This window comes from Pogoniulus pusillus, chromosome Z (genome assembly GCF_015220805.1).
Source record: "Pogoniulus pusillus isolate bPogPus1 chromosome Z, bPogPus1.pri, whole genome shotgun sequence".
In the NCBI taxonomy this organism is placed as follows: Eukaryota; Metazoa; Chordata; class Aves; order Piciformes; family Lybiidae; genus Pogoniulus; species Pogoniulus pusillus.
In genome coordinates, this window is record NC_087309.1 from 93,221,899 (window position 1) to 93,366,077 (window position 144,179).

At 44.1% G+C, this 144,179-nt stretch overlaps 2 protein-coding genes and 1 non-coding gene across 3 annotated transcripts; 1 reads left to right on the forward strand and 2 right to left on the reverse strand.

Moving 5' to 3' along the window:
* Positions 1-17,178: 17,178 nt before the first annotated feature.
* PGGT1B (protein geranylgeranyltransferase type I subunit beta) lies at positions 17,179-93,034 on the reverse strand. The gene is given in 10 exon segments (XM_064140090.1): positions 17,179-17,767; positions 17,770-17,901; positions 37,615-37,723; positions 38,000-38,184; positions 40,742-40,787; positions 45,917-46,049; positions 52,877-53,028; positions 69,824-69,891; positions 88,427-88,545; positions 92,878-93,034. Coding segments are annotated over 10 exon segments (1,137 nt in total). The 5' UTR covers positions 93,024-93,034; the 3' UTR covers positions 17,179-17,720.
* A 2,381-nt stretch (positions 93,035-95,415) lies between these two features.
* CCDC112 (coiled-coil domain containing 112) lies at positions 95,416-115,510 on the reverse strand. The gene is given in 10 exon segments (XM_064176362.1): positions 95,416-95,505; positions 95,507-95,539; positions 96,790-96,865; positions 96,867-97,107; positions 97,110-97,174; positions 99,049-99,121; positions 105,383-105,468; positions 107,401-107,526; positions 109,138-109,256; positions 115,283-115,510. Coding segments are annotated over 10 exon segments (1,137 nt in total).
* Positions 115,511-117,731: 2,221 nt separating this feature from the next.
* LOC135173749 (U5 spliceosomal RNA) lies at positions 117,732-117,846 on the forward strand. Its single transcript, XR_010301418.1, has one exon. It is a non-coding gene; the product is annotated as a U5 spliceosomal RNA (small nuclear RNA).
* Positions 117,847-144,179: the final 26,333 nt, after the last annotated feature.

A 144,179-nucleotide genomic window follows, 5' to 3' on the forward strand; every position in this document is an offset into this window, starting at 1 on the left:
TAAGCAATCTTGTCTAGTTGGGGTTGTCTCTGCTTACTGCCAGGCAGCTGAACTAGATGACCTTTAAGGGTCCTTTCCAATCCAGTGAATTCTGCAATTCTACATTCCTGCCCATGGTTGGGGGAGTTGGAACTAGATCATGTTTAAAATTACTTCCAGCCAAACCCATCTGTCGCCCTACCACTCTCCATCATTTTCACAAAATCATGGCAGACAGGAGAGGTGTCTGAGGACTGGAGGAGAGCCAATGTCACTGCAGTCTTCAAAAAGGGCAAGGAATAGGTTCCAGGTAACTATAGACCAGTCAGCCTCACCTCTATCCCTGGAAAAACAATGCAGTGGCTCATTCTGGAAGTCCTCTCTAGGCACTTGGAAGAGAAGACTATCAGGGAATTCACCAAGGGAAAATTGTGCTTGACTAATCCGACAGCATTCTATGATGCTGTAACTCAATGAGTAGATGCAAGGAGACCAGTGGATGTAGTCTACCTTGACTTTAGCAAGGCTTTTGACACTGTCTCCCATAATGTCCTTATGAACAAGCTCAGAAGTGTGAGATAGAAGAGCAGACAGTGAGATACATTAGGAACTGGTTACACAATGGAGTGCACAATAACTGTCAATGATGCCAAGTCCAGCTGGAGATCTGTAACTAGAGGAGTCCTCCAGGGATCAATGCTGGGTCCAGGTTCATTCAATGTCTTTGTCAATGACATTGATGAGTGGACAGACAGACAGACAGAGTTTGCTCAGCAAGTTTGCTGATGATATCAAACTGGGAGACTTGGCTGACACACCTGAAGGCTCTGCAGCCATCCAGTGAGACTTGGACAGACTGGAGAGCTGGGCAGAGAGGAACCTAATGTGACTCAACAAGGATAAGCACACAGTTCTCCACCTGGGAAGGAATAATAAAATGCACCAGTACCAGCTAGTGCACCATAGCAAACCTTTGGAGAAGGACTTGAGAGTCCTGGTAGACAAGGAACTATCAATGGTACAGCAATGTGTCTTTGTGGCCAGAAGGGCCAATGGTATCCTGGGGTGCCTTAAGAGGAGTGTGTCCAGCAGATTGAGGGAGCTTCTCTTCCCTCTCTTCTCTGCTCTAGTAAGGCCCCACATTGAACATTGCATCCAGAGATCTGCTTGAGAGAGTCCAACAGAGAGCTGAAAGGATGATTAAGGGACTGGAGCACTGCCTTATGAAGAAAGGCTGAGAGACCTGGGGCTTTTTGGCCTGGAGAGAAGACTGAGAGGGGAATCTATTAAATATACATAAATATATGAGGGCTGGGTGTCAGGAAGGAAGGGACAGCCTCTTCTTACTTGCAGCCTGTGATAGGACAAAGAGCAGTGGAAGTAAGGTACAGCACAGGAAGCTCCGTCTCACCACAAGGAAGAACTTATTTACTGTAAAGATCATAGAGCACTGGACAGGCTCACCAGAGAGGTTGTGGAGTCTCCTTCTCTGGGGACTTTCAAAACCTGTCTGGATGCATTCCTGTGTCACCTGCACAAGAATATATGGTCCTGCTTTGGCAGGAGGGTTGGACTCAAAGATTACCAGAGGTCCCTTTCGACTCCTAACATCCTGTGATCCTGTGATCTTTGATTCTATGACCCTATGATCGCATGAGTGACATGAATAAGCACGGTCCCTGATGATGGGAGTCCTAACATGGATAAACAAATATTTATGCACTATTACAGTTTGTAGAAAAAAGAAACCTCCTTGGATTTCCATGCAGGTTTCTTTTCACTCCTTCAACTTCTACAGGCTTCTCCATAAATTCCACAGCTTAAATGATGGAGATTTAGTTCAGTTCCAGTTCACTAACTTCATGGAGGTTTATTTGCTTTGCCCTACTGTGAGGAAGCATATTGATCTGCCAAAGGTGCCTCAACCAAACGTCCTCCCAAAATAACTTGCCAGCCACTGATTTCAAACTGGTTACGGGTGAGGCAAACTATTCTCCTACTTACTAGGAATACTGCATCATTTATTACCTTTTAATTGGTAGAGTTGTTTCATCCTGAAAGACAAAGTGTCTCTGAATTGTCTGAATCTTCCTTCACCAGTGTTTGCAGTGTAACAGACCTTCAATTGAGAGACTGATGAGAGTGTTTATTTTTGAAAGAAAAAAAACAAAAGGATTTATTTTACATTCTTCTGTGCTCCAAATATGGGTAGCATCAAAAAGCACCTGTCCTGGATTAGGATGGATCCCTCCCCTGGTAGAATAAACTCACCACAACACAGATGATTTTTTTTTCTTTTTGAAAATCATGGAAAAGACAAAATTGTATTTCTTATAGTTTAAATACAACAATGTAAGGAGAAAATAATAACCTTAACAAAGATGGGGAAGGGGTCATGCAGCAGCAAAGCAGCAGCAGTCAAAACAGCAGCGAGGAAGGATAGCAGCAGGTGCAGGGGAAAGAACAAGCTGTGCTTCTAGACATAAAGCTCTTGATGCTGCAATGAAATTACATTAATTTATCCATTGTTGCTGTTATATGGCTTATCCCTGGAATGTTCATCTCTCCCCTATGTCTGTGCTAGAAATCTAGCTCAAATGACCACAGTCCACTCCTTTAATATAATTCCCATTGCAGCATCAAGCAAGTCCATCTAATTAGGAATAAAATCAGTGTCATGGACAATAGTTGTCCAGGCTTCAGGCATTTTTCTCCAATTCCTAGTCATCCATCCAGGGCAGAGATACTTCATTTAGGCCATGGAAGTCAACTGTCAGTTGCCATTCTCCATTTGCCTTTTGTACAGGCCATATTGGACTGTTGAAAGGTGAATGTTTTTTTTTAATTATGTCCTGGCACGCCGGATGATGAATCAGATCATGTATGTGCACTAAAGAGTCATGGTTTGTCCTATATTGCCTATGATGTACAATTTGAATGGCAATTGGCAACTTCACATCCTCTATATTATGCTGTCCAACAACTGTAGACTCATCTGAGAGCTCAGGTCTAGCAGACAACTTCAGTCTGTCTCCAACAGCTTCTACAGTTGCTATTCCAAAGGTCCATTTAAAACCCTTGGGATCCTTGAAGTGCCCTTTTCTCAGAAAGTCAATTCCCAAAATGCAAGGTGCATTTGGACCCGTTACAATGGCATGCCTTCACCAATCACTCCCAGTCAAACTTATCTCTGCTTCCAACCTTATAAATTCTTGAGATCCTCCTGCAATTCCAGAAATAGTAATGGACTTCATTCCTTTACAGTTTGAAGGCATGAATGTACATTGAGCATCTGTGTCCACTAGAGCCCTATATTTCTGAATTTTGAAGGTACCAGGCCATCTAACATATACATTCCAGTATATCCTATTATCTTCCTGATCCCTGGTCTCCACCTGGAAAGAGGCAAGGCCTCCTAATGTTGACCATTACATGTACAATCAGCACATTGTTTAATGGTATTAGCTGAATCACTGCCAGAACTGAGTCATGTGGGGAAACTGAGACAACTACTCTTTCAGTCTTCTCATTTTGCAACTCTCTCTTTTCAAGAGAAGTGAGGTAGGTTTCTGTTGTGGAGGGCCTGTAGGCCCAAAAATAGGCTTATTTATGCCTTGCCCTGCCTGGACATGTTTTTCTGCCAGGACCCATGTTTATAAACACGTAGTGTAAGCCCCCACACACCCGTCTTGTGTCTCCCTGGTGTAGGCCCATGTGATCCCCATATTTGGTAAAGTCCAGGCAAGTGGCATTTGCCTATTATGGTAAAGTTTGGCTGACTGCCAACCTGATCGGCCATTGTAGTGGCAAAGGGCCCATTAATCTCGGCCCACATTCAATAAATAGGGGTGCACAGGTAAACAGTGTGCTCAGACCCCCCTGATTGGACACCATTGCTCACACTGGGAGCCTCACTTGCAGCTCCCTGCCTGCGTACCTTAGTTGCAGAGCTCACTTAAGCCTGCCTATATATACATATGTGGAGCCTATAGTCTCCTAGCCAGCTGTGCACATCTGCACGCCACAGTGTTATCATGACCACATCCTGTATTGCCTGCCTTTACCTATGGAGCGCAGTCTCCCAGCAGCTGCATACATCCTGCATGCCTGCTGCCTATCATTGCCTGGTAAGTGCCGTTGCCACTGAGATAACCAGGAAGCAGACTCTGAATTGTCTCATGCAATCAGCCTGCTAGCCACATGAGAACCCTGCTGAAGACTGCACAATATTCTACTCCTGCACCTGAGATCCTGCCTGCTAAGAATTCCTGGACAGAGCATCCAGAAGAAGCCAGCAGCACAAAGGCAGGGATTGCATCCTTCACCAGAAGAACCAGATCAGAGATTGTCATTTCCCCAGAAGCCAGGAAGAATCTCCTTTCCCCTCAAGCCGGGAGGATTCCAACCTCAAAGTCCATGGGCAAAGATCCCCTGAAGTTTGGACACTAGGCATAGGCTGTGACATAGCCCTGAAGGGTGATTGATAATTAATCAGAGTTGTGAGTAATTGTTTTGATGCCTCTGTAAACATCTGTTGTCTCTGCCATAGAGCAGAATCAGTTTCCAGCTCGCTCTGCTGGACAAATAGTGTATAGACCCCAAACGGTGTTTGTCATGGGAGAAAACTCCTCTCTCTATTTATAGTTTGAATGTTTGCTAGTTCATTAATAAGTTACTGTACATATTTTATCCTAGAATGTTTTCATAACCGTGTAGATTCCATTTTTAATATTAATATACAGTGGTTGGGGGTGGTGAGAGTTCAGAATATTGAATTAAATCAATATATATTTTTGTACAATATTATCTCACCCCAATTAATTTCTCCCATCCGCGAAAAATTGGCGTAGGCGGCAGAATACCCCTCTGGACAGTTTCCCATCCCACTTTTCTGTGTTTTCATCAAAATGGTCACAACAAGATTATCCAAAGAGACCCACATGATTGCTGTTGTCTATGTCTGAGTGAGTTAGTTTGAATTGGTCTTCTGGAAGGATGCCTACCTCTGATGGCCAAGATATGAACCCATTCTGATGGCAAAGAAGAAAAGTCATTGTCCTTCACCAGCTGGGATATGGAGGTTTTAAATTCCTCCTTAAGTTGTTTCATGCCATCTTTTATCTCTTCAGCCATAGTATTTATGGCTGACACCATGGCATTAAATGTAAGGCTATCCTCCATCTGCCTCATCTGATCAGCAAACTCACCCAAAGTCAGATGAGTTATTTCATCATCTTTCCCCACCATTTTACTTACTGATTTATGGGCATAAATAGAAGGAGCAAGCTGAATAAGTGTGGTGGTTTGGGTGTTACCCACCCCCCCACACTTTGGAAATCACCCATACTAGACTCAGCCGGCTCTGGAAATTGAATGAAGCTTATTATTTACAGCTTAGCACAATATACAAGCAGATATTTACAATACATACAGTTATATACAGAAATACACAAGGTAAAAGGTAATACAAAAACACAACAGCCCTCCCAGAAACCTGAGTCCCCAGGAGGGGCTCCCAACCACCCTTCCAACTTCTCCCACCCCTCTACCTTACCCCAGATGTTGCCTTTTACCCCAAGGAACAATGGAGGTTTGGCCAGAGGGGTTAGGAAGCAACTGGATTAATCAGAGAGATGGAAGGTGAGATTAGAGAGAAATGCAGCTCAAAGCCCAGGCTGTGTCTGAATGCCTTAGGTATGTTTATAGTCTTGTTCTTATACATCTCAGCATGCCTATGAATGAAGTAGACATCACCATTGTTTCCTTTTCACAGCCTGTAATCTAGTTCTTCTCACCAAAACATTCTAGCTTGCTTCAAATTAGCACAATCCACCCCTGCCTACTTCACTCAGTGTATTGCTGAGGACTATCTGATCTAATCTAAACCAATATTTACACTAATGAATTTCACAAGTTCAGTTCACACTTCATTCCAGCTATCTCAGATGTAGGCAATTCAAAAACTCAGAAAACAGCAGTTTGTCTCCTCATGGATGAGATGAGAACAGGGACTTCCAGGTGACACTGGGTTCATGCTCATGTACTGTAGATTATCTCATAGACTCTTTCATTTGACAACGATGGTACCCAGAACAGAAAACTCCTAAAAGGTTGTATTATACACTCTGAATTTAGACTCTCTCAGCTAAACTTAGATTTCTCTGTGGAATACACTGGATTTCACCATTCTTCTGCATTATCCAGTAGGTATGACCAGAACCGTCAGAAGACACCACCCCTCAGACAGGTTTCCCTTCACCCAAAGGAGAAAATATACAAACAGCTTTCTCTAACAGATTCTTTTCATGTACAACAGGAACTTTATCACCATCTACTGTTTGGACCAAGTCTGATCATGCAGGTCCTGCTCTGTTTACTGAACCTCTACTATTTACCAACCAAGTAGCTTGTGCTAAATGTTTGTCCCAGTTTTTCATTGTTCCAATCCCCCATGGCTTTTAGGGTGGTTTTCAGCAAACCGTTGTAGCGTTCAATCCTCCCTGAAGCTGGTGCATAGTAGGGCACATGGTAGATCCACTCAATACCATGCTCTTTGGCCCTGTCATACACAAGATTGTTATTGAAATGCGTACCATTGTCTGACTCAATTCTCCCTGGAGTTCCATGTCTCCACATGTGTTGGAGAAATTCTTGTTAGCAGAGCATACAAGAACTGATAAACATGAGCAACCCATGCTGGGAACATCCTTGGATCCATCTTGGGAGCTTAGATAGCAGGCACAGGGAGTTTCCCCCCACAAGCAGCTGTGGGGGGTGGAGTGCAGCTGCAGGTGGGCAGAGTTTAGCCATCCCCAGAGGCTGACCCTTAGAATGTTGTGACATGCTAACCTATGCATGCATTACATGTAACCTGGACCCTCTGACTGCAACCAATCTTAAGCTGAGCACGCCTCTTGCTAGAGGGCATATAAGTCACTGTATCACGGAAATAAAGTGGATTTGACCATCTAACCATATTGGTGAACAAAGAGGCATTTTCCCATAGCGCTCCACCGACTAATTTCCCAACACACATGATTTGTCTCTCCAAGCCAAGAATGATGTTATGTGCAGTAGCATGTGGAACTGGATAGGTTTCCAGCCATCCGTTGCTATCCTCTACCATCGCTAGCACATACTACTTGCCAGAACGAGATCAAGGTAAAGTGATGTAGTCAATCTGCCAGGCTTCACCATACTTGTACATTGACCATCTCTCAGTATACCATAAGGGCTTGATTCACTTAGCCTGCTTAATAGCAGCAAAAATGTCACAGGCATGTATGACTTGAATTATAGGGTCCATTGATAAGTCAATTGACCTATCGTGTGCCCATTGGTATGTTGCATGTCTGCCTTGCTGTCTGGACAAATCATGGGCTCCCTGATCTAAGAACAATTAAATTAAACAAAAGGTAACCAATTTGTGCCTTGATCTCATTATAAACAAGAAAACAGACGATAGGCCACACAATAGCCCCCACTAAGTATAAACTTCATTAGCTTCATTCTGATTCCCAGAGTTAATTAGCAATCACTCAAAATTACTTTGCCCCACATTGGGTGCCAAAATAAAAGATGCAATAGTTTTGGTGTTACCCGCCCCCCCCCCCCCCCCCCCCCCCCTTCATTTTGCAAATCATGCAGACTAGACTCAGCCAGCTCTGGATATTGAATGAAGCGTATTATTTACAGCTTAGCACAATATACAAGCAGATATTTACAGTATACACAGTTATATAGAGAAATTTACAAGGTAAAAGGTAATGCAAAAAAAGACAACAGCCCTCCCAGAACCTGAGTCCCCAGGAGGGACTCCCAACTGCCCCTTCACCTTCCCCAAACCCCTCTACATCTTACCCCAGTCCCAAAGAAGAATGGAGGTTCAGCCAGGGGGTTAGGAAGGAAAGTGGATTAACTAAACAGAGAGTGAGGCTAGAAAGAGATGCCACTCAGCTAGCTCACCAGCAGAAGTAGTACTCCCCTATCTCTGTATTGCTTTTTGTTTTTGTAGACGTTAGCAAGTGTATGAGGGAAGTAGACATCACCATTGCTTTCCTTCCACAGCCTGTTATCTAATTCGTCTCATAAAAACATTCTAGCTAGCTTCAAACTAGGACAGATGTTCAGAGATCACAGTATCACCAAGGTTGGAAGAGACCTCACAGATCAGCAAGTCCAACCCTTTGCCACAGAGCTCAAGGCTAGACCATGGCACCAAGTGCCACGTCCAACCTTGCCTTGAACTGCCCCAGGGATGGTGACTCCACCACTTCCCCAGGCAGCCCACTCCAGTGTCCAATGAGTCTCTCAGTGAAGAACTTCCTCCTCACCTCGAGCCTAAATTTCCCCTGGAACAGCTTGAGGCTGTGTCCTCTTGTTCTGGCGCTGGCCACCTGAGAGAAGAAAGCAACCTCCCACTGGCCACAACCACCCTTCAGGTAGTTGTAGACAGCAGTAAGGTCACCCCTGAGCCTCCCCTTCTCCAGGCTAAACAATCCCAGCTCACTCAGCCTCTCCTCATAGGGCTTGTGCTCGAGGCCTCTCACCAGCCTCGTCGCCCTTCTCTGGACACACTCAAGCATCTCAGTGTCCTTCCTAAACTGGGGGGCCCAGAACTGAACACAGTACTCAAGGTGTGGTCTAACCAGTGCAGAGTACAGGGACAGGATGACCTCCCTGCTCCTGCTGACCACACCATTCCTGATGCAGGCCAGGATGCCATTGGCTCTCTTGGCCACCTGGGCACACTGCTGGCTCATGTTCAGGTGGGTATCAATCAGCACCCCCAGATCCCTCTCTGTCTGGCTGCTCTCTAGCCACTCCAACCCCAGCCTGTATCTCTGCATGGGGTTGTTGTGGCCAAAGTGCAGCACCCTGCACTTGGAGCTATTGAATGCCATCCCATTGGCCTCTGTCCATCTGTCCAGGTGGTCAAGGTCCTGCTGCAGAGCCCTTCTGCCCTCCAACCCAGCCACATCTGCCCCCAGCTTAGTATCACCTGCAAACTTGCTGATGACTTACTCCATGCCCTCATCCAGATCATCAATGAAGATGTTAAAGAGGATGGGGCCCAGCACTGATCCCTGAGGGACACCACTAGTGACTGGCCACCAGCTGGATGTGGCACCATTCACCACCACTCTCTGGGTCCGGCCCTCCAGCCAGTTCCTAACCCAGCATTGAGTGTTACCATCCAAGCCGCGGGCTGACAGCTTAGCCAGCAGTTTGCTGTGGGGGACAGTGTCAAAGGCCTTGCTGAAGTCCAGATAGACCACATCCACAGGCCTCCCCACATCCACCAAGCGGGTCACCTGATCATAGAAGGAGATCAGGTTGGAGAGGTAGGATCTGCCCTTCCTAAACCCATGCTGGCTGGACCTGAGCCCTTTGCCATCCCTCAGGTGTGCAGTTATTGCCCCCAAGATAACCTGCTCCATCAGTTTCCTTGGCACTGAGGTCAGGCTGACGGATGTGTAGTTCCCAGGTTCCTCCATCCCACTCTTCTTGTGGATGGGGACCACGTTGGCCATTTTCCAGTCTCCTGGGACCTCTCTGGTGAGCCAGGACTGCTGGAAAGCGATGGAGAGCGGCTTGGCCAGCTCATCTGCCAGCTCTCTCAGCACCCTGGGATGGACTTGTGGGTGTCCAGATGGCTCAGCAGGTCCTGAACTAATTCTTCATGAATTTCCAGGGGAACACACTGCTCCCCAACCCCATCCCCCAGTTCAAGAGGCCACTTGCCTCCTCCTCCCTCCTTGCTGTTAAAAACTGAGGTGAAGAAGGCATTCAGGACCTCAGCCTTTTCTTCGTCATCAGTTACAGTGTTCCCCTCCTGGTCCAGTAAGGAGTAGAGGCTCTTCTTGCCCTTCCTTTTAGCGTTGATAAATTTATAAAAGTGCTTTTTATTATCTTTCACAGAAGTGGCCAGCCTAAGTTCTAGCTGGGCCTTAGCCTCTCTAATTTTTCTCCTGCATAGTCTGGCTACCTCCTTAAACACGTCAGGAGAAGCCTTCCCCTCCTTCCAAAGGCGATACACCCTCTTTTTTTCCCCCAATTCCTTCAGGAGGTGTTTACTCATCCAGGCTGTTCGCCTTCCCCGCCGGCTCATCTTTCGGCACATGGGAACTGCCAGTTCCTGTGCCTTCAAGAGCTCCTGTTTAAAGTACGTCCAACCATCCTGGACCCCTTTGTTCTCAAGGACTTCTGCCCAAGGGACTTTGGAAATAAGTTTCTTAAGCAAATTGAAGTTTGCCCTCCGAAAGTTCAAGGTGTAGGTTTTGTTGTAGTGCCTCCCTACCTCCCTGCATATTGAAAACTCTACTCTCTCGTGATCACTACACCCCAGGCAGCCTCCCACTATCACATCTCCTACCAGCCCTTCTCTGTTGGAGAGCAGCAGGTCAAGCTGAGCTTGACCCCTAGTAGGCTCGCTTAACCGCTGGGTCATGAAGCTGTCCTCCATGCACTCTAGAAATCTCCTGGACTGCCTCCTCTCTGCTGAATTACGTTCCCAGCAGATATCTGGCAGGTTAAAGTCCCCCACAAGGACAAGATCAGAAGATCTTGAGACAGCCTCCATCTGTTTGTAAAATATCTCGTCTGTTTCCTCATCCTGGTTGGGTGGTCTATAACAGACTCCAACCAGGATGTCAGATTTGTTTGTCCTCCCTCTGATTTTAACCCACAAGCTCTCAACCCCTTCGTCCCTCACCTCAAGCTCAGTGACATGGAGTGACTCCCTATTATACAGGGCCACCCCTCCTCCTATTCTCCCTTGCCTATCTCTCCTGAAGAGGTTATATCCCCCCAGTATAGCAGCCCAGTCATGCCTTTCATCCCACCAAGTTTCTGAAATGACGACTATATCAGAGTCACTCTGGTGGACCAGGACTTCCAATTCCTCCTTCTTGTTACCCAAGCTGTGTGCATTGGTGTAGACGCACTTCAGCTGGGCTCTTGATTCCTCAATTGTCCCTAGTTTCCTTCCCACTCTCTCCTTCTCAGAGAGAGTAATTGCCTCACCCACCCCCTTCATATCTAGTTTAAAGCCCACCTAATGAGCCCTGCCAACTCCAGTGCCAGGACTCTCCTGCCCCTCCTAGACAATTGCACCCCATCACAATCAAGCAGGTCCCATGCAGTAAAAGTTCCCCTGTGGTCAAAGAACACAAAATGCCGCCGCTCGCACCATCCCTTGAGCCATTTGTTGATATCGTAGGTTCTGCTGTTCCCCTCTGTGAACTCCCTTGCCACAGAGGGAACTGAGCAGAACACCACCTGCGCTCCCGCCCCATCTATCAATTTCCCCAGGGCCTTAAATTCCTTTTTAATTGCCCTGGTCCCCTTCTTTTCATTTTTGTCCCTGCCAGCCTGTATTACCAACAAGGGGTAATAGTCAGAGGGCTGGATTAGGTTAGGGATTCTCCTGGTGATGTCTCTAACCCGGGCACCAGGAAGGGAGCAGACCTCCCTGAGGCGGGTTGGGATGACAAATGGGTCCCTCTGTCCCCCTCAAGACGGAATCTCCAACAACTATAACCCTTCTCTTTTTCTTGTTTTTTGTGGAGCTAGTCACCACAGTTGGTGGCGACTGCTCCACCCTAGGCATCATCACAGATGGATGCTCCTCAGCGCTCTCATCCTCTGTGCCCTCTGCATGCAGGTCCTCGTACTTGTTGTGCAGGGGCAGAGGAAGAGGAGGGGAGGGCCGGGGTGGATTTCCCTTACTACCCCTGACAGGGATCTGTACCCATCCCTCACTGTTTCCAGGGGCAGCTTCCTTAGCAGGGGCGATCTGCAGAGCCTGCACCCACAGATCCAGCTCCCTTTCGTTCTCCCTTATGGATCTGAGCCTGGACACTTTGTCCTTCAGCTCGGCCACTTCATCTTTCAATTCTGCCACCAAGGTGAGAAGGAAGTTCACCTGCTCACACCTGGTGCAATTTTTCTCCCCTTCCCCTTCTGCAGCAAGTGAGAGGCTGCAGCATTCCCTGCATCCAGTAGCCTGGACTCCTGTGCTTTCCCAGGTCATGTCAGTCTGTGTGCACACGCTTCTCCTGCCCTTCATAGCACGAGTGACAGGCATAGTGCAAAGTGATACTGACAGTCAGAAACAGGAGAGAAAAAAAAAAAAAAAAGGCAAAGCCACAGGCAGGCTAGCTTTTCACTCTCTCGGCTCAGCAGCCAAAATGGCGGCCGGCGCGGCACGTGGCGGGGTTTTAAATCTCCCGCAGCTGACGTCTACAGCCCCATCACAGCCTCACTCTCTCTCGCGAGACCACAGCCCAGCCGTCCCCTCTGCTTACCTTATCGTGTCTCAGAACCACGGAGAGCAGCAGAACGGATCAGCAAAACCGAACCCAGCAGCAATCCCTGCAGAGCTTTTCATTCTCTTGGCTCGGCAGCCAAAATTACACCCCAACAGAGAAAGAAATATTAGCAACCTATGAAGGAGTGAAAGCAGTTTCTGAAGTGATCGGAACTGAGTCACAATTGCTTTTAGCTCCTAGATTGCCAGTTCTAAACTGGATGTTCAAGGGCAAAGGTTCATCACTGCATCATGCCACAGATGCAACCTGGTCTAAATGGATGGTTTTGATAACACAACATGAATGGGGAATCTTGATCGGCCTGGTATGGTGGAGGTGATCACCAACTGGCCGGAAGTCACAGACTGTACAAAATCTCCAGAGGTTAAAATAGCCTGTGCTGAAGAAGCTCCTCCCTGTGATGATGTCTGTGATCATGAAAAGAACTATGCTTTGTTCACAGATGGTTCCTGTTGTCTTGTTGGGAACAAGGAAAGATGGAAGTCAGCAGTCTGGAGTCCTACCAGGAGAGTTACTGAAACAAGAGATGGAGAGGGTGATTCCAGTCAGTTTGCTGAGGTAAAAGCTGTCCAATTTGCTCTTGATGTGGCTGAATGTGAAAATTGGCCTATCTTTTACCTCTACACTGACTCATGGATGGTAGCCAATGCTCTATGGGGTTGGCTAAAGGACTGGAAAAAGCATGGTTGGCAGAGGAAAGGAAAGCAAATTTGGTGTGCTGATCTATGGCAGAACATTGATGCACAACTGGAGAGGATTCCAGTGAATGTGTGACATGTAGACGCACACATGCCTAAGAGCAGAGCTACTGAGGAACACAAACACAACAAGCAGGCAGACCAAGCTGCTAAGATTTCTCAAGTTGATGCCAACTCCGATCTTGACCTTGATTGGAAACACTGAGGTGAATTGTTCTTAGATCAATGAGCCCATGAGGATGTGTAGTGGTGCCCCTGAGCTAACAGTGTTTTGAGTTGGACTGCTGGGATACAGCCCCCTTCTTTTTACTTCTAAAGGCATCACACTTGAGTTTCTCACACATAATCTTAAAATTATTATAAAATCAAAAATTATAAGACCTAAGGTCACACACAACAGAAATACCACTGTCTGACATGAATAAAATTCTGAACAAGGGTCTGACGGAGTTTCAGGCAAGATTACCCTCATTAGGGCTGTAGATAGAACACCAGAACTACTACTTCCATTTCCTGTAATGTTACTGGTGAAAGATTCAGTGACATTAAAACCAATGTAGCCAAGGTTGAAATCCCCACAACTCCAAAAAATGAATGTAAGTTTAGCTTTGATCTTCTTCAAAATTAAACAAAAAGTAACCAATTTGGGCTTTGATCCCATTATCAACAAGAAAACAGACAATAGGGCACACAATAGCCCCCATTAAGTAAAATAGCTTCATTAGCTTCATTCTGATTCCCAGAGTTAATTAGCAATCACTCAAAATTACTTTGCCCCACGCTGGGTGCCAAAATAAAAGATGTGATGGTTTGGGTGTTCCTCGCCCCTTCCCACCCCCCCACTTTGGAAATCAGCAGACTAGACTCAGCTGGCTCTGGAAATATGAATGAAGATTGTACTTACAGCTAGCACAATATACAAACAGATATTTACAGTATAATACAGTAATATACAAGGTAAAAGGTAATACAGAAAAACAACTCCCCTCCCAGAAACCTGAGTCTCCAGGAGGGGCTCTCAACTGCCCCTTCACCTTCCCCCTACCCCTCTCAACCTTACCCCAGTCCCAAGGAAGAATGGAGGTTCGGCCATGGGGTTAGGAAGCAAAGTGTATTAATTAAAGAAATGGAGGGTGAGGTTAGAGAGAGATACAGCTCGGAGCTCCCCAGCAGGAGTAGTTGTGCCTTACCTATGTTTTGATTCTTCTTCTTGTATCTCTCAATAAACCTATGAGTGAAGTAAACATCACCACTGTTTTCCTTTCACAGCCTGTAATCTAGTTCTTCTCACCAAAACATTCTAGCTAGCTTCAAACTAGCACATTCCCCTAACAGGGGTACTGCTAAATGCTAAAAAAACCAGTCCCCCAGCAAGGCATAAAGGTACACATAGAGATGAGTAGTTACAACTTCTCATCTTCAGTGTAACTTCGTGTTTCACAGATTGCATTGAGTTGAAAGGGACCCTCAAAAGTCATCTTGTCCAACCACTCTGCAGTGAGCAGGGACACCTCCAAGTAGATCAGACTGCCCAGGGCCACATCAAGTCTGGTCTTGATTGTCTCAAGGAATGGAGCACCAATCACATTGTGGGACAACCTGTTCCAGTGTTCTACCAACTCTCATTGCAAACAACTTCCTCCTTACGTCTACCCTAAATCTACCCTGCTCCACTTTAAAACCATTGCTCCTTGTCCTGCCACTTCAAGCCCTTCTCAACAGTCCCTCCCCAGCCTTCCTGTAGGTCCTTCTCAGAGACTGAAGTACAGCTGTAAGGTTCTCCTAGAGCCTTTTCTTCTCCAGGCTGAACAGCTGTCACTGTCCAGTGGTGGGTAATTTAGCAAAAGTTAAACTCCCTTGTGTTCTGGCTTATCCTCAATTTATCAGATGGACTGGGGGCAGCCGAGCTCAACTCCTGAGTCCAATTGGACCTTTTAATGTGACCAACTTAACACTCACAAAAACAGAATTAAGACTCAAATGGAGTCAAGTGCCAAACTGGTTTATTTGACAGGCTGCAGAGATAAATATTGTGGTGTTCAAGCAGGGATGACACGAACAGGTGTAGTGAGCAGGCCCAGGAAGGATGCCAGTTTTCTCTCTCTGCAGCAGGCAGAGCAGTAGGCTAGTGGAGCACTGCAGTTCTCAGAGGTCCTAGTCTCTGGCTGCTGACTTCTCAGCAACCAATTGTTCACATGTGGTTCCCTCACAAAATGGCTTTCCCCTAGCAGGTGGCTCCTCACAGCAGGCACTGACCTCCCCTCCCCCAGATCCCCAGGCAGATGACAACCAATCAGTTCTCACGTAATTCCCCATCATTTCCTCTGGTCCACCATACCGTGATGTCTTTTATAGTTCCACTGTTGCTAACAACAGCCACCTGCTCTGATTTGACGGTGGAGTGCATGCCTGGTGAAATCTCAAAGGCTCTAAACTGTGTGTCTCCTCTGCTGCCAGGGAGTCCCCAGGGTCCTGAAGTCCCACCAGGGAGTCACTCAGGCCCCAAAGCCCCTCGGTGGACCACAAGGGCCAAAATGCCAAGCTCCTCATATCTCAATTCTCCTAACAATGCTGAGACACATACACAATGATTTCTGGTCCATTACAATAGCCCAAACTCTCAGTCTGTCTTCATAGGAGAGATGCTCAAGCCTTTAATAATCTTTGTGGCCCACCTCTGAACTCACTGCAGTAGGTCCATGTCCTTGTGTTGGGCACTTCAGAACCAGATACAATACTGTAAGCGAAGTCACACCAGAGTTCCAAAATCCTATCCTGTTCTACCACATTAACTTGTGGCCACCACAAGGCTGAGTAAATACTGTCCCAATTGAATGATTTTTACCTCTATTTTTAATGGATTCTGAGCTAGGCAGACTCCCACAACCTGAGAAACTTCTGTTCAGGGAAGAGAATCACTCCAGCCTAGTACTTCCTCTCCCTTAGTATTTAATTTACAGCTGAATTTGCAGTCATCACTTTTCCTTACTCTGCAGTCATGTTGAGTCAGTGTCTCTCTCTTACTACTACTCTCTAATCCATACACTTAGCCTAGGCAGCTCAAAGCCTTTCTACCATTTTGTTTTCATTCTTTCTCCACATCCCCTTATTTTCTCTTGCCTTCACCCTCATCTCCCAGTTTTCTTATTCTGCATGAGTAATGAGGTCACTTCCTCTCCCCAATACTGGCCCTACAGTCTTTTTGTTTCTATTCCAGCCCCACAGTTTTTGCAGCTATGCAGCCTCTCCCCCTGAACAGGACATGTCTAGCTCACATTACTTCTAAGCCCTGCCCATACTCTCTCTGCTTTTTCAAGCAGACCACCACTGCCAATGTTGTTTCCAGTGCTGCCATGGAAATTAATCTTCTTATAGAAATGAAAGCAATTTAAGTAAAAAAGGCTGCTACAGGTTTGGTCACTGGGATTATTCTGGTAGCCTGAAGATGCCCATCAGACCTCTGACATGTGTAGACCATTTTAACTTTGACTGCATTGCAAAACCAGAACTATGGTTATTCCTGAAGCTATTTTTTGCTGACTGAAAGGGTCTACATCCTATCATTTTGGGCTGGCAATGGTAAACAGTGTGTTTAATCTGGTTTGAGGTCTTCAGTTATCGGTGCTTTTAAGACCTTTGGGAAAATAAATGTGTCTTAACAACTGGGAAGCAGAAAGACATCTTGTTTTTACTGTATCTTACCCGAGATGCAGATTGGTCTGCCACAAAAGCAACAGCTACAAAGTTACTTGCTTTGATTCTCAAAAGTTATGCTACAAAGTTACTTGCTTTGTATGCACCTCTAGCACACAAAGGAAGGTGCCGCTACTAAGCTGAGAACATTCATTGTCTCTCTAATAATAAACCACTGTTGCTTATGTAAAGCCCAGTCCTTCATCTTTTACACAGAATAGGTAAGATACTCAGATTTTTTTTCATTCCAAAATGGAATATAAAAAAAAGTGCAACTATACAATTTTCACATATTGCAAAGGCTTGCAGTATCAGGAGTATGTCTTACAATCATGTATCAACACACTGCACTCTTTTCACATGACGTGTGTTCCAGATGAAAACTTTGGCTAGTGATCCACTGCCTCTGTGTAGAAGATACTTAGAATAATTGTGAAACCTAATTAGCAAAGCCACACAATGTTGGAAGTCCAGCATCTTGACAAAATAATTTTATTTTTTAACTTTTTTTTTTTATTAACAAAGTTTATGGAATCTGAAAGTAGACAAAAAAGTAACTTTTAACTGAGACAATCTGGGAGATTCTCTACCCCAAAATATGTCAAACAGATAATAAAGAACTCCAAGATTCTGTGGTATACTGTATGATATGCAAACAGATTTTGAAAATAACTTTCCATTATATATTTTGACACAGTATGCACAAATTGAAGAAAAAAAAAACCAAACCAAAACAAATATATCTAAATGCTTCAAGGGATTTCTTAGTAGTAAAGCCATCTGAAAAGCCATTTACAGTCTGCAGTGACAAACTTCTACATAATCAAAATATCTCCATTTTTCACTCCTTGTTTCATGACGCAGAATAATCTGCTGAAGGCAACTCCCTATAAAAGTGATGCCAGCAACACAGATCTGATTGTAAGACTCCAGCACTTAGAAGAGCACATTGGTTATACATGGCTTTTAACCTTGGGCTACCATTATGCTACCAGAACTAAATTCAAGTCTAAATCAGTCACGTAGAGAGGACTGTGTTGTCTGATCTTGGCTTAGAGTCCTCATTTTCCAGATTTGATGAAGGTAGTGAAGGTGCTCTGAGGTTCTTGTGCTCACATTCAGGGCAGGATCAACTTTGCAAATACCAGGTTCTCCCATTAATGATAATCCACAGATCCCGAAGTAAGTATGCAAAGCATCTGAAAGAAAGGCAGAAAATTTTACCAGGCTTTGTAGCCAAGTATTCTCAGACTCCAACACCTCTGAATAATTACAGCCAAGTAAACCAAACATTTAAAACTTGACTTTGGACAGAAGCAATCAATTTCTGCCCAAAGCCATTAATGTGAACTGGCAGCTGGCAATCTCTAGTCTAGTTTTGAACAGTTTTTCCCTAATACTTTACTATTTCTGAGACCTCAGGCCAACCACCAAAAGAATTTAAGCATACTTTCTCCACAAACCAGTTTTTTTTTTCCCCAAAATGATTTACTTCTTTTCCTAATTACTTGGAATCATGGAATGGTTTGCATTAGAAGGGACCTCCGAAGACCATCTAGCCCATCTTCCCTGCAGTGAGCAAATCCACTCCACTAGATCGGATTGGTCAGAATCTTGTTGAGTCTGACCCTGGCTACCTCCATGGATGGGGCCTCAACTACCTTGCTGGGCAACCTGTTCCAGTGTTTCACCACCCTCAAGGTAAAGAACTTCCTCCTAATGTCTAACCTAAATCTACTCTTCTCTAATTTCAAACCATTGCTGCTTATCCTTTTACTACAGGCCTTCGTAAACAGTCCCTCTTCAGCCTTCTTGTAGGCCCACTTTAAGTAACAGAAAGCTACTGTTAGGTTTCCCCAGAGAATTCTCTTCTCCAGGCTGAACAACCCCAGCTCCCTCAGACTGCCCTTGTAGGAAAGGTGTTCCTGCCCCACAATCATCTTAGTGGCCCACCTCTGAAGCCTCTCCAGCAGGTCCATGTCTTTCTCATGTTGAAGGCCCCAGATCTGGATGAGGTACCTCCAGGTGGGGTCTCACTAGATCAGAGTAAAATGGCAGAATCACCTCTGTGTGAAAACACTGGCTGTGCTTATTTTGATGCAGCCCAGTATGCAACTGGCTTTCTGGGCTGCAAGCACATACTATTGGCTCATGCCCAGCTTCCTATCTGACAGAACGTCCAAGTCTCCACAGGGCTACTTTCTATCAGCTCATCCCCCAGTCTGTATTGATAAGGAGGACTGTTCTGGCCTAGACACATGACCCTACACTTAGTTTTGTTGAACCTTTATGAAGTTCACCTGGCCCCACTGCGGGGACGGGAAAGCCAAGAGATGACTCAGTATGAGCTAGCTTGCAAGGCGATCCAGATCTTTATTGAGAACATCAGTCTTCAAGTTACAAAGCGCATACTTTTCAGTTAAGGTGAGAAAAGTGAGCGCATGCAGTGTGCAACGTGGTACTCTTCACTAGCATTTGGCGCATCTAAATGTTTGAATATGCATAATCCTCCCTACTTACGGTTCTGTTAAAGCATTTAGTGCACCTAAATATTAGAATTTGCATATTCTTCCTATTTCCCTCCTACTCTGGACACAGTCCCACAGAAGCTGTTTATCAGAAGGCTCAAGGACAAATTCCTTTGACCTTCTTCACACACAGCGCTGTGGCTTACTGCGCTTCAATACTCAGACCTCACATCCAAGGCTTGATTGTACAAGCTTCTAGGGGCTTGTGCCCCCTGTTTTTCATCCAGTTCCCAACAAATTCCCCCTTTTTCTTTTTGTACAATCAAGGCCTTGGACATCACTTCATGGACTCCTTTCATAATGCATGCAAAAGCTATTCCCAATACCATTAATACCAAAACCAACATACCCAAAAATCCTCAGGGCCTCCTCCATTATGCCCACCAACCAAGGTCATAAATTTCCGGAGATTTTAACCATACATCAAATGGATTATAGGACTTCGAAGGAAGTGAGACATGGTGCAAACTAGGTCCAAGCTTTACAACACTTGTAAAACAGAGCCCACTTGTAGGAATGCAGGTGTTCAGACAACTGACTGTGAAGAGTGTTGGAGCCTGGCACTCGAAGTCGAGGGAGACAGAGGCACTGGCTGCATTAAGTGTGAGCAGATTAATAGTCTGCTTAACCTGGTGGCTGAACTCAAGGGCGAAGTGGAAAGGCTTAAGGCTGAAAGGGAATGTAAAAGAGACCTACAGCACCATGCTCTTTAGTCCCCCTTACCAGAGGGAGATGAACCAAGTAACAAAGGAGAATGGATGCAGGTGCCTGCCAGAAGAGGCAAGGAAAAACCCTTTCAGTCATCCTCCCATCCTTAGCTGCCCTTAGACAACAGATATAGGGCACTAGAGGTTGAGGGCGAGGTGATTTTGGAACAGGCAGAAGCAACACCAGCCGGGAGGGCAACTGAAGCAAATCAGTTGCCCCCTCGCATCAGAACAGGTATCCAAAACAAAAAGAGGAGGGTAACTGTTGGTGATTCTCTTCTGAAGGGAACAGAGGGCCTCATATGACAGCCAGACCCCTTCCACAGGGAGGTCTGCTGCCTCCCTGGGGCCTAGGTCAGGGATGTTATCAGGAGTCTTCCTACTGTAGTGAAGCCCTTTGATTACTATCCCTTATTAGTTATACAGGCAGGGAATGATGAGGTTCATACCAGAGGGCTAAAAGCTATCAAAAGGGACTTCAAGGCACTGGGAAAAGCAGTTGAGGGAGCAGGAGCACAGGTAGTCTTTTCATCTTTGCCCTTAGTCACAGGTTGGAATGCAAAGAGGAATATGAATGCATATTTGATTAACAAATCAGAGGCTGGTGCCTCCAACAAAACTTCAGATTCTTTGATACTGGGGAACTTTATATTGCCACAGGCCTGCAAGCAACAGATCGGGTGCAACTGACACAGAGGGGGAGAAGGACCCTGGCACATGAGCTGGCTGGGCTTGTTGAGAGGGCTTTAAACTAGAGTGGAAGGGGGAGGGGGTTAAACATGATAGCACTAGAGATAAACCAAAGCAACTTGAGGATGGTAGGCTAGAGATAGGGGTAAAAGCAGCAGCCCACCTGAAGTGCATGTACACTGATGCACAAAGTATGGGTAACGTATGGGTAACAAACAAGAGGAGCTGAAAGCTTTGCTGCTGGAGAAAACTATGATGTCACCACCACAGAAACGTAGTGGGATGACTCACATGATTGGAGTGCTGTAATCAATGGCTACAGACTCTTCAGGAGAGACAGGCAAGGGAGAAGAGGTGGAGCAGTGGCTCTGTATATTAAGAATGCTCTGGATGTCATGGGGGCAGAAATTAAAGATGATCAAGTTGAGTCTTTATGGGTGAGAATTAAGGGGAAGGCCAACAAGACCGATATCCTGGTTGGAGTCTGTTATAGACCACTCAACCAGGAAGAAGAGGTTGATTTATTACTCTTTAAACAACTGGAGGATGCCTCAAGATCACCTGCCCTTGTTCTTGTGGGCGACTTTAACCTACCAGACATCTGCTGAGACTTAAATGCTGCAGAGAAGAGGCAGTCTAGAAGGTTTCTAGAGTGTGTGGAAGACAACTTCTTAACCCAGCTGTTACATGAGCCTACCAGGGGGGCAGCTCTGCTTGCCCTGCTGCTCACAAATAGAGAGGGGCTGGTGGGGGATGTGGTGGTTGGAGGCTGCCTGGGGTCCAGTGACCATGAAATTATAGAGTTTTCAATACATGGAGAAACCAGGAGGGGCATCAACAGAACCTCCACGCTGGACTTCCGAAGGGCAGACTTCAGCCTATTTAAGGATCTAATTCAGAAAGTTCCTTGGGAAATAGCCCTTGAAAACAAAGGGGTCTAGGAAGGTTGGACCTGCTTCAAGAAAGAACTCCTGAAGGCACAGGAGTAGGCAGTGCCACTGAGCCGGAAGACGAGCTGACGAGGGAGGCAGCCAGACTGGATGGGCAGGGAGCTACTGAAGGAATTAAAGATTAAAGAGAGAGTATATCACCTTTGGAAGAGAGGGGAGGTGTCCCAGGAGAAGTTCAAGGAAGTTGCTAGGTCTTGTAGAGGAAAAATTAGAGAGGCAAAAGCTCATTTGGAGCTTAGCCTGGCCACAGCTGTCAAGGAAAATAAAAAGTGTTTCTTTAAATATATGAATGGGAAGAGAAGGGCCAAGGACAACCTCCAGTCCTTATTAGATAGAGAGGGGAACATAGTGACAAAGGATGAGGAAAAGGCAGAGGTGCTTAACACCTTCTTTGCCTCAATCTTCAATAGTGGGACAGGTTGTCTCCAGGACAGCTGGACTCCTGAAGTGGTGGATGGAGTCAGGGACCAGTACAGTCCGCCACTAATCCACGAGGAAGCAGTAAGGGACCTGCTGCGACATTTGGATCCTCACAAGTCCATGGGATGGGATCCATCCTAGGGTGCTGGCAGATGAGCTGGCCAAGACACTCTCCATCATTTACCAATAGTCCGGGCTCACTGGGTTTAGGAAGGGCAATTCCTGCCTTTCTAACCTGATCTCCTTCTATGATCAGGTGACCTGCTTGGTGGATGTGGGGAGGCCTGTGGATGTGGTCTATCTGCACTTCAGCAAGGCCTTTGACACTGTCCCCCACAGCAAACTGCTGGCTAAGCTGTCAGCCCGCGGCTTGGATGGTAACACTTTGTGCTGGGTTAGGAACTGGATGAAGGGCTGGACCCAGAGAGTGGTGATGAATGGTGCCACATCCAGCTGGCGGCCAGTCACTAGTGGTGTCCCTCAGTGATCAGTACTGGGTCCCATCCTCTTTAACATCTTCATAGATGACCTGGATGAGGGCATGGAGTCTGTCATCAGCAAGTCTGCAGATGACACTAAGCTGGGGGCAGATGTGGCTGGGTTGGAGGGCAGAAGGGCTCTGCAGCAGGACCTTGACCGCCTGGACAGATGGACAGAGGCCAGTGGGATGGCATTCAATAGCTCCAAGTACCGGGTGCTGCACTTTGGCCACAACAACCCCATGCAGAGATACAGGCTGGGGTCAGAGTGGCTGGAGAGCAGCCAAACAGAGAGGGATCTGGGGGTGCTGATTGATACCCACCTGAACATGAGCCAGCAGTGTGCCCAGGTGGCCAAGAGAGCCAATGGCATCCTGGCCTGCATCAGGAATGGTGTGGTCAGCAGGAGCAGGGAGGTCATTCTGCCCCTGTACTCTGCACTGGTTAGACCACACCTTGAGTACTGTGTCCAGTTCTGGGCCCCCCAGTTTAGGAAGGACACTGAGATGCTTGAGCGTGTCCAGAGAAGGGCGACGAGGCTGGTGAGAGGCCTCGAGCACAAGCCCTACGAGGAGAGGCTGAGGGAGCTGGGATTGTTTAGCCTGGAGAAGGGGAGGCTCAGGGGTGACCTTACTGCTGTCTACAACTACCTGAAGGGTGGTTGTGGCCAGGAGGAGGTTGCTATCTTCTCTCAGGTGGCCAGCACCAGAACGAGAGGACACAGCCTCAGGCTGTGCCAGGGGAGATTTAGGCTCGAGGTGAGGAGAAAGTTCTTCACTGAGAGAGTCATTGGACACTGGAATGGGCTGCCTGGGGAGGTGGTGGAGTCACCGTCCCTGGGGATGTTCAAGGCAAGACTGGACGTGGCACTTGGTGCCATGGTCTAGCCTTGAGCTCTGTGGTAAAGGGTTGGACTTGATGATCTGTGAGGTCTCTTCCAATCCTAATAATACTGTGATACTGTCATACTGTGATACTGCAGAGGTCCCCAAAGACTGGACGCTGGCTAATGTGATACCCATCCACAAGAAAGGTCATAAGGAGGAGCCAAAAAACTACAGACCTGTCAGCCTGACCTCAGTGCCAGGCAAGGTGATGGAAGAGGTCATCTTGAGTGCCATCACAGAGCATCTACAGAATGGCCAAGGGATCAGGCCCAGCCAGCATGGGTTTGGGAAGGACAGGTTCTGTCTCACCAACCTGATCTCCTCTTATGATCAGGTTACCTGCCTGGTGAATGTGGGGAAGTCTGTGGATGTAATCTACCTGGACTTCAGCAATACCTTTGTCACAGTCTGCCACAACAAGCTCCTAGCCAAGCTGGCAGCTCATGGCTTGGACAGATTCACTCTGTGCTGGGTCAGGAACTGGCTGGCTGGCCAAGCCCAGGGAGTGGTGGTGAATGGTGTCACATCCAGTTGGCAGCCAGTCACTAACAGTGTTCCCCAGGGGTCAGTGCTGGGCCCAGTCACGTCCAACATCTTTACTGATGATATGAACAAGGGCATTGAGTCCTGCATCAATAAGTTTGCAGATGACACCAAGCTAGGAGAAGGTGTTGATCTGTTGGAAAGTAGGAGAGCCATGCAGAGGGACCTGGACAGGCTGGATGAGTGGGCAGAGGCCAATGGGATAAGATTTAACAAGGCCAAGTGAAGTGCTACAGGCTGGGGACAGAGTGGCTGGAGAGCAGCCAGGAGGAAAGGGACCTGGGGATACTGATAGATAGTAGGCTAAAGATGATGCAGCAGTGTGCCCAGGTGGCCAAGAGAGCCAATGGCATCCTGGCCTGCATCAGGAACAGTGTGGCCAGAAGGACAAGGCAGGTTATTCTTCCCCTGTACACAACACGGGAGAGGCCACACCTTGAGTATTGTGTCCAGGTCTGGGCCCCTCAATTCAAGAGAGATGTTGAGGTGCTGGAATGTGTCCAGAGAAGGGCGATGAAGCTGGTGAAGGGCCTGGAACACAAACCCTATGAGGAGAGGCTGAGGGAGCTGGGGTTGTTTAGCCTAGAGAAGAGGAGGCTCAGGGGTGACCTCATTGCTGTCTACAACTATGTGAAGGGAGGTTGTAGCTAGGTGGGGAATGGTCTCTTCTCCCAGACAACCAGCAACAGAACAAGGGGACAGAGTCTCAAGTTGTGCCAGAGGAAGTATAAGTTGGATGTTAGGAGAACGTTGTTCACAGAGAGAGTGAGTTGCCATTGGAATGGGCTGCCGAGGGAGGTGGTGGAGTCACCATCCCTGGGGGTGTTCAAGAGAAGACTGGATGAGGCACTTGGTGCCATGGTCTAGTTGATTGGACAGGACTGGGTGATAGTTTGGACTGGATGATTTTGGAGGTCTATCATCCCTTACAATTTTTTGAGTATGTCCCTTTAACCATGCCAACTTCTGGTGAATTGATTCACTCTGATCTGACAAGTTAAAGCAACACATCCCTTCAAAACTCTCACAGCTATGACCCTGAGCATGCAAAAGGAAATCTATAGCAGCTGTCTTTTGAAGCAAAGCGTGTCTAAGACTATTCTGATCTTATAATAACTGATTCAAGATATCAGTGGTAACATTTGCTTGTTTGATTGACCAATAAGCTAGTTTCTCTAGCTGCCTTAAAGCCTGCGCGGCTGCCACTTCTGGTGCAAAAGATGAAGCAAATACTTTTGCTGCAAAGGACCATAGTTCTACATCATCTTTACAGTCACTCTCAAGGTGGTGAACAGAGCGTCTCGACCTACTATATTTTATAATTTTGGGGGTGTTTAACCAGTCCCTCTGACGAGGTGTGAACAAACTAAGTTTACCTAAATAACAGAGACCACCATAGGCCTTGCTTGGAATACCTTGCCAGGCTCTATCTTCACAAACTAAAAACACATCAGGGGATAATGCTTTTGGAGTCCTGTTAATTGTACAACAAGCCAATTTTTCTTTTTGGATACACCATGTCAGTTGCTCCATAAGCACCAAGAGGTAAAGAACCAAGCCAGTCACCTAATAGTGCAATAGTTGATTGTAACCTTAGACAAAAGTCAAGATTGCCAGGCTTAGTTAACAATCCTAAAAGCTTTTTCTGCAAGTGATAGTCAAAAGACCAAAAGTCCAGACGAACTTCAGTCACAGGAGAGTACATGTGTGCCACATCTTTGTTGGCTCTGTGTGGTAATCGATGTTGTAGAATTGCAGGTGTATCTGTTGCCCAACATTTTCAGATTTCCATCGTTCTAGATTCACTCTATAATTTTCAGAAATCTTGATGGTTTCATTACACTCCTTTGCTATGAGCTGAGTCTGTCTATTGTGCTTAAGAACTACTAATTTCTAAATATGACACAAAGATATGCCCCAGACGTTACTTTCAGGCTATTCTATTAGGCCTTATTCCCACAGTTCTTTATTTGTTTTAAAAAATTTAAGGCTGTGTTTCTCATCTTTTTGCAGGGCCCTTGCAAAAAGATAACAAGCACATCGCCATCTGTGCCAATAAGTGGGTATGGCCTTTACAACAGGTGCTAAACTGATCTTTATCTTACTGTTATCCATTCATTAAACCAGAATTGCTGAGAAGTCGTGAAAATACCCAAATTCATTAACCATGATCAAAGCCTCATAATCCATACACATACAACCATTATTTCAGTACTCCTTTCAAGATCTTGCCACAATTCTACCACCTGAGCAAGACTTCTGCTCACTTTAAGAAAACAGGCTGGTCATAACAAGCTGGTTTCCATCATAAGCCTGTGAACATAAATGAACAAGCATGCAAACAAATACAAAAACAAATACAAACATACTCATCGTCTAGGCTAACAAATCCATGGACCTTGTCTATATGATGTAACTACAGAAATTTTGAAAAAAAATTTCTTTCTCCTCCTCTCCCCTCTCTTTTCTCCCTCCCCCACTTTTTTTTTTTTTTGAGTTATACATAATGCTAGTGCTATCTAAATGTACAGGAAAAATTCTAAAAAATATTCTACAATTACAATTGTAATCTTATAAACTCTTATCCTTAGTTATATTATTTGTTAACTAAAAATCTAGCAAATAAAGAAAATATAAGAAAAAGCAAAGAAAACTCAAAAAACATGGTACCATGATATCCTTAGTATCAGCACAGAAGAAATAAATGGTAACCTATAAATTCACAAAGCAATTTCTTACCATAGTATTCCATTATAATACCTACGAAGTGCTAAACATACTCTATTGCAATTACCTAAGGCTCCTAATGCTGTTAAAATTATCCTGAAAACTCTAGTATAATTAATAACCATTTAACATCTTATCCAGTAAACTCTTAAACTCCAAGATCCACTACAATCAAAAACAGAAATATGATCAGGATTTCAATTCACGAAATAGGATCACAAATTCAGCCTGTATATTTAAGAATGGAACACTTCTCTTCACAGCAGCTGTAGGGGAAAAAAAAAAAGAAAAAAGAGGGGAGAGAGGGAGGGAGGTCGGGGAAGGTGGTGATGCCGAGGGATGGGGGGGGGATTCGACACTTGTCTGGATTGTCTGGCCTCCCAGCCCCCATCCCTTACTGTCTCTGTTGCTGTCCTCATTGGTCCTACTTCTTTTTCTTCTCTGTTGATTGTCCCTCTGTCTTTCTGGCCTTTGTCCTGTATTACTGTTGGGGGAGACACAGGGAGGGTCTGCACTTTCAGATGCTTAGCAGAGCTTAGCAGAGTCATGTGGGCAGGTCACCAGCAGTACTCAGCGAATCAGTTGGTACGCATAGCTGCAGGAGTTCTGAGAAACTTTTCAAACTGAGAAAGCTTTTGCTGTTTTTGCCAGCTGAGTGCTCATGGTGGCCACCATTGCTAAGCAGCCAGGGCACGCCCTGGTCATGTGCAGCAGCCAGAGATCTGCTGGTTGGCTTCCATGTGAGACAATGCTACTTTTTTTATCTGTGGTCTTACTCCATCTTCTACACTCTAGGCTCTCATTGGGGTCCTCAGTACTCACAGCTGTTTCATGAGTTTTGCATAAGAGCATTCTTGGTGGGGGGCGGGGAAGCGCTGGATCGCAGGGCTTCTGCTGGCAGCGGCTAAGGTGGAGAGGCTTCAATCGATGGCGAAATCTCCTCAAAGGACAATCAGAAGGCAGCAGAGTTATGTTTCTGCTCGTGCTGGAGCTGCTGCGGCTGCTGCAGAAGCCACAAGAACCGCTAGCCCCGATGGCGGTAGAGCAGGCTTTAGCTGGTCAAAAATCGAACTTGGCGGGGGGTATACTTCTTAATAGTAGTTATAGTCTCTGTCCTGAAGTGCTGCAATCACCATGTCCCATAGCACTCTCCTTCAGCAAACTATCAGGGGTCCTAAAGAACCCTTTAGCATAACCATAGGTTATACCGTAACCACAGGCTACAAGTGTTGGTACTTTCTGTTCCAGTACTGACGATTTTATAAAAAGCATAAAAGTAAAGAAAAATAGCTACCTCTTTGGCCAATCTTCATAGCTCTGCAGCTGGTGGAATTTCTTCCTGTCCGCTTCGCTGCTGCAGCTGGCGGGAATCTATGCCTGCTTTGCTACATTACGCCCGCTCCAGCCATATATGCCTTTCGGAGACAGCTTAAATAGCAGCAGAATGGGGGTCCGGGGTAGTTACGGGGAGGGTCCAATCGGTGGTCATCATAGGATCAACGGCACAGGTCCAACGCAAATAGAGCAGAGCGGTCCAGTGGCACAGGTCAACAGCAGGGGTCCCACGGTGCAGATCCAGCAGCGCAAGTCCTGCAGGAAAAAGCCCGATGTGGTCACAGCACGGGGGTTGGTCCAAAGTTCCAGGGTTTTTGGGTGCCACTTGAGGAGTCAGGAAAACCAAGAGATGACTCAATATGAGCTAGCTTGCAAGGCAATACAGTTCTTCATTGAGAGCATCAGGCTTCAAGTTACAAAGCACATACTTCTCAGTTAAGGTGAGAAAAGTGAGCGCACGCAGCGTGCAACGTGGTACTCTTCACTAGCATTTGGCGCATCTACATGTTTGAATATGCATAATCCTCCCTACATACAGTTCTGTTAAAGCATTTAGTGCACCTAAATATTAGAATTTGCATATTCTTCCTATTTCCCTCCTACTCTGGACACAGTCCCACAGAAGCTGTTTATCAGAAGGCTCAAGGACAAATTCCTTTGAGCTTCTTCACACACAGCGCTGTGGCTTACTGCGCTTCAATACTCAGACCTCACATCCAAGGCTTGATTGTACAAGCTTCTAGGGGATTGTGCTCCCTATTTTTCAGCCAGTTCCCAACACCCCACCTCTCCAGCTTGTCCAGATCCTTCTGGATAACATCCCATATTTCTAGCACATTGACAGCACCACTTATTGTCATCTGTAAACATGCTGATAGTGCACTTGATGCCACTGTCTATACCCTGATAAAAATATTAAATAGTACAAGCTCCAGTATGGACTCCTGAGGGACACAACCTGTCACCGATCTGCACTATTTATCCACTGAGCATCCCACCCATCAAACCTCTATCTCTCTAACTTGGTCAGTTGGGTGTGTGGGGTGCTATGAATTATTAATATTTATACAGGTAGATATACTATTAAATCTATTATTTATTAATTTTTAAAAACCACCAAAACTTATTTACAATACATATTTACAGATCTGGGTATTTGGTTGTGGTTAGATATTTATGCAAATGTACATACAAACAGTTTAAGCAACATAAGTAAAATTAGAAATTCATAAACAGCAATTCAAACTGGGACAGAGATATGCAGCAGATTCTGGAACCTGTTGCTGCCAGAGAGAGCTTCCTGCTTAGGGGAAAACTTTGCCACTGAAGGCTTTGCAGAGCAGCTCAGGTTTGGGCAAGTAGCTTTTGGCTTGCGGGGCAGCAGCCGTTCATGGCTCTTCACTGCAGCTAGATGGCAGCTGCTCATGGAGTGGGTATGGCTTGGCAGAAGTATGTGTACAGACTGTTATAAATACAAGCAGTTTTTGGCAAAAGCTTCTTGCTTATGGCATGAAGAGGTTTTTCAGGTAAACGAAGCAAGAGCAAGCTGTTTAATAAACAACTCATATTTAGTATTTGTCTAGACAATAATGTCCAATGACATTAGACAAAACCAAAATAATTCAGCCTACAGCATAGAATTTGATCAAACATGGTAAATATGCAAGCACAGCACAAGGCAAGCCACAGGTAAGGCTTGTGGTTCTTGTTTACCTCAGGAGAGGGCATGTCCAATATGCCTGGCCAAGCCCATGTTTACAGAGACTCAAAGGTGCCTGGCTTCTGTCTAGTTTTGTGATTAAAAAAATAGCTTCAAAAGGAGGGGGCAAAGAGGGTTTGTGTTAGGAACATGATGGGGCTTGTTTGCCCTCCATCATATGGGTGACTGTGTAAAAGACCTTGCAGAAGTCCAGACAGATGACATTCACAGGATATTTGTTGTCCACTGTCCCTTGCCACTCCATCACAGAAGGCTCTTAAGTTCACAAGGTAGGATTTGAACTTAGTGAAGCCATACTGGCTGATTTTGAGCACCTTCCTGACCTCCATGTGACGTGTCAGAGCTTCTAGGAGAACCTGCTCCATGGTCTTCCCAGGCAGAGAGGTGAATCTGACAGGATGGTAGTTCCCAGGGTCCTCCTTTCTACGCTTTTTAAAAATGGGTGCAATGTTTCCTTTCTTGCAGTCACCAGGGACTTGACCTGACTGACAGAATTTTTCAACTATCACGGAGAGTGACTTCATGATTACATCAGCTAATTCCTTCAGGACTTTGTGATGCATTTTGTCAGGTCCCATGGCCTTATGTACGTTCAGGGTCCTCAGGTGGTCATGAACCTGATTTCTGCAGAACATGGGAGGCACTTTGGTGCCCTTATCCCCACCTTATGGTTTCTTAACTTGGGAGGTGTTGGGAGAGAGGTTGCCAGTGAAGACAGGAAAAAAAGTTAAGGACCTTAGCCTTCTCTTCATCTGTTACTAGCTCACCATTCTTGCTCTTCAGGGGGTGGTATGTTTTCTTCAAGTGTCTTTTTTTTATTGATGTATTTGTAGAAGCCCTTCTCTGTTATTCTTTGCATCCCTTACCAAGTTCTGCTCCAACAGTGTCCTGGCCTTTCTGACCTCATTCCAACACGACTGGGCAGCACCCCTTTACTCTCCCCAGGACATTTCTCCATGCTTCCACTGCCTGTGTAGCTCCTTCTTGCCCTTTAGTGTGATCAGCTGGTCTTTGCACAGCTACATTTGTTAGATTTCTTAAACCTGAGAATTGAGATCTCTTGCCAGCTCTTGATGAGCAGCTGGCTACTAAAATCACAAAAATTTGTACCAACAGCTGACAAATAGTAAGGCTTAGAAGTATGAACAAAGTTATGACTGTACCTGGCTTCCCTCTCTTCCTGACAGAATACCCTAAGGATAGGAATTCATGAGGTCGCTTGGTCAATCATAACAGATGACTGACACTGTCTATATTCTGATAAAAATGTTAAATGGTACATGTCCTAGTATGGACCCCCGAGGGACACAACTTGTCACCGATCTCCATCTGGACTTTAAGCCATTGACCACTACCCTCTGAAAAAAAAAAATTCCAAATGGCTTAGACGTGTGTTCTAGTGATATGTGGATTAACCTTGTAAGGCAGCTAAACACTGCACAGTTGCTTGCTCACTAGGAGCAGGTGTTGATTGGTTGGAAGGTAGAAGAGCCCTGCAGAGGGACCTGGACAGGCTGGATGGGTGGGCAGAGGCCAACAGGATGAGATTTAACAAGGCCAAGTGCAGGATTCTGCACTTTGGCCACAACAACCCCAAGCAGAGCTACAGGCTGGGGACAGAGTGGCTGGAAAGCAGCCAAGAGGAAAGGGACCTGGGGGTACTGATAGATGGTAGGCTGAAGATGAGCCAGCAGTGTGCCCAGGTGGCCAAGAGAGCCAATGGCACCCTGGCCTGCATCAGGAACAGTGTGGCCAGTAGAACAAGGGAGGTTATTCTCCCCCTGTACACAACACTGGAGAGGCCACACCTTGAGTATTGTGTCCAGTTCTGGGCTCCTCAATTCAAGAGAGATGTTGCGGTGCTGGAACGTGTCCAGAGAAGGGTGACAAAGCTGGTGAGAGGCCTGGAACCCAAACCCTATGAGGAGAGGCTGAGGGAGCTGGGGTTGTTTAGCCTAGAGAAGAGGATGCTCAAGGGTGATCTCATCGCTGTCTACAACTACCTGAAGAGAGGTTGCAGCCAGGTGGGGGTTGGCTTCTTCTGCCAGGCAACCAGCAACAGAACAAGGGGGGACAGTCTCAAGTTGTGCTGAGGAAAGTATAGGCTGGATGTTAGGAGGAAGTTCTTCACAGAGAGAGTGATTTCCCATTGGAATGGGCTGCCCAGGGAGGTGGTGGAGGTACCGTCCCTGGAGGTGTTCAAGAAAAGACTGGATGAGGCACTTAGTGCCATGATCTAGTTGACTGGCTAGGGCTGGGTGATAGGTTGGACTGGATGATCTTGGAGGTCTCTTCCAACCTGGTTGATTCTATGATTCACTTTACCCCCTCCACCCTTGTGGGAGATGAAGAAAGAAATAACGAAAGTGAGAAGACTCAAGTAGTGATAAAGACAGTTTAGGAAAAGCAAAAGCTGCAGGCAGAAGCAAACCAAAATAATGAATGTGTTCAACTATGCCTCATCAGCTGGCAGGTATTTAGCCGATACCAGAAAGTACATCTTTATCATATGTAATTTTCAGATGGGAATACACTCTAACACCAAGAGCAATCCTCCGTGCTTCTCCCAGCATTTTCTGAGCATAAAGCTGGGTGGTATGCAGTACTGTCAATGAGGTTCATCTGTCCTAGCTGTGCCTTATTCCAGCTTCTGGCATCCCTCCAGTCTACTCATTAGGACGGCAACAGGAATAGCCCATGACAGTGCATAGCTTCACAAGAGCTGAGAACTTTGGCTCCAAATTCAAAACACAACACCATGTGAGCTGCTGGGAAGAAAATAAATTCTACACTAAAGCACATTGCCACGGTTTAATGTTGGCAATGAGTAGTATTAATACAAGGCAGATGTAACTGCTTAACATGAAAGAATTAAAGTTTCAATCACTTGCAAAGCAGAGAACAAATACAGTAGGTGTTTAGCTCTTTTCTGAAGTATAAACCCTTAAAAGATATGATGGTTTGGGTGTTCCCCACCCCCTCCAACTTTAGAAATCACCCAGACTAGACTCAGTTGGCTCTGGAAATATGAATTAAGATTATATTTACAGCTAGCACAATATACAAGCAGATATTTACAGCATATGGTTATATACAGAAATATACAAGGTAAAAGGTAATACAGAAGCACAACTCCCCTCCCAGAAACCTGAGTCTCCAGGAGGGGCTCTCAACCGCCCCTTCACCTTCCCCCTACCCCTCTCAACCTTACCCCAGTCCCAAGGAAAAATAGAGTTTCGGACAGAGGTTAGGAAGCAAAGTGGATTAGCCCAAAATGGAGGGTGAGGTTAGAGAGACGCAGCTCAGCAAGCAGCCCAAGTGAGAGTGGTGCTGTTATCTATGTTTTGCTTTCCTTTTTACACATCTCAGCAAGGCTATGAGCGAAGTAGACATCACTCTTGTTTTCATTTCACAACCTATGATCTAGTCCTTCTCACCAAAACATTCTAGCTAGCTCAAACTAGCACAAAACCTCTCTGCTTAGATCAATGCTCATGCCTGCCTTATAAAACAGTACAACTACAACAATATTCAAGAGTCTTCAGATAAAAATCCTTCCTGTATTTGACAACCTGTAGATCACTAGAAACAACAGTAATGTCCTGATTCACTCTGTTACACTAATGTTTTCAGAAAATTACTAGCTATGTAACAATCTCCTGACTTCTTTGGTTTTTGTAATGAGGAAGTTTTCGAAGCTCAACATGCAAACACGTCAAAATACTATTTTAAAAATCAAGAAAAAACTTGAATAATGCTAATGGTCTTCAGAACTAGCAACATATTGAAGTCTGTTACCATCAGGGCTAAAAGACAATGCTTCTCTGAATCATCAGTTGTGAAAAGTTAACTCACCTCACCTTCCTAAAAACATTACTGCACAGCAAATCCACATTGCCTATCCAAATTTAAACAGAACTGGTATTAAGTACGAGCTGTAAGTAGTTCAAATTCTGAATCTATCTTAGAAAGCATCTCTGAAAAAAATGGCATGTTCCTAGTTTGAAAGCCTTTTTGGAATATTCTGGCACATTTGAGTTTTGCAGCAAAATCAAATTAAGGCTGCTGTTCTCAGCTTTACAAATGCTAAAGACTTCAAGCAGAATTAATAATTTATGTCCATATTTGGTCTCAACAAAACATAAAAGATCCATACCATTTCCATTTCCTTCACATTTTTCTTTTACACTAAAATCAAGAGGACTGTGTATACTTAATCAACAGGAGAAGGTCTGAGAACAATCAAGCTGAACAGATGTTTCATATTAGTAAAGTGTATAATCTTTTTTGTGGAGATACACAACTATCAAAAGACAGACTGCCTTTCAGATATCAGACTGAGTCCATAGTCTCATACATAGTCAACTGCACACTTACAACAGTGAAAAGAACAGTTCCACAGCAACAATCTATGCAATGCTGCATTCATAGTTATTCTTCACATTAGAACATCTGGTAGGTGATGTGACAGTGGGAGGCTGCCTGGGGTGTAGTGATCACGAGTTAGTGGAGTTTTCAATATGCAGGGAGGTAGGGAGGCACTACAACAAAACCTACACCTTGGACTTTCGGAGGGCAAACTTCAATTTGCTTAAGAAACTTATTTCCAAAGTCCCCTGGGCAGCAGTCCTTGAGAACAAAGGGGTCCAGGATAGTTGGACCTACTTTAAACAGGAGCTCTTGAAGGCACAGGAGCTGGCAGTTCCCATGTGCCGAAAGATGAGCCGGCGGGGAAGGCGAACAGCCTGGATGAGTAAACACCTCCTGAAGGAATTGGGGGAAAAAAAGAGGGTGTATCGCCTTTGGAAGGAGGGGAAGGCTTCTCCTGACGTGTTTAAGGAGGTAGCCAGACTATGCAGGAGAAAAATTAGAGAGGCTAAGGCCCAGCTAGAACTTAGGCTGGCCACTTCCATGAAAGAAAACAAAAAGCACTTTTATAAATTTATCAACGCTAAAAGGAAGGGCAAGAAGAGCCTCCACTCCTTACTGGACCAGGAGGGGAACACTGTAACTGATGACGAAGAAAAGGCTGAGGTCCTGAATGCCTTCTTCGCCTCAGTTTTTAACAGTAAGGAGGAAGGAGTTCAGGGCAAGTGGCCTCTTGAACTGGGGGATGGGGTCGGGGAGCAGTGTGTTCCCCTGGAAATTCATGAAGAATTAGTTCAGGACCTGCTGAGCCATCTGGACACCCACAAGTCCATGGGACCAGATGGGATCCATCCCAGGGTGCTGAGAGAGCTGGCAGATGAGCTGGCCAAGCCGCTCTCCATCATTTTCCAGCAGTCCTGGCTCACCGGAGAGGTCCCAGGAGACTGGAAAATGTTCAACGTGGTCCCCATCCACAAGAAGGGTCGGACGGAGGAACCTGGGAACTACAGATCCGTCAGCCTGACCTCAGTGCCAAGGAAACTGATGGAGCAGGTTATCTTGGGGGTGATAAGAGTGCACCTGAGGGATGGCAAAGAGCTCAGGTCCAGCCAGCATGGGTTTAGGAAGGGCAGATCCTGCCTCTCCAACCTGATCTCCTTCTATGATCAGGTGACCCGCTTGGTGGATGTGGGGAGGCCTGTGGATGTGGTCTATCTGCACTTCAGCAAGGCCTTTGACACTGTCCCCCACAGCAAACTGCTGGCTAAGCTGTCAGCCCATGGCTTGGATGGCAACACGCTATGCTGGGTTAGGAACTGGCTGGAGGGCCGGACCCAGAGAGTGGTGGTGAATGGTGCCACGTCCAGCTGGTGGCCAGTCACTAGCAGTGTCCCTCAGGGATCAGTACTGGGCTCCATCCTCTTTGACATCTTCATTGATGATCTGGAAGAGGGCATCGAGTCAGTCATCAGCAAGTTTGCAGATGACACTAATCTGGGGGCAGATGTGATTGAGTTGGAGGGCAGAAGGGCTCTGCAGCAGGACCTTGACCGCCTGGACAGATGGGCAGAGTCCAATGGGATAGGGTTCAATAGCTCCAAGTGCAGGGTGCTGCACTTTGGCCACAACAACCCCATGCAGAGATACAGGCTGGGGTCAGAGTGGCTGGAGAGCAGCCACAGAGGGATCTGGGGGTGCTGATTGATACCCGCCTGAACATGAGCCAGCAGTGTGCCCAGGTGGCCAAGAGAGCCGGTGGCATCCTAGCCTACATCACGAATGGTGTGGTCAGCAGGAGCAGGGAGGTCATTCTGCCCCTGTACTCTGCACTGGTTAGACCACACCTTGAGTACTGTGTTCAGTTCTGGGGCCCCCAGTTTAGGAGGGACATTGAGATGCTTGAGTGTGTCCAGAGAAGGGCGACGAGGCGGGTGAGAGACCTCGAGCACAAGCCCTCTGAGGAGAGGCTGAGGGAGCTGGGATTGTTTAGCCTGGAGAAGAAGAGGCTCAGGGGTGACCTTATTGCTGTCTACAACTACCTGAGGGGTGGATGTGGCCAGGAGGAGGTTGCTCTCTTCTCACAGGTGGCCAGCACCAGAACAAGAGGACACAGCCTCAGGCTGCGCCAGGGGAAATTTAGGCTTGAGGTGAGGAGAAAGTTCTTCACTGAGAGAGTCATTGGACACTGGAATGGGCTGCCCGGGGAGGTGGTGGAGTCGCCGTCCCTGGGGCAGTTCAAGGCAAGACTGGACGTGGCACTTGGTGCCATGGTCTAGCCTTGAGCTCTGTGGTAAAGGGTTGGACTTGATGATCTGTGAGGTCTCTTCCAACCCTGATGATACTGTGATACTGTAACTGTGTTAATTTTTTACTCTTTCCTTCAAAACATGAGCAGATATTTATGTCACCATCTGCTCAAAGAAAGAATGTAGCAGTAGGTCCACGAATCACAAGAATTCAAGACAGACAGTAAAAGTTTGCTTTACAGTTGTGTTCAGGCTGGAACATGACACAAATCACAAGAAAACAGCTTTATTAACTAGTCTTACCTTTCCAAATCTTATCTCATATTCATAGCTATGCTAAAAGACTTTCCAGATGACTGGGGCTTTAAACCTAGATCTGTAAATAAATGGTTTGTCAACAAAACCAGAAATATTTCCTCCAGGTGATACTGACTGATCTATAGTTTTCAGGTACACGTACCTGGTTTTCACGGAGTAGAGGGAGCATATCTATAACACGCACTATTTCAGTGTGGGTTCACCTTGAAAAATTATCAGTTCTTGTTAAAAATTAAATGAAATACACACTTACCCTTTATTATGACTGAATTATTATCTGAGTTGCCCAGTTTACAAATTGTTTACTTCCATGTACAAAATGTCACCAGGCAACAAGCTTTGTTTTCTCAACTTTGCAATAGCTACACTGAATTCTACAATATTTTAATTATTTCAAAATTAAAAAGATCAGCATCTTCCAAGGGTTTTGCTACTTCATCCACTTCCAGATTTTCAGATACACTCTACATAACTGCTGTGTGTATCTACAATATGTAAATCATGATATACAACAATGTCTTTTACTGTTTTTACATACATGAGTGACTTTTGAGTAACCTTAAAGGATTCTTTTATTAAGGAAACAAACACTTTGAAGTATTTTACTCATTTAACTTATTAAGATACTAAACTGCACAATATGCCCTTTAATTAGAACAGTTAAGGTTGTTACAGAAATACCTCTCCAGCTCCAGACAATGATACTCTTATAGCAATACACAACAACTCACATGCTCTTCAGCTGAATAAGGAAAAACTGTAGCTTCCCATTTCCATGTAAAACCTGAAAATCTTACTACATTTTAAAGGTTAGGTTATGTGTTGGGTTTTTTATGTGTTGTGGGTTATTTCCAGTTATTTGGGTTTTTTTCTCCCTCCCTGACTTTTCCCCCTTTTTTTTCATTTTTTTGAAAGACTGAGGAGAAATATTCCCTTTTATCTCTCAGACATCTGGCTGCTGAAACACATTTTCTAACTTAGAATGTAAATTTACCTGGATGGCTATCTGGCCACTTGGCAAACCCACCAACAAGGCGATCTTGAGTTGACAGGATGTAATTTCGGTTTTTCTCAAAGTTTGTATATTGGAATATGTTCAAGAGCTGAAAAGAAATTAGACCATTGCAGCAAAATGTTAAATTTTAGTGTATTTTTGAATACCAACAGTGTGTTTGTTTATGAGATAATCAGTAATACTAGACATAGCGCTAACCTAGTAAACATTCTTATACTGCATTTTTTCAAAATGAAAGACCTGTGTAAGTGAGCTGTGCATATTCATATTCATGTGCCAAACATGGAACTTTTTCCAGTAAATAAAGGACATGATGCTTAATGAAATCAAAACAAGTAAGTAATTAAGCTGTTCTGTACACTACCTTCAATGTTGCTCCTACCCAAAAGGAATAGCAAGTGTCTACAGGTTTGTTGGGTCGCCCATGGTAGCCATTCTGTTGTCTCATTATACACCATCTTCTTATTCTGTTGAGTTCTTTTTCTGAAAATGCTTCTTCCAGTTTACCCATCAAACACAGAGATGCAATACCACAAAACGTAGAGCCACCTGAGAAGAGAGATGTTTTTGCATTGTCTGAATACCTGGACTTTTGCTGAAGCCTGTATGATCTCAGTCACAACTTTAACTAGGATAATAATTGTGAAATCAAAACAAACGTATGAAAGTATTAAGGCTAAACTCCAATAAATACAACTAGTTTTGTATGGCATATGTGTTAATGGGGGAAAAAAGCCTCAACCCTATTCTTACACAAATAAATCAAATTTAATTCTTTTATAAACCTGACAGCCTCCCAACACTGCACAATTTAAGTAACACAGCAGTCCAGAAATAAGGAAATGACAATGTGAAAATTTATTCATATGTAATGTAAAAAAGAAAGCTACTGAGATTCCAGCAGACTGAAGCAGAGATGCCAAAGGCAGTCTCAGACACAGTCCTGCAGAGGATATAAACAGAGAGAAGTGTCTGATGAGGAGAAAGACAAAAAATAAGGGGAAAAATACATAAAAAAGCTAATACTGTGACAAAAATGCTGGACTCTCATGGCTGTAATAAACATAAGTTACTCTTCTAAGGATTTTTTTTGCTGCATAGTAAAATTTAGAATCAGAAAAAAGACTTGTGATCTTTGTGCATCATAGAAATAACTTTTAAAAGTGAATTGAAATTCATTCTGTTTGCTGATATGATAAAGTTACAGCCTGGGAATGACCATAAGCAAGCTGCTGACACAAGACTTGGGGCTCAAAAGTTCTTCATAATACAGGCACTATATCTTTATACTATCCAGGAACTCAAAGATTACTTTCATTCTGATGCTGAAATGCAGCAGGAGAAGGATGCTGGAAAGTAATGCTATCTATTATCACAAGCATGAGAAAGTAACTTAGTTATGTAATATTTTTTTAATATGTAAGAACATAATTTAAGTTTTTCAATCTTACACATCCTGTTGGATGAACACAGATGGAAACATACAAATGTACAATACTAAGAGAAAGGTAATAAACACTTTACAGTTTTAGTATCACTCACATAAAAATCAGTTATTGTTGTGGAGGGCCTGTAGGTCTGAAAGCAGGCTTATTTATGCCTTGCCCTGCCTGGACATGTCTCTCTGCCTGCACCAGGGGTAAACGAGCACAAAGGGGCACAACAGACCTGGTGCCATAAAGTCAGTTGCCCAGGACACCTGACTGTGTAAGCCCCCACACACCCAGCTCGTGCCTGCCTAGTGCTAGATCCACGTGATTCCCGTATTTGGAGTCCACGCCTGTGGCATTTGCCTAGTATGGTGAGGTTTGGCTGACTGCCAACCTGATTGGTCACTCTGGTGGCCAATGGGCTATTACTTCTCGGCCCACATTTAATAAATAGGGGTACACAGGCTCATGTGTTTGCTCCCCCACATTGCATGCTTGCCTACCTGCATTCAATCAGCCTGAGTAGCCAGCGTTAGACCCGTGCTCAGACTGCACGGCATGCCTCTGTACCTGAGATCCTGCCTACATATCCCTGGAGAGAATATCCAAAAGAATCTAGCAGCATAAGGTCAGAGACTGTCACTTCCCCTGAAGCCAGAGGATTCCAGCCTCAAAGTCCACAGGCAGAGACCCTGACGAATTGGACACTAGGCATAGGCTGTGAGGTAGCCCTGGAGAGTGATTACCGATTAATCAGAATTGAATAAATACTTCGGTGCCTCTGTAATTTCTGTTACCTCTGCCATAGAGCAGAAGAACAGCTTTCAGCCCACTCTGCTGGGCAAATAGTATATAGACCCCAAGCGGCATTGAGCCGCAGGGAAAAATACTCTGTTTAATAGTTCGAATGTATGTTAGTTGTTATAATAGTTAATGTTTGATACATATTCCCATGTCTTCATAACCATGTAGAACAAATATTGATATTGAAGTTCAGTGGTTGGGGGGGCGAGAGTTGAAAATATTGCAGTTAATAAATATATATATATTTTATAAATATCCTCTTGCATTAATTTCTCCCCTCCATCACAATTGCCGTAGGTGGTAGAATATCCCTCCGCAACAGTAAGTTTCTCTGTCACAAGGAGAGGACTACTTAAAACATACAGAAACATTTTCCTTAAAAATATTTTGAGAATTTCTATCTTTGCAACAGCCAACTTTTTACAAAAATTAACTGCTGCTTCACGATTTGAGCCCCCCATGAATGCTGTAATCTGTCAGAGAGAATGTTTCTAGATTTTACCCATAGCTGTTGAAATTGCAGGATACCAGGTGTATTGCACGAAATCTCTTGCAGGTAAATCCATAGTAGCAATAGTACATGTGGAAAATGTTTATTCTGTCAACAAGGTATGATCACTGCAGCCAACATTTTCAGCATAATAATCATAAGGGAAGATTACTAAAAATGATATATCAAGAGCCCATCTGGCCTGGTATTAAGATGGCACTATGGAAAGAACACAGACTGTACTGAAGCTTGGTTTGGATTTCCTCCTCCTAATCCTGCATCCTTAAAATCAGAGAAGGAAAGGAATGACACACCATACATCCCTTAAAGCATTTTCAATCTCAGTCTTAAAAACAAGTGTAAAACTCTTTAACATTCTTACCATGAGATTCCAGTCCAGCTCCTTGTGCCAGCCCATTATCGTAAGACTGAAAAAACAAAAAAACCCACACCACAGGCCAGTTTATCACATGACTTTCATCGACATTGTAGCTTTTCAGTTTACTAGTAAAATCATCAGACCATAATCACAAATTAACCTGATGAAATTCTTTATCTACATCTCAAAAAGCTCTTGGCAGAAAGCAGTTAATATATAAGACTTGTTTCAATGCTGGCAGCTTTTATAACTTTAATATGAGTTCAGTTTAGTTGTGAATGTATGTTACAAGTCTGAAAATGCATAAACATGTCTTTACCAAAAAAGGGGAAGCATTTGACATAGATAACCATTTAATAAAAAATAAACACATGTCAATTATTTTGTCTTTCTAAAAAGAAAAAAACCCACTATTTAATTTAAAAAACAAACAAATAAAAAGATAAATTACCTCTGTCTCTAACCCCAAAATCTACTTAGCACACAAAAAGGTGAAATGTGAGGTACAACTGTGTGTACAATACTCAAGTATAAGAACTTAGTAAGGTGCAAGAAAACCAGGTGAGAACATCAGGTTTTAATAAAGCAAAGACAAAAGGCATGGGAGGAGAGGAAACTAGAAGTGACAACAAAGCATAAGATTGGAGTACATGTTACTTATCCTATAAAATATTACAGTTGAAAATAACGTTAACAATACTGAAAAGTCACAGTAAGTGAAAGAAAAGGAGAAACTTCGAGTCTGATGAGCAAGTTTATTACAAGCAATCTACAGTATCTAGGTGATACTGTATATGTTTTTATTAAATCATTTTGTATAAGAAATTATCCACAAAATGGATAATTGTGTATTTTACATTAATTCATAGAATACTTAATAAATTATCACTAAATAAATATGAAACTATTTAACAGACACAAAAAGGAAGTTTGATTTTTAATTACACAGATCCAATACATCTTCTATATTAACTGCTCAATTAATGATTGGTTCACTACTTGATCAGACACTTAGGAAGCCATTTTGCTATTTTTTTCCCTCCAGGTTCTGACTACGAATTTCCAGTATTCTCTCCAGTAGATACAGGACATCTTGACAGACCACAAACAACTCCCCTCCTAACCAAAGAGCTAACAAGAGCTAACGTCTTTAAGAATGACGTCTTTTAAAAGCTGACATTGAAAGAAAATAATCAAACATACGCATGGAAACTATTAAAACTACAACTTGAGTTACTGATGCAACTTGCAGCAACTAAAATGACCAATATTTAATATGTACTCTTCAAGCAGAAGTCTGACTTTCCAGAGTCTGAATCAGGCAATTTTAAGTAAAACTTACAAATATCTGAATGTTAGAACAGTGTAAACTCCTTGCACTGACTGTGAGAGTGCAATGCAAATGCACTCCATACTCCACAGACCTATCAATTGATAAGCAAAAAGCAGGCTGCTTAGTAAAGTTCTGGCAAAGCTAATAAACTCTATGAACTGTATCGGTAAGAGAAGGTGGTTTGCTTTATATATGTATAAAGTAAATAGCTCTGGAGAGAAGCTGTTAATTGTGCATCCTAGACAGTGTCAGGCTGTACAATTAGCTTGTAATTTTAATAGACAATAGCTGACCTTGGCTGACCTGACTAGTGCCTATTTACAGACAGCACCTGCTCCTGGGGGACTAGGAAGCATTAAAGAACAACTAGGTAACAATTTTTGCATCTGTCATTTTGAAAAGACCTATGAAACTATATGCAAGAGACTCCAGGTTACTAAAACATAAAGACTGCATAATTAAACATTACTTCTCAGGAAATGTGTAAATCCAGTTGGGTACAATGTTAATTTAAGTCTAAAAGTTTCTTAATTGTACCAGCACCTGCATTTCAAGGAGTCCGCTGTACTTGAAGCAACAGATACTAGGAGCTTCTTATGATAACTCCACTTTAAGAACAAAACTCATTGCAAATCAAGCAATGCTGCAAAAAAAGCGCTTCAGAGTCTGTGGAAATGAACTGAAATGTTAGCATCTTAGTGTCTGTTTTTTGATGATGATAAAAACTGCATGATTTGAGCCTATTTTACTGACAATAAAACTGACTGAGAATTATTTTTCTCATCAATATTGTATAAATTTTACTCAAGTGTTAACAAGAGGACTATACAGCATTCTGTATGAAGATTCAATACTATTGAACAGTTACCCTTCTGAATAAGGCAATGCCATTGTTTCACATTCCAAGGCTGTTCTTGACATGCCTAACTACACAAACCCACTCTCTCCTTCATCTGTACTGAACTCAATTATATCTATCGCAGTTCTTACACTGCATCATTAGAGAGTGTGAATTCTACAGAATAAACTAAAAAAATCCAGAAACGAATTACAAAGATTACTTTGTTTAACCAGCCATGTTACTTTCCATCCAGATTAGTTGCAATTCACATGTTTGGTGTTAGAATAACTGAAAAAAAAAAAGTTCATTTCTAAGTGATGACATACAACACTAAAATAAAACCACAACAACTGAGCAAGGCAATCTTTTGTTTTATAATGGAAGTATCAGCATGAGGTAACAGTAGCAAAACAGCAAGAAGAATTTGCAAGAAAATCTATAGCAATATTCACTGTATGACTAGCAACAAGAAAATACAAAATCAAAACTCATACAGAATTTACTTCAAATTGCAATACATACATACACATGTGTGTTATTTTTAGCACCATCTACAGCATCTAACAGGAGAAAACAGATTAACATTCTTGGATATCGTATTTCAGGTTAATTTTATTTAAGAAATACTTTGATCATATGCTAGGTAATTGAACTGTAACCTACTTCAAGAAAAGTCATGGCAAGAGATGAATGGGAAGAAGGAACAGTCAGCACTATATAAAGCCTACTCCTTGAACACTTGAGGTACCAGAGTTGAAGGTACCTGAAGGTATGACCAAGAAGGATGCAAAGACTGTGTATTGACCTAGAAGTGCCAGACACTTTGCAAATGAGTTAATGTGTTGAAGTGCTAGTTTGAACAAGCAGTACATCCTCATAGAACCCCCTCAAAGACAAGTGTACGCAGGCACACCAACTCTACAGTAAATTAAGAGTATATTAATACTTTTAAAAATAAATCCTACTGAACATATTGTATAGTCATCTACCAATTCACACTAAGTCTGGACAAGAATACACCATACTAAGGTAACTGCTACCTACAGAGTATTGTTTACATATCTTTAAGTTCTGAGTCTTTGTGACAGGACACAATGTCTTCTGGACTTCAGCCATGCCCAGATTCCAGTTATACTTCACTGGTCAATTCAAGTTTTACTATGAGTCATTCCAAGATATGTTGTTCTGTTCAGGCTTCAGGTTTGGTTTTTTTTCAAGTGGAATCAATTTTCCCAATTGCAACATTAAAAATTATAATTGTAGTCAAAGATTAATGCTAAGGCTCTAGAACTAAACTATAAAATTGGTTCAAGATTACAGTAAACAGTGACTATCCAGTGTCATTTCAAAGGTCCAAACTTTCAGAAAAACCTCCACTTGCCTGCTCTACCAAAGGCCTCATATGATGGTCTTTAGTTATCTTAAAGTAATTGCTTCATGCCCACTTCCTATTTTCAGTGCTACCTGTAGTTCTGTCACATTCTACTTACTATAATTTCAAGAATTAAGAGTCCCACTATATTAAATAGCTCTTCTACACAATCTGGTTCATATCTATGACAATTCAACTCTAGTTTCTTTGTACCCCTCCTAGTTTTACTGTACCTTTAGGGAACCAAAGCTGCACTCAACTGTACAAAATGGTAGCAAATACGTGATGTCACATATAGAACACTTCAGTGAAGATTTTGCCCTTTGGTTTTGCTCTCTTTTTAAAAATAATTAATTCTCCTACTGTATCTCTGCTAAGCTATCTGATTAAAGACCAATCTTGGTAGTCACAAAGGTCCAGCAAGGGTCAGATGAAGAAGAATCCTCCTGACCTAACTAGTGAAAAGTGAGCATCCTGAGTCCCTAGACTGTGAAAGGAGAACAGATAAATTTGTCCCTGGGTGAAACCCCAAAGGGATTAATCTGTGACACTGTCACCATGGAAAACCATGCTAAGGTGGGGTACAGGTGTTCTCAAAGGACCAGTAGTAAGAAAGGGAAAGACCAAACAAGGAAGAAAAAAAAAAAAAAAAAGGTGCTAGCATGAACAGACTGCTGGCTCCTATGCTTGTAAGACTCTTTTCTGCCCTTCACCACCTCTGTCCACTTAGGACTACAGCAGCGTGCCAGGAAGCTTCTTGCAATGGATAGTACAAATGTTTATTTGTCCAACTACCTCACTTAAAAATAAACACACGTTAAAAAACAATTTGGTCTGAAGCACAAGATTAAGTCTTTTTTAGACATGTTTCTTAGTTTTATAAATTAATGGCAGCAATTATCAAATTTGTGATGGTTTATGGCTTTGTGAACCAGCAAATTTTACTATGTATATTTAATTAAATTTAAGGAGCTGTATTTTTCAAGCTTACTCAGCTTCTCTGAAAAACATATTTTAGTCTTGGAATACAAAACTCGATTTAACAAATTAAGCATCATGAAAAAAATCCTCAGAACTCTTTTGCTCCAACCAACTAAGATAATCTGCACAGACAGAAAATTTTTATATGCTGAAATCTCCTTTCATTACAAATGTTTAATAAAAACATGAAGTTCATGACTGGAAACACTGAAGCTTGAATTAATATTAATCATCAATTTTTCAGTTGTTTCTTTTTGTAATATAAAGAGTAGGACTAAAGCTTACTGAAGTATGAGAATTTTATTGATGCACTGTTTTATTTATGCACACTTTTCTACATTATAGGAACATTGGGACCCAGATGTAAAAACAATTTTTCATTTTAAATCAAAATTCAAAGAAATGATCATATTTAATTTGCAGTGTACAAATAAAGAATAGAACTACCTTGCTGATACACATATTACACCAAAAATACTAGTGCAAGGAACAAAAAGGGTGGTTTTTTTTCATTTTCAACTTGCTGAAATAGGAACAGAAAATAAAGAAATTACCCAATTTCAATCTGGACAGAGAGATTTTAATCATAGTTAAGAAACAAAGCTAGTAACTTTAAAATGTAGTGAGAAATAACACTTTGTGAATACTCACCATACTTCTTCTTATGTAATCTATAGCTTTTTTCACGTTGATGCCAGACCAGTTATCAAGCATGTAGCAGATACAGGAAGCACAGTACACAAACCGCATATCATTCTCACTTCCTTCCAGCACTGCACAGAAGCTGAAACACATATTTCTGTTATGATACTCTACTTTGCCCTAGTGAGACCACATTGGAATACTGTGTCAAATTTTGGGCTCCCCAGTTCAAGAGAAACAGGGACTTGCTGGAAAGAGTCCAGTGAAGGACCACAAGGATGACTGGGAGCACTTTAGTATCTCCCACAAAGAGAGACTGAGAAACCTGGGGCTGATTAGTCTGGAGAAGACTGAGAGCAGATCTGATCAATGTGTGTAAATATTTAAGGGGTGGGTGTCAAGTGGATGGGGCCAATCTCTTTTTGAAAGTCTGCAGTAGTAAGACAAGGAGCAATAGCTACCAATTGGAACACAGAAGGTTTCATCTCAACATGAGGAAAAACTTCTTTACAGTGAGGGTGACAGAGCACTGTAACAGGCTGCCCAGAGAGGTTGTGAAATCTTCTTCTCTCAACTTTTAAAACTTGCCTGGATGCATTTCTGTGTGAACTACCCTAGCGGATCCTATTTTGGAAGGGAGGTTGGACTTGATCTCTGGAGGTCCCTTTCAATCTCTAAGGTTTGTGATTCTGTGATACACAGTATAGCCTGTTCACCAGAAAATGTAACAAGCAATTGAAGGAATAGCATATTTTTTTTATTTTAAAAGTGTTCACCTAAATATAACCCAAGGATATGTTGGATTTTGTTTTTAGAATAGAACTACTAACATTTAGGGCCCTGAAAAACATTATTTCCAGCCATGTAATGGTCTTTCTTTATTCAAAGACATTAATGCTTAGAGTCTTTCTCTCTTCACAGTATATACTGATGAATGAACTACCACTTTAACACTGACTCTTTTGGGAAGAGTTCTTTGCCTTCCTAGAAATCTTACTAGCTCACAAGGCTTTCTTTCCTGACTTTGATTTGAGAATCAGTTTCCCATGCATACGTAATTGTTTTCACTACTCTTTATAATACAAATGGTGAAAATTATCTCCAACTCTGTTTCCAAGCTCTGTGAATATTCTAAAGTTGTATCTCAGAGACAAAAAATATGTCTCTGCTAGGGAACTGACAGTCATCTTGTACTCAGTGTTGAAGAGATCACATCTTGAGTGCTGTGCTCAATTTGGGGCTCCACACTACAAGAAGGACATTGAGGTTCTAGAGCATGATCCAAGGGCAGCAAATATGAAGAAGGGTCAAGAGAACAAGTTTTATGACCAGATCAGGGAACTGTGTTGGTCAGTCTGGAGAAAAGAAGGCTTATCACTCTACAATTATCTGGAAGAGATTATATTGAGGTGATTATAGTCAGTCTTTTTCCCCAAGTAATAAGAGATGAGAGGAAATGGCCTCAAGTAGCAAGAAGTGAAGTTTAAATTAGACATTATGGAAAACTTCTTCACTAAAAGGGTCATTAGACATTAGAACATGTTGCTCAGGGAAATGGTGAAGTCACTATTCCTGGAGGTATTTAAAAGATGCGTAGATGTGGTGCTTAAGGACACTAGTGCTAGGGACTTGACAGTGTTGGAATAAGTTGGTCTTGATAATCACAGAATTACAGAATTAATCAGGTTGTAAAGGACCTTTGATATCGAGTCCAACCTAACACCTTCTAATTAACTAAAATATGGCATCAAGTGCCCCATCCAGTCTCCTTTTAAAGAACTCCAAGGACAGTGACTCCACCACCTCCCCAGGCAGCCCATTCCAATGGCAAATCACTCTCTCTGTGAAGAACTTCTTCCTAACATCCAGCCTAAACCTCCCCTGCAGCAGCTTGAGACTGTGTCCTCTTGTTCTTACACTGAGTGCTTGTGAGAAGGGACCAACCCCCATCCGGCTACAGCCTCCCTTCAGGTAGTTGTAGAGAGCAATAATGTCTCTCCTGAACCTCCTCTTCTCCAGGCTGAATAATCCCAGCTCTGTCAGCCTCTCCTTATAGGGTATGTGCTCCAGCCCCCTCACCAGTCCTGCTGACCTTCTCTGGATATGGTCAAGCACCTCAACATCTTTCTTAAATTGAGGGGCCCAGAACTGGACACAGTACTCTAGGTGTGGCCTGACCAGTGCTGAATACAGGGGCAGAATGACTTCACTGGTCCTGCTGGCCACACTGTGCATTACACAGGCCATGATGCCACTGGCCTTCTTGGCCACCTGGGCACACTGCTGCCTCATGTTCAGTTGGCTGTCAACCAGTATCCCCCCCCCCCCTTCTCTTCCTGGCTTTTCTCCAGCCACTCTGTCCCCAGCCTGTAGCGCTGCTTGGGTTTGTTGTGGCCAAAGTGCAGAGCATGGCACTTGGACTTGTTAAAACTCATGGCATTGGACTGCTGCCATCTGTCCAGCCTGTGTAGGTGCCTCTGCAGAGCCCTCCTACTACCCTCCAACAGATCAGCACTTGCTCTCAACTTGGTGTCGTCTGCAAACTTCTGACTGTGGACTCAATCCCCTCATCCAGATCATCCTATACACTCTGTCCAGGTCCCTCTGCTACCTCATGTTCAGATTCTTGAGGTCCATTCCATCCTGGTTTATCTATGAATTTTTAATATGGTTATATCATGTGATGCTTTAGCATACAGATTGAGAACATGGTCCTGCATTTTGTATTCCTTGATGAAGATTACCAGCTATCCCCTACAAAACAAAGAGTGCTTTGGCAGGAGCCAGTCTATAGTGTGATTGATGTTTTCACACCTTTCAGCAACACTCTTACCGCTCCGAAGGCACAAACATGGGAAGGCCAGATAACACCTTGCCCAGGTGGAAGCAGAAAGTGAGCTCAGTGAAGGAAAGACCTTTTTCTGATGTTACCCTAATATAAACGTACTAGTCTTCTAAAGGTGTGGAGACACAAACAAATAGTAATTGCAATTACATTATCTCTTTACATTATGAGTGAACGTGTGTATCTTAATCTCTGTCTTAGCTGAATGTGATTTGAAGTATCTGGCTGATGCACAGTGCGTTTGTCACTTGCGGGTGGGGAGATTGTAAACCAAAGTACTGGCACATATTAAGAAGTATCCTGATTTCCCATTATCCTGTACCATAACTGGAGATCAATAGCATTCACCCCTTGTGTGAGTCACCCAGAGCAAGACCTGGTGCTATATGGGTTATGAAAGATGAAAGTATCTCCCAGTAAATGTTGTACGAGATAGTGGTATTCACTGAGTTGTAGAGGGAGTGTGCTAAGTGATCAAAATACACTAATTAGCTCTTTGTACCAAACTGAGATATGTCAGGTAACAAGTCATAGAACAAACGGTTAAAAGGTTTATATTGTCAGAAGTAACTGTTTTAATTTTGGGTTAGGGTTTTAGTACCTGTTTCTGTTCATTACATAAACAGCCTTCATTATGGGAGCTTTAAACTAGGTTTGAGGGAGGAAGAGGATGAAACCAGGCTCTCCAGAAAGGAAGCTGAGAGTGCTAAGCCAGACTCAGGGGTGAAATAAGCAGCCCAGATGAAGCGCATGTATACTAATGCATGCAGTATGGGTAAAAAACAGGATGACCTGAAGCCTTAGCACAATAGGAAAGTTATGATGTAGTTGCCATCACAGAAACACGGCGGGATGAATCTAATGACTGGAGCACTGCAGTGGATTGATACAGGCTTTTCAGTAAAGACAGGAGAGGGAGAACGAGTGGAGGTGTGGCCCTGTATATTAGTGAAACTCTTGACACCATGGAGCTTGAGATTAGTGATAAACAGATTGAGTGTCTGTATGTAAAAATCAGAGGGCAGACCAATAAGACTGACATACTAGTTGGAGTCTCTTAGAGGCCATTCAACCAGGAAGAGAAGAGGGGGTTATTCTATAAACAGCTGCAGGATGTCTCAAGATCACCAGCCACTGTCCTTGTAGGCGACTTTAACCTGCTAAACATCTGCTGTGAAATTAACACAGCAGAGAAGAGGCAGTCTAGAAAGTTTTAACGGTGTATGAAGGATAGCTTCTTGACACAGCTGGTGTGCTAGCCTACTAGAGGTGAGGCTTGCTCAGCCTGTTGTTTATAAATACAGAGGGGCTGGTGGGAGATGTGGTCATCAGAGGCTCTCTGGAGTGCAGTGATCATGAAATAATGAAGTTTTCAATACGCAGTGAAGCTGCGAGGGGCATCAGCAGAACATCCACATAGGATTTCTGGAGGGCAGACTTCAGCTCATTCAAGGAACTAACTCAGGGGGTACTTTGGGAAAAGCCCTTAAAAACAAAATGTTCCAGGAAGGTTGAACCTATTTCAAGAAAGAAAGAAATCTTGAAGGTGCAGGAACACACTGTCCTGATGTGCCAAAAGATGAGCTGATGGGAAAGACAGCTGGCCTGGATAGGCAAGGGACTTTTGAAGGAACTAAGGGGAAAAAGGAGGGTGTATCATCTTTGGAAAGAGAAGCAGGTAACCCAGGAAAATTCTAAGGATGTTCCTAGGTCATACAGGAAGAAAATCTGAGAGGCAAAAGTCTAGTTAGAACTTAGACTGGCCACTTCTGTAAATGATTAGTAACTGTCCCTGGAGTTCTTTAAAACGAGACTGGATGAGGCAACTGGTGCCATGGTTTAGTGAATTAGAAAGTGTTAGGTAATAGGTTGGACTGGATGATCTCAAAGGTCTTTTCCAACCTGTTTGATTCTGTGATCATGTAGTCGAACCTTTCATGGCAAGAAGGTAGTTTAAATGAGATGGCCCTTGAAACTGTCTAATGTAGGGGAATCCACCATCTCCCTCAGGGAATTTATTCCAATGATTAATAGTTCAAATAGTGAAAAAAAAAAATTCTGGCATCCACTCCCAATCTCCTCAGTAGCAACTTGTACTCATTATCTTTTGTCTTTGCCATGTGACTCCTGGAAGAAGGGAGTCTCCCTTCTCATGACAGCCACCTCCACATAGCTTCTTACTGTTACCAGGTAAGACAAGAAGGAACCACCACAAGATGTTAATAGGTTGGGAGCAACTGCTTCCTTTCAGATATACTTTTAAACCAAATATATCCCAACATAAGAGGAATGCTTGGAGCAATGGCATAGGAATCCTCATATGCTTGAAGGAACAGCAAACTACACAAACCCACAAATATATGGCACACATGTCTGTTTACAAACATTAGGCCTGTAGTGATACAACAAGGAGCAATGGTTTTCAATTACAGAAGAGTAAACTTAGGTTGTGTGTTAGGAACAAGTACTTTACCATGCAGATGATGGAACACTGGAACAGGCTGCCCAGTGACGTAGTTGAGGCCACATCCCTGGAGATATTCAAGGTCAGGCTTGACAAGGGTCTGAGCAACCTGATCTAGTGGAGGATGTGCTTGTTTGCTGCAAGCACCTTTGGAGGGCCCTTCCAAACCAAACTGTTCTATGATTAGGACTCAGCCCATTAAGATCAGTCTGCTATTATAAATAACAGAAAACTACACACCATGTAGTTCATACTGACAACTTAGGTCCTAAACATCCTAGAGATCCACGTTTTCCTCTTTTCTTTTCACAAACAAGTAGCACTACATTTTAATTGCTGTGTAACAAAAGATACGTCTTCATTATACAAAACTGGGTGAAATGAAAGATAATTCCTTCAGGAACATTTCTGTAACCATGTATTTCTTAAATGGGCTAGTTTGAGGCTAATTGGAATATTTTACTGAGAGAAATTAAATCCTTAGTGGTGAGAAGAAAAAAAAACCAACAGTAACCTATATCCCTCATTCACATGCTGAGAAACACAACTAGTCAAAATATAGATAAGACACCCTATTCTCACACACTACTCAGCTATCAGTTCAGTTCTGTTCCTTCTTTTCTGGTGGTATGGTCTCTGTGGTTGCCTCTGCCTTAACTCTTTAATCTGACCCAACCCTTTTTCCTCTCACCTCCTTGTTTTTTTTTTTTTTTTCTCTTTTTTTAAGATATAGGTGGGTTGATCTGGTTATTTCTGAAGGGAGGGACAGAGGGGACAGGAGGGCAGAGGAAGTTTGGGTCAGGAGCCTCCTGGGGTCTCTGATTTTCTGGGAGGGGCATTGTGTTTCTGTATTACTTTTAACTTGTATATAACTGTATATATATGCTTGTAAATCGTGCTAAGCTGTAAATATTGTTTCATTCCTTAACTTCCAGCTGGCTGAGTCTAGTCAGTCACTGTGTGTGTGTGGGAGGCAAGTAACTCCCAAACCTTCACATTAAAGTACTCTTGCAAATTTGCCATTCAGTAAGATTTAACAACATAAACACATCATGTGCACTTGAGAAGTTTTCATTAGCTACCAGCTTCGGCTTGTATTAAAAAAAGAGCAAACAAAGACACCAACCAATGCATATCAAGGAGTATATACCATCTATTAAAAAATGCATGCGAAAATGACAGTTCTCACAATGAGGTTTAGTAATATTATACTTATCACAAGTAATATATGGGCAAAGCAATTATGTGTATTTTTCTTCTGTATCCCTCAAAACTAAATTAACTCCATCTTTCCACAAGGCAAACATTATCAGAGAAACGTTCTAGGGCCCTGCAAAAAGAGATTATAACCACAGAAAACCTCTCTTGTATAAAGGAGAAAGAAGAAAAAAAAATACTGCCCTCAATATATAAATCAATTTATTATCTTTCCATTAACTAGAAATATCTATGGTTGCAAGCAAATACCACCATTCTCCAATAAAAAGTACAATAAATAGGTATATGTTCTATGACTGGTAATGAGCACTCAAACTATTTTCGAATAGAATGAAAATATGACATAGCTACTTTCATAAAAAATGTGTTTCTTACATTTCATTCCATGTATTGGTTTTCTATTAACCTTCCCGTGAGTTGCAGAACACAAGATATCTTTTACCTGCCATCCTCAAGTTGCAGAGCTCTCAGTCCTGCCAGTAAGGCATCTTTATTTACTCGACTCAAATCATCTCCAAGAATAACCAGACATGATAGACCTGTGTAAGTCATTGCTATGTGTCCACTATCATAGGGATGAGGTATACCTGGACCCTAGAAAAATGAGGAAATTTTTAAAATATTGAAACATCTTAAGACCTTATATTACAGTTCATCATTCATTCAAAAAATATTGAGAAGTGAACAATAAATACATGTATAGGATCTTTTCCATTAACTCATTACAGTTAAATGGAAAGCTCCACTGGAAAATATGAGCTGGATTCCAAGACACTGCACAGCTTTGCTACCCTTGTAAATAGTCAGTAGGAATCTATGGAAAAATACCTTTGACAAGAGTGTTTTTTATGCAAGAATACAGCAAAAACATGGGATGTGCTCAACTGTACCTAAGTTTATCCTGAAACACCACTGGGCATTAGCTTCCTGGCAGCTGGATAAGCACTACTAAATCTCTGGGGGTCCTTTCAACAAAGACTGTAAAATTTAACTGTAAAGTGGTTTGAACCTGACCCCAGGTCCTCCCGAATCCTCCCTGGGGGGAGGATCTGAACCTGACCCCAGGTGTAGTGCTTAGCCCACTCCCACTTCCTGTCTAGCCCCCTCCTATAAAAACAGAGGAACTTCCTGTTTCTTTCCCTTTTTTGCCTCCATACCTGCTAGCACCACCCATGTTCATGCTGCTGCTCCTGTTTTACCACGTGGCCATCCTTCCACATGGTGGACAAACCCTTCTTGATTCTACCTTCTTCTATTGACAGCAATCTGGTTGTATGTATATTATTTGTATCTTGTTTTCCTTCCCTGTACCTCTTAGTAACTCCTCTACCTAAAATACCTTTTATTTATTGTTACAGGGTTTTTTTTAAACTTTAACTTCCAAATCAAAGTAAAACTATTTACTTGGGTGTTTTACCCCTTTTCTTCTCTACTTCTAATTCCTTTTTTGATAAAGGGGGGTGGGGAGGGGAAGGCATCTTATTATTGTATTGGGTCTGTTTGCTATATTTTTAATCTCTGGGAAATTTAAGATAGAAACACTACACTAATGATCTGAAAACAGAAAGCAGTGTAAAGGATTACAAGTAATCTGTCAATTGAAGTAACACCTAATTAGCTTCTCATCTACTTTAATCTCTACTCTTAAACAATAATCAGAGGCTAAACAATGCATTTACATAGCAAATAATGTTAATTGAGGAGCTACACTGAGAGAAAAAATGTGACTAATCACATGATACAAATTACAATAATGGGCAACAGATTGATACAACTGTGCTTAAATCATTTTTCATTCTAATATATTATAAGCACATCCTGGACCATTGTACCTCATGAAAACAGAAACCACATCACAATGGAAAAAACTGGAAAACAACTATTTTAAACAGGATGAAAGCTATTTCATTACCGAGTAGCACACACGAGCAATTTTTAACATCATTTTACTAACATTATTGCCTAGTCAATTACCACTGTTATTTTGCAATTAATCCTAAGAATGCATGCAAAAAGCAGTATAAGCCCAACTTTAAGTTATGCTATGTATAAATGGTATTTTCAGACAAGTTATGCTTATGTCCAAAGACAAAAAATCTTTGCTTTTATTAAGAAACTAGGAGAAATATATTTATTACTCACTAGACAGCAAGAGATTGATTCACCCTAGGGAATTAAAAAGAGCTGGGAAAGGGAAGCAGAAAACAAAGTGAAAGTGGCTGCAGCCACTTCCTAGATTAGAGAAACAAGGGAGCAAACCAGACCGCCTCTCCCTATTTCCCATCCTGGACTCTGTTGAGAAAGGGGCACTAATCTCAACAGCTCTCACAAGTACTGTTGAGCTGACAGTGCCTTCACCTTTTCTGCACATCCTCCAAGGAGACAGGACTGTGAAAGGTATAAGACTTCTGTATGTCATCTGAGCCAATGGGCTCACCTAGGGACAGGTGCCTATAATCATGTTTAGATGGCTTTTCAGCATCTACAAGGATGCAGACTCCCAACAATTAAGCAACCTGTGCCAGTACTTCGTCACCCTCACCATGAAAAAAAGTTTTTTCTGATGTTCAGAGGAAGCCTCTTGTGTCCTACTGCATGCCTATTCCACCAATTCTGCCACTGGGTATCACTGACTAGAGAACTCCTCAGGGCCTTCTCTTCTCGAAGCTAAATATTCGGATCTCTCAGCCTCTCCTTGTAGGAGAGGTACATGAGCCCCAGACTTCCCCATAGGGTACGTCCCAGATAGAGGACAGATGTTTCATGAAAGCTTAGAAAGCTACTGCAGTAATGAAACACAGTGTTCTAACTTGGGTGGATGACAGGCTCTAACCTCAAAAGCAACACCCAGACCAACTTCAAGGATTTTAAAATATGACAGAACTAAAAATCTTCTGCTTCAGAATACCTTTCCCTTAATAATTATACTATAAGCAACTTAACCCTTGTCACCTTACCTAAAATGTAAAATCCTGCTCCAAAAATTCAGAGTGATACAAATCCACCCTGACACAGAGAAGCATTAATTTTAATGTAATTGATTAACCTTTAAGCAAAGCCAGTTTTTATTCTAAAAAAGGCAACCTTGAATCAGTTATGGACAAAAAGGATGAGATACTCAATGTTTTCTTTGACTTGCCCTGCTCTTCAGTAGTAAAGACTAGCTTTTCTTCAGGTACTCAGCCTCATTAGCTGAAAGACAGACATGGAGCAGAATGAAGCCCCAAGAATCCAAGGGTAAATGATTATTTACAAGCTGTAGCATTTAGACAAAAGTCTGTGTGGCCAGACAGGATCCATCCAAGGATACTGAAAGAACTGGTATTGACCAGATCACTCTCCATCACTTTTACCAGCAGTCCTGGCTAACCAAAGAGGTCCTAGCTCACTGGAAGTTAGCCAGTGTGAGGCCAATCCACAACACAGGCTGGAAGGAGGATTTATGAAACTGCAGGCCTGTCAATCTAACCTTAATACCAGGGAAGATCATTGAGCAGATCACCTCAAGTACTATCGTATGGAACATATAGGACAATCAGGCAAACAGGCCCAGTCAGCATGGGTTTATGAAAGACAGGTCCCGCTTGACTGGCCTGATCCTCTTTGTATAGGGTTAACACTCCTGGGGGAGTGACCCTTAACCTGACCCTAGGGGTCTTGGCCCCTCCTCAGGGGTGGGCCACACTCCAGGTGATGGTTAGCCCACTCCCCCCACTTCCTGTGGTATAAAAGACAGGAGTTCTCCTGTCTCTTCCTCTTTTCGCCCTCTTTCTCCCTACCTGCGTTCACGAACACACACACACACTGATAGTGCATACCAGCCACGAGGCAGAGACACCATCACACTACTCGGGTTGTATCCATCCCTGTTTTGTATTTTGCTGTTTTCCCTTCCTTATCCTTTGTAAACTCCCCTACCTCCAATCCCTTTTTCTAAGTTATTGTTAAACTTTTCCTTTTTAACTTCCAAATCGAGTGAGATTGATTTATTGGGGTGTCCCTACCTTTTATCTCTCTCCCTGTCTTTTGGGGAAAGGAGGGGGAGGAGGGGAGGGCACTCTATAAACTCTATAAATTCTATAAATTGTCATTGGGTCTACCAAATTTATAAGAGTCTCTGGGAACCTGCATTTGAACCCAAGACAATTTATTTGGCGTCTCAACGTGGGGCTAGGTAGAAAGAATTCTTTCAGAGAAGATTTGGAAGTTAAAAAATGGATATTCTGAAAGTCTTAATCATTAACGCTTTTGCATGGCTGTTGTGGGGCTGGCTGTTAAAGTTTATAAGTTACCATGTCTTCTGGATTGTCATTGATATGCTCTGGGAATATTCTAAGCATTTGCCTGCCCGAGTCTATGCCTATTTCCTGAATTCTGTTAGTAATATCACTGTGTTTAGAAATGTTTCTGGAACATGGAATCAATCTGAGTATATGCATTGGAGCACAGAAGCTCCAGATATTTTGGGCGAGAAATGGTACTGGATAGCTGTTATTTCACTGTGTGTAAATCTGGGTTTGGGAATTAATAAGATAGCGGTGAACTGGGACACATGGAAATATCGGGTGGGCGCCGCCATTAGGGTGCTTAGGGGGAGGGGTGGCCCTCACTGCCCCAGCTGCAGCTGCGGGGGATGGGCGACAGGGCAGACCGCCCCTAGCGCGGCTCCGCCCCGAACTCCGCCTCCGGTCCCGCCCAGGGCAGCCCCCCTGACCCTGCCCCCTCAGCCCAGCCCCATCCATCTTGCCCCCATCACCACGCGGCCAGCCAGATCAAACCCAAATCCTCCCGCAGATACCGATCCGGGGCAAGGGACCTCTTCGGGAACCAGCACCCCCCAGCAACAGCAACCAGCTGGAAATGGACCTGATAATGGAGTGATCCTTATCAGCTCCACGCCCAGAAAGGAAATCAGGCACATAAGGCAGGAGTATGCAAGGGCAAACGGACAGTCCCTTTTAGCCTGGCTTTTGAAATGCTGGGATGCAGGAGCAGAAACCGTGGACCTAGATCACAGGGAGGCAAAGCAACTGGGATCCTTGTCGAGGGATGGAGGTGTGGATAAGGAGCTGGGAAGGCTCGATGGTACCCACTCACTTTGGGCCAGGCTTCTGATAGCTGTGAGGTACAGGTACCCGACTAAGGATGACATGATTTTCCATCCCCTTAGATGGACAGATATGGAACAGGGTATCTCATACCTGAGGCAAATGGCGGTTCAAGAGATAATTTATGGAGCCGACCAGAGGCCCTCGGACCCTGATGATGTCCGCATGAAGCCAGCCCTCTTAAAGAAACTGACCCAGTGTGCCCCTTCCACATATGCCCCCACATTGGGAGCACTGCTGCTGGGCAGAGACCCCAACAACCTTCCCACAATCAGGGAGTTTGTGAATGACCTAAGACAGTTTGAAGACAGTTTGTCGAGGAAAACCTTAATTGCCACTGTAGAGACCCTCACCCAAGAAGTGAACGAGCTAAAAGCCTCTTTCTCTGAAATGCAGAAGGCAGAGGAGGACTGCTCTTCACCTTCAGAATGGGTGCAAGTCTCAGCTGTAAGGAACACACGCCGCCGTGCTCCTCCTCCTCCCCGCAGGAGACCAGCCCAGAGCAGACAGGGTACACACAGGGGGTCACTCTGGAGAACACTGTGTGACCATGGGGAAAACATGGATAGATGGCATGGCCAGCCCACCTCAGCTCTATGGGCCAGGGTAAGGGAACTGCAGGGGACAAACACAGGGAATAACTCCTCCAGAAGAGGGGTTGCCCCAGTGTCCCGCAGGCAGCGCTCTCCCTCAAGGGGTGGTGAAGCCAGTACCTCAGGTCCATGTGCCTCATGCAGTCACACTGCTCAGAATTAGAGGTGCCCTGTCTCCAGCCAGGCGGAGGCCAGGGATAAGAGAGTATATTGGGACGTGTTTGTGAGATGGCCTGGCACTTCTGAAGCCGAGAAGTACAGAGCGTTGGTAGACACCGGTGCCCAATGCACTCTGATCCCCTCCAGCCACAGGGGGACAGAAACTGTTACAATTGCAGGAGTCACAGGGGGGTCTCGGGAGTTGACTGTGCTGCAGGCTGAGATAAGCCTCACCGGGAATGTGTGGGAGAAGCACTCCATAGTAACTGGCCCTGATGCACCTTGCATCCTGGGGATTGACTTTCTCCGGGAAGGGTACTTTAAAGATCCAAAGGGGAACAAGTGGGCTTTTGGCATAGCAGCTGTAGAGACTGCAGACAAAGAGCAGCTGTCTATCATGCCTGGCTTGTCAGATGACCCTTCCGTGGTTGGTACCCACAAGGTGGAAGATGTCAAGTTACCTATTGCTTCTCGTGTAGTTCATCGCAGGCAATACCGCACCAACAGAGACTCCCTGCTACCCATACAGCAGCTGATTCGCCGCCTGGAGCAGCAGCTTGTCATCAGCAAGAGCCACTCGCCCTTCAACAGCCCGATATGGCCAGTGCGAAAGGAGACGGGGGAGTGGAGACTCACGGTGGATTTCCGAGGCCTGAATGAAGTGACTCCTCCAATCAGCGCAGCCGTGCCTGATATGTTGGAGCTGCAGTATGAACTGGAAACGAAGGAGGCCAAATGGTATGCCACAATTGACATTGCTAATGCTTTCTTCTCCATCCCCATTGCAGAAGAATGTAGGCCGCAGTTTGCCTTCACCTGGAGAGGAGTCCAGTACCACTGGAACAGACTGCCTCAAGGGTGGAAGCACAGCCCTACAATCTGCCACAGCATCATCCAGACTGCACTGGAGAAGGGTGGAGCTCCGGAACATCTGCAGTACATCGATGACATCATTGTATGGGGTGAGACAGCAGAGGAGGTCTTCCAGAAGGGTGAGAAGATCATTAATATCCTGTTGGATGCTGGTTTTGCCATTAAGAGAAGCAAAGTGAAAGGGCCTGCCAGAGAGATCCAGTTCCTGGGAGTTCGATGGCAGGATGGCCGACGCCACATCCCTATGGATGTGGTGAATAAAGTGGCCACTATGGTGGAACCCACTAACCGGAAGGAGACACAATCCTTCCTGGGGTTTGTGGGCTTTTGGAAGATGCACATTCCCGGGTACAGTCAAATTGTGAAACCCCTCTTTGACGTTACAAGAAAGAGGAATAACTTTGGGTGGGGACCTGAGCAGCAGGTGGCATTTGACCAGATCAAACGAGAGGTGGTCCATGCCATGGCCTTGGGACCAGTTCGAACCGGCCCAGAAATTAAGAACATTCTCTACACAGCAGCCGGTGAGAATGGTCCTAGCTGGAGCCTATGGCAGAAAGCTCCTGATGAGACAAGAGGCCGCCCACTCGGGTTCTGGAGCAAGGCGTACAAAGGCTCAGAGACCAAGTATACCCCCACAGAGAAAGAAATCCTAGCTGCCTATGAGGGAGTTAGAGCTGCTTCTGAGGTGATTGGGACGGAGTCACCACTCCTTTTAGCTCCAAGGCTTCCAGTCCTGACTTGGATGTTTAAAGGGAAGGGTTCGACTCCGCACCATGCCACAGATGCCACTTGGAGTAAGTGGATGGCTCTGATAACTCAGAGGGCTAGGATGGGGACTCTCGAGCGTCCAGGCATTGTAGAGGTCATCACCAACTGGCCAGAGGGCACTGACTTTGGAAAACCAGCAGAAGAGAAGGCAGTGACCCGTGCCGAGGAAGCCCCCCCATACAGTGACCTCCCTGAGGAGGAAAAGGAATATGCTCTCTTCACAGATGGATCCTGCCGCCTGATAGGCAGCAAGCGAAGATGGAAGGCTGCCGTCTGGAACCCCACACGCAGGGTTGCAGAGGCAAGAGATGGAGAAGGTGAATCCAGCCAGTATGCTGAGGTGAAAGCCATCCAGCTGGCCCTGGACATTGCAGAACGAGAGCAGTGGCCAATGCTATACATCTACACCGACTCATGGATGGTAGCAAATGCCTTATGGGGGTGGCTGAAGGAGTGGAAGAGAAATGATTGGCAGAGAAAAGGGAAGCCTATTTGGGCTGCTGATCTCTGGCAAGACATTTCTGCACGCCTGGACAAACTACCAGTTAAAATCCGACACATCAGTGCTCACATCCCAAAGAGCAGAGCCACTGAAGAACAGCAGCATAACCACCAAGCTGACCAGGCTGCCCACATCTGCCAGATTGACCTGGACTGGAAGCACAAAGGTGAACTGTTCTTAGCTCGGTGGGCACATGACTCTTCTGGTCACCAAGGAAGAGATGCCACATACCAATGGGCCCGAGACAGGTCCGTGGACATATCCATGGAGGCCATAACTCAGGTTATCCATGAATGTGACATCTGTGCCACCATAAAGCAAGCCAAGCGCATGAAGCCTTTGTGGTACGGGGGAAGGTGGTCAAAGTACAGGTATGGGGAGGCCTGGCAGATTGATTACATCACTCTGCCTCGGTCTCGTAGTGGCAAGCAGTATGTGTTAACCATGGTGGAGGGAAGCACGGGGTGGCTGGAAACCTACCCAGTACCTCATGCTACTGCCCGTAACACCATTCTGGGCCTGCAGAGCCACATCCTGTGGAGACACGGTACCCCAGAGAGAATAGAGTCAGACAATGGGACCCATTTCAAGAACCACCTTGTAAGCAACTGGGCAAAAGAGCATGGGATAGAATGGGTTTACCACATCCCATACTACCCACAAGCTGCAGGAAAGATTGAGCGACACAATGGCCTGCTGAAAACCACCCTGAAGGCTATGGGAGGTGGAACTCTCAGAAACTGGGAGAAGCACCTTGCAGAAGCCACTTGGCTGGTGAACAGCAGGGGATCAGTTAACAGAGCTGGTCCTGCTCAGTCTGCCCTACTGCCCATAGTTGAGGGAGATGGAGTTCCTGTGGTCTGTGAAAGGAATCTACTGGGAAAGACTGTGTGGGTTGCTCCTGCCTCTGGTGGGGGAAAACCCATCAAAGGGGTGGTATCTGCAGAGGGTCCTGGTCATACCTACTGGGTGATGATGGAAACTGGTGTTATCGAGTGTGTCCCTCAGAGAAACCTCTCTTTAGCTGAAAAGGTTTTGAAATCTCAGAGTTGATTCCATGTGTTCCAGATACTTTCAGGTTATCTTGTATTATAGTTGTATAATAGTTGTATCATACTTGTGCAATACTTGTACCATAGTTGTGCAATACTTGTATTATAGTTCATAAGGGGTTACAAGTTGTTTTTGTAGTTATACTCTCACCACTACATGGCGTCCAACAGAACCTACATGACAGCAGCAGCTATCCAGAGTCCTACAACATCGCATCACACCACGGCGTCCAACCAGAACCCTGCATCTGATTCGTCACTGATGCCCTGCAGTGAGAGACTGTTCCTGATTTCCCTCCAGAGGATGTCTACAGCCATCTCATCCACACCTGTTCCCCTGATGCCAGACACCAAGAGAGACTGTTCCTGATGTTTTTTCTTCACAGAGGAAAAAGACTTTCCTGAGTTCCAACAAGAACTGTTCCTGCTTCACTGACTTTTCTTCCGTTCCTGTCCTGCTCACATCTCAGCAACCTGCACCGGACCAGAGGAGCACATCGCCTTGAGATACAGCCGGGGACCAAGAAGGACTTTAAGAACTCTTAACCCATGGACAACTTTTTCCCATCTTTGGAGAAGAAGACTGTTCTTAGGAAGGTGGAAGTGGTCTAACCAAGGGGTGGAATGTATAGGGTTAACACTCCTGGGGGAGTGACCCTTAACCTGACCCTAGGGGTCTTGGCCCCTCCTCAGGGGTGGGCCACACTCCAGGTGATGGTTAGCCCACTCCCCCCACTTCCTGTGGTATAAAAGACAGGAGTTCTCCTGTCTCTTCCTCTTTTCGCCCTCTTTCTCCCTACCTGCATTCACGAACACACACACACACTGATAGTGCATACCAGCCACGAGGCAGAGACACCATCACACTACTCGGGTTGTATCCATCCCTGTTTTGTATTTTGCTGTTTTCCCTTCCTTATCCTTTGTAAACTCCCCTACCTCCAATCCCTTTTTCTAAGTTATTGTTAAACTTTTCCTTTTTAACTTCCAAATCGAGTGAGATTGATTTATTGGGGTGTCCCTACCTTTTATCTCTCTCCCTGTCTTTTGGGGAAAGGAGGGGGAGGAGGGGAGGGCACTCTATAAACTCTATAAATTCTATAAATTGTCATTGGGTCTACCAAATTTATAAGAGTCTCTGGGAACCTGCATTTGAACCCAAGACACTCTTCTATAACAAGGTGACCCACGTGGTAGATGAGGCAAAGATGGTGGATACTGTTTACTTGGGCTAAAGCATTTGACACCATCTGCTACAGCATCCCCCCAGAGAAACCAGCTGCTCACGGCTTGGATGGGTGGATGTTTCCCTGGGTAAAATGATTTGGCTGGATGGCCAGGCCCAAAGAGTCATTGTGAATGGAGTTAACTTCAGTTAAAAAAAGGTCACAGGTGTTTCCCAGGGGTCAATTCTCTTTACTATGTTTATCAATGACCTGGACAAAGTGCATCAAGTATGCTATGTGCAACTTTGCAAATTACACTAAATTGGGTGGGACTGCTGATCAGTTTGAACATATGAAGGCTCTGCACAGGCACGTGGCAAGGCTGAATTGATGGGCTGAGGTTAATTATATGAAATTCAACACAGTCCAGTCATGGGTACTGGACTTAGGTCACAACCATCCCCAGAAATGCTACAAGCATGGGGAAGACTGTCTGGAAAGCTGCCCAGCAGAAAATTACCTGAGGCTGTTGGCTGACAGACACATGAACATGAAGCAGAATTGTGCTCGGGTGGCCAAGAACACCACAGCAGCTTTGCCTGTATCAGAAATAGTGTGACCAGCAGGAGTAGGGTAGTAATAATCTCCTTGTTCTCAGAACTGGTGAGGCTGCACCTTGAATATCCTGTTTAGTTTTGGACCCCTCACTACAACAAAGGTGTAGTGCTGCAGCATATCCAAAGAAGACCAGCAAAGCTGGTGAAGGGTCTAGAAAATACGTTTTACGAGGAGCAGATGAGGTAATTTGGGTTGTTTAGCCTGGAGAAAGGCTGAAGGGAAACCTTCTTGCTGTCTGGAACTTCCTAGAATACTGTAGCAAACTGGGACTTGGTCTCTTCTCCCGAATTGCAAGTGATAAGGAAAGAGGAAATGTCCTCAAATTGCAACATGGAAGGTTTAGATTCAACATTAGAAAACAATTCTTCACTGAAAAGGTTATCAAGCACTGTCATCTTCAGACTCGGTAAAAAATTATTTACTTATTAAGTTCTGTATTAGGAAAAAAGCCTGTTTTAAGTAAAATAACTATTTCTGCCTTACAGACACTGCAGACTAAAGCAACAGCAGCAACTAAAAAAACTGTCAACTGAAGTACAAAAACTGTCAATTTAAGCACAAAAAAAACCACTGCTGCCAGCATCTCGACTGTGAACTTCATGAGCCAAAACCACGCAAATAAACAGAAAGCAGTTATTTCAAGAAAGGCAGAAGTTAATTCTCAAAAACTGGCAATAATAAAGCTACTAAGCTGTGGGTGGATTGTTAAACAGACTGACTACACCATCAGAAGTAGTACACTTAATCCAGTAAAGTTATGTCTACGTGAAGGAGTAATACAACAGGAGCTGGTCTAGAGAAACAGCAGTAGGTGCTGTAGCACTGGTGTCCACACTACATGCATTTCACAATTTAAGTCATTAGCTCCCTGGGTTAATGGCCAGAGAATGGAGAAGTTCATTCAGAGCACACTGTCTGCTTCAGTTTCATTTAAAAAGAGCCCCATTTGTTTAATCTCACTCCTTTGCAGCAGGCACACTGACCAATATTGTGAAGTGCTCTCCACTAATCTGAACTGTTTATGCTGGTGCATACATACTCTCAGGAGACAAGAAACAGAGATATGGCTAGGTCCTGTTCTCTCTATGCACTTCACCTTTTGTGATAGTTACCTTGTGTGTCATATGGCAAACACATTAACTTGGATCTTGGCAACAGAGTAAATCCATTTTGCTCTGTGGGCATTACTGTTGTGATCTCCACAATCTGGACATTGCTTAAAAATATTAATCTTAAAGACGGAAAGATTTCAAACATTTAAATAAGGTTCAGTGACATGATAATGTTCCCTACCACACTATCCAAAATATCTGTTCAAGCATAAGCCATGGTCATCAATAATTCCTGATGACCACTGCGGAGAAGGTTAAGAAACTATCTCTGCTACAAAAGCATGGGGAAGACCTTTCCAAACACTAATAAAGAATACTAATAATCATACTCCTAGACAGGCAGAATCCCCATTTCAAAAAACTTTCTCCTCAGACCTGGCATCACTGTTGTCAACATGGACTGTTTCAGTCTTGAGGAAAAAAACGTGACGAACACTAAAGTCCCAGGCATTGGCTTTTAATTTAGCTTCTAAAACTGATCCAAAACATTTTAAAGAGATTGAAAATACCTAGGCCCATCTTAAAATTCTAAAGAGACTGTTCATCCATAAATTAAAAAGCTTGTTTGAACTCCAGTAACACTAAATGAGACTTCCGAACCTTGGAGCCATTTCAGAAAATAACATCTAATTTTAAATTATTCATGTTTAAATGCAGTGACAGGAGCAGCACTCAGCCTTCATTTATACTTAAGACTGTTTAGATTGCATGTGGTGAGTTGGTTTTTCATTGCCTTTTGCTACGTCCTAAAGGACATGTGTAGACATTACACCAAACACCATAAGCGCTGAGCTGGGGGAAAAAAATCCCAAACTACAAACTTAACAAGCTATCCTAGCAGAATTTAGTAAAGTTGGAAATTCTAATGTATTCCTTGCTTTTTTTCTATTATTTTGAAGGGTTTCTAGGGAAAAGATCAGGCAATGCCCAATATGGCACTGTCTTAAGAGTTCAAGAGTGAAACTGCCGTAGTGGCACATAATAAATATTAACTGTCAATGAAAATACAAAACTCTTACAGTGATTTTTTAAAATTATTTTTTAAGACATAGATTTTATAGGACATTTAAAAATTATGAATAAAAAATGACAACACTGTGAAGTCATCACAGGGGATTACAAGTCTTTCTTTTCGTAAGTGATTTCAGAATATTTTAGGACAATGTTGCTGGAAATACTTTAAGACTTTGTAGGAAATAAATCAAGCAGATCTGATCCTCCTAATGCAAACAAAAGGAAAAAAAAAACTGCAATATTTGAATAAAAAGGACATCCCTCTGCAAGAAATTTTCTAGAGATAATGACCTTGTAGCTAATTTCCACAACATACATAATTCCACCCCATGTGCCTTCTGCAGATTGGCTAGCACATTGAGACACTCATGTGTTGCAAAATTTCCTGAAAAGAGAATTTTTAAGTATGAAGCATTTAATGTTGTTAATTGAGACAGATAATGACACTTTGTCAATCCTACACATCTTTTGTCTTCAGAAGCCTTTACATAGCCTCAGAAATGCATCTGGAACTCACTATTCAAGCTGAATACACTGGGGAGGATCTGAAAAAAGTTCCCAAAAGCATGCACTGGTTTAATTTACTACACCACATAGCACTGACCTAAACCTTTGAGGAAATATGGCTGACATTATTATCTAAGTTTGGTAAAATTCCATCATTATTCAGAAAACAGTCTTTATGACAGCACGATATAATGGTGTCATACCACCACTAATAACATGACAACCTCAACTTCAGGTGAAGGTGACTGTTACCAAAGACAACCATATTCCTCCTGAGTAAAACCATTTTATTTCTTAGATGTGCTGAAATTACTTTTTTTTGCCTTTAAAATTTAACAAAATATCCCAGTAAGGCACCAACACAGATCCCATGTTGTTTCAGGTTTAAAGATGAAGCTTTTCTTTTTACCTCCAAGCTCAGTGGGTGCTTCCACTGCCTCTAAAGTGAATGCCTGTTAGAACAGATTAATTCATCTTGCTACTATAGTGCAGACACCATCTGTAGTGTCAAACAAGATAAACAGCAAAAGAAACCAAGAGAGACAAATTGCCTTGCCTGTCACATGCTGCTGTAGCACCCTACGTAGAGATGTCAAAAATCACAGGATCACAGGATGTTAGGGGTTGGAAGGGATCCAAGATCATTGAGTCCAATCCCCCTGCCAGAGGAGGACAATACTATCTAACACAGATCACAGAGGAACACATCCAGACATGGCCTTGAAAGTCTCTAGAGAAGGAGACCACACAACCTCTCTGAGAAGCCTGTTCCAGTGCTCTGTGACCCTTAGAGTAAAGAAGTTCATCCTTGTGCTGAGGTGGAACCTCTTTTGCTGCAATTTACACCTGTTACTCCTTGTCCTATCACAGGGAGCAAGTGAGAAGAGCCTGTCCCCCAACTCCTGGCCAGCCTGCAGATACTTATAAACGTTTATCAAATCCCCTCTAAGTCTTCTCTTCTCCAGACTAAAACACCCCTCAGCCTCTCCTTATAAGCCATGCTCTCCAGTCCCCTAATCATCCTTACAGCCCTCTGCTGGACCATCTCCAGCAGATCCTTGTCCCTCTTAAACTGGAGAGCTCAAAACTGAACACACTATTCAAGATGAGGTCTCACCAGGGCAGAGTAGAGGGGGAGGAGACCCTCCCCTGATCTGCTGGACACACTCTTCTTAATACATCCCAAGATCCCCTTTGCCTTCTTGGCCACAAGGACACATTGTCATCCCATGGATAACTTGTTATCCACCAGGACTTCCAGGTCCCTATCCACAGGACTGCTTTCCAGATCACCTCCCAGTCTGTACTGGTGGAGTTTAGTATTCCTCCCAAGATGCAGGAATCTGCACTTGTCCTTGCTGAACTTCAACCTGATCTCCTTTTATGATCAGGTTACCCGCCTGGTGAATGTGGGGAAGGTTGCACTTCAGCAAATCCTCTGACACCATCTGCCCCAACAAGTTCCTGGCCAAGCTGGCAGCTTGTGGCTTGGACAGATTCACTCTGTGCTGGGTCGAGAACTGGCTGGAAGGCCGGGCCCAGAGAGTGATATTGAATGGTGCCACATGCAGTTGGCAGCTGTCACTAGTGGTGTTCCCCAAGGATCAGTGCTGGGCCCAGTCCTGTCCAATACCTTTATTGATGATCTGGACAAGGGGATTGAATCCATCATCAGTAAGTTTGCAGATGACACTAAGCTAGGAGCAGTTATCAATCTGTTGGTGAGTAGGAGAGCTCTGCAGAGGGACCTAGACAGGCTGGATAGGTGGGCAGAGGCCAACGGGATGAGATTTAACAAGGCCAAGCGCAGGGCTCTGCACTTTGGCCACAACAACCCCAAGTGAAGTGCTACAGGCTGGGGACAGAGTGACTGGAGAGAAGCCAGGAAGAAAGGGACCTGGGGGTACTAGTAGATAGTAAGCTGAAGATGAGCCAGCAGTGTGCCCAGGTGGCCAAGAGGGACAATGGCAACCTGGCCTGAATCAGGAACAGTGTGACCAGTATGACAAGGGAGGTTATTCTTCCCCTGTACTCAACACTGGACAGGCCACACCTTGAGTACTGTCTCCAGTTCTGGGCTCCTCAATTCAGGAGAGACGTTGAGGTGCTGGAACGTGTCCAGAGAAGGGCAACGAAGCTGGTGAAAGGCCTGGAACACAGCCCTATGAGGGAGCTGGGGTTGTTTAGCCTGCAGAAGAGGACACTGAGGTGTGACCTCATTTCCGTCTACAACTACCTGAAGGAAGGCTGTAGCCAGGTGGGGGTTGGTCTCTTCTACCAGACAACCAGCAACAGAACGAGGGGACACAGTCACAAGTTTTGTCAGGCGAAGTATAAGCTGGATGTTAGGAGGATGTTTTTGACAGAGAGAGTGATTTCCCATTGGAATGGGCTGCCCAGGGAGGTGGTGGAGGCACCGTCCCTGGAGATGTTCAAGAAAAGACTGAATGAGGCACTTGGTGCCATGGTCTAGTTGATTGGACAGAGCTGGGTGACAGGTTGGACTGGATGATCTTAGAGGTCTCTTCTAACCTGGTTGATTCTATGATTCATCTTGTTCCTCTGTGCCCAGCTCTCCAGTCTGTTCAGGTCTCACTGGATGGCCACACAGCCTTCAGTTGTATCATCCAAGCCTCCCAGCTTAGAGTCATCAGCAAACTTGCTGAGCAGAGACTGTACCCTCATCAGTATCATTGATGAAGAAGTTGATGAGGACTGCACCCAGCACTGTTCTCTAAGGGACTCTACTAGTTACAGCTCTCTAGCTGGACCTGGCACCACTCATTACCACTCTTTGAATTCTGTTTTGTAACCAGTTCCTAATCTGCTTCTCAGCCTTTTGGCTCAGATCAGGTGTAGTGTAGTACAAAATCTTCACAATTGCCTTTCCCTTGGTAAAAAGTGTGAACTCTGACTAGTATCTGGCTAACTTGCTATGCAGAGGCATATGCAGTTACCACTCCAACACAGATTAATGTTCCCACAAATAATTCAGAATTATGAAGTTATACCTTTAAGACTGAACAAAAATGAGGCCTATACAGGCTTCACACTTAAATTAGTTCTAGTGTTTTCACACTCTGCTAACAGCCATTGGTATATCAGATGTCCATCCTTGCTTTTAATTTCAGATTCCATATTTCACTTATTCACATTTAAAATACTGCTATCTGTTCACTAAAAAGAAAAAAAAAATATATTTGGTAATAATTTAGTGCTTTTCCAGATTTTCATCCACTCTTCACTGAGATTTGACTGTTCACTGTTAAAACACAGAAGAGAACTACTGTATCTCTTCCACAGTCCTTTCTGCTCACTGGCCTCTACCTCCCTCTTCCAAATGTTATCAGACTTTCTGTACCAACTTTATCAGCTTCTGCTAACTTCTTTTCTCTAACATTTTGAGGGCACTTCCTTTTTGTATACAAGTTTAACTTTCTTGAAACTCAGCTGCATGGCCTTCAAAGCATCCTCTCTTGCTGTCACACAAAAAAAAAAAAAGTGTCATGAGCAGAGCTTTCCCTCTATTTGAGTGCATATCAGATACGCATGTTTTAAAACGGGAAGAGGAATAGTGAAGAGCAGCATGTACCGCACCACTTAATATAGAGCTATTCTGTCCTTCCCTACCAGGTGCTAGCTCTTAAGTTAGAAGCTTTCAGTAACAGAGAAAGGGAATAATATGCTAAGACAAACCCTGACTTGTTTGACAATCTCTTCACTGCTTTGGGAACCAAGAGAGTAGAATTTTAGCATGTTTCTTAAAAGCTCTGCAAACATTTTGTTGCATTAACAGTGCAAAAAACACTGCCTTCCAGATATTCCATAATTATGTAGCTAATATTTCAGTAAGACACAAGATCATTTCTTGCCTACTTGAAAATTTTACACACACGCAGGCAGACCGAACTGACCGTGGAAGGATTGAATGGCATCCCTAAATATGAAGAGCCTCTGAATCCACAGCGATTCAAGTTTGATCCTGCAAAAGAGGAAAAGTAAAAACTCAACTTGCTTTGCTGAAACACTCATTGTAAAACATAATTCTCTAGTCAAGCTCAAGACCTGTTAATTCAATGATAGTCACAGTATTATTACAGTTCGTGTGTGCCTTTCATTATATTCCCAGAGTTTGTTATCACTCTAAAAAAACCCAAACAAAACACTAGTGGAAGAAAGAAAGAAAAAAAAACACAAGGAAATTTAATCCTCCAGTAATGACAAAGCAACAGTTCTTTGGGTTTTTCTTTTGTGGTTGTTGTTGGGTTTTGTTTTGTTTCCTTTAATTCAGTGGAAATACAGTGTTCATATCGCCACAGAACTGCCTTTCATGCTCACGAAAACCACAATGAAAAAATCCAAGGATTGCTCTGCTGGAAGACTGCCCACAGTTGACAAGACTTTTATTCTCTGGATTCCTGCCTGGCAACACCATCTGTTCTCAAGCAGAGCTGTTTTAAGATACCTGACAACATGTAGAAGGACAAACAAACTGTGTGCAGTTTTAATTCTATTAGCAATTTTAAACTGAAGATATGTTTCTCTCACCTGAAACACAGGTGCAAGAACATTTCAGTTATCAAACACTTCTGATAGTGTTTCAGCATAGATTTTAAATGTGTCGCAGTATCTGAGCATAAAGCATACAGAAGTGTGCAACACACACAGACAAGTTTTTCAGAGCTTCTGGATGGCAAGAACTCTATTACTTCACTCTTCAGCCTCTAAAAATAAAAGTCTAGCAAGTGCTGTAGTTCAGTAACATATGGATGTTCTTAAATTCTCTCCCCCCCTTCCATCAGTTCTTTAGCCTTTGATCTAAAAATCCTTGGGGAGATTAGAGAAAATTGTACCAGACTAACTGAACAAGAACAGTTGCAAAACTGGAAGTCGTAAAAAACAATATGAAGCAATGTGGTCTACCAATTCTGGTGTCATTTATCAGCACATTAGCTTTCTAATCCTAACTACATTCTGTATGTATGCATCATCTGAAGTAGAAGCCTTTATTAGTTTGTCAATATGGTTGCAGTATGCAAGTTTCTCTAACAGATACGTCTTTGCGTCTAACTTACATGAACTATCTGTAATTCTTCACTTCCTCTATTTTTCAATTAAAAGAATCTTTCCATGTCTCTAGAGGTGCAATGAAGCCTGTACTAAAAACTGCTGTACTAGTCTCATATCCACAAAATAAAACCAGAAATACTACCTGTATTTGTAGATAAAACCAGCACATAACTTATATTCTGTTACAAACTAAACCTTGTCAGCAGAGAATATTTGTTCCTTATACAGTAAAGTCAAACCTGCGTTTCATGTTACAGGAAATTCTGGAAAGCACCATAGATACTAGTCTTATGGCCTACAGTCCTAAGAACACTGCCCAAAACGCATCACAATTTAAAAAATGATACAAAGTGAAGGAAACTGTGCAACTGCAATTCTTAGTTCTTAAATACCAATATCCTAGGTAACATTGTGAGGAAAAAAATAATCACTATTATTTTGGCACATTTTCAATCGAAATGAATCTGGCTCTTAAATGATTCAGTAAGCTGTAAGGCTCACTTTGGAATGGCACTGATATGGAAACCTTTCATTCAGAAAACAATTACTAGCCTACTAGTACAGAACTGTTTTGGTCTGTTGCAAATAGAAACACGCTACTGAGCTCTATATGTAGCTCATAATTAATTGTCAAAGTATAAATGGCAGTATGAAACCCAAATGAAGTGTGCTATCAGTGGGTCACTGTGATTGGCTTCTGAGTGGACAGGCACTAAAATGTTTAAAAATCAAGTACACGAATGAAATCAGGATCTATCCTTTTAGAAGTTCAATTTGGTATAACATTTTGAACTTTTCTTCTAGCACTAAACTACTACCAATTAAAAAGTAGTATTGGTAATTTTAAAAGGCTGGATTTTTAACTATATTGCTATCACTGATCAAAACCATCTAACTTTACTCCTCATGTCAGTGACTTCTGATCTCCCATCCCAGATTTTACATGCTGGTTCCCAGCAGAAACAGAAGAACAGCATTACTCCTCAATGCCCTTACTACTGCATAAGCTTTAAAATTAATTTTATCCCCACCTCTAAAAAAAAAAACAAAAACCTTTGTCATCCATAGCAAGCAATAAATGCTTCCTAGACCTTCAGTATTACCAGGGAATTTCCACATTCTACTTACAGTTCTTGAATAAGAAAAGAATACTGAGTTGATAAAGGAAGTATTAAAACAGGAAGTGAAAACAGCTTACTTCTAACCAGATTACTCTTGATGTAAAGTCTCTTTTTTTGCCTTCCTGCGAACACCCAAGTTCAAAACCAAATGGCAGTTTGAGAGAAACCACTGTCTTTCAGTTTATACATATCACCTCACTTTCTGTAAAGTTTACTATTGTCTTGCAAAGTACTTGTACTTCTTAAGCAAAAAGCTTAGCAGTGCGGTTCAAACTCTTACCTACAACCACAAACAGACTGTCAGAATCACAAATAGAATCAGAAATCTAACACATCCAAAGGATATGATCATACACTATGTGCCTTGTCAAAAAAAAAAACAGTGACCAGCTCAACTCCAGCAAAGTCCACTGAAACATCAATCATAACGGGAATTATGAAATGGTACCACTTAGTGTTTGCTGCCACTTAAGCATATTTAATGAGTTTCTGAAAAAAAAAAAAAAAGAGCAAAAAGTAATAAATGTCTCATTTATCACTGTGTGAGCACTGAAAACTTACCACATTTGACAGATAAAGGAAGCTGACCCTTATCAACCCTTGACCTTTCCCTGCAGCAGAAATGGGAACACCTGCCAGAGGACACCCAGAATCAAGGGGACTCTATCCTGCCATGGTCAGGTGGACGACAGAAGCCTAAATGAATGGGGTGAATGGAGACAAGATCACGACTGTGGCAGAAGGCGAACACCCTCTTAGCCCACATTACCTCCCAAGGTGTCTCTGAGAAGTAGATGAGGCCTGCTGGAAGACAGACAGTCCAATGTGGATAATAAACAACCTATACCAGAGGTCTTACCATGGTCAGATAAGCCTTCCAGCAATATAATAATCTCCTAAAAAAGGCAAAAAAGATGAGTTGCAGTTGTCATGAACTTATTTCTAATGGAAATAAAAGGCCCAGTATGCAGGGTTGACACTCATGTCAGGGAAGTCTGTAGCCTTTTGGAGCCCACATGAGGGGTACCACTAGAAATTCCCTAGCCCAGTGTGGTCGTTAAACTACTACTCACTACTGATCTTCCAGATTGGTGGGGAGGAATCTGTATCCTGTAGTCTTTGGAGAGTGAAGAAAGAACTCAAGCCCTGGGAACAGCTGGTGAAAAACTCTGGGGTGCAAACTATTTTCTCTTCCCTCTTTCTAGTTGCAGGTGATGACATGGGATGGAATAGAATAATTCAGTCTGCAAATACCTGGCTCCAACACTGATGCTACAGGCAAAGCTTTGGGTTCTTTGATTATGGTTTTATAAGACACCAGGCCTGATGATAATAAGTGGGAAAGGCTTATCTCACAGGGCGGGAAAGTTGTCGAGGACTGGATTAGGGGGCAACTAAGCAATCTAGACATCTGTAAATCCATGGCTCCTGATGAGATGAATCCATAAGTGCTGGGGGAGCTGGCACAAGTCATTGTTAGGTCACCCCGCATAATCTTTGGTAAGTCGTGAGGAACAGAGAGGGGGCTGAGGACTGGAGAAATGTCACTCCAGTCTTCAAAACGAGTAAGGAGGAGGATCCAGGTAACAACAGACCATTCAGCCTCAGCTCCAGGCAACCTATCCTCAGTGCTGCCTTAGGAACAGAGGACTAAGAAAGGTCACTGGGAGCAGTCAGCACAGTTTTACCACGGGAAAGTCACATTTGACCAGTCTGATAGTCTTTTATGAGTATATGACATTGTCTCCCACAGCATCCTTGCAGCTAAACTGAGGAAGTGTGGCCTGTGTGATCAGGTAGTGAGGTGGATTGTGAACTGGTTGAAGGAAAGAAGTCAGAGAGCTCTGGTCAATGGGACAGAATCTATCTGGGTGGAGGCCTGTATCTAGTGGAGTCTCTCAAGGGTCAGTACGAGGACCAGTACTACTCAATACATTCATCAGCAACCTCGATGAGGGAACAAAGAGCACTGTCAGCAAGTTTGCTGATGACAAAACTGGGAGGAGTGGCTGACACACCTGAATGTTGTACTGCTACTGAGCAGGTCCTAGACATGCTAGAGTTGGGCAGGGAGAAATTTACTGAAATACAAGTCTAGGGACTTGCGTCTGGGAAATAACAAACCCCATGGACCAGTATAGGTTGGAGGAGCAGCTCTGACGAAAGGGACCTAGCAGTCCTGGTGGACAACAGGATAACCATGAGCCAGCAACATAGACAAGAATGTCAAGAGCAGACTAGGGTTTATCAGAAGAGGTGTGCTTAGTTAAGTCAAGACAGGTTTCTCCTCTCCCTCCATGCTGACCTGGTGAGGACACATCTGCAATCCTCTGTAAGGTTCTGTGTCCTTCAGGAAGAATAGGGAAGTGCTTTTAAAAGTCCAGATGATTAAGGAATGGAAAGGCTCTTCAGCTTGGAGGAGACTGAGGGGTGACCTCACTGAGGTTTTTTAAATGTGAAGGGCAAATGTCAGAAGGACAGAGATAGGCTCTCCTCAGTAATGTCAAATGACAGGACAAAGGGCAACAGGTGCAAGCTGGAACACAGGAAGCTCAACATAAAGAAAAGGAAAAAAGCTTTTTCACTTAGTGACAAAACACTGGAACAGGCTGTGGAGAGAGGTTGTGGAGTCTCCTTCTCTGGAAACATTCAAAACCGATCTGGATGAGTTCCTGTGTGACATTCTCTTGGTGGTCCTGCTCTGACAGAGGGGTTGGATTAGATGATCTTTCAAAGTCCCTTTCAACCTCTAATATTCTGTGATTATGTAAAAAGACTCCATGCTTAAGTCAAGAGCTGAGACTGCTGCTGAGGAAGAAAACCGTATTACTTATATGTGCCCAGAAAGTCCTTAAGATATATAATAGAGTTCCCCAAACGATGACCAAAGACAGCCTATGCTAGAGCTCTTTTGTTACATACAGGATATTTTTGCTACTAATGTTTGATGATCTGCCTTGTATAGGAAAACTGATCACTTTTACCACTACTTCTTGCCATTTCAAAATTCCAAGGCTTTTCTCACTTTGCCATGTACAGAAGCAAGTTTGCAGATTTAACATAGGCTAGACACAGTACATCCAGATAAAAGTAAGCACGAAAATTCTTACTTAAAAAAAATCATTATTCTTAAAAATGAAAGAATCAGAATGTATCATAAAATGCAAAGTTGTATTCTCTAAAAATGGAAATCCAAAATACATCCAAATAAATGGCAACATGTAAAGTACTTAAGATTGTTGGGAGGAGATTCCTATTTTTGCTCAAGAAACTCATGATTAGAAAATTCAGATATAACAATGACATGAAAACTAGTTAACAACATTTTATCCTTTTCAGTATTGACAGAAATAAAGAAGATAGCATAATTACAAATCTAAATTGCAACTTTGGAAGCAGGAAATTTTAGTTCTATGATGTAGCATAATAGTTTTCACCCTGCTATGCCTGATTCTTCAGGGTTCAGATCTACAAATGAAGTATGTCTCAGCTCTCTTTTTGGTGCCATTTCCTCCTACACCAAAGACAGTGAGAGATGTTAAAAATTACAGTATTCTGCCCTCTCCCCTATTGGCTTGGCATTAGCACTCCCAGCAACAATCAATAGCTCACCAGTGCAACACAAGGGTAATCTTCTGTTGGCTTTTCTGTCACTTCAACATGGTATAAGAGCTCTTGACCAGGGTCAAACAAGTGTCAGTGTTGCTGTGGGGAAGGATGGTGGATGAATATAGCCAAACAGCATTCCTCCGCTGTCTGCAGTTAGATTACGTGAGTACAGAGCTCTAGAGTCACTCTTTCAAAAGTGTTGAACTTGTATTAAATGTGACCGGCAAGAAACCTGGATACATTTTTTTCACATTGCTAAGAGCTGCACCTTAAGACAGTTACAAGAAACTCGAAATTTTGTCTAGGAGCTATTTTGAGAAGAAAACACAGTTAAGCTCTAACATGACAAGAAGCTGAAGAATAACTAATTGAGACTTTTGCCAATCCTTTTCCAATTTCACTAACATTTTTAAAAGGATGTTTTGGTTAAGTCTAAATACATGTCATTTCTGTTCAGGCTTGCAGAAGAACACCACCTTCCTCAAAATGAAAACAGATGAGAGAAGCTTGCTTGTTTGTTGTTGGTTTTCTTTTTCAATCAAGATTTCAACTTGCTTCCAGAATGAAAGACAATGAAGTTCTTCTGCAGCGACCACACAAAATAAAACCAAATATTAGCCAATGTACAGGGTTAACCCTCCAGGGGGAGTGACCTTGAACCTGACCCTAGGTGGTCTTCACCCCTCACCAGGGAGTGGGTCTGAACACTACCAGGTGATGGTTAGCCCACTCCCCTTTCCTGTCTAAAGATCCATAAAAGCAGAGGGACTTCCTGTTCTCTCTCTCTGCACTCCCTGCCTCCCTGCTTACCAGCATCACTACCCTGTTCCTGGTTCTTACTACGTGGCCATCACCCACAAGGTGGACAAACCCCTTAACATCAAAATCTGGTTGTATTTACACATTTTGTATTTGTTTTCCCTTTCCTACACCTTTGTAACTTCCCTACCTCAGATACCTTTTTAATTTATTGTTAATCTTCTCTTTTTTACTTCCAAATCAGAGTGATTATTTATTTGCATGTGCTTACCTTTTTCCTCTCTCTGCATCTAATTCCTCTCCTTTGGGAAAGAAGGGGGAAAAGGGAAGGGCACTCTGTCAATTGTTATTTGGTTCTATCAAATATATTTGAGTTTCTGGGAATTTAAATTAGAACCAAGACGTAGCCATAAACTTAAGCAGAGCACTTACTGTAAACAAAGGAGAAGTAACAATGGCCAAAATCTATGAAGCCGTGCTATTTCATTTCATCTCTACCCTTAGTTACAGGCTGGAATACAGAGAAGAATAGGAAAGCGTATTTGATGAACAAGTGGCTCAGAGGTTGGTGCCTCCAACATAACTTTGGATTCTTTGATCTTGGGGAACTTCATCTTGCCACAGGTCTGCAATCAGCAGATGAGATACAACTGTCACAGAAGGGGAGAAGAACCCTGGCACATAAGCTGTCTGGGCTTGTTAAGAGGGCTTTAAACTAGAATGGAAGGGGGAGGGGGTTAAACATGACAGCACCAGAGATAAATCTAAGGGAATTGAGGATGGTAGGCTAGAGCTAGAGGTAAAAGCAGCAGCCCAGCTGAAGTGCATGTACACTAATGCACAAAGTATGGGTAACAAACAAGAGGAGCTGGAAGCTCTGGTGCTGGAGGGAAACTATGATATTGTCGCCATCACTGAAACATGGTGGGATGGCTCACATGATTGGAGTGCTGTAATCAATGGCTACAGACTCTTCAGGAGAGACAGGCAAGGAAGAAAGAGCAGGGGAGTGGCACTGTATATTAGGGATGCTCTGGATGCCATGGAGGTAGAAATCAAGGATGATCAAGTTGAGACATTATGGGTGAGACTTAAGGCGAAGGCCAACATGGCTGATATCCTGGTTGGAATCTGTTACAGACCACCCAACCAGGAAGAAGAGGTTGATTTATTACTCTTTAAGCAACTGGAGGCTGCCTCAAGATCACCTGCCCTTGTTCTGGTGGGCGACTTTAACCTACCAGACATCTGCTGGGAGTTAAACACTGCAGAGAAGAAGCAGTCTAGAAGGTTTCTGCAATGTGTGGAAGACAACTTCCTATCCCAGCTGTTACGTGAGCCTACCGGGGGGCAGCCCTGCTTGACCTGCTGCTCACAAATAGAGAGGGGCTGGTAGGGGATGTGGTGGTTGGAGGCTGCCTGGGGTCCAGTGACCATGAAATTATAGAGTTTTCAATACATGGAGAAACCAGGAGGGGCATCAACAGAACCTCCACGCTGGACTTCCGAAGGGCAGACTTCAGCCTATTTAAGGAACTAATTCAGAAAGTTCCTTGGGAAATAGCCCTTGAAAACAAAGGGGTCCAGGAAGGTTGGATCTACTTCAAAAAAGAACTCCTAAAGGCACAGGAGTAGGCAGTGCCACTAAGCTGGAAGATGAGCCGACGAGGGAGGCAGCCAGGCTGGATGGGCAGGGAGCTACTGAAGGAATTAAAGATTAAAAAGAGAGTGTATCACCTTTGGAAGAGAGGGGAGGTGTCCCAGGAGAAGTTCAAGGAAGTTGCTAGGTCTTGTAGAGGAAAAATTAGAGAGGCAAAAGCCCACTTGGAGCTCAGGCTGGCCACAGCTGTCAAGGAAAATAAAAAGTGTTTATTTAAATACATGAATGGCAAGAGAAGGGCCAAGGACAACCTCCAGTCCTTATTAGATAGAGAGGGGAACATAGTGACAAAGGATGAGGAAAAGGCAGAGGTGCTTAACATCTTCTTTGCCTCAATCTTCAATAGTGGGACAGGTTGTCTCCAGGACAGCTGGACTCCTGAAGTGGTGGATGGAGTCAGGGACCAGTACAGTCCCCCTCTAATCCATAAGGAAGCAGTAAGGGACCTGCTGCGTCATTTGGATCCTCAGAAGTCCATGGGACCGGATGGGATCCACCCTAGGGTGCTGAGAGAGCTGGCAGCTGAGCTGGCCAAGCCACTCTCCATCATTTATCAGCAGTCCTGGCTCACTGGAGAGGTCCCTGAAGACTGGAAGCTGGCCAATGTGATACCCATTCACAAGAAGGGTAGTAAGGAGGAGCTAGAAAACTACAGACCTGTGAGCCTGACCTCAGTGCCAGGCAAGGTCATGGAACAGGTCATCTTGGGTGCCATCACAAAGCACCTACAGGATGGCCAAAGGATCAGGCCCAGCCAGCATGGGTTTAGGAAGGGCAGGTCCTGCCTCACCAACCTGATCTCCTTTTATGATCAGGTTACCCACCTGGTGAATGTGGGGAAGGCTGTGGATGTAGTCTACTTGGACTTCAGCAAAGCCTTTGACACTGTCTGCCACAAGAAGCTCCTAGCCAAGCTAGCAGCTCACGGTTTGGACAGATACACTCTGTGATGGATCAAGAACTGGCTGGATGGCAGAGCTCAGAGAGTGGTGGTGAATGGTGCCACATCCAGTTGGCAGCCAGTCACTAGTGGTGTTCCCCAAGGATCAGTGCTGGGCCCAGTCCTGTTCAATATCTTTATTGATGACCTGGACGAGGGGATTGAGTCCAGCATCAGTAAGCTTGCAGATGACACCAAGCTAGGAGTAGGTGTTGATCTGTTGGAAAGTAGGAGAGCCCTGCAGAGGGACCTGGACAGGCTGGATGGGTGGGCAGAGGCCAATGGGATGAGATTTAACAAGGCCAAGTGCAGGGTTCTGCACTTTGGCCACAACAACCCCAAGCAGCGCTACAGGCTGGGGACTGAGTGGCTGGAGAGCAGTCAGGAGGAAAGGGACCTGGGGGTACTGATAGACAGTAAGCTGAAGATGAGCCAGCAGTGTGCCCAGGTGGCCAAGACAGTCAATGGCATCCTGGCCTGCATCAGGAACAGTGTGGCCAGTAGGACAAGGGAGGTTATTCTTCCCCTGTACTCAGCACTGGTCAGACCACACCCTGAGTACTGTGTCCAGTTCTGGGCCCCTCAATTCAAGAAGGATGTTGAGGTACTGGAACGTGTCCAGAGAAGGGCAACAAAGCTGGTGAGGGGTCTGGAGCACAAATCCTATGAGGAGAGGTTGAGGGAGCTGGGCCTGTTTAGCCTGGAGAAGAGGAGGCTCAGGGGTGATCTTATTACTGTCTACAACTACCTGAAGGGACATTGTAGCCAGGTAGGGGGTGGCCTCTTCTCCCAGGCAACCAGCAATAGAACAAGGGGACACAGTCTCAAGTTGTGCCAGGGTAGGTACAGGCTGGATATTAGGAAGAAGTTCTTCACAGAGAGAGTGATTTGCCACTGGAATGGGCTGCCCAGGGAGGTGGTGGAGGCACCGTCCCTGGGGGTCTTCAAGAAAAGACTGGATGAGGCACTCAGTGCCATGGTCTAGTTGGCTGGATAGGGCTGGGTGATAGGTTGGACTGGATGATCTTGGAGGTCTCTTCCAACCTGGTTGATTCTATGATTCTATGATTCTATTTTACAGTAGTTAAAAGACAAGGGCTCTTCAAATAAGCAGAAGACCAGAATGAGACCAATGATTCAGCTAAGGATGGTTGGTTTCTGTGTGAAGCTCAGCTTGCATGTGTGATATTCCATTCCCTCCTAATTAGAGCCATCACCGAGATATCATCTGGAACATTTGAGCTTTTAAAACACCATTTGTTTACCCTGCAATTACATTAAATCCACAGAATACAGCCTATCTTGACAGACTTTAATCCTTAGCTTCCTGTAGTGCATTTCAATTAGGCTCATTGAGCATATAATTTTGTTCCTGCCGAGTAACAAAATAAATCTCACTACTTTGCATTCACGAGCCTCAGCTCCTCATAAAAATTTCAATGGCTTCAAATCCAGGAGCTCTTGAAGGCACAGGAGCTGGCAGTTCCCATGTGCCGAAAGATGAGCTGACGGGGAAGGCGAACAGCCTGGATGAGTAAACAGCTCCTGAAGGAACTGGAGGAAAAAAAGAGGGTGTATCACCTCTCGAAGGAGGGGAAGGCTTCTCCTGACGTGTTTAAGGAGGTAGCCAGACTATGCAGGAGAAAAATTAGAGAGGCTAAGGCCCAGCTAGAACTTAGGCTGGCCACTTCCATGAAAGAAAACAAAAAGCACTTTTATAAATTTATCAACGCTAAAAGGAAGGGCAAGAAGAGCCTCCACTCCTTACTGGACCAGGAGGGGAACACTGTAACTGATGACGAAGAAAAGGCTGAGGTCCTGAATGCCTTCTTCGCCTCAGTTTTTAACAGTAAGGAGGGAGGAGTTCAGGGCAAGTGGCCTCTTGAACTGGGGGATGGGGTCGGGGAGCAGTGTGTTCCCCTGGAAATTCATGAAGAATTAGTTCAGGACCTGCTGAGCCATCTGGACACCCACAAGTCCATGGGACCAGATGGGATCCATCCCAGGGTGCTGAGAGAGCTGGCAGATGAGCTGGCCAAGCCGCTCTCCATCATTTTCCAGCAGTCCTGGCTCACTGGAGAGGTCCCAGGAGACTGGAAAATGGCCAACGTGGTCCCCATCCAAAGGAAGGGTCAGATGGAGGAACCTGGGAACTACAGACCTGTCAGCCTGACCTCAGTGCCAGGGAAACTGATGGAGCAGGTTATCTTGGGGGTGACAAGAGCGCACCTGAGGGATGGCAAAGGGCTCAGGTCCAGCCAGCATGGGTTTAGGAAGGGCAGATCCTGCCTTTCTAACCTGATCTCCTTCTATGATCAGGTGACCCGCTTGGTGGATGTGGGGAGGCCTGTGGATGTGGTCTATCTGGACTTCAGCAAGGCCTTTGACACTGTCCCCCACAGCAAACTGCTGGCTAAGCTGTCAGCCCATGGCTTGGATGGCAACACTTTGTGCTGGGTTAGGAACTGGCTGGAGGGCCGGACCCAGAGAGTGGTGGTGAATGGTGCCACATCCAGCTGGCGGCCAGTCACTAGTGGTGTCCCTCAGGGATCAGTGCTGGGCCCCACCCTCTTTAACATCTTCATTGATGATCTGGATGAGGGCATGGAGTCTGTCATCAGCAAGTTTGCAGATGACACTAATCTGGGGGCAGATGTGACTGAGCTGGAAGGCAGAAGGGCTCTGCAGCGGGACCTTGACCACCTGGACAGATGGACAGAGTCCAATGGGATAGGGTTCAATAGCTCCAAGTGCAGGGTGCTGCACTTTGGCCACAACAACCCCATGCAGAGATACAGGCTAGGGTCGGTGTGGCTGGAGAGCAGCCAGACAGAGAGGGATCTGGGGGTGCTGATTGATACCCGCCTGAACATGAGCCAGCAGTGTGCCCAGGTGGCCAAGAGAGCCAATGGCATCCTGGCCTGCATCAGGAATGGTGTGGTCAGCAGGAGCAGGGAGGTCATTCTGCCCCTGTACTCTGCACTGGTTAGACCACACCTTGAGTACTGTGTTCAGTTCTGGGCCCCCCAGTTTAAAAGGGACATTGAGATGCTTGAGTGTGTCCAGAGAAGGGCGACGAGGCTGGTGAGAGGCCCTGAGCACAAGCCCTATGAGGAGAGGCTGAGGGAGCTGGGATTGTTTAGCCTGGAGAAGAGGAGGCTCAGGGGTGACCTTATTGCTGTCTACAACTACCTGAGGGGTGGTTGTGGCCAGGGGGAGGTTGCTCTCTTCTCTCAGGTGGCCAGCGCCAGAACGAGAGGACACAGCCTCAGGCTGCGCCAAGGGAGATTTAGGCTTGAGGTGAGGAGAAAGTTCTTCACTGAGAGACTCATTGGACACTGGAGTGGGCTGCCCGGGGATGTGGTGGAGTCGCCGTCCCTGGGGCAGTTCAAGGCAAGGTTGGACGTGGCACTTGGTGCCATGGTCTAGCCTTGAGCTCTGTGGTAAAGGGTTGGACTTGACGATCTGTGAGGTCTCTTCCAACCCTGATGATACTGTGAAATCTCCAAACTGAAGTTTCTATTAGCCTGACATCTCATATATCAGAAACTACAAACACATTACCTAAAACTAACACAGTGTATCATGAGACTATCTAAGAAGTATTCTAACTTACCAAATTCTGAATTTTCTACCAGATTCTCTAATTCCCCTGTGTTATGAAACTACCCAGCTGGCTTTGGGATAAGAAAGCAAGTTGATTTACCACAGTTAGAGACTAAGGTCATTTACAATCAGCAGGTGTTTTTGTTCAATAAAGATCTGCAAAGCTGGCCTGCCAAAGAGATGAATGAAGCAAGGCTTAAATAAACACCTAACTTCAAAACAGTTTCTGAGGGACGGGGTGCCTGAAGACTAATTAACTGCAATTTTAATATTAAGTTGACAACCCTCGACATGCTGAAGAGGAGAAATCAACATATACAACTTCACTGAAAGAGTCATTGGATACTGGAATGGGCTGCCTGGGGAGGTGGTGGAGCCGCCATCCCTGCAGGTGCTCAAGGCAGGATTGGACGTGGCACTTGGTGCCAGTCTAGCCTTGAGCTCTGTGGTAAAGGGTTGGACTCGATGATCTATGAGGTCTTTTCCAACCTTGGTGATTCTGTGATACTGTGATGTTACTCAAGGGTACTCCTAAATCATGCTAAATGTCACCTAGAAGGCAGAGACAACCTGGGCAGAGGTATAAACCCCATGAGATGGACATCTTAGTTTGCTGGCTCTGACACCACAGAGCATGTGTTCTGATGACAGCGGTACAAGGTGGGATGCAACACGTCAGCCAGCACAAGTACCACCACTAATAGCAGCAGCAGCAAGGGGAGAAGGCAGAGACGAGGAGGCTAAATGGGATGTGCTCTTTTTCCTCCACCCAAGACAGGGACGTCTTCCTTGGGGAGAACTGCACCTTCAAAATGCAGCTCAACTTTTGCTGCACTATAGTTAGAGCTACAGCAAAGCTGTGCATCTTCAACAGTGTCAGATATTAGAGTTCATTAATCCTGAGACCATCTTTGCTAACATTTCTAGTATATTAGAGCTACAGCAAAGGTGAATCTCCAACTTTGTGAGATGTTATCCCAGATTTGCTCATCCTGAGACAACTTCCAGTCAGCACATTTATCACCAGCAATTCCAAATACTATTGCACCTGTTTCTTTAGAACAATTAAACCACTTGACTGTTTTAAACTCTGAGCTGTGTCAGCGCAAGTCCTTGAGGCACTGAAAAGTGGAAGCAAAAGTTAATTTCGCCAAGTAGTTCCAGAAGGAGACCTGAGCTCTGACAGAGGTGAGCATTGGGGGTGTTTTATCTCAACACAATGATGTGCTGTAGTGGGTTGACTCCAACCAGCAGCTAAGCAATCACACACCACCCAAGCACCTCCCTATCTTGTAGGAGGTTGGGGAAATGGAAAGAAGGGGAGAAGATTCAGGGACACAGACAGAGTTTGACAGAGGAAGCAAAAGCTGTGGGCACAAGGAAAGCAAATTCTTTCACTACTTCCCACTGGCCAAGTAGGCATCTAGACTCTTTTCAGAAAACAAGGCCTCAGCATGACAAACATGACAACATCCACTTTGTATGCTGTTCTCCAAGCTTTTATGATGAACATTATGTCAGCTGGTAGGGAGTATCCCTTGGGTCAGCTGTCCTGGCTATATGTGCTGGGGGAAAAGACGCAGCTGACAGACCTGCAAAAGAGGCTTAGAGACCTGGGGCTGTTTAGTCTGGAGAAGAGAAGACTAAGAGGGGATGTAATAAATATTTGTAAATATCTGAGGGTTGATGTCAGGAGTGTGGGGTGAACAGGCTCTTCTCACTTGTTCCTTGTGATAGGACAAGGAGCAACAGATGTAAGCCGCAGCACAGGAGGTTCCACCTCAACACAAGGGGGAACTTTTTTACTCTAAGGGTCACAGAACACTGGAATGGGCTCCCCAGGTAGGTTGTGGAGTCTTCTTCTTTGGAGACTGTCAAGACCCGTCTGGATGCATTCCTCTGTGACCTGAGATAGACTGTGTGGTCCTGCTCTGGCAGGGGCATTGGACTCAATGATCTCTTTGGGTGTCTTCCAACCCCTGACATCTCATGATCCTGTGAATGCAGATGGTGAAAAAGAGACAGCCTTGATGCTGTGCAGGCACTATTCAGCAATACCTAAAACAAGAAAGTGTTACTAACACTGTTTTTGTCAGAAACTCAGATCACAGAAGCATACAGGCTACTATGAAAAAAAATTACCCCAGCTAACACACCTACTGTAAAGATATTGACAAAAATAAACAGATAAATGTTCTGTCTCCCACCTACCAGAAAAATGACTGTAAGGAACTAGTATTCTCAAAATTGAGTTGTCATCTTAAACAAGTGCTTTAAATAAGGATCAACTGAAGTGCTACATATACAGAACCAGTGAAGGACAAACATGAATAGCAGAGAAATGTATTTTTTGGTAAGAATTCTGCTTTGCTCATTTTAGGAATTTAATGATGCAATCAAAATTAAACCAAGATTCTGTAAAAATATACTCTAATTTAAAATCTAAATTTTAAACAGATTTTCAGTCCCAGAGCCAAAACTGATTAAGGCTTATATGAAGTACATACAATTACTTAAGGCAAGGTCACTGGAATTATTGATTCAAGAAACTACATCATAAAGCAGTGTTTAAATTTAAAAATCAATTTTCCACAGAGAAAGAGATCAGTATGCATTGTAAAATATGCTGCAATATAATGTTTTTTTCAAAGAAAAGTTGTTTTCATCAGTGGGATTCTGCTGGACCAAGCTCACAACTGTTCTCTAACTACAGATGCACAAGCATTCGGAAACCACCACTGCAGCTTACCAGAGTTTTAACTATTTCTTCAAAAGGCCAAAAGAGGAAGTGAGAGCCCTACTACTGGAAGGTTAATTAAACATAGACACAGGATTTGAACCCAGAAAGACAATATAGTTTACTGAAAGTAGGCATTACAGGAGGATACACATTCCATTCTGTACATTTAAGCATCCAATATCTGACTTGATGCTATTAGTATCATCTACATTTTGCATCATCTATTGTTCCTTGGTGAAGTGAAAAAAAAAGTTAAGTTTCACAGGTTGAGTGACCAGACAATGTTATCAGCAAAGGCAGAAGAGCATAAGACCTGACATTTTACATCATGGTATGAATACAGGACTGGAGAGGTGTTGCTTCTTCTGGTGGAAAGGAGAGATTCAGCACAGAATGCACTGCCAAAAGTACCCTCCCCAAAACTACTCTCCTGTTGTTTTATGATGATGCATTAACTAGAAAAAGAAGTGTATTTCAGTTGTGTATGGGACTACTAGCCTCCATATTTACATGCAGAGGGTAATACTGCCCTCCCTAGGTACTATTCTAAACACTGGCTGTGTACTGAGCTATTCTTCCCCAGGAATTACTGCATGCTATCACAGATAAATCTAATCTCTCTTGCAAACTTCACTGTTCTTTCAGAACACAACTGTGAAGACTAGAATAAGGACAAGAAAGTGAGTAACTCTTTAAAAAATCATGTATAGCCTGGAACCTTCTGATGATTATAAATACTGTGGGAATAGTTATGTAGTCCAAATGTCCCTTTTTTTTTTTTTTCATTCACAGTCCTGGAATGCAACACAAGAAAAAAACAAATCTAATAGAACTAATATTTGGGGTGGATCTGATAATTCCGAAGTCTCCAGAGTAAGAAAAGGGATCTTTTTATTACTGTAAAAATCAAGCATCGATCTTGTCTTCCATATGCTTCATGTTTTTTTTAATTTTATAAAACTGTTTTTAGGAAAACAGACTTCCTTCGTAGTATAAGGGAATAAAATTTTCTTTCTACAGTCATCTAACAAAGTACATGTTTGTAACTTTACAGATGACCAGCAGGAATTATTTTTTCCTGTTGAGACTAGTCAGGAGCTATCCCCATACCAGCATAATGTGCCATTATATCCAGCAACAACGAAGCAAAGCCTCACCCACATCCCTTTCCTTTTCATTCCCTATACTGCTATTGCCCATTCAACTGTGCTTCCCCAGGAAGAAACTGCCAATACCAACTGGTCCACAGAAACAGCCATTCCCTGACTTCTGCAAGTCACCAGGAAACGGGACACTGCCTGTGCTAGTTTGAGCCTAGCTGGGATATTTTGTTAAGAAGAATTCGATTGTAGCCTGTGAAAAGGAAACAATGGTGATGTCTACTTCACTCATAGGTTTGCTGAGATGTATAAGAACAAGAACATAAATATAAATAAGGGAGTCGCTCTCTGTCTCTTGGGGCTGCATGAACTTCTCTCCCTAACTTGCTGCGTGACTAATCCATCTGCTTTCTAACTCCCCTGGCCAACTCTCCAAACTACCTTGAGTGTAAGGCGAAGTCTGGGGTAAGGTAGAGGGGTGGGGAGGAGATGGAAGGGTGGTTGGGAGCCCCTCCTGGGGACTCAGGTTTCTGGGAGAGGCGTTATGTTTATGTATTACTTTTTAACTTGTATATTTCTGTATCTATTGCAAATATCTGCTTGTATATTGTGTTAAGCTGTAAATACAAAACTTCATTCAATTTCCAGATCAACTGAGTCTACTCTGGGTGATCTTCCAAAGTGCGGGGGACAGGTAACATCCAAACCATTACAAATACCACAGGGGTGGAACTGGTAAATTCCTAAGTCTCCAGAGTAAGAAAAGGGATCCTTTTATTACTGTAAAAATCAAGCATCAGTATTGTCACACAGTATCACAGTATCATCAGGGTTGGAAGAGACCTCACAGATCATCAAGTCCAACCCTTTACCACAGAGCTCAAGGCTAGACCATGGCACCAAGTGCCACGTCCTTGTCTTCCATTTACTTCTTTTTTTAATCTTATAAAGCTGTTTTTAGGAAAAGAGACTTCTTTGTAGTACAGAATAAGACTACATATTATAAAGGAATACAATTTTCTTTCTATAATCATCAAATAAAGTATATGTTTGTAACTTTACAGATGACCACCTGGAATTATTTTTTCTTGATGAGACTAGCCAGGAGCTATCTCCAAATCAGCACAATGTACCAGTACATCCAGTAACAAAGAAGCAAACCCTCGCCCACATCCCTTTCCTTTCCATTCCCTCTACTGCTATTACCCATTCGATCGTGCTGTCACAGGAAGAATTGTCAGTACCAACTGGCCCACAGAAACAGCAGTACTCTGACTTCTGCAAGTCACCAGGAAATGGGACACTCCCTGCGTTCTCCTTCTTTACCTTCGATCTGCTAAGCACCTTTCAAGCAGAAGACAACTGAGATGCAGCTGCAGCACTACTCCTTCTAAAAACCTTAGGTAAATTTAACATTCACAGATCATGAACAGATTTTTCCTTTTAAAACAGGAATTATCTTTTCTGCATCTTAATCTTACAACTCTCATTTTTCTAAAGTCGTTTCAAATAACCACACCTATGATCAAAGACCCTAGCATAGCCACAACTAATAGAAGCCAATATAATCACTATTAGATTTATAATACTTACATAGCATATGCCTTTTTTTAGATCTAAGAGAAACATTCCTCTGAGATGTTTAAAGATACAATTTCATTATGCTATATATTCAAGTTAATTTCATAGCTTCACCTTGCATACATTAAAAAGATCAACTAATTGCTGCTTTTAGCTTTATTAGAATTTACTCAACAACAGTATCTGAACACTATCTGAATTAACAAGAATAGCACTTCTGGAAGGTCAACTTTGTATTTTACAAAACCCAAAAGCCATCCACTATGCACCAGTTGCAAAGCAAAAGTAAAGATGTTAATATCAATTAAAAAAAAAATAAAAACTCACTCACTGTCTTCTGTGGGAAGGACCTGCAGGGAATAAATCCATTCTATTACATCATCTTTGTTCACCACATCTAAGGAATCCAACATATCCAGACCAGAGAGTGCGAAAAATGCAACTGTCAACCTAAAAGAAAAAGATAAGACTTACATTTCCCACCATAGACATCACGGGGAAATTAACAAATGGTTTAATAAACAAAAATATCTATGAATTCTCAGCTTTTGACAGTGCTGTCAACACAGACCCTAGCTCATAAAGCATGGAGTTTATGTACTGAACAAAATTAAGTTATTTGTACTGTAAACATTTGTCTCTATGAGGCTTTTCATATAAGCCATTCCACCTTTTATATAGTAATGATATTCCAACTCAGATATTAACCTAAGGGCCTGCCTATCTGAAAAAAAAACAACACAAAGATGGATTATTAACATATGGCACATTAGATCTTTGTGATGATTTTTTTATGTGACAATGCTCTAAATAGGCAGTAAGTGAAAGGTAACCCTCAAGAACAGTAAGCTGCCTCTCCTTGGGCCCCAAACCAAACTTCAGATAACTGGAAATTAGATGTCAAACAGCAGGGCTTCATTTGCAACCAGTGAAGGTACAGGACATAAATTACTACCTAGAGGTAATTATTTGTTGTCTTGTGGTATAAAGGAGCCTATATGACTAACTTATTTAAAAACCTGAAATAAAGCACACCAATACAATTGGAACAAATAGGTAGCACACTGAATGTCTCTCATCCAGCTCATTTTCTTCATAAAGGTGTGCTCATACCTTAACTAACACTTTTTGAGGTTTTTGTTTTTATCCTACACCACTGTGGATATTGAACATTAATACTTCTCTCCTTGCAGCATTAAGATCCTTCAAAAAAAGTAAAAAAAAAATAAATCAAACACAGAATAGTATAAAGCTCTTCAAGTATTTGTGGCAGAAACACTAAACTTACTGTGTAATCATTGGATTCTAAAATACACCTCTTTATTATCATTACTGCAAAGTTTATGCATAGAAAACAAAAAAGTATGTTGTACACAAAGTACCTTTATGAAATGAATAATTTTTAGGCAACCTTTTAAAACTCCATGGCTCTTGCCACCGACAACATCTGAAAACCTCAAAATCTGACTGAAAAACCCGCTATTTCAGACAAAGCCACTGCATTTATAAAACTCAAGGCATTTACTATTCAGCTACAATAAATTTCCTTGAAAAATGTGTACTTTAAGATTTTCAGGCACGCTATGTTTGACAATGTTTTATTCTAACACCATGAAAATGAATTCAAGTAGTTGTCTACTTCCAATGAGGCACAAACAACATGTTAATCTCAGCTTTAGAAACTGCTGCAAATTAGCTCAAAACAAAGACTGTATTTCTAAATCTCATCTATACTTAAAAATACATGGATCATGATAAACAAATGTACTAAGTAGTTTAACAATACAATCAAGTTTCAGTTTACATAGAGCTGATTTACTGTGTTAATAGTATCAGCATGACTAAGAAACAGCTTATACATTAAGTTACACAAAACCATGTGGCACCACTTGACATATGTCCTGATACAGTCACCTGTATGTTGCATCTCTACTCCACATCCTATCCTGCCTTACAAAAAATTAACAGGTCTCCTAAAACTAATAAAGACCATAGCAGTATCTTAGCTGACACTTACTGTTAAGTATAAGAAGTTTACATAGCATGATTTCCACAATGGGGAATTGTGGTAAAGTAACAGAGAAGTGGCATGGAAGACTGTAACATACTCAAGTGACTTGTTGCTGAGTCTTCAAACAACACATTCTCATCATTAGTCTTGTGTACTTAGCAAGTAAAGCATCTGTCTTTATGTAATACAGGCCTGTTGTGGGCCCTGAGAGCAAAGTGGCAAATAATGCCCACAAAAATCCCTGATATACAGGCAAAAGCAGTAGGTTCAAAGTCTCCCTCCCCAGCATGGACTAAGCACTGCCAGTGCCTGTGTCCGTCTTTGCATGCCTCTGCCCACGTGCTGCTTCAGAGATGGTTCAGTTCACAAGATATGAACAATAAACTTACTTTTTACATTTCAGCTGTGGCTACGTGGTTGTTCCTGCATCCTGTCTTGGCTCGTACAACTGCCCTTTGTAAAATAAGCCCAAAGTTTGGCATCACTGTCACTGTATCTCTTCCTCATGCCTTCTACCATCTGAATTGTTGCATGTATGTTAGTTTAAGAAGACAAGCACCAAAGGCTGACAGCTGAAATATATGTCACCTGATCAACTGAAAGCTTACGTGAAAAGGTGTGATTTCTCTCAAGCTGCCCTCCAAGACAAGTAATGAAATTTCTCATTACAGGTTCAGAGGTCTCATTTAGGCATGGACAAAGACTGCAGTTTCTCAGCAGAACTCACAAAGCATTTTAAATCACCTATTTGAGAAACTCGGTAAGTGTGCTACAAAGAACACTGTAAAGTACCATAATATGAACAATTTCAGAGACTAGAAGAGCTGCATTTCCCCTGTATATATGAAACACTATCAAAAACAACTGTTGCTGATGCTGCACACAGTAACTAGAGACAAAAATAATTATGAAGGCTTTGAGCCAATAATGCAAGACCATAAAAACAAAGTTCTGTATTGTTCTACCCAATTTGATAAACTTATTTGATAAACTACAGGTCAATACGGAATTGGCTCACACTGTGTGGAGAATTTCACCCTCTACTATCCTGCCTGATGACAACAAATAGTTGTTTATGCTGTGGTGCAGTGAGCTGAAACCAACTCACTGACAAAGAAAATTTTTATTTTTTTAATATAAAGTCTCTTTAGATGAGGAAGTTCAACTGAATGAATCCACCAAAGAACCACACAAATTCAGGAACAAGGGAAGTACAAATACAAGAGCAAGAGCACTTCTTTGTGCAACAGCTCCAGAAGCTTGCTGGACTCAGTCATCTTGAACTTCTGAAAAAGGCAGACTTATTACCTTTGAGATCAAACTGGGCACGATGCATTTACAGTTCAATCCCCTGATAAAATATTAACACATCTATGCACATCTGCAGAACACTGCTCTAGAAAACAGTATAAGAAAAAAAAATCATGACTTTGAAAAATGCATTAATTTAGATGATCATGATTTTTATTTTAATTGAAGGCTCAGCCTGTCCCCATTATGAAAAAACATCCTGAAACAAGTTCCAAACTGACAATTTTCATTTTCAGAAGTACTTTCTTAGTGCTGCACAAACATTACATATGATATACTCTACAAAGAGTGTTTCAGCAATGGAACACTGTGATCAGATTTTGTCTCCTCCGGACTGAACTTCATTTTGTTACCCTTTATTTTTCAAGACAGTGTGGCTAAGGTGAGACCTTTGTGTTATGTTTCTATAACCTTAATGTCCATAAAGAATATAGCACACCTGGACTTCCTCTTGCCATCATTTAAAACAACTAACAAAGTACACTAAAGCACCAACTAATTCTTAAGAAATATTTACATCTCTGAGACAAAAATTTCTACCTTTTCATTCAAATATCAATTGGTGCACGATTCTGCACAAAGCCTGGTGCTATCTATACTCAACTTTACATGATTTAACCACGTGTCTGTAGTCTCAACTGAAATAAAGCTTGAGTTTGCAGGAAGACTTGCCATTATGTGTTCTTCACATCATGATCTGCAGATTACAAAGCAAGAAATACTTGATGGATTTTACTGGTGAACCTTCAATATCTCCGAGTTTTTATGATGTGCTGCTTGTGTGAAACGAGCACCTTATGTGAAGATTTTCATGACTCCAGAATAAAGGCATTCAGAAGCCACAAACAGAACGTGTCCCTCTGATTCAAAGTGAAGAATGTATTTCACTAGTGCTTTAACCTTTATACTAACAAAGCACTAGACGACTTCTATTAGAAAACAAGAGCCTCCTGTATGACAACTTTGAGCTCCAAAAGGCTCAAGTACTTTATTTTAAAGTCGGCTTCTAGTGTGGATTAAAAGAGGGCCTAAAAATAGATTACGACCTCACCAAGCCCTCCTCCCGGGAGTTTAAGCGAGCACAGACTAAATCCCGGCATCAATACATATCATTTGGGAGCCGTCTTCTAGTACGCGCGCTTGCTTTTCGATCTCCAGTACTTTCGTCCGTTCCGGAAGCGAATGCGTTACGGTACATAGCCGCGGGAACCCCCGTAGTTCCCGGAAGGAGAGGACCACCAGCCAGAGAAGAAAGCGCCACCGCCTCTCAGAGACGGGTGGGGAATGACGAAAAAAGGGCAGTGAGGTCTGCCCTGTTTTCCCACCGCGCGGCCCCAGTAAGTCCAGACGCGACAAAACCCGTTCGACAGCCAGCGGCCGGCTGGGCCCGACGGTCTCGAAGGCCGACTCCAAGACGGGCAAGTGCCCGGCCCGCCCGCAAGAGCAGCCCAGCCCGCTACCTGCTGGTCTCCAGCGACGAATACCGCTCGGGCACGATATGGAGGCAGTGCTGGAAGAAGCGCACATGCCGGTCCCGCAGCAACTCCAGCCGCTCCGGCTCCTCCGAGCACGACTGCTCTCCCAGGCATGACGCCTCCGCCGCCATCTCACACCTACCTGGGCCCGGCGCACACGTACGGCGTCATTAATGGCCCCCACCCCCTTGGGGTGACGTCACCAGAGAGGACTGGATATGAGGCTCGGGATGGGCGCGCTCTTTCACCGCGACAGAGTGTCGCTGATTATGTTTTTAGTGCGAGTGGCAATACATGCTGTCACGAAAATCTCAATAGTCTCATAGATGGCGTTTCAAATCCGACATTCGCAAAAGACAAGGGTAATAGACGCCATCGTGTCAAGCAAGTTTTGTGAAGCTCTTGACAACTGCGGTCCACTTTCCAGGCAAGGAGTTCATAATCCTGCGACAGGGACAGACAGCTGCTTATCTATAATCCTTGTATCTCGAATAGCTCTAAAATGAAAAAGCATGAAGATCTAGGGTGAAGGAGAGGAAGCCTGGAGGAGGGAATGTTCCTCACTGGTCAGTGCAGAGTGGGTTGGAGATCAGTTACACAAATTAAACATTCACACGTCCATGGGCCCTGATGCACCCAAAGGTGCTGAGAGAACTGGCTGATGATATCACTCTGTCACTGCATCGTCTTTGCCAAAGAGTGGCAGGCAGGAGAAATGCTTGAGGGCTGGAGGAGAGCCAACGTTACTCTAGTCTTCAAAAGGAGCAAGAAATAAATTGCAGGGAACTACAGATCAGTCAGCCTCACCTCCATGCTGGGAAAAATGATAGAGAGACTCCTGCTGGAGGGCATCTCAAGGTGCTTGGAAGAGAAGAAGGTTGTCAGTATGGATTTACCAAGGGGAAGTTGTGCTTAACTAACCTGATAGCATTTTATGATGCCATAACTGAATGAGTAGATTCAGGAAAATCACTGGATGTAGTCTACGTTGACCTTAGCAAGGCCTCTGACACCATGTCCCATGACATTTTAGTGAGCAAGCTAAGAAACTGTGGGATGGAAGAGAAAACAGTGAGGCAGATCAGGAACTGATTACAAGATAGGGTGGTGATCAATGGTGCCAGGTCCAGCTGGAGAGCTGTCACTAGTGGTGTCCACCAGGGATCAGTGCTGGGGCCAGTCCTGTTCAACATCTTCATCAATGATATTGGTAAGGGCACAGAGTGTCTGCTCAGCAAGTTTGCTGATGACACCAAGCTGGGAGGCTTGGCTGATACAGCGCTGAAAGCTGTGCGGCCATCCAGCAAGACCTGGACAGACTGGAGAGCTGGGCACAAAGGAACCAAATGAGGTTCAACAAGGACAAGTGCAGAGTCCTGCATCTGGGGAGGAATTATAAACTGTACCAGTACAGGCTGGGAGGCGATCTGCTGGAGAGAACCTCTGTGGAGAGGGACCTGGGGGTCCTGTCAGATAACAAGTTAACCATGGCACAGCAATGTGCCCTTGCAGCCAAGAAGGCCAATGGGATCTTGGGGTTTATTAAGAAGAGTGTGTCCAGCAGATCAAGGGAGGTTCTCCTCCCCCCCTACTCTGCCCTGGTGAGACCTCATCTTCAATACTGCGTTCAGTTTTGGGCTCCCCAGTTTAAGAGGGACAGGGATTTTCTGGAGACGGTCCAGCAGAAGACTACGAGGATGATTAGGGGACAGGAGGGCATGCCTTATGAGGAGAGGCTGAGGGACCTGGGGCTTTTTAGTCTGGAGAAGAGAAGACTTAGAGGGGATTTGATAAATGTTTATAAGTATCTGAAGGCTGGCCAGGAGTTGGGGGACAGGCTCTTCTCATTTGCTTCCTGTGATAGGACAAGGAGTAACAGGTATAAATTGCAGCAAAAGAGGTTCCACCTCAATACAAGGGTGAACTTCTTCACTGTAAGGGTCACAGAGCACTGGCATAGGATCTCCAGAGAGGTTGTGGGGTCTCTGTCTATGGAGACTTCTGAGGTCTGTCTGGATGTGTTCCTCTGTGATCTGTGTTAGATAGTATTGTCCTCCTCTGGCAGGGGGGTTGGACTCGATCTCCTTGGATCCCTTCCAACCCCTAACATTCTGTGATCCTGTGATCTTACATGTAAATGTATTTTTTGTCATATAGGCCTCCTCCTTACCTATAAGAAAAATGTAAAAACTGTTCTGAAGCTATTGGTGGCATCTCTTTTGTGCATTCCTCTCATCCCTTGGTGAATTTGTACAACCTGAAGAGGTCACTGGTTATGTTAATCCCAATCTAAAAGTTAAATAAATTGGTCTTTGTCACTGGTCACAGAAGGAGCCAAAAGCACTTACTAGGTCTGCATCTTATCAATAGGTGCAGAGTAGACAAAAGGCAGCCAGCTAGCCAGAGGGTCTTTCGCCTCCACACTTACAGGAAATACGAGAAAGGTGGAATCAGTAAGAGAGGCAACAACTGCTTGCAGTCATTAAACGTTACAGTCATTTAAAAGGTTAAACTCCCAAGAATCTAGACAATGTTCCAAAACTCTTCAGGAAGACATAGTTCCTTCAGCATTCTCTCAGATTTCTCTTTGTTTCTCAAGTTTCTATCTTTTTCCTTGCTGCTGCTTTCCTCTCCAATTTCTAATTGCCTACAGAAAAACAGCAGAAAAAATCCCCACTAATTTTTCATTAAAACTTTACACTTTTCTGTTGTCAGTCTGATAAAAACATGTTCCAAGGACAAAAAATGTAGTCAGGAAGAACACTGTGGCCAGTAGGACAAGGGAGGTTATTCTTCCCCTGTACTCAACACTGGTCAGGCCACACCTTGAGTATTGTGTCCAGTTCTGGGCTCCTCAGTTCAGGAGACATGTTGAGATACTGGAACATGCCCAGAGAAGTGCAATGAAGCTGGTGAAAGGCCTGGAACACAAGCCCTATGAGGAGAGGCTGAGGGATCGGGGGTTGTTTAGCCTGGAGAAGAGGACACTCAGGTGTGACCTCACTGCTATCTACAACTCCCTGAAGGAAGGCTGTAGCCAGGTGGGGGTTGGTCTCTTCTGCCAGGCAACCAGCAACAGAACGAGGGGACACAGTCTCAAGTTGTGTCAGGGTGGGTATAGGCTGGATGTTAGGAGGAAGTTCTTCACAGAGAGAGTGATTTGCCATTGGAATGGGCTGCCCAGGGAGGTGGTGGAGTCACTGTCCCTGAAGGTGTTCAAAAAAAGACTGGATGAGGCGCTTAGTGTCATGGTCTAGTTGAATGGATAGGGCTAGGCGATAGGTTGGACTGGATGATTTTGGAGGTCTCTTCCAACCTGGTTGATTCTATGATTCTATGATACTTATGTTTCCTTTAATCTGTTGTGTTCATGTTAACTTTAGGTCATTGTGAATGTTAGTGTAGTATATGTTTTAATGCAAATATATTTCAGGTCTTATTTTTTTCCTTCAGATTAACAATTTTACCTACTATATTTCAATTCAGTTTTAATGTCAGTGGTTATTGTACTATTTAAGTTGGACAGTTCCTGAAAGAATCATAGTTCTCTATATCAGTATGGCACAGTGTATAATGCCTATAAGACTGGACAGATATTTTTCAGGACTGGTCCAACTAGACTGCAATTTCAAAGAGGATCACTTGCTGTTCTGGGATTGGTAGTTAACATGGGGTATCACTGCCATCAAAAGCATTTATAATATAATTTGGCCATTTGCAGCCCTCTTTGGTGTGTTCTTACATCTATGCTTATTGATAATTCTTAAAGACATGTATTTCTGAAACATTGAGGATGTGAAAGATCACCAGAGAGGAATAAAAAAATTAAAAATGCATGCATTTTAAAAATCAGTACTTCTTCTTAAAGCTACAAAAGTCCTAAATTGGTTACTTTACCTCTTTCTTTCTTTTGTGTAAAGTTAGAAATTCTTGATACCATTTGCCATGCTGTTCAATGTCTTGTTTTTCTGCAAAGATACTCAAGGGCTTCATCCATGCAGCATAGGTTTTCTTTGTGTTTTGTCCACGCTTTCAGAAAATGTTGATGATCATAATCATCCCAGCCTCCCTGCCACCCTCCTGTTTGCTGAAGAAATCTTCCAAACTCTAATACTTCTTCAAGTAGGTGATCTTCCTGTGTTTTATCAACTGAGACCCCAGCTGATGCTAATTTCAAACCTTTTTCTGTGCTTGAGTTGCCTAATGCCCACAGTCCATTTTTCTCTCAAAGGCACTGAGCTCATTAATGGTAATTTTTTCCTCCTTCAAAAGCTGTTCATATCTGGAAACAAACAAACAATGAAATTTAAGAAGAAAAATAAATCTGGTATTCATTATTCATTCACAGAGAATGAACTGTGGAATTCTTCAATGCTACACAAAAGCTATTCTTCAAAGACAATGAAAACACTAGCCATAGGTAACAGCACAGTTATAATGATTCCATAATAAAGCACTGCACAATCAGAATTAAGTTTCTTGTTCAGTCAAAGCACACATATATGACATTCAAACAACTCAATCCCCTCCTGACACCAGAAGAAGGGGGAAAACCGGATATCACCCACATAAAACAACAACAAAAAAACCACAATTTACTCTCTTCTGCAGACTTTCTCTGAAAAGCCCTTTCAGAGGCAAATCATTCACATATTGGATCACTTGAACAACCATATGAACAGTCTCTTAAAGGCTGTGTATCAATGTTCTAACATTGATAGTGTGATTTACATACAACTGTTGTGGAGGGCCTGTAGGCCCGAAAACAGGCTTGTTTATGCCTTGCGCTGCCTGGACATGTTTTTCTGCCTAAACCAGAGGTAAGCACATTAAATGGATAAAAGTGGCACAATAGACCTGGTGCCATAAAGTCTGGTCTGCCAGGACCCCTGGTTGTAAACATGTTGTGTAAGCCCCAACACACCCAGCTCATGCTTCCCTGGTGTAAGCCCATGTGATCACCATGTTTGGAGAAAGTCCAGGCAAGTGGCATTTGCCTATTATGGTAAGGTTTGGCTGACTGCCAACCTGTGTGGTCATTCTAATGGCCAAGGGGCCATTCATCTTGGCCCACATTCAATAAATAGGGGTACACAGGTAAACAACGTGCTCAGATCCTCATGCTCTGACCCACTTGCAGCTCGGACTCCCTGCATAGCTCTGATTCGTTTGCAGCTCGGACTCACCTGCCTGCGTACCTTACTTGCAGAGCTTACTTAGGCCTGCCTATGTATATATGTGGAGCTCATAGTCTCCAAGCATCCGTGCACATTTTGCATGCCCGCTGCCTATCATTGCCTGGTAAGCACCATGGTCGCTGAGTTAACCAGGAAGCAGACTCTGGATTGTCTGCACACGATCAGCCTGCCAGCCACATGAGAATCATGCTGAGACAGTACAACATTCTACTCCTGCACCTGAGATCCTGCCTGCTACATATCCCTGGACAGAGCATCCAGAATAAGCCAGCAGCACAAAGGCAGAGATTGCATCCTTTGCCTGGACATCAAGGTCAGAGACCATCATTTCCCCAGAAGCCGGGAAGATTCTCCCTTCCCCTGAAGCTGGGAGGATTCCAGCCTCAAAGTCCACGGGCAGAGATCCCCTGAAGGTTGGACACTAGTAATAGGCTGTGACATAGCCTCGAAGGGTGATTGATAATTAATTAGGACTGTGAGTAATTGTTTTGATGCTTCTGTAATATAAGTTGTCTCTGCCATAGAGCAGAATCAGTTTCCAGCCCGCTCTGCTGGGCAAATAATGTATAGACCCCAAATGGTATTTGCCGCAGGGGAAAACTCCTCTGTTTATAGTTTGAATGTTTGCTAGTTATTAATAACTTACTGTACATATTTTATCCTAGAATGTTTTCATGACTGTGTAGAAACCTTTTAATGTTAAATATACAGTGGTTGGGGCTGGCGAGAGTTCAGAATATTGAATTTAATAAATATATATTTTTATAGAATATTACCTTGCCCCAGTCAATTTCTCCCCTTCGCCAAAATCAGTGTAGGCAGCAGAATACCTCTCCACGACAACCACAAGAATCATTAGCAAAGGATAAATTATTAGAACTGTTTACTTGATTAATGCAGTTTTCACTGTGTCTTATGAAAGCACTTTTTCTTCTAGCTGAAGCATGTATAAACATACATTTGCCTCTGTTCGTCTTTAAAAGCATTGATTGCATTTTCAATTTCTTGCATCATTTCATTGAAGTTGTCAACTAAAAGGCAAAGGAATAAAAGAGCGTGTCACTTAAGTTTTTGTCTACAATATTTACCAGTAATTCAGCACTACCCAGAGATGTAGACACTCATAGGGACTTCAGGGACACTTTTATTTCAGTGTACAAAAAAAGCAGACATTTTTATCTGAACCAGCCTTAAAAACCGGACCTTTTAGGTGTGATTTCACTGTGATTTTGCTAGCTGGATGCAAATCCCAGTATAAATACTTATTTCCATTAAACAAGTCTTGTTCTGCATAACCTTCAGCTGATTCACAGAAAAAGACAACCTTATTGTCAAGATTTTCCACTTCTGTTTTTTTTATGACAATGCAGTTACTTGTTAGCGAGGCTCGACACACAGACTCCACACAATTTAATGTGAGTCCCACCAGAGACCTTTATTGTTCATTCTGATTCCATTTATATGGTCTAGAGCATGGACCACACACCTACACATTAGCATAATCTAGGCAAATACAGTCCAGTCTTTTACATACATCACATTCTGTTTTCCTCATTAACCAGGTGACCCACTGTCTTTCATCCTCTGTGGGAGGCATCCTGAATTTGTGGGAATCAAGGTCGAAATGCTCAATCTGCTTGTTATTATTCCCTCTCACATTGCATTCCCACAGTTACTAACTCAAGAAGCACACTCAAGTCTCTGGTTTACAGCAGGCTGCAGCAATCCAATTGAACTTTCACAAAGCTGCCAAAGAAATATCAAAGTAAAACTTCATCCTGTACTCTTGGCATGCTGTAGTCCTGCTGTGGAGAAGGACAGCAAGACAGTGGTCTAGGGAACATCTGTTTTTCAATTGTAGGAAAGAAGTTTCAGAATATGATTTAAACAAGCATAACATCTCTATGGGTGCACATTGGACCAACAGTTTAACTACCTTGGCTTTAAAAAAAAATCAGTAAACTAAATTACTACAGTTACAGCATCCAGTTATATCTATTTTAGTTCAGCTTTCATGCCTTGTTAGTTCTTGGTATCTTTGCTGACAGAAGGCAATGCCTTTTTTTATAAAATCATAGAGTAGTCTGGGTTGGAAGAGACCACCAAAGGTTGTCTATCCAATCCCCCTGCAGTCAGCAGGGACATCCTCAACTAGACTAGGTTGCCCAGAGCCCTGTGAAGTCCCATTTTGAGTATCACCAGGGATGGGGCCCCAACCACTTTCCTGGGCAACCTGTTCAAGTGTTCCATCATCCTCGTAGTAAAGAACCCGTTCCTAACATCCAATTTAAATCTGCTATTCTCAAGTTTGAAGCCATTACCGCTCATCCTATCACCACAGGTCTTTGTAAACTCTCCATCCTTCTTGTAGGCCCCCTTCAGGTACTGTAGAGCTGCTATTAGGTGTCCTCAGAGCCTCCTCTTTTCCAAGTTGAGCAATCCGTCCAGCTTGTCATCATAACAGAGGTGCTCCAACCTCCTGATCATTTTTGTAGCCCTGCTCTGGACCCACTCCATCAGGTCCATGTCCTTCCTATATTGAGGGCTCCAGACCTGGATGCAGTACTCCAAGTGAGATCTCACCAGAGCAGAGTAAAGTGACAGAATCACTTCTCTGGATCTGATGGCTGTGATTCTTTTGATGCAGCCCAGCATGCAGCTGGCCCTCTGGACTGCAAGAACACTCTGTCTGCTCATGTCCAGCTTCTTGTCCATCAGCACCCACAAGTTCCCAGTCTGTACTGATAGTGAGGATTGCTCCAGCCCAGGTGCAAAACCTTGCACTTGCTCTTGCTGAATCTCATGAGGTTCACCTAGGCCCATCTCTCCAGCTTGTCCAGGTCCCTGTGGTAGATCAACCACACCATTCAGCTTGGTGTCATCTGCAAATTTGCTGGTGGTGCACTCAATCTCACTGTCTGTACCATTGATAACAAACAGCACAGGTCCCAGTACAGACCCCTGAGGGACTTCACTGCTCTCCATCTGGACTTCAAGCCATTGAGCACCACCCTCTGGATGTGACCATTCAGCCAATTCTTTATCCACTGGACAATCCACCCATCAAATCTGTATCTTTCCAACTTAGTGAACAGGATGTTAGGGGTTACCATGCTAAAAACAGGTGCAATATTTCCTTTCTTCCAGTCCCTGGGGACGTCACGTGGCTGCCAGGAATTTTCAGGTATCATGGAATGTGTTTCAGGAACTGCATTAGTTAGTTCTTTCAGGACTCTGGGATGCATTTTGTCAGGTCCCATAGACTTGTATATCTTCAGGTTTTTCAGATGATCCTGCACCTTGTCTTCGCTTACAGTGGGAGAGACTTTGTCTCCCTGGTCTCCAACTCCGTCAACATGAGAGCCATGTGGAGGGGGATTGCCAGTGAAGACTGAGGCAAAAAAGTTGCTGAGAGTCTCAGCCTTCTCCTGATCTGTTGCTCAACAGTGTTCTGCACTGTTGCTCATCAGCGGGTTATGCTTTTTTCCTTTTCTGGTTAATGTACCTGTAGAAGCCTTTCTTGTTTTTCTTTACATCCCTTGCCAAATTCAATTCCAGCTCTGCCTTGGCCTTCCTGACCTCATCTCTACACAATCAGGCAACATCCCTATACTCTTCCCAGGATAGCTGTCCCTTCTTCCATTTCCAGTGTAGTCCCAACTTGCCTTTTAGTTTGACCAGGAGGTCAGAGCTCAGCCATAGTGGCCTCTTGCCTTCTTTGCCTGATTTCTTATATGTGGAGACTGAGATCTCCTGTGCCCTACAGAAAGCATCCTTAAAGATCTGCCAGCTCTCTTCCACTGCTGCAACTGAGGGACGGGGAGACAGCTTGATGCAAGCAAAGTTCCAATTTATTCTAGCAACATACAGGGATATATATACTCTCTTGGCTTAAAGCTTTACTTATTGATTGGTCATTTTGTCACGTGAAAAATTGTCTTCTAATCTATAATCTGTCTGCCACATCTGGTCCCCGTGGAGCAACAGTCTCAGCATACTCAGATAACAAGGTCCTGTTTCCTTGGTTCTTCTAATCTGCAAGTTCTCATTCTTCTCTCTCACGCAATGTTCAGGATCACGCTGGCGTAGTTTACACCCAAGACTCATGTTGCAGCTGCTCCATGATTGACCATTGTTCCACGCTAACACAGTGTCACAGTATCACAGTATTATCAGAGTTGGAAGAGACCTCACAGATCATCAAGTCCAACCCTTTACCACAGAGCTCAAGGCTAGAACATGGCACCAAGTGCCACGTCCAATCTTGCCTTGAACTGCCCCAGGGACGGCGACTCCACCACCTCCCTGGGCAGCCCATTCCAGTGTCCAATGACTCTCTCAGTGAAGAACTTTCTCCTCACCTCGAGCCTAAATCTCCCCTGGTGCAGCCTGAGGCTGTGTCCTCTCATTCTGACGCTGGCCACCTGAGAGAAGAGAGCAACCTCCTCCTGGCCACAACCACCCTTGTCGATGAGGAACTTAGGACTCTGGGGACTCCTTGGAGTCAAAGGCAGCAGAAACACCTGGAGACAGAGACAGGTTTTGAAGACCTGGAGACAAGGGTAGATTTGACAGCCCTAGGAATGGCTTTAGGAGCATGCCTGCGTGCTCCATGGACCCATCAGGGCAGTTGTCAACTGCTTGACGGCAAAGTGTGAAACTATAACAAAGACTGCTTAGGGGACTGCTTGAAAGACTGCCTGGGGTTTGCTTGAAAAACTGCATAGGGATGTGCTTGAGAACAGCTCAGGAGACTGCTTAAGGGGCTGCTTAGGGAGCTGTTTGAGAACTGTCTGCTGGGAGAGGTGGCGGTTACTACCTGCCTTGAGGAGCCACTGCCTGCCTGAACCTGCTGGTGTTGCCTGCTCCCCGGTCCTGACATGCCCCTGAGAGACAGAAAAGCTGCCGCAAAGCAGGAAAGATAGCTGCCGTCTTGCCTGTGATAGTTAGAAGCAAGCTAGAATGTTTTGGTAAAAGAACTTGATAACAGGCAGTGGAATGAAAAACTTGGTGTCTCCTTCTCTCACAGTCACGCTGGGAACTCTGGGAAGAAGAAGTAAACTTTCTCCATTTTGTCTTCTTCTTCTGCCTTTGCCTTCAGACCTAGTCACATCTCATTAACCTTGCTCCTACTAACCTTGCTCCCTAACCTCTTGGCCGCACCTCTCTTCTTCCTGAGAACTGGGGTAAGGTTGAGAGGGCCGGGGGAGGTGTTGGGGTGGTTTGAAAGCCCCTCCTGGGGACCTTGGTTTCTGGGAGGGGAGTTGTGCTTTTGTATTGTTTATCCTTTGTATATTTCTGTATATAATTATATATAACTGTATATATTGTACATAGCTGCTTGTAAATTTTGCTAGCTATAAATAAATTGCTTCATCTATATTCCCAGTGTCCATCTGAGTTAGCTGGGTACCTACAAAGTGTGGGGGGGTGGGTAAGAACCCAAACCATCACACTGCCCAGCCAAGCTCCTGCCCCCCTACCGTTTGAGTCAACACCACTTGACAACCGCGGAATTTATTTGCAGTCTAGCAAATTAACCCTTTCAGGCACTTGACTCCGTTCTGAGTTTTAATTCTGTTCCCAAAAATGTAAAGTCATTCACATTTGTGAGAGTCTAAATCCTCTCTCTCGTTCATCAACAAAGATAAAGATTGCCTTTTTTACTTCTGGGACTCAAACTCGGTGCTTGGCCTGAAGCTCAGGGATGCAAATCAACAGACAACACCTTCGAAACTCCTGGACCTCAGCCTGGCTGGAATGCCCAGGAGGCTTACATCTTATCTCAGCTACCCCCCAAGGAAAAAGGTTTATGTGTACTCAGGGTACAGAAGGGTGCAGCCAGGGAGGGGGCAGAGGCCCTCCCCCCCCCGGTTGCGCCGGACCCCTGTGAATGCATGAGAATACACAGGAAGATTTCCTGGGGAGCTGCAGACGGACACTGAGCAGAAAACTGTATAAAAAGGCAGGAAAAATACCTGCCAAAGTGTGGCACTCCCACCGGACCACCAGTGCACTTCCACTGGACCACCAGTGGCATTCCCACCGGACCACCAGTGCACTTCCACTGGACTACCAGTGGCACTCCCAGCAGACCACCAGTGAATTCCCACTGGACCACCCGTGGCACCTCTACCGGACCACCGAGGGCGGATTGCCACCAGACCACCAGAGCTGCACACCACCTGAAGAAACTTTGACAAACCCCACAGAAGATCACCCCTGGGCCACACACCCGTCTCTCTCTCTCCCCTCCATCTGTGATGAAGGGTAATATGATCACAGCTCTTTTCCTTCCCTACTCCTTCTTCTCTTCTCCATCATTCTCTTTATCTTTTTCTCTCCCACTTCTCCCCTCTCTCCCTCTGTTTTGCCCAACCTTACCCTTTAATAAATAGTTTCGTGGTGATATATGGTCTCGTTTGCACCTTAATTTCACAACACGGAAATCCATAAGAACTGGTCTTGCTCCTCTGGACAGAGATACTGTTCATCTCTGTTCTCCGGACCTTGACAACATTAAGGGTCCAATTTCGCGTCAATCAGGAGTTAAGTTCAGCCACACCAAGCATCATCTGGAAGGCAAAGTGATTTATCTTCTGCCATCATTGGACTGTGACAGGCCTGTAATAGACTCCTACCACAAGGCTCCCTGTGATGCCCTGATCCCTAACACCTACCTATAAGCTTTCAATCTGCTCATGGCTATTCAGTAGCAATGGAACAAGTACCAAATAAATGACATGAGAGGCATTTTTCTAGCATCAGAAAGCCATCAGCCTGGAGGAGGGCTTCAACCTGAATTCTATGCAAGGTAGTAAAATCACAGGAGAATGGTTCTTTCAGTGGCTATTTGCCGAAAGTTGTCATGAGTTGCTTCAGCATTTCCCTCAGAACATTCCAAATTACACCTGAAGCTACATGCACATCTAGAAATTAGTTCCCTGTAGACCTTACTCTAATTTCTTACCAGATGAAAGGGAGCTATACATAAAGAGCACTGGAATGTTAACTTCTATTTTACATAAGGTATAGAGTTGTATATAGAAAATACTTGTCTTTCCTGAAGAAATAAACCCACATCACTTCTAAGACAGATAGTTTATCTGTTTGCACACAGAAATGCCTGAACTTTCACATTTTTTTAACTTTCTACATTCTTCCCATATTTCTGGAAAATCAGACCAAGTGAAGAAGTATACAAAGTCTACAGGAGAATCACAAGCCTAGCTATGCAAGAAAGATATCTACAGAGGAAAAGAAATGTTTCTAAATCTGTCATCACAACTTACCTTCTGGTGTAGGCTTCACATCTTGTAATCATTGCTGAAGTCTCTTCACATTATTTTGTATTTTTGAGAGGTGCGGCAAATCTTAGCTTCTGTTAAACAAAATAAGGTGCTGATAGATCTAAGAGTTTCTTTGTGCTTTCAATTCAGTGCAAGAGCAATGAAATGTCCAGAATCAACTAGGGAACCCACAAATACAGTACTGATGAGGATTAAGTTCTGGATACATCTGACGTACTAAGGAGCTGTATCTTCTAGTTTTGGTTTAAGGCAGGGATAACATAGTCCAGGACCTGAGCATAACAAAGTTGTCCTGGAGTCCTGTACCCCTAAATTCCTCTCCTGCCCGGACTTCAGGGAAGAGAGAAAGCTGCCTGGTTTCCCTCCCCCCTCGCCTGACTTGCAGCCATGAAGGGGTCCGGTCCGCACGAGGACTGCGGGGAGCGCCCTGGAACCAGGCTGGGATTGGCCGTGCGCTTTTGCACCTAAGGTGTGGTAACTCTGCTCTTTGTCTAGTGAAGGTTATAAATATTGGGGTCTTCCTGCCTTTGGGGGTTCCCGCTTTGGATTTTGCCTGTGCCTGGACGTAAGTGCCTGCCTGAGCTCCCACACTCTCCTGGCCTTGGCTGCAGAGATCATCAAATGGACTGTTCCCTATTGACACCTTTGTGAGCCTAATGATCCTTAACGACTCTTAATCGTTCACCTACAGCTGCTGAAAGGTGGAGAAAGACAGACGCGAGCAAGCCAGCCTGATCGTGAGTTATTCTTGGCTCAACTTAGTAAGAAACCGCTATTAATTAATAGCTAAAGCCTTTTCCAACTTCTGACTTCCAAAATAGTCAGATTATTGATAGTACCCCTGTAGGTAATTCTCATGCGACTGAATCTGCTAATTAAACTAAATTAATCTTTGCATATATAGTTTTGGGGGCGGGTTTTTGGGAAATAAAAATCAACTATTTTTGTATAATTTCCCGACTTGGCCGCATATTAATTCCTGCCTCCGCAACAAAAGTGTAGGTAAGACATGACCCTACTGGTTCCTGCTGAGAAGACAGAAAATGTAGACCATGCTGGAAGACTCAAACATGGTAAATGAGAAGTTTGGGAGTTCCTTACACCCTAAAAGATCATACTCTAACACTCCTTCACATCTCACATGGAGTGCTTTACACCTCTCATCTTTGTCCCCTTATTATCTCACAACAATATCTATATCCATACTTACATGCTCCCTTACACCTTGATTTTTTTTTAATTTGGTTTAGTCATTCCTTGAAAATATTTACATCTTTTAAGGATTGCAAGATGTAAAGGGTAAGTTTCCTTAATTAAAAGATGTGCATTGTAACACATAGAAATTCGTAAGGTAACTGTATTTTAAATTATCTTTAAGTGTCCTGTCCCTTCTTCAACTTATTTTGCTTTGGCCTTCTGTATCAAAAAGCAGAGCATGATTTATTTGATTACATTTTAACTAATCTCAGTACTGTGAGAGAGGGCAATTTTTTTCATTAAGTTTTTAATTAATTCATAAGTGGAACAGGTATTTTAGGACAGGATGTGTACCATCTCAGAGCACTGTTTGGTCATTGAGTATTCAATATAAATTAATCTGAAAAATCCAAACACAGAATTGTTAAAAAATGTTATTTAAGGGCAGCAATCAGTATGTGAAAACTTATATTGTGGTAAGTATATATTTATTGTACCTTACACTACATTGGATTTTGCAATACACACACAAAATAGCTTTTAGGTTTCTAAATCAGCAACTTTCCATCAGTTATTTTGGGTAGTATCTGCCACATTCAAGATCAAAAGAAAACTGTTAATAACACAGAAGGCCCAAAATTTAAATTTATGCTTCTGAATTTTGTAAGTGAATTGTGGACACCTACTTTGTAAGTAGGATACATGGTGAAATACTATGCTTTCATCAGCATCTACTTTCCACCTGAATTTGTCTCAAACCATTTAAAGCAAACAACAGTAAAAAACAAATGAAAACATAAAACTTACTTTCAGCTTCCCTACTGACAGTCATGCTATGTTCCAGTTCCTCTAGTATGCTGTATTCTGTTCTGATACTGCTCTTTGTATTGTAAAGATGTCCATTTTTGCCTTTTTGTGTATTTGCAAGTCTGGAAAAAGAAGTTGCCACACTGCGGAAGACAAAAATACTTAGCAAAGCTCCAAGATTTTCCAGGGTTAATATATGGCTGGACATGTGTCAAAAGGACTGTCATAGATGTCACATAAATGATTGGTTTGTTCTTAGAGCAGCTTTCAAGTAAAAAAACTCTTTCTGCAGTTGTAAGATTATACACCAAAGCAGTGTAAGAGCCTGGACACGAGAAAGAAGTTTACAAGAAAATTACTTCACTGACAGGCAAGGGTTCACACACAAAACGGCCTGAAAAATTATTGGTATGCTCAGTATCAGGAGACATGAGAATTTTCACCGGGAAGCACAAGGACGGAGCCAGGCTGCATTGAGGCAGTTCAACACGCAGATGGAGCCCCAGTACAGGCACGGCAGGTACATTCCCTCAGCCTTAACACTGGAAAAGATACTTCTGTAACAGAAGACTCAAATTCATTAGTTTTAAATAACTCAAGCTATTTAAACTGCTACATTACTTACTGGCTATGCTTTATAGTAAAGAGAGGTATAGGGGTCTTTTGCAAATACCACAGTCCTGAGCATATCTGTGCAGCTTGGTGCCACCACATTAGAGATTGGAACAGTAGGACACTGGTACCACATAAGATGGAGACCTGATTCCCAACATTAAGCAACACTCTTGACAACCCAAGAAACTGTCTCTCAGGAGCAGCTTGATTCTTCATCGGACTGTTTTGTTACAGGGTTTAAGCTGTTACAGTGTGCACTTACGGCTCAGAGTTGAAGTGCATTGCTGTCCACTGGAATTTACAGAATAGACCCAAGTACTGAATCTCTCCACACAGTACACTAGAAGCCTTTGAACACAACAGCTACAGGACAATGTGCTGTGGTTAAATAGTATTTCTTATTTGAAGTTAATTTGGAACTTTTATGTTACCCAGCAGTCATTTCTTGAGCCACAACCCAGGATCCAGAATCACCAAGGAAAAACTGATCCAGCATAAAACAGTACTCTCAAACAAGTGTCACTGTTCATTCAAGATTCATAGCTACAAACCTCTGCTTCAGCTGGCTGGATACATCACCTCTTCCTCATGGTGCTCTTACATTCAAGAAATCTCCTTGTTCTTTCAGCTGCCAGCATAGTTGTTAAAACAGTCACTCAATATACAGGAAAACACTTTTATCACTTCTGTGATTTGGAAAATCACCCGTATTTTCCATTTTCCTAGATAATCTAAATAAACTGCTTTCAGACCTCTCAGATGAAGCTGTTGCAAGGCTGCTGCAGTTTTGCTTTTGTGGGTATGTCTTCAGGGCTTTAGGTCCTTAGGTAGGCATAGCTGAGCAGGAAAACTGAGAACTCAGTTAAACCACATCCACTTTTTCTCTTTTGTCCATCAAGTGTAGAAATAGCTTAATAAAGAAGATCAATTGTAATTAGAGCAACATGGCATTCTGCAGCTCATGAGCCTATTCTGAACTACGTTAACAACACAATAATCTCTAAGCTCCTGAAATAGAAATATTAACCTAAAGGTTTCATTACAATATAAATTCTTACCTTGACCCTTGAGTTATCTCTAGAACAGAATGAAAATATAGTTACGATGAAATGTTTAACTTCAGAGTTTTTAGCTTTTCTGTAGTTCTTATGAATTCAACTTTCTTGCCTTGTTCAGCTTTCATCTTCCAGTTGTGAAACTGTCGACCAGCACCTGCAGTACTGGAACAACTGTCACTCTGTATGTAACAAAATCAAATATTCAAACCCAATTATTTATTTTTCAAATGCTTATTGTCTATTTTTTTTAATCAGAAAACATGCCAGCACACAGTAATGGCATTACTTCAGTTCCATACTAGTGCAATTAAACTAATTTTAAATAACACAGGTATAAAACTGCAGTGACAAGTGATGGCAAGATGATGACAGTGTACAACAATGCATTTTTTTAGTAGAAAAATGGGAAGACTGCAACATCATCTTGCTTTAACAGACGCTGTTTACCACACTGCAATACTGAATCAAGGCAACTGCATTGCCTCTCATGGCAGTCAGTCTCTCAGGAATCACACTACCCACCTATCTGCCTGTGGGCACAAAGTCTACACTGGACAAATCACTTCCAAAAGTTACTGGACAAATCACATCTACTTAAGAAAATCACTAGCTTGGCTTCTCAAATCTGATTAATAACCCGTGCAAATTGCCAACCCTTATTAACAGCAATCCTGAACATCTTTAACATCACAACTGCTAAGAATACAAAGAAACCACCTGTTCAAGTTAGGACGTTACCATTTTGAGGCCTGCCCACAACCCCACAGTGCTCTTCACAAGTTTGTTTTTAACGTCTATCGCTACACATTGTATGCAACTGGAACTCCTCATCAGGACTGCAGAGAGGGCCATACCCTGGCCAGCTGAAAGGCCTGAAAGTCATCAGCCCCGCACTGCAACCTGCCACTACAACAGCGGAGCCATGTTGAGGGCAACTGCTGTAGTGACCCCCGCCTGCCGCAGCACTGACGGGTGGGCTAGGCTATGCGTCACTCTGCGGCCCTGCGTTTTGAACGTCCAAGAGCTTGAGATTTGGTATGCAAGAAGGGGAGTCAAGCTGCTGTATGCGTGGGTGAGGTGCTACCATCTTTGAGGAGGAAAGGTTTATCCACAGTGCCTGCAACCGCGGAAACGTGGCTGGTGTGCACTTGAGGTGGTATTTAGAGAAATGACCTCGAAAGGTCCCAAGCCTTTCCAAGCATTCCTCAAGCGTTCTCCAATGTTGAGTTCTCTGAGTTGCCTGAAGTGCTGGAATCATAGGCTGAACATAACAATCGTGGCCCATCAGAGCTCCATGCAGAAGACCTGATGAACAGCACTGGCCTGATGTGGGCTTTTTAGGAACCCATAATTGAGATATACCAAATGTCAAGCCACAAATAGCACTTGTAGTGCTGTGTCCCACTGTACTCTTGGTCAATAATGTTACTTAGGAAGAGTCTAATGTGGTTGTAATTTGACAATGTTTAACCGTTTTGCATTTATGATTGAACTTTTTTTTTTCCCTGAGCTCATCAGTCATGCCTGTTACAGTTTCTGGATTAATTTATGTTGGAATGTAAGGTTTTGTATTTATTGCTTAATTGAGGAAGATCAGAATATAGCCTTATTATCCTGACAGCAAATTAAAGAGCTTTATTTTATTTGGTACATTTTTTTGGACTCTCAAGATCTTGTTCTTCACCAATCAAACTTTTAATAAGTCGCAAATTAACATTTCTGCATCATAGAAAGAATATATTCATGCTGCAGCTTTGATAGATAAAGAGGTTCTATGTACTGATGTTTTCTCAACTGCAGAACACAAAAGTGTTCACAAATGATTATAAATGGCATAACCTGAAGACATTTTATTGCCTGATTAATGTTTTTAAAATCACTTTCCTGATATATCTTTTCCCTTTGGTATTTTATGATTGAATTTACATTTTATTTCTTTGTGTTTGCTGAATAGGAATTAACAAGGAATGGGGAACTTTTCAAAACCTGAAAATAGTCATCAGCATAAATTAAGGATTGTTCTCATGGATGGCTACCTGAAATGACTTATAAAAGTAATCTCTCCACAGCAGTGTTTCAGTGTGCTCTTTGTCTTGCTCTTCACTAATGAATATAAGATTAAAAAGTGTTTTTTTTCCAGAATTTTCTTGTATTTGCTTTGCTTTGGTGACTTGTCAGCTCTTCCAAGGTTTCCATTACTAGGATCGGCAATCTGATAGCTGGTCAGAGATTGCTCCACAATCCCTTGTTTTCAGAAAGCATTTTAACACAATGACTCTGGCTGTGTTGTAATTCAAACTGTGCAGTAGGTCACCACTTTTTCAATGGTTAATCTATATTATTGTTTGCCATAAGCTTTGGTTGTGTCCTCAGAATCCTGAGGAATTTACAGAGATGTCTAAGCACTAATTGCAGAGGTATGTCAGTTAATGGAGCACAGTTAGGTTGGGCTAGGTCTGGTTTTAAGCACAGAGAGGTGTCAGGCAACTTTTGGGGCTGTTGTAAGGGTGAACTCTGGCCTCCAGCTGGGTCAGAGTTGGACAGTATGGAGCAGGACTTCTCTTAGCCATGATACAGCCATAGTGGCTGGACCTTGGCTTGATGCCAGGTGTCTAGCGAGCTACTCCTCTCCTTGGCAGGACAGTAGGAGAAAATAAGATAGAAAACTCATGAGTCAATGTAAAGGCAGTTTAAGTAATAAAAGCAAAGACTAGAAGAAAAGGAAAGCAAAAGGGTTTATTCTCTACTTCACACCAGCAGGTGATGTTCAGCTACTTCATGGGAAGTAACAGCCCTAGTACATGTACCAGCTGCTTTAGAAGATTAACAGTTTAATAATTAATATGTTGCCTCATGCTTTCTGCTTTGTCTTAGATTTTACTGCTGAGCATGACGTCATATAGCATGACAGCATATGATATGGAATATTCATTTAGTCAGTTTGGCTCAGCTGTCCTAACTGTGTCCCCTCCAAACCTCTCACACACTCCCAACCCAAAGGCCTTTTGGGATGGATAATTTCCTGAGGCAGCCCTGATACTTCATGAGCACTAATCAATACCCCAAACACTGGAGTGATACCAACACCATTCTACTACAAACACAAAGCACTACACCACATGGACTGTAGTGGGGAGTGTTAACTCTGGCCTAGCCAGACCAAGACAATGCCACAATTCTTGGGCATTTGCTGGCATTGCACCATGGGATAAACGACTCTTGTGTCATCAGTATGATTAGATGGTCATTCTCCAATTTATTTCTGTGTTACAGTGAGTTATATGCTTACTTGGAAGAGGCGTGCACAGCTAAATTAGTTTAGGATTGATACATGTGAAAGGTACGTGGTTGGTCCAGGGTTACAGGCATGGTACAGGTAGGGTAATATTACAGTAACAATCTTGTGAGATCAGCCCCTTGGGCTGGCTAACTCAGCCCACATGCAGCTGGCACTCCACCACCTGCAGCTGCATATGGGGGGTGCCACCCAGTGCCTGGTATCTTAAGTCCAAGATGGACTCAAAGACACTTCCCAGCATGGGTTGCTCATGTTTATAATTTCATGTCCTGTTAGCAAAAGTCTCTCCATGGGCATATTCTGTGTCCTTTTTGTAAACAGATAATCTGAATCTATAAGAAATGAGCTAGATAATTAAATAGGGTAATTATGTCCTAACCTCTGCCGTAGTCACTCTCAGCTTAGTTTCCTGATTGAAGTTAGCAAAACCTTACCTTCTGTGTGATTTGCTTCATAAAAGCTTTCAAGATTTTGTGCAAACATAATGCATGGAATAATGCTGACAATCTGTTAAAATGTAAAGGAACTGGTATACATAGAATAAAAAAACTAAATAACTGAAACACAAAACACGTGTAGGAGAACACAATGCCTGCAACAAAAGGATTGATCACCATCACTTATCACAGGATCATGGGACATTAGGGGTTGAAAGGGACCCAAGGAGATCATTGAGTCCAACCCCCCTGCCAGAGCAGGACAATACTATCTAACACAGATCACAGAGGATCACATCCAGACAGGCCTTGAAAGTCTCTAGAGAAGGAGACCTCACAACTTCTCTGAGGAGCCTATTCCAGTGCTCTGTGACGCTTACAGTAAAGAAGTTCATCCTTGTGTTGAGGTGGAACCTCTTTTGCTGCAATTTACACCTGCTACTCCTTGTCCTATCACAGGGAGCAAATGAGAAAAGCCTGTCCCCCAACTCCTACCCAGCCTTCAGATACTTCACAGTATCACCAAGGTTGGAAGAGACCTCATAGATCATCAAGTCCAACCCTTTACCACAGAGCTCAAGGCTAGACCATGGCACCAAGTGCCACGTCAAATCCTGCCTTGAACAGCCCCAGGGACAGCGACTCCACCACCTCCCTGGGCAGCCCATTCGAGTATCCAATCACTCTCTCAGTGAAGAACTTTCTCCTCACCTCAAGCCTAAATTTCCCCTGACGTAGCTTGGGGCTGTGTCCTTTTGTTCTGGTGCTGGCCACTTGAGAGAAGAGAGCAACCTCCCACTGGCCACAACCACCCCTCAGATAGTTGTAGACAGCAATAAGGTCTCCCCTGAGCCTCCTCTTTTCCAGGCTAAACAATCCCAGCTCCCTGAGCCTCTCCTCATAGGGCTTGTGCTCAAAGCCTCTCACCAGCCTCATCGCCCTTCTCTGGACACACTCAAGCATCTCAATGTCCCTCCTAAACTGGGGGGCTCAGAACTGAACACAATACTCAAGGTGAGATCTAACCAGTGCAGAGTACAGGGGCAGAATGACCTCCCTGCTCCTGCTGACCACACCATTCCTGATGTAGGCTAGGATGCCACCGGCTCTCTTGGCCACCTGGGCACACTGCTGGCTCATGTTCAGGTGGGTATCAATCAGCACCCCCAGATCCCTCTCTGTTTGGCTGCTCTCCAGCCACTCTGACCCCAGCCTGTATCTCTGCATGGGGTTGTTGTGGCCAAGTGCAGCACCCTGCACTTGGAGCTATTGAACACCATCCCATTGGACTCTGTCCATCTGTCCAGGTGGTCAAGGTCCCGCTGCAGAGCCCTTCTGCCCTCCAACCCAGCCACATCTGCCCCCAGCTTCGTGTCATCTGCAAACTTGCTTCTGCCTTCTTCCAGATCATCAATGAAGATGTTAAAGAGGATGGGGCCCAGCACTGATCCCTGAGGGACACCACTAGTGACTGGCCACCAGCTGGATGTGGCACCATTCACCACCACTCTCTGGGCTCATCCCTCCAGCCAGTTCCAAACCCAGCACAGTATGTTGTCTTCCAAGCCATGGGCTGACAGCTTAGCCAGCAGTATGCTGTGGGGGACAGTGTCAAAGGCCTTGCTGAAGTCCAGATAGACCACATCCACAGGCCTCCCCACATCCACCAAGTGGGTTAATTATAAACGTTTATCAAATCCCCTCTAAGTCTTTTCTTCTCCAGACTAAAAAGCCCCAGGTCCCTCAGCCTCTCCTCATAAGGCATGCCCTCCTGTCCCCTAATCATCCTCGTAGCCCTTCGATGGACGCTCTCCAGCAGATCCCTGTCCCTCTTAAACTGGGGAGCCCAAAACTGAACGCAGTATTGAAGATGAGATCTCACCAGGGCAGAGTAGGGGACGGGAGGAGAACCTCCCTTGATCTGCTGGACACACTCTTCTTAATAAACCCCAAGATCCCCTTGGCCTTCTTGGCTGCAAGGGCACATTGCTGTGCCATGGTTAACTTGTTATCTGACAGGACCCCCAGGTCCCTCTCCACAGGACTGCTCTCCAGCAGATTGCCTCCCAGCCTGTACTGGTCCAGTTTATAATTCCTCCCCAGATGCAGGACTCTGCACTTGTCCTTGTCGAACCTCATTTGGTTCCTTTGTGCCCCGCTCTCAGTCTGTCCAGGTCTTGCTGGATGGCCGCACAGCTTTCAGCGCTGTATCAGCCAAGCCTCCCAGCTTGGTGTCACCAGCAAACTTGCTGAGCAGACACTCTGTGCCCTCATCAATGTCATTGATGAAGGTGTTGAACAGGACTAGCCCCAGCACTGATCCCTGGTGCACACCACTAGTGACAGCTCTCCAGCTGGACCTGGCACCATTGATCACCATGCTCTGAACTCTATCTTGTAATCATTTCCTGATCCGCCTCAGTGTGCTCTTCCAGTGCTGTTCCATCCCGCACTTCCTCAGGTTGCTCACTACAATGTCATGGGAGACAGTGTCAGAGGCCTTGCTACGGTCAAGGCAGACTATATCCACTGGTTTCCCTGAGTCTTCCCATTCAGTTATAGTATCATAAAATGCTATGAGGTCACTTAAGTATGACTTCCCCTTGGGAAATCCATGATGACTACTCCTGATAACCTTCTTTTTCATGTGCCTTGAAATGCCCTGTAGCAGCAGCCGCTCTGTCATTTTTCCAGGCATCGAGGTGAGGCTGACTGATCTATGGTTTCCTGGATCCTCTTTCTTGCCCTTTTTGAAGACTGGAGTGACATTGGCTCTCATTCAGTTCTCATGTACCTCTCCTGTATGACACACTTTGGCAAAGATGATGGTGAGTGGCAGAGCAATAACAACAACTAGTTCTCTCAGCACCCTTGGGTGCATCTCATCAGGGCCTATGGACTTGTGAATGTTTAATTTGTGTAATTGATCCCTAACCCAGTCTGCACTGACCAGTGAGGAGCATTCCCTCCTCCAGGCTTCCTCTCCTTCATCCAAGGTCTGGAGTCCATAGGAGAGTTCAGTGTCTTTATGGATGAGAACTTAACCTGGTACAGTATTGATTCTATATTTCCCATTATCCTGAAATCCTTCAAGCAAAAGAGAGATAAAGAACTGTACAGTAATATTATATTCCCAATCCATGAGATTCTTGGGAAACAACACATCTTACCACAAGGCATAAATACCCACTCACCGGATGCAGATCCGCAGAAGAAGAATTTAGTAGCCACTTTTCAAAGTGGCTTTCGAACTCTTAACATTGCTGTCTTATCTTTGGTTCTTCAATAACAAAGCATTAGGGCATTTGTAAAGAATCAATCAGAAAAAAACAGCCAGTGTTAAAGAAGCAAACTAGAAGTAGTTTTCGAGAAAGAATAAATTAATGATCAGAAGAAATCAGAGCCTTTAATCCTATGGGTGCAATTATCTAATTGTGAACGTATCCATCACATTGTTAAGTTGACCTGGACTGTAAACGCACTCAGTTGCTGCTAACAATATGGATTTTCCTTGTATTTCTATTTCTGAAAACAATGTCACAGGTTCACAAGATTTTAAGGGTTGAAAGAGACCTCCATAGATCATCGAGTCCAACTCCCGTACCAAAGCAGGACCATAGAATCTAGGAGGGTCTCACAGGAACTCATCCAGACCTGTCTTAAAAGTCTCCAGAGAAGGAGACTCAACAAGCTCTCTGGAGAGCCCAATCCAGTGCACAGTGATCCTTACAGTAAAGAAGTTCTTATTCATGTTGAGGTGGAACTTCCTGTGCTGTAGATTACATTAATTGCCTCTTGTCCTATCACAAGGCGCAATCAAGAAGAGTTTTTACCTTCCCTTTTGACACCCAGTCCTCAGATATTTATAAACATTTATTAGATCCCCTCAAAGTCTTCTCTTCACCAGACCAAAAAGACCCAGGTCCCTCAGCCCCTCCTCATAGGGCAGTGCTCCAGCCCTTTAATCATCTTCATAGCCCTCCACTAGACTCTCTCCAGTAGATCCCTGTCTCTCTTGAACTAAAGAAAATATTCCAGGTGAGGTCTCACCAGGGCAGAATAGAAGGAGAGGAGAACCTCCCTTGATACACTGGACACACTCTACTTAATGCACCCCAAGATACAATTGGCCTCCTTGGCCACAAGGGCACTTGCTGTCCCATGGATAGCTTCCGGTCCACCAGGACTCCCAGGTCCTGCTCCACAGGGCTGCCTTCCAGCAGATCACCTCCTAGCCTGAAGTGGTGCAGTTTATTATTCCTCCCCAGATGCAGAACTCTGCACTTATCCTTCTTGAACCTCATTAGGTTAATTTCTGCCCAGCTCTCCAGTCTGTCCAGGTCTGACTGGATGGCCACATAGCCTTCAAGTATGTCAGCCAAGTCTCCCGGTTTGATGTCATCATCAAACTTGCTGAGTAGACTGTCTGTCTGTCCTTTCATCAATATCATTGACAAAGATGTTGAACAGGCTTGGACCCAGCACTGATCCCTGGAGGATTCCCGCTAGTTACAGGTCTCCAGCTAGACTTGGCACCATTGACCACCACTCTGCACTCCATTGTGTAAGAAGTTCCTAATCCATCTGTCTGCTCTTCTGTCCCACATTTTTGAGCTTGTTTGCGAGGATGTTATGGAAGACAGTGTCAAAAGCCTTGCTAAGGTCAAGGTAGACTACATCCACTGCTCTCCCTGAATCTACTCATTCAGTCACAGCATCATAGAATCCTAACAGATTAGTCAAGCATGATTTCCGCCTAGTAAATCCATGATGACTACTCATGATAGTCTTCTTGTCTTCCAAGTGCAGAGATATAACCTCCAGAGTGAACTGCTCCATCGTTTTTCCAGGGATGGAGGTGAGGCTGACTGGTCTATAGTTTCCTGGAACCTCTTTCTTTCCTTTCTTGAAGACTGGAGTGACATCAGTTTCTCTTCAGATCATATAAATCTTTTGCCTTTTACTAAAGATTTCTGTGGAGAGGAACAAGTATGAGTGTCGATAAGTTTTTTGAGGCTTCACTCCGGTGGAGCTATTTATTTATTTGTAGATTGGACGGGATGACCTTGGAGGTCTCTTCCAACCTGGTTGATTCTATGATTCTATGATGGGCTTTCCTCCAGTCCTCATGCACCTCTCCTCCTGTTTGCCACGATTTAGCAGAAATGGTGGAGAGGGGTAGAGCAACACCACCAGCCAATCCTCTCAGCATTCTTGGGTGGTATCTCATCAGGGCCATGGACTTGTGAATATCAATGTTTGTAACAAAACAACACACACACACAAAACAAAACACAACACAACGCAGAAACCACCCCACGCTGTTACAGATGCATGGATGTTATATGTTAATTCTGGGGTGGATAAGCAGAGTTCACAGAGCACCTGCTAAGTACATCAGCATTAAGTGCAGTAGTGCACAAGCAGTGATGGTATAGGTCTGCACTGTGAAATCAAGCTACTCTCATCTCTTTAGTTTTCATCCATCAGGTGTCATCTGAGAAGCACAAAGAGCAGCTGTCTATCATGCCCAGCCTTTCAGAGGACCCTTCCATGGCTGTACACACAAGGTACAGGGTGTAAAATTACCAATTGCTTCTTGCATAGTACACCGTAGGTAATACCACATGAACAGAGATTCCCTGCTGCCCATACACCAACTAATTCACCAGCTGGAGAAGCAGAGTGTCGTCAGCAAGACTCACTTGCCCTTCAATAGCTCAATATGGCTAGTGCAAAAAGAGAAGGGGGAATGGAGACTGACATGGGTCTGAATGAAGTGACTCCTCCAGTCAGCACAGCTATGCCTGATATGTTGGAGCTCCAGTACGGACTGGAGTCAAAAGAGGCTAAATGGTATGCCACTATTGACATTACTAATGCTCTCTTCTCCATTCCCATTTCAGAGGAGTGTAGGCTACAGTTTGCTTTCACCTGAAGAGATGTCCAGTACTGCTGGGACAGACTAGGGTGGAAGCACAGCCCTGCAATCTGCCACAGCATGATGCAGACAGCACTGGAGAAGGGTGGAGCTCCTTGTTGTGGAGGCAGGGAATTAATGTGGCCGAGTCAGGAATTTTATAGAAGAATAGAGTTATTTTATTTTCCTGAAAACCTGCCCCCAAAACTATATACAGAAGTTAATTTAGTTTTAATTACCAGATTCAGTTCTTTTGAGAAAATCTACAGGATACCATAGATAATTTGACTATTTTTGGAAGTCAGAAGTTGGAAAAGGCTTTAGCTATTAAATTATAGTGTTTTTTCTTAATACTAAAGCTGAGCCAAACAACTCACAGTCAGGCTGGCTGAAAAGGGTGGACTGCTGCTCGTCTTCTGATGCCATGGTTAAGGATCGTTAAGAGGTATTCAGGTGCACAAAGGACACTAATGGGTGGAAGCCATCCTTCCTAGGCTGGACTCTTTCTGTAGAATCTATCCAGGTCAGGCGAAGGGGGGGGGGAGAAGTCTCAGGCAGGCACGAATGCTCAGGCAGGCACGATCTCTAAGGCGAGAACCCCAGGCGGGAAGTCCCCCAATATTTATACCCTTCCTAGACAAAGAGCAGAGTTACCACTTCCTAGGTGCGAAGACCACAGCCAATTACAGCTCGATTCCAGTGCGGGCACTGCATGGAGCGCCACTCATGCCAGAAGGGCCCCTTGCTCTCCCCCCTTCATGCCTGCAGGGCGGGGGGAACAGGTCTTCTCGTGCCCTTTTAACTCTCTCATTCAAACCACAGAGGAAGAGGAATTTAGGAGTATACAGGACTCCAGGACACTCCTGAACATCTGCAGTTCATTGATGACATCATTGTATGGCGTGAGACAGCAGAGGAAAGCTTCAAGAGGAATGAGAAAATCATCAATGTTCTCTTGGTTGCTGGTTTTGCTAATTAGAGAAGCAAAGTGAAAGGGCCTGCCAGAGAAATCTAGTTTCTGGGAATGTGATGGCAAAATGGCCACTGCCATACCCCTATGGATGTGGTGAATAAGGTAGCCACTGTGGTGGAACCCATTAACAAGTAAGAGATCCAGTCCTTCTTGGGGGAATGCAGAATGCAGAAGAGTTGTGGGGTGCAGATGCAGGAGAGCTGTGGGAACGGAGTGAAGACAAGTGACAACAGGCAGATCCTTGTAATAACAGACCTTGGGTCTCACATGCAGCTGGCCACCTTATCTCAGAAGGGGAAGATAACGGACCTTTGCTAACGAGAATAACAAGGCATGTATGTATGCATATGTGGTGTGTTGTCCCGGAGTAATTATGCTAATGTGTGGGCATGTGCTCTACTGGCTGAGTGTATATATATTTCAGGCTGTACGTAATAAAATGGGCTTCTGCATAATTCACATTGAATCATCTGGAGACCCTCGTGGCTGGCCACAACCATACTGGTCTATGGTCTTGTTTACCATGGTCCCGCAGCAAGTAGAGATAGCAGACAGTGTGGCCTGCAACACCTTCTTGAGTTTTGTGGGGTTTTGGAAGATGCCTATTCCCAGGTACAGTCAAATTGTGAAGCCCCTCTTCAACATAACCAGAAAGAGGAATAACTTTGAATGGAGACTTGACCAAATAAAATGAGAAGTGGTCCATGCTATGGCTTTGGGACCAGTTTGAATCAGCCCAGAGATTAGGAACATACTCTATACTGCAGCTGGTGAGAATGGTCCTAGATGGCGCTTATAGCAAAAAGCTCTTGGAGAAACATGAGGCCACCCACTTGGCTTCTGGAGCAAAGTATACAAAGGCTCAGAGACTAACTATACCCCCACAGAAAAAGAAATTCTAGCTACCTATGAGGGAGTTCGAGCTGCTTCTGAGGTGATGGGAATGGAATCACCACTCCTTTTCGCTCCAAGACTTCCAGTACTGACTTTGAGTTTAAAGGAAAAGGCTCCACACCATGCCACAGATACCACTTGGAGTAAGTGGATGGCTCTGAAAACCTAGAGAGCTAGAATGGGGAGCCTTGAATGTCCAGGCACTGTGGAAGTGATCACCAACTGGCCAGAGGGCTCTGACTTTGGAGGCTGTTTATTTGGGTGTGTCTTACCTTTTCCTTTCTACATCTAACTCCTTTGGTTCTATTAGCTATATTTGAGTGTCTGGGAAATTTTAACTAGAACTGAGACATTGTCTCTTTCCATTTTTATAGGATGACCTAATACGGCCTCATACCGGTATCATCAGCTTCCCTTTATTTGATGAGCGATGGTCATCACTTTTCCCTGTAAGACACATCCTGAAGTGCTAGTGGACCTGATGGCCTAGACACATAAATGTCTTGCTCTGCAGCCACAGGCCAGTGTTGATGTCCCCCAGCATCTTTGTTTGCCAGTGCCAAACTTGCCCAAGAAGAGAAGGAGCTGTAGGCCGTTGTAGTGTGGAAGATCCCTTTTCTGTTTCCCAGATGAGTCTCTATTCCACTCCCTTTGATTTAAGACAGAAGAAATTTGGTGTGATAACAACAAGCAGTGGCTTGCTTTCATATTTTGTTTTGTCTGAAAGGCATCTCCAAAGAAGTCAAAAGCACAAGATACAGAAAGAGGCCTGAAGTCAGTATCTTAGTTACAGAAAGTGTTTGTGGGAGAATATCTATAGTAAGAATTAGACAAAAAGTAAAAACTGTATTCATTATGTCCACAGAAATATGTAATCATCTAAACTATAATTTTCTTTCCTTTCTGAAAAACACAGCCTGTATCTTTTAAGAAAATTTCTCTTTGAACCCTGATTGAAATCTAGATTACACACTACAACTGTGAAAAAGGGAAATGAAAAAGTCTGAACAAACCCATGTGATAAATCCAATAGTACCAAATGAACTGGTCCACATCATTTTAGTGTTAATTCTCCTGATAAATGTAGAGTCCTGCATCTGTGTAGGGGTCGTCAGATAGAAAGCAGCTCCTTGGGGAAAGCAAGTCGTACATGGGACAGCAGTGTGCCCTTGTGGCCAAGAAGGCCCATGACATCCTCAAGTGCATTAAGAAAAGTATGTCCAGCAGGTCTAGGGAGGTTCTTTTCCTTCCCCTTATGAGGCCATACCTGGAATAGTGTTGTCCACTCTTGGACTCTCCTTTCATGAGAGACAGGGATCTGCTGGAGAGAGTCCAACAGAGAACTACAAAAATGATTATGGGACTTGAACATCTCTCCTATGAAGAAAGACTGAGATAACTGTGGCTGTTCAGTCTTGAGAAGCAAAGGCTGAAAGAGGATCCTAACAATATCTATAATATCTCAGGGATGTGTGTCAAGATGAAGGTGATGGTCTCTTTTCAGTGGTGTCCTGTGATAGGACAAGGAAAAACAGGTACAAGCTAGAACACAGGGGCTTTCCACATTAGCAAGAGAAGACACTTCTTTATGGTAAGGGGGGCAGAGCACTGGAAAAGGCTGCCCAGAGAGGTTGTGAAGTCCCGTTCTCTACAGACTTTCAAAACCTGCCTGGATACATTCCTCTGTGGTCTGCCCTAAGTGATTCTGCTTTGGCAGGGGGGTTCTGTAACTGTGTAAATGACATTTGAATCTAATTTCTTAATACTTTCTATTCTTTCCTTCTGAATCCCTACCGAATTCCTTCCTTCCTTTTGAATTCCTTTCAAATTCCTTCTTTCTGAATTCTTTCCTTCTGAATTCCTTCTTTCTGAATTCTTTCCTTCCGAATTCCTTCCTTTCTTCCAAATTGCTTTATTTTGAGTTAAAAAGAAATAAAATTATTCTTTATAATGTCCTTGTGTATTTTCACATCACACATTCTTGGCTCTTCCGTAAATCTCTCCTTTTTCATCTCCCTTTGCTGTTACAAAAGGAAAAAGAAAATATTTTCCACAAGTGTACTCAAAACAAAAAAACATAGTGGGATTGATAGGCATGCCAGTGAAACACAAATGTTTGTTTATGTATTGCTCATTAAAATAATTTTGAATGTGATGAGGATAATAGTCCTAAGTTCATATCCCATTCTTCAAAAATACTTTCCTTCTTAGATCTGGCAAGCAGAGGACAGAAATGTGTCCTGACAGAATCATAGAAAATTTTATGCTCGGCCAAACCTCACACAGCAAAGATTGGATACTCTTCCTATTACACATTTGTATATTTAATTCACAACCTTAACAGCTGCTTGTGTTTGAAACTGGCATATTGTGTAAGTCACACTACTGACAATATTGGTCATGCTGGGGCTTCAAGAACTTATTCAGCAGCTGTCTCTGTCACTTCTTTTTCATCACGAGTTTTTAATTCATTAGCTCCTGCACTACTTTTCTGTAACTGGTTAATAATGCAGACAAGTGTGAACTTTCTTATACCCTTTCCTGGTGTTTTCTGTGACTTCTGCAAAAATCTGCCTGCTTCAGGCTGTCAGGAGTTTTTCTTCTTTCACATAAGGGCCCAGAGTCTCGGGATGTAGCTCAAGCCATCACTGCAAAAACATAAGTCAAAGACAGGTAAATGCAAATGCGCTATCAACATAATGAAGGTTCTCCTAGGGAAGTGTGCCCTGCAGAAAAGAGAGAGGTTTCTATGTGCATGAGGAGAATGGTGGGCTGGAAAAGCTTATCTGCATTGGGAGCAACCACAAGGACATTTTTGCACAAAAGCAAAACTGCTATACAAAAATAAAGATAATCACTTGGTCTGACAAACATCTGTGGCCTGGCACTGCTAGAACTGGAAATGCAGCACCATTTTCATAATGGGCATCTTAAATCTCTAAGTTTTTATGATTACTTTTATTTTTCTCAATTCCAGTCCCTACAAGTTGCTATGGTAGCTATGCAAGTTAAGTGATTAAATTGATAATCATAATTAATTTAAAATTATAATTAAAAGTTCTATCTTAAAATGTCAGTCTTCAGCATTTTTTATTTTTAGTTACTGTGAGTCCTTATGCTTAAACTGCTAATTGACAAGGGACTTTAACTGCACAGCCAGCACAGTTACAGACGTATGTCAATCACAGTCACAATTTTCACCTCTCTGTATATATGTGGCTGAAAGGTGCCAGACAACTGACCACTGGTTAACAAGGAAGGAAATCTTTGTAGTTGACCTAGGAGAATCTATGGTCTTTGGAAGAGGGGACAGACCTCTCATAAGGACTACAAAGTTGTAGTGAAACTATGCAGGGAGAAAATTAGAAGAGCCAAGGCACAGCTGGAGCTCAACTTAGCTACAGCCATAGAAATCTTTCTATAAATTCATCAAAAACAAAAGGAGAACTATGGAAAATCTCCATCCTTTATAAGATGCAGAGGGAAACATAGTGACTAAGGATGAGGAGAAGGCTGAGGTGCTCAATGCCTACTTTGCATTCGTTGTTTTGCACTGGATCCAGCAGTTCTCTGGATGCCCAGCCTCGTGATGTAGTGGACAGGGAGGGGAATCAGAATGAGGTCATCACAATAAACAAGGCAATGGTCAATGATCTGCTACACCACTTTTTCCCACACAAGTCTAAAGGGCCAGATGGGCTACACCCAAGGGCGCTGAATGAGCTGGCAGAGGTGCTCGCCAAGCCATTCTCCATTATTTCCCTGAAGTCCTGGTTAACTGGAGAGGAGCCAATGCACTGGAGGGTAGCAAATGTGACACTTATCCACGAGAAAGGAAAGAAGGAGGATCTGGGAAGCTATGGACCTGTCAGTCTGACCTTGATATGAGAGAAGGTCATGAAGCAAGTCATCTCAAGCACCATTACACACCATTTAGAGAACAACCAGGGCATCAGTCCCAGTCAGCATGGGTTTATGAAGGGCATAAACCTGCCTGATGAACCTGATCTCCTTTTCTGACAAGATGACCCAACTGTTGGACAACAAAAAGACTGTGGATATTGGCTACCTAGACACTGTTCCCCATAGAATTCTCATGGACAAACTGAGTGCATGAGGTGGTTTGGGTGTTACCCGCCCCTCCACATTTTGGAAATCACCCAGACAAGACTCAGCTGGCTCTGGAAATTGAATGAAGCTTATTATTTACATCTCAGCACAATATACAAGCAGATATTTACAGTATATACAGTTACATACAGAAATACACAAGGTAAAAGGTAATACAGAAACACAACACCCCTCCCAGAAATCTGAGTCCCCATGAGGGGGTCCCAACCACCCTTCCACCTTCTCCCACCCTTCTACCTTTACCCCAGACATTGCCTTGTGCCACAAGGAAGAATGGAGGTTCAGCCAGGAAGGTTAGGAAGCAAGTCAATTAATCAGAGATACAGTAGGTGAGGTTAGAGAAAAAATGCAGCCCAGAGACCAGGCATTGCCCAAATGCCTTATCTATGTTTTTACTCTTGTTCTTACACATCTCAGCAAGCCTATGAGTGAAGTAGACATCACCATTGTTTCCCTTTCACAGCCTGTAATCTAGTCCTTCTCACCTAAACATTCTAGCTAGATTCAAACTAGCACAATCCACTCCTGTCTATTTCACTCAGAGTATTGTTGAGAACTATTTGATCTAATCTAAAACAATATTTACACTAATGAATATTACAAGGTCAGTTCAGACTTCGTTCCGGCTATCTCAGATGTAGGTGATTCAAAAGCTCAGAAAACAGCAAATAGTTTGTCTCCTCACAAATGACATGAGAACAGGGACTCCCAGGTGACATCGGGTTCATGCTCATGTGTCAAGGTCCGCAGGAGCAGAGATTAACAGTATCTCCGTCCGGCGGAGCTAGACCAGTTCTTATGGATTCCGTGTTGCGAAATTAAGGTGCAAACGAGACCATATATCACCATGAAACTGTTTATTAAAGGATAAGGTTGAGCAAAACGGAGGGAGAGAGGGGAGAAGGGGGAGAGAGAAAGATCAGAACAGAGGGAGAGAGGGGAGAAGGGGGAGAGAGAAAGATAAAGAGATCGATGGAGAAGAAAAGAAGGAGCAGGGAAGGGGAAAAGGCTGTGATCATATTACCCTCCGTCGCAGATGAAGGGGTGAGAGAGAGACGGGTGCGTGGCCCAGGGATGATCTTTGTCAGAGGTTCTTCAGGCGGTGTGCAGTTCTGGTGGTCTGGTGATGGTCTGCCCTCGGTGGTCCGGTGGAGATGTCACTGGTGGTCCGATGGAGGTGCCACTCTCTGTCTGCTGGTGATGCCACTGGTGGTGCGGTGGGAATACCACTGGTGGGGATACCACACTTGGTCTGGTGGGGATGCCACACTTTGGCAGGCCTTTCTCCTGCCTTTTTATACAGTTTTCTGCTCAGTGTCCAGCTGCAGCCCCCCCAGGGCATCTTCCTGTGCATTCTCACACATTCGCAGGGGTCCGGCGTCGCCGGGGGGAGGGCCTCCGCCCTCTCTCGGCTACACCTGTCCACACCCTGCATACACAGCCCTTGGGGGCAGCTGAGATAAGGTGGAGGCTTCCTGGGCAGTCCAGCCAGGGTAGAGGTCTAGGAGTTTCAAAGGTATTGTCTGTTGATTTGCATCTCTGAGCTTTTGGGCCAAGCACCGAGTCTGAGTCCCAGAAGTAACAAGATTAAGGAGAGATGATGCAATCTTCGTTGATTAAGGAGGGACGATGCAATCTTTATCTTTGTTGATTAACAAGAGAGAGGATCAGACTCTCACATCATGTACTGTAGATTTTCTCACAGAATGTGTCTTACTGGACGCCAATGGTACCTAGAAAAGAAAACTCTTAATAGTTGTGAAGGTTTGGGTGTTCCCCCCCACACACACTTTAGCAATCACCCAGACTATACTCAGCCGGCTCTGAAAATATGAATGAAGCTTATATTTACAGCCAGCATGATATACAAGCAGATATTTACAGTATATACAGTTATATACAGAAATATACAATGTAAAATGTAATACAGAAACACAACTCCCCTCCCAGAAACCTGAGTCCCCTGGAGGGGCTTCCAACTGCCCCTACATTTCCCTCTACCCCTCTCAACTTTACCCCAGTCCCAATGAAGAATATAGGTTTGGCCAGGGGGGTTAGGAAGCAAAGTAGATTAGAAAAGAAACGGAGGGTGAGGTTAGAGAGGCAGCTCAGTCAGCAGCAAAAGTGAAAGTGGCTATCTATGTTTTTATTTCTTGTTCCTATATATCTCAGCAAGCCTATGAGTGAAGTAGACATAACTATTGTTTTCCTTCCACATCCTGTAATCTACTTCTTCTCACCAAAACATTCTAGCTTGCTGCAAACTAACAGAACCCACCCCTGTCTACTTCTGATCTAATCTAAAACAATATTTACACAAAGAGGCATCACAAGTTCAGTTCACATTTCATTCCAGCTATCTGAGATGCAGGTGATTCAAAAACTCAGAAAACAGCAAACAGTTTGTCTCTACACAGATGAGAAAAGAACAGGGACTCCCAGGTGACATTGGGTTCATGATCACATATTGTAGGTTTTCTCATGGATTCTTTCATTGGGTGCCGATGGTACCTAGAGCAGAAAACTCCTAACAGCTTGTATTATACACTCTGAATTTAAACTCTCTCAGCTAAGGTTAGATTTCTCTGTGGAATACACTGAATTTCACCATTCTCCTGCATTACCCAGTAGGTGTGACCAGGACCTTCAGCAGACACCACCCCTCAGACAGGTAACCCTTTGCCCGAAGGAGAAAATACCCAAACAGTTTTCCCTAACAGATTCTTTTCACGTATAACAGGAACTTTATCACCGTCTACCGTTTGGACCAAGTCTGATTGTGCAGGTCCTGCTCTATTTACTGAACCTCTACTATTTACCAACCAGGTAGCTTGTGCTAAATGTTTGTTCCAGTTTTTCGGAGTTCCACCCCTCCCCCCCCCCCCCCCCCCCTTGGCTTTTAGGGTGGTTTTTAGCAAACCGTTGTAGCGTTCAATCTTCCCTGAAGCTGGTGCATAGTAGGGTTTGTGATAGATCCACTCAATACCATGCTCTTTGGCCCAGTTTTTCACAAGATTGTTCTTGAAATGAGTGCCATTGTCTGACTCAATTACCTCTGGAGTTCCAATGTCTCCACATGATTTGTCTCTCCAAGGCAGGAATGGTGTTCCGTACAGTAGCATGTGGAACTGGATAGGTTTCCAGCCATCCGGTGCTGGCCTCTACCATCATTAACACATACTGCTTGCCAGAATGAGATCAAGGTAAAGCAATGTGGTCAATCTGCCAGGCTTCACCATACTTGTATTTAGACCATCACTTACCATGCCATGAGGACTTGATTCTCTTAGCCTGCTTAATAGCAGCACAAAAGACACAGTCATGGATGACTTGAGTGATAGCATCCATGAATAAGTCAACTGACCTATCGCATGCCCCTCGGTACACCTCCATCGATTCCAGCTCATACTGGAGTTCCAGTATGTCCAGCACAGCTGCACTCCTGGTTGGAGTCACCTTGTTGAGGGCACAACAATCTACTGTCAGTCGCCAGTCTCCTTTAGGCTTGTGCACAGGCCACATGGGACTGTTGAAAAGTGAATGAGCTTTCTCGATGACAGCATTACTCTCCAGTTGACAAATCAGCTGATGAATTGGCAACAAGGAGTCACAGTTAGTTCTGTACTGCCTGTGATGCACAGTTTCAGTGGCAATTGACACGTTCGGATCCTCTATGTCATGATGTCCCACAACTGCAGATTCATCAGAAAGTTCAGGTCTAATGGACAATTTCAATTTACCATCCTCTATCTCTACAGATGCTATTCTAAAAGCCCATTTGTGACCCTTAGGATCTTTGAAACAACCTTGTCTCAAAAAGTCAATTCCCAGAATGCAAGGCCCATCAGGACCAGTTACAATAGTATGTGTCTTCCACTCTTTACCAGTTAAACTAATCTCAGCCTGCATCTTAGTTAACTCTTGAGATCCACCAGTTATTCCAGAAATATTGATTGACTCTGCCCCTTTGCAATTGGATGACAATAAAGTACTCTGAGCACCTGTGTCAACTAAAGCCCTGTACTTCTGAACTTTTGAACTGCCAGGCCACCTAATGAATACATTCCAATAGATTTGGTTCTCTCCACTATCCCTTTCCTCCTGCTGGCTGGAGGCAGGGCACCTCTAATGCTGAACATGTCATGTGTGGTGTACACAGTGATTGGTGGTGTTGTGAGAGAAATTGCAATTGCTGGAATAATTGCAGTTGCTCTGGGGAGCTGAAGAAGTGACAGCTACTTTTCTGGCATTGTTGCCTCTGTTTTTGCCACTCTGCAGATCCCTGACTCTCTTTGAAGGAACCGAAGTAGGCTGATCATCACACTTGTTTATGTTCTCACCAAACTGGTCATGCAGAATTATCCACAGTGACGCATGTGATTGCTGATGTCTAGGTGGAATTTATCTCCTCCTGGGCTGCAATTGCCTTGCAGGAGGTGGGCGTCTGTTCCTGATTGCAGAAACATGCACTGTGATGGTTTGGGCTCTTACCCGCCCCCCCCCCCCCCCCCCCCCCCCCCCCCCACTTTAAACAGATGTAGGTGATTCAAAAGCTCAGAACAGGGACTCCCAGGTGACATTGGGTTCGTGCTCACATACTGTAGATTCTCTTGCAGATTCTTCCAGTGTTGGGCGCCGATGTTACCTAGAACAAAAAACTCCTAACAGCTTGAATTTAAACTCTCTCAGCTAGGGTTAGATTTCTCTGTGGAATACATTGAATTTTACCATTCTCCTGCATTACCCAATATGTATGACCAGGACCTTCAGCAGATACCACCCCTCGGACAGGTTTCTCTTCGCCCGAAGGAGAAAATACCCAAATAGTTTTCCCTAACAGATTCTTTTCACGTACAACAGGAACTTTATCACTGTCTACTGTTTGGACTAAATCTGATTGTGCAGGTCCTGCTCTGTTTACTGAACCTCTACTATTTACCAACCAGGTAGCTTGTGCTAAATGTTTGTCCCAGTTTTTCAGAGTTAGATGAAGCAATTTATTTACAGCTAGCAGAATTTACAAGCAGCTATTTACAATATATAAAGTTATATACAATTATATACAGAAATATACAAAGGATAAACAATACAAAAGCACAACTCCCCTCCCAGAAACCAAGGTCCCAGGAGGGGCTCTCAAACCACCCCAACACCTCCCCCTTCCCCTCTCAACCTTACCCCAGTTCTCAGGAAGAAGAGAGGTGCAGCCAAGAGGTTAGGGAGCAAGGTTAAGGAGCAAGGTTAATGAGATGTGACTAGGTCTGAAGGCAAAGGCAGAAGAAGAAGACAAAATGGAGAAAGTTTACTTCTTCTTCCCAGAGTTCTCAGTGTGACTGTGAGAGAAGTTGACATCAATTGTTTTCATTTCGCTGCCCGTTATCAAGTTCTTTTACCAAAACATTCTAGCTTGCTTCAAACTAGCACATTCACCCATTCAGATGATGAAGGGACGGATACCAATTTGTTAGAATCATAGAATCATAGAATCAACCAGGTTGGAAGAGACCTCCAAGATCATCCAGTCCAACCTATCACCCAGCCCTATCCAGCCAACTAGACCATGGCACTGAGTGCCTCATCCAGTCTTTTCTTGAAGACCCCCAGGGACGGTGCCTCCACCACCACCCTGGACAGCCCATTCCAATGGCAAATCACTCTCTCTGTGAAGAACTTCTTCCTAATATCCAGCCTGTACCTACCCTGGCACAACTTGAGACTGTGTCCCCTTGTTCTATTGCTGGTTGCCTGGGAGAAGAGGCCACCCCCCATCTGGCTACAATGCCCCTTCAGGTAGTTGTAGACAGTAATAAGATCACCCCTGAGCCTCCTCTTCTCCAGGCTAAACAGGCCCAGCTCCCTCAACCTCTCCTCATAGGATTTGTGCTCCAGGCCCCTCACCAGCTTAGTTGCCCTTCTCTGGACACGTTCCAGTACCTCAACATCCTTCTTGAATTGAGGGGCCCAGAACTGGACACAGTACTCAGGGTGTGGTCTGACCAGTGCTGAGTACAGGGGAAGAATAACCTCCCTTGTCCTACTGGCCACACTGTTCCTGATGCAGGCCAGGATGCCATTGGCTCTCTTGGCCACCTGGGCACACTGCTGGCTCATCTTCAGCTTACTGTCTATCAGTACCCCCAGGTCCCTTTCCTCCTGACTGCTCTCCAGCCACTCAATCCCCAGCCTGTAGCGCTGCTTGGGGTTGTTGTGGCCAAAGTGCAGAACCCTGCACTTGGCCTTGTTAAATCTCATCTCATTGGCCTCTGCCCACCCATCCAGCCTGTCCAGGTCCCTCTGCAGGGCTCTCCTACCTTCCAACAGATCAACACCTGCTCCTAGCTTGGTGTCATCTGCAAACTTACTGATGCTGGACTCAATCCCCTCATCCAGGTCATTAATAAAGATATTGAACAGGACTGGGCCCAGCACTGATCCTTGGGGAACACCACTAGTGACTGCCTGCCAAGTGGATGTGGCACCATTCACCACCACTCTCTGAGCTCTGCCATCCAGCCAGTTCTTGATCCAGGACAGAGTGAATCTGTCCAAACCATGAGCTGCCAACTTGACTAGGAGCTTGTTGTGGCAGACAGTGTCAAAGGCTTTGCTGAAGTCCAAATAGACTACATCCACAGCCTTCCCCACATTCACCAGGTGGGTAACCTGATCATAAAAGGAGATCAGGTTGGTGAGGCAGGACCTGCCCTGCCTAAACCCATGCTGGCTGGGCCTGATCCCTTGGCCATCCTGTAGGTGCTTTGTGATGGCACCCAAGATGACCTGTTCCATGACCTTGCCTGGCACTGAGGTCAGGCTCACAGGTCTGTAGTTTTCTGGCTCCTCCTTACGACCCTTCTTGTGAATGGGTATCACACTGGCCAGCTTCCAGTCTTCAGGGACCTCTCCAGTGAGCCAGGACTGCTGATAAATGATGGAGAGTGGCTTGGCCAGCTCAGCTGCCCTAGGGTGGATCCCATCCGGTCCCATGGACTTGTGAGGATCCAAATGTCTCAGCAGGTCCCTTACTGCTTCCTCGTGGATTAGAGGGGGACTGTACTGGTCCCTGACTCCATCCACCACTTCAGGAGTCCAGCTGTCCTGGAGACAACCTGTCCCACTATTGAAGATTGAGGCAAAGAAGATGTTAAGCACCTCTGCCTTTTCCTCATCCTTTGTCACTATGTTCCCCTCTCTATCTAATAAGGACTGGAGGTTGTCCTTGGCCCTTCTCTTGCCATTCATATATTTAAATAAACACTTTTTATTTTCCTTGACAGCTGTGGCCAGCCTGAGCTCCAAGTGGGCTTTTGCCTCTCTAATTTTTCCTCTACAAGACCTAGCAACTTCCTTGAACTTCTCCTGGGACACCTCCCCTCTCTTCCAAAGGTGATACACTCTCTTTTTAATCTTTAATTCCTTCAGTAGCTCCCTGCCCATCCAGCCTGGCTGTCTCTCTCGTCGGCTCATCTTCCGGCTCAGTGGCACTGCCTGCTCCTGTGCCTTCAGGAGTTCTTTCTTGAAGCAGGTCCAACCTTCCTGGACCCCTTTGTTTTCAAGGGCTATTTCCCAAGGAACTTTCTGAATTAGTTCCTTAAATAGGCTGAAGTCTGCCCTTCGGAAGTCCAGCGTGGAGGTTCTGTTGATGCCCCTCCTGGTTTCTCCATGTATTGAAAACTCTATAATTTCATGGTCACTGGACCCCAGGCAGCCTCCAACCACCACATCCCCTAACCAGCCCCTCTCTATTTGTGAGCAGCAGGTCAAGCAGGGCTGCCCCCCGGTAGGCTCACGTAACAGCTGGGATAGGAAGTTGTCTTCCACACATTGCAGAAACCTTCTAGACTGCTTCTTCTCTGCAGTGTTTAACTCCCAGCAGATGTCTGGTAGGTTAAAGTCGCCCACCAGAACAAGGGCAGGTGATCTTGAGGCAGCCTCCAGTTGCTTAAAGAGTAATAAATCAACCTCTTCTTCCTGGTTGGGTGGTCTGTAACAGATTCCAACCAGGATATCAGCCATGTTGGCCTTCGCCTTAAGTCTCACCCATAATGTCTCAACTTGATCATCCTTGATTTCTACCTCCATGGCATCCAGAGCATCCCTAATATACAGTGCCACTCCCCTGCTCTTTCTTCCTTGCCTGTCTCTCCTGAAGAGTCTGTAGCCATTGATTACAGCACTCCAATCATGTGAGCCATCCCACCATGTTTCAGTGATGGCGACAATATCATAGTTTTCCTCCAGCACCAGAGCTTCCAGCTCCTCTTGTTTGTTACCCATACTGCGTGCATTAGTGTGCATGCACTTCAGCTGGGCTGCTGCTTTTACCTCTAGCTCTAGCCTACCATCCTCAATTCCCTTAGATTTATCTCTGGTGCTGTCATGTTTAACCCCCTCCCCCTTCCATTCTAGTTTAAAGCCCTCTTAACAAGCCCAACCAGCTTATGTGCCAGGGTCCTTCTCCCCTTCTGTGACAGTTGTATCCCATCTACTGATTGCAGACCTGTGGCAAGATGAAGTTCCCCAAGATCAAAGAATCCAAAGTTATGTTGGAGGCACCAACCTCTGAGCCACTTGTTCATCAAATACGCTTTCCTATTCTTCTCTGTATTCCAGCCTGTGACTAAGGGTATAGATGAAAAGACTACCTGTGCCCCTGCTCCCTCAACTGCTTTCCCCAGTGTCTTAAAGTCCCTTTTGATAGCTTTTAGCCCTCTGTTATTAATCTCATCATTCCCTGCCTGTATAACTAATAAGGGATAGTAATCAGAGGGCTGCACTACAGTAGGCAGCCTCCTGCTAACATCCCTGACCCGGACTCCAGGGAGGCAGCAGACCTCCCTGTGGAAGGGGTCTGGCCGGCATATGAGGCCCTCTCTTCCCTTCAGAAGGGAGTCACCAATAACAATTACCCTCCTTTTTTTCTTCTGGGTACTTGTTCTGATGCGAGGGGGCAACTGATTTGTTTCAGTTGCCCTCTCAGCTGGTGATGCTTCTGCCTGCTCCAGGATCACCTCATCCTCAACCTCTAGTGCCCTATATCTGTTATGCAAGGGCAGCTCAGGATGTGAAGGTGGCTGCATGGGTTTTCCCTTGCCCCTTCTGGCAGGCACCTGTGTCCATTCTCCTTGGTTGCTCTGTTCGTCTCCCTCTGGCAAGGGGGACTGGAGAGCATGTTGATATCTTTTACATTCCATTTCAGCCTTCAGGCGTTCCTCCTCTCCCTTGAGTTCAGCCACCAGGTTAAGCAGACTATTAATCTGCTCACACCTAATGCAGCCTATGCCTGTGTCTCCCTCGACTTCGAGTACCAGGCTCCAGCCCTCCTCACATCCAGTCGTCTGCACATCTGCATTCCTACAGGTGTACTCTGTTTGGGTGCCCACAGTTTTACAAGTATTATACAGCTTGGACCTAGTTTGAACCATGTCTGGCTTTCCTGAAGGTCCGATGTGAGTTGTTAGGTGTGGGGTTTTTTGTTTTTGTTTTTGTTTTTTTTCCAGCGGCGCATGCTGGGCTCAGCAGAGACACCTCTGCCGCTCCTCGTTTGAATCTGCCGCTCTCCAGGCACCGCCCCTCTGACTCACCTTCCTGCGAGCACATAGCGCCTGCCTGCCGCTCTCTACCTCCCTCTGGGCTCCTCGGGTGGAGAGAGCCTCAAAATGGAGGAGAAAAAAGGCTTCGAGAAAGCGTGTTTCAGCTGAGCTAGCCTCGGTCCTGCTCTCTTGCCGAACCAGGCAAAAAGAGAAATTGTGGGAATGCAATGTGAGAAGGAATATTAACAAGCAAACCTCAACCTTGTTCCCATAGCTGCAAATATGTTGTTGGGGGAGAAGGATAGATGAGTGGACATCTCATTAATGAGAAAAGCAAGGTGTGGTGTATGTAAAATACTGGGTTGTTCTTGCCTAGATTATGCTAATGTGTAGGTGCGTGCTCTATGCTTAGGTCAATATGGATCGAGTCTGAATGAACAGTGCTGCGACACCCACAGATCCACTTGCCAGCCGTGGATATTGGTAGGCACTGTAATTACAAGGGGTGGAGAAGTGTAAGTAAATTTGAGCAGGATCTGCACTGGCAATGCCAAATTTGGTAAGACCATGTATGAAATTGGGGATTAGAGCAGTATTTTGAGGTGTTTCTGGGAAAACCTTTACCAGAACTGCTGGGAGCAGAAAATAATCCTAATGTCTTAATGATATTTGTAGCGCAACAGCACTTGACATATTCACTAAGCTTAATAGAAAGCCTGGAAGTAAGATATAAGGCATATATTTTATTTCGTATTCTGAAATTAGTAGCTCTTAAGCACGGTAGACAACAGATGCAGATCGTAACAAGGGAGTGCAGTGAAAACATCAAGATTCCTGGGAATTATAGGGTGAATCCAGAACAGTGAGAGTCTGATAGAAAATATTGGGCAACTAGGTGAGGATAATGGAAAGCAGGGGCACATCAGGGCTCTTAAAATTTGTTTCCACCCTAACAGTGTTGACTATCTGTGGTTATGGGAAGAGAGTGAATGGATACTCACGTCTTTCCTTTCCTTTTTACCCCAAACAAAATGTCTGGGTCACATTGGCAAATCTGACCGGACAAGACACAATATGTCTAGCTACTACCAACCCAAGAAATTCTTTTCTACCTGCCTCGTGGCAGTGTCAATAGACAACTGGCCTGTCCCAAAGGCTCAGAAGTCCATTGCTAATGGAAAAGGGCTCATTGATGCATGAGATAGGTGGGCTCCCTATTTGCCTCAGATGATTTAGAGCTGCGGGAATTTGAGCTTTTAGGGGCTATAAGAATGAATTTTTATGTCAAATTCAGGTATACAGGGAAAAATAGGTCTAGAGCATGGGATGTCTCAAAATTTACTAATGTTCCTCTGTGTCTGGCACCGGGAGTACTTTTATCTGTGGGGACAGAGCCTGGCCTGCTTTTTCTTCACATATAAGGGGAGGACCTTGTAGTTTAGAGCATCTCTCTCTGCTAACCCCAAACACATCCACAATCCTACAGTCTTGGTTACAGCACAGAGCCCAGTGAAAACATAACACATATGCATTCTTCCCTGACTGTGATGATCATCTGGAGTTTTGGTCTTTTGGACAGAGATTCATTGTTGCTTTCTTAACACCAGGCGTAATAGCTGGAAAAGCTTTAGAACTGTTAGATAAGCTTGGTTGTTGGCTTGCTAAACAAGCTAATGCTACTAGCAAAGCTCTATCAGGTTTACTATTGGATGTTGACAGTGTTCAACATGCAAATTTGCAAAACAGAGCTGCTGTAGATTTTCTGCTTCTAGCACAAGGCCATGGGTGTGAAAATTTCGAGGGTATGTGTTGTATGACCCTGTCTGATCACTCAGAATTGATACATGCCAGCTTCCAGTGCTTGCAAGATGGTGTGTCAAGGCTTCAAGAAGATAGATGGGATTGGCTTGACAAGATCATTGGAGAATGGGAACTAACAGGATGGCTTAGAAGCCTGGTTAAAATGAATGTATAGGCACTTGTTGTTTTCTTGATGATCATTGCATTTTTACCATTTGTAGCACAATGTGTACAAGGCATGATCAGTAGTGCAGTTCCAGCAACATTTAAAAAGAAAGGGGGAGATGTTGGGGTTTGGGCAGTGCTGAGTGATCTGAAATAGGGTAACATTAGGACACAGAGATAAGGAGTGCAGCTGCAGGGAAAACAACCTTGAGAAAGCTAGCAGAGACACTGCAGAGTTGGCTCTGTGGGGGAAGTAAAGTGGGCTGGTCAGTCAGATTTGCCTCCGGGCATGTGGACAGCCCATGCTCTGCTATGTAACCTATCAGAATTATATATGTTGTATTGGCTTTCTATATAAGCCTTGCTTTTAGCTGCAATAAAGGTTCAACTTATGCATCACATTGGTGTCTAAGTGTCGTTCTGGTCCCTGCACAAAACTGAGTGACCCCCAGCAGCTAAAGTTTTGATTTTTTTTTTTTTCTAATTTTTCAGGCTTGCAACACTGCACAAACTTCTACGTTTTCCTGTGATCAAGTTGCAACCACAAATACTACAGAAGCAGTATTCATGACCAGTGTGAGAGGAAATAGAGATCTCAGGAGGCTTTAAATAAGTTTTTATACTACTGTCTTAATTTTTCATTTTCCTGTATTTTAAAACAGTACTTGTGGGTGAATTTCTTGCTAACAGGACATGAAATGATAAACATGAGCACCCATGCTGTGAAGTGTCATGGTCCCATCTTGGGAGTTAAGATACCAGGCGCTGGGTAGCACACCCCACACACAGCTGCAGTGGGCAGAGTTAGCCAGCCCAAGGGGGCTAGGTTGGCCAGCCTGGGGGCTGACCCTGTAGAATGTTATTGTATATCAGCCTATGTATGCCTCACATGTAACCCTGTACCTTCTATATGTAACCAATCTTAGTTGTGCATGCCTCTTGCAAGAAAGAATATAAGTCACTGTACACGGAAATAAAATGAGAGAATGACCATCTAATCATATTGATGAACAAAGAGTCATTTTACCCAAGTGCTCCACCAGCAAATGGCACCTGAACAGTGAATCAGGCATTTGGGTCAGACCAAAGCAGGCCAGCAGCAGGAAGGACTGCATTCAAGTCGGACGGGGTTGGCAAATGTACCAACCGCCCTGAGGACGTTTTTGTATCGAAAGACTAATGTCAGCCAATGACACCGGACTGGAGGTCGTTGTCCAAGGAAGGGGGACAATAGCTGGAAGCCTAATACCACAGTTGGGCACTCCGAGTTAAACAGGTAAGGCCGCTGTGGAAATGGATGCGGCACTGTCTCCGCTGACACGTATCCTCTCTGAGAGAGGAGTTCCATCAGACATGAATAAGCTCCATGAGCTGAACGCATAGGAAGCTAGAGGGACTCTGTGTACTGGATCTAGCTAGACCTCTGGAAAGAAGTGGGAGTTGCTGTGGGACTGAGTTGCTGCTGACAGTTGAGCCGTTAAAGTCGCTCAAATGCTCCAATCTGCCTGTCGAGATGTAAATCGTTGCCTTAACAACGATGCTGCTGTGCGTGCCCGGGAACCGCCCCGACCGGAATCTGTAATGGCACCTGCCGATAGGCACTCAGCAGCAGAAGCCACTGTGAGAAATATATGTTTGATCCAATCAATCTGTGGCAAGAGGCCACAGACAGGGAGGAAGGGGGGTTTTGAATGGAGCTGCACTCCTCCTTGCAGAACCATCACAAGAGTATGCACTTGGCTTAAGATAACAGCAATAAATAATTAGAAACTAGAAAGGTTGATGGAGGAGGGAGGCAGGTGGAAGAGACAGCCTTTGCACATGAGCAAACAGAGGAAGAGTGTCAAAGTCCGGAGGAGCAGAGATTTACAGTATCTCTGTCCAGAGGAGCAAGACCAGTTCTTATGGATTCCATGTTGTGAAATTAAGGTGCAAACGAGACCATATATCACCACGAAACTATTTATTAAAGGGTAAGGTTGGGCAAAACGGAGGGAGAGAGGGGGGAAGGGAGAGAGGGGGGAAGGAGGAGAGAGAAAGATCAGAACAGAGTGAGAGAGGGGAGAAGGGGGAGAGAAAAAGAAAAAGAGAACAATGGAGAAGAGAAGAGGGAACAGGGAAGGGAAAAGGCTGTGATCATATTACCCTCAGCCGCAGATGGAGGGGAGAGAGACGGGTGCATGGCCCAGGGATGATCTTCTGTGGAGTTTGTCAGAGGTTCTTCAGGTGGTGTGCAGGTCTGGTGGTCTGGTGATGGTCTGCCCTCTGTGGTCCGGTGGGAATGCCCCTCTTTGGCAGGCATTTCTCCTACCTTTTTATACAGTTTTCTGCTCGGTATCCAGCTGCAGCCCCCCAAGGGCATCTTCCTGTGCATTCTCAGGCATTCACAGGGGTCTGGTGCCACCAGAGAGAGGGCCTCCGCCCCCTCCCTGGCTGCACCCGTCCACACCCTGCACACACATAAACCTTTTCCCTTGGGGGGTAGCTGAGATAAGATATAGGCTTCCTGGGCATTCCAGCCAGGCTGAGGTCCAGGAGTTTCAAAGGTATTGTCCGTTGATTTGCATCCCCGAGCTTTGGGCCAAGCCTCTGAGTCTGAGTCCCAGAAGTAACAAGATTAAGGAGAGATGATGCAATCTTTATCTTCGTTGATGAATGAGAGAGAGCGCTTAGACTCTCACAAAGAGTCATACAAAGGACACTACTAGGTTGGAATTCATGGAAAAGACACTTGAGGAAGACCCCTTCATCACTGAAGAGCACCAGAGGGACCACCGGATAAAAAGAGACATGCGTGGAAGAGACACACACCCCCCCCCCCATTCTTAACACTGATAAGGAAAACCCAACCTTTTCTTAGAATTAGTAATGAATATGTAATAGAATAGGGTATAAAAAGAGAAAACTGAAAACAAAAGGTGCGCATTAGGGTAGAGCGGAGGCTCCCCGTGCACCCAGGCCTGTACATTACTTGATTCCTGCAACTCTATTAAAAGCCTTATTTTGCATGAACGCAAGTTTATGCCTGTTATTTATGACACCATGAATGTCTTCTCAGTTTGAAAAAGTTTTCAGGACTGCCGTAAAGCAGCTTGGCACTGCAGCTGGGTGTGCTGCGGCGAATCTACCGAGTGCTGCGGTGCCTCTTACCACGATCACCAGGGTCCGTTTATCATCTGCAATGCAGCTCCTCACCCTGCGCCCCCGCAACAACAGCGTTGTCACGGAGGAGTTTGTCTGGGTTTTGGGGGAATGAAATACGAGGCCGATTTTAAAAGAGTTTAAAAGACTTAATATTATATATGCTAGGAATCCCCCTTCCCAAACTTATTTATAACTACCCCACGCGAGTTCTTTGTATGCAGTTGCGAGATTAATTTACAGAATGTCTATGTATAACAAATTAGGATTTTTGCAACGGTCTGAAAAGATTTAGGAAGAGAGTCTGTGGCAGAAAGTGCCACTGGTAGACTTTTGAGAGATTATTCTGGCTTAAATAGAGTTTCTCAGTTACTCACTGGCTGGAGTCAGTTTGAAAGGTCCCAAGTATCGTGGGTTGGAGCAATTCAGGGGTTATTAGGGCATGCTGTCTGAGCTTCTGCGGGTACGAGCCAAGCTGGGTGCTGGTGTCCGGAGGCTGGCGTGGATCGGGGCACTGATGAGTCGGCTCTATAGCTTCTGTTCATCGGTGTGTGATCGGTGCCGTGCTGTGCCATGTCGTGCCGTGCGTGTGCAGAGTGTGTGATGCATCAGCGCAGTGCAAGTGCAACGCGATTGCCAGTTTTTAGGGTAATGCAGTGTCTTAAATAGTATTCAGAGGAGGTGTATCCAGCCAGACTAGGGCTGGCACAAGTGGACAATACAGATTGGCTCAAAGTTATGTGTAAGGCACAGATAGGTTAACTCTTATAAAAACAACCTGTAGTTCCACCCCAGGGGGCTGGCAGGGTCAGCCCCCAGCAGATGTGTGGGGGTTGCTTACAGTGCCTGCGAACTCAAGGACCCTTTCCCAAAACAAGGTCTCATGTTTACAGCTTATGCCCCGCTGCAGGAGAAATCTTCCCACAGCTAGGAACAGCAGCTTAGTCAGTTCCCTGGACTGGTGCCGTGGACTTTTGACCCCACGATTTAATGGTCCTTGGGCCACAATTCTGTCCAAATGAGGGCTTTGCAACCCTCCACCACAAGTGTGCAATGCAGGGTAGATATTTTTTGCTCTTAAACTGTAAAGGACGGAACTACTGAAGAGACAGAGGGACAAAAAGCAGAGAAAAAAAAAGAGATGGCTGAACAATCACGTCAGAGAAACCAGACCCCCCCATACTTTCTACCATCCCCCACAGCATTGTAGCGCCCCTCCTCCCCCCAGCTTAACGCACCTGCTGGCGAGATGCTTCCTGACAAATCTCCAGAAATTAGAAGGCTGAATGCAGCTGGGACAGAGTCTGTTGACTTTTTGCCTTGCTTCTCTCGGTGTTGTGTTACGGGAACTAAGGGGAGTGGTGGAAATGGGTGCATTGGGGAAAAAATCAGTGGGAAAAAGCTACAGGGTCCGATTACCATTTCAATGTCTCACATAGCCTCATTAAATTGCTTAGCTCCTGCTTTTTTTCTTTTTTTTCCCCTTCATGTTCCTGCCTTCTGTCTGAGTGTGTGGAGAGAAACAGAAGTTTAGAAGTTTTTAGGGTAAAGCATCAGGAGGTTGTATTTGGTAAAGCTGTAGATCTAATACTGAGGTAAAGGATGAGAAACATATGAGGGAGAGGAAAGAAAAGAAACAAAAGCCATTAGGTAATAGTCGTGGACAGGCCAAAAAGGATGGGGGCTGGGTGGGACAGAGGGCCAAGGCAAAAGTGGTGAAATCTGCTGCTGAGAATGCCAGCTCCCCCCTCCCCCTCTCCCCTACTCCCACCTGCGGAGCATCTCACAGGGCCCATTCCCCCACCTCCTTCCTCCCTCCTTACCTCTTTGCAGGTTTTGCTGGAGCAGTAGAGCCCTTGGAACTATTTGGACTGGAAAATTACTGAGGCCACAGTCAGACCTAAAAAGATTGATGTAGACAAGGACTTGAAAACACTGCCAGATTTCAAAAAGTTTATGAATGATGTTCAGTAGGTTCAAAAAGATAGTGAGAATAACCAATTAGGACTTAGAACCATTGCTGCTTCTGTTGCAGAGCACGGATGCGCACAGATGCATCTCCTTAACCACCCAACAGCAGTTGGCAGTCAAAACGATAGCAAATAAATTCCTGTCTGGTGTATCCACCTGTTGCTTTACCGATCAATCCCTAGTGCTTCTATGTGTCAATAGGCAGTGACATCCTTTTGCACTCATTGCTCAGTGGCAAAAAGAAAGAGAGGGAAATTACCAAGGGTAGGAGAGGTGCCAATGCCACTGACAATGACTGGAAAATCATAGAATGGGTATTCTTGCCCATTCATCCAAAGAACACTGTACAGACCCATGCAGAGGCACTTGCTGAACTGAAATTGATGGAAAGGAGCCAGCTATGATTTGTGTACCACTGACCAGTGATCAGCTAGACTGGTGCCTCTACAACTCTGCACCATTACAGGACCCTGTTGGGGTTTACAAGGAAGATAAGTAATGCTTATCCAGTTGGAAGGACCTGGCAGGTAGTTAAAGACCTACAGTGGTTTAGAATTCCAAAATTATGCCCCATACCTGTACCCGGACAGACAGTATACACAGACGTGAGAAGGAGAAAAAGGAAAGCAGTATATACATGGCCTAACAGTGGTCAATGGCATCATCACCTTATGGTGTTGTTGCTAGAACTGAAGATTCATTGCTAAAAGAACCAAAAAAGGAAAGACCAGCACAGTTGTTACTGGAATTCAGACATCACTTCTCTCAGCGAGAGTATGAGTATTGTGTAATCCACATTAGAAGTCACCAGCTAGATTCTGGATTAGGAGAAGTGAATGGTAGAGCTGACAAACTATCAAGCACCAGTCAGCTAGTTCCCCCAGTAAATGTGTTTGAACAGATAACGACAGTCCTGCATTTTTGAAAGCCTTCTTGATGGTAACATATTTTGGAGTTTAGGAACATACTGGAGAAGCTGTTAATTGCAATGAGATGAGTTTTCAGATGATTTTAGTAGCATGTTGAGACAGCTGACCGAAGTGGAGTGTGTTTAGCACTTATTAGGCATTATAGTGGAATATTATGGCAAAAAATTGTTTTGTAACTGTATAGGTTAATGCTTAATTCTTTCTGTGATGATTCTGAGTTTCTTTTTTTTTTTTTTCTGAGAATACCGTGGTATTATCTTCCTGAATCTTCTTTGCTTTTTCTTGAATTTCCTTCAGATGATAAATTTTCAGATTTTTAAAATAGGATAAGTTAAGGCTAAGAGTTTGTAATATGACAATTGTGGGATTTTAGGATATAGGGATATCATGGGACTTTTTTCTTGGTTTGTTTTTTTTTTCTGTATATCTAGACATCACTGGGATCACAAAAAAAAAAAAAAAGGAGGGAGAAAATGGGATAGAGAGGAAAGAAGGAGAAGAAGAAGAAAGAATTAAAAAAAAAAATTTCTGTAATTACTTCATACAGATTAGGCCAATGGATCTGTTAGCCTAGGAAATGAATGTGTTTGCATTTGGTTTTGTGTTTATTTGTGCATTTGACCATCTATGTTCACAGGCCTTAAATGGAGACCAGCTTGTTATGATCAGCCCGTTTTCTTAAAGTGAGCAGAAGTCTTGCTCAGATGGCAGAATTGTGGAAAGAACTTGAAATGAGCAATGAAATGGCGATTATATGTGTATAGACCATAAGGCGTTGATCACGGTTAATGAATTTGGATATTTTCATGAGGTTTCAGTGATTCTGGTTTAATGAAATGGATAATTGCAAAATAGAGATCAGTAGCAACTGTTGTAAGGGCCAAAACCCACTTAATTGGCACAGATGGTGATATGCTTGCTGTCTTTTTGTGAGGGCCTGGCAAAAAGATGAGAAACACTGCCTTAAATTTCTTAAAACAAATAAAGGATTGTGGGAAAAAGGCCTAATAGAATAGCCTGAAAGCAACATCTTGGGCATATCTTTGTATCATGTTTAGAAAATGGCAGTTCTTAAGCACAATAGACAGACACAGCTCATAGCAAACGAGTGTAACGAAAACTATAGAGTGAATCCAGAACTATGGGAGTCTGAGGAAGAATACTGGACAACAGATAACATCTGTGAATCTACAGCATCAATTGCTACACAGAGCCAATGAAGATTTGTCTGGACTTTTGGTCTTCTGAACACATGACTTCCTGCAGCTTGCAGAAAAAGCTTTTAGGGTTGTTAGCTAAGCTTGGGTTGTTAGCTTGCCAAACTAATGCTACTAGTGAAAGCTCTAACAGGTTTATTCTCTTTCTGATTTTAGCACTACTGATTTGTAGCTGTATCATTTACCCCTGTGTTGAACAGCCTATGAAAAGTTGAAGATCAAGCCTGGGTTGCTCAAAAGAAAGAGGGGGAATTGTGGGTGAATTTCTTGCTAACAGAACATGAAATGATAAACATGAGCACCCATGCTATGAAGTGTCCTTGGTCCCATCTTGGGAGTTAAGATATCAGGCGCTGGGTAGCACACCCCATACACAGCTGCAGTGGGCAGAGTTAGCCAGCCCAAGGGGGCTAGGTTGGCCAGCCTGGGGGCTGACCCTGTAGAATGTTATTGTATATCAGCCTATGTATGCCTCACATGTAACCCTGTACCCTCTATATGTAACCAATCTTAGTTGTGCATGCCTCTTGCAAGAAAGTATATAACTCACTGTACATGGAAATAAAGTGGGAGAATGACCATCTAATCTATTGATGAACAAAGAGTCATTTTACCCAAGTGCTCCACCGGCAAGTACTTAGAGACAGAAAAGCCCTAATGGAAAAACCTTAGATGTACGAACAAATGAGACAA